At 44.7% G+C, this 122,028-nt stretch overlaps 2 protein-coding genes, 1 long non-coding RNA gene and 1 pseudogene across 5 annotated transcripts; 2 read left to right on the forward strand and 2 right to left on the reverse strand.

Moving 5' to 3' along the window:
* Nucleotides 1–16,548: 16,548 nt before the first annotated feature.
* CDC42 (cell division cycle 42) lies at nt 16,549–58,956 on the reverse strand. 3 transcript variants are annotated; one of them, XM_060141171.1, is made up of 6 exons: nt 58,871–58,955; nt 36,704–36,858; nt 34,213–34,285; nt 24,013–24,122; nt 23,693–23,890; nt 16,549–19,102 (listed from the first exon to the last, which is right to left on the reverse strand). In XM_060141171.1, the coding sequence occupies exons 2-6, from the start codon at nt 36,806–36,808 to the stop codon at nt 19,013–19,015; spliced, it is 576 nt and encodes a 191-aa protein (XP_059997154.1). In that variant the 5' UTR covers nt 36,809–36,858; nt 58,871–58,955; the 3' UTR covers nt 16,549–19,012. The 3 variants fall into 3 exon arrangements, with proteins under 3 accessions (XP_059997154.1, XP_059997156.1, XP_059997155.1); XM_060141173.1 differs by lacking the exon at nt 58,871–58,955 and adding an exon at nt 57,894–57,914; XM_060141172.1 differs by lacking the exon at nt 16,549–19,102 and adding an exon at nt 19,113–20,592 and having other exon boundaries at nt 58,871–58,956.
* Nucleotides 58,957–82,348: 23,392 nt separating this feature from the next.
* CELA3B (chymotrypsin like elastase 3B) lies at nt 82,349–97,061 on the reverse strand. The gene is made up of 8 exons (XM_060142778.1): nt 97,023–97,061; nt 86,285–86,370; nt 85,171–85,268; nt 84,916–85,050; nt 84,462–84,598; nt 83,933–84,075; nt 83,131–83,283; nt 82,349–82,429 (listed from the first exon to the last, which is right to left on the reverse strand). Exons 3-8 carry the CDS (start codon nt 85,191–85,193, stop codon nt 82,412–82,414), a joined length of 609 nt encoding a protein of 202 aa, XP_059998761.1. The 5' UTR covers nt 85,194–85,268; nt 86,285–86,370; nt 97,023–97,061; the 3' UTR covers nt 82,349–82,411.
* Nucleotides 97,059–98,326, forward strand: LOC132516344 (uncharacterized). Its single transcript, XR_009539299.1, has 2 exons — nt 97,059–97,213; nt 98,009–98,326. It is a non-coding gene; the product is annotated as an uncharacterized LOC132516344 (long non-coding RNA).
* Nucleotides 98,327–113,921: 15,595 nt separating this feature from the next.
* LOC132515596 (uncharacterized) lies at nt 113,922–114,784 on the forward strand (annotated as a pseudogene).
* The last annotated feature ends 7,244 nt before the right edge of the window (nt 114,785–122,028 follow it).

Raw genomic sequence — 122,028 nt, forward strand, 5'->3', positions numbered from 1 at the left:
AAAGGACACATCTGCAAATCAGGGTCAAACGCAGAGAGAAAGAGACTGGTGATATAGAGGGTCCAAGATGGTAGAGCAAAGAGGTGGGGATGTCCGTGCCCAACCACCTTCCAGAACTGGGAAAAGGACCTAGGCTTTGCAATCAAACCGACCTGGGTTGGAATCCCAGCACTGCCACTTCTTCACTATATGGAACCTTGAACAACTCTTTGTCCCTCTCTGGAACTCATTTTCTTCATTTGTAATATGGGGCTGCTCCCCCTGCCCCAACTCCATTCATAATTTGGGGTTAAATAATAATAGAATCTATTTCTTGGGGATGTTAAATAAAACGTGTGAAGCTCAACAAATGGCAGCTATTACTATAAATATTATTATTCCCTTTTCAGGAATGCAGTGGGCAGTCAAGGGAGCTCTAAGATTGAGGGGAACCGAGGGAGGATGAGACGAGGAGGAAAGCAGACAGTGTGGGATAGGTTAGGGGCTGAAGGCAGGTGTGCCCCAAGACTGTGGCCCCACTCTGGCCCCATCCCAGAGATCAGAAGCAGGCGGATGTCTCAGGGCAGAGATCTCCAGGCACGAAACCGAGAATCCAAGGGATCGGGGTACCCAGGGAGCAAAGCAATGGCAAAGCTGCCCCTAGGCACCAACAGGAGAGGCTGAATCCAGCCAGGCTCCAATGTGGGTGAGAGGCAGGACTAGGACAGGGAGTGGGGGTGAAGGAGGCCATAGTCAGAAGTAGAGGTGGGTGTGTCGGAGCTGTGGGAAGCTTATGCAGTGGGGCCCAGGGGCTCCGCCTGTGAGGGTGGAAGGTTTCCAGGGCTCCCAGGCCAGGTCTGCTCGCAGAGAGGCTGTGTCCAGATCCATCCTTGACAATGCCCTCAGACTCAGGCCTGAAGGTTTTTGAGAAGGTTGTGAAACCGTGTGATAATAAAGTGGACCTCCTTCTCAGCTCCTTTTGTGATAGCCAGTACTCCAAGGAAGTCTTGGGGAGACCAGAGGCAGGGTTTAAAGTGGATCTTGGGCCAAGAAAGGGCCAGAGAACACAGGAAAGTGAAGGGTAGAAGGAAGTATAGGGAGGGTTCTGGGCAACTGACAGGGGCTAAGAAAGGCTGAGTGAGGAAAAGGCAGCGGGTAGGAGGGCAGACACAGAAACAGAAAGATACCAGAAGAAAGAGAGGAAGGTGCTGAAGGACCAGAAGGCATCCGGGCAGAGGAGCCCAGCAGCTTCCTAGCAAGAGGAAGAAAACGCTGAGCTTCAGGAGAAGGCATCTGACTCGAGAAGGTCTAAGGGATGGGGGGAGGGGGCGGAGTGTGGCCTGGCCTGGCCTGGCCCAGGCGATGACTTCATAGGCATCTCCCCCCATTCCTTCCTGAGCCGCCAGCCCTGCTGACCCCCTGCCCGCATCTCAAGGGTCTAGGCCAAGCAGGCGCTGACAGGGGAGAGAAGGGGCCCTTCTGGGCCAGGTCCCCAAGCCTGGCATAGTGCCTGCTGGGGAGGAGGGGCCTAGAGGCCCAGCCCTTGTCAGCATCCCGGCCGGCACTTTGGAGGCAATTAGCAGCCCAGCTGAGCTAATCCCCCGCCTGGCGAGGCCAACACAAACAGGCCCAGGCCGGGTACACACTCGCCTCCCTGTTTGCTGAGGGGCCCGGTGGTCTGCCAAGAACAACACCAATAACCTGGGGCCTTCTCGAGGTTAAGAGGAGGACCGGGGCTCGCTGAAGAGCGGACAGTGCCTGACAGAGCATACTCTGGCCAGGTGCCCTGGCTGCCCCAGAAAGGCAGCCACTGTTCCCAAGCCTTTGGCCAGCCAGGAAGAGGAAGCTGGACACAAGGAGCCATATACTCTGATTCAGTGCCCACCCCCACCCCCAGCCCTGCCACCTGTGAGCGAGAAGGGCCAGCCCGGGCTTGTGCTGCCTCAGCCAGCCCCACAACTGAGGCCGGCAGGGGCCGGGCCCTCTAGGCAGGACTCGAGGATTACATGCTCCACGCTGGACACGGGAACCCAGAGGCAATTCAGACCTGGACCCTGCCCTCAGGGGCTCACAGTCTAGCGAGAGAACAGACTGCGTAGGACCCTGCAGCAGGGCCAGTCTCTAGCCGCACTGGCCACTTCCCCAACTTGGAAACGCCATGGCAGAACTCCCACAACTGAGAAGGCAAAGGCGGACCCAGAAGAAACAAACTGAGGCCCAGAAATTGATAAATGGGGAGACAGGAGGGATCCAGAACCAACTTTGGCACAGACTGGTCCCGGTTCAAGCCAGCAACCACTGAGCGAGCCCAGAGACAAGGCCCTGCTCTGCATCCCCGCTTCTCGAGTCCAGCCCAATTTCACCTTCATCAGCCCGTGGCCTGGGAGCATCTCTGTTCTGAGCCAAACCCTCTATCCTCAGTTTGGTTCCTCACCCCCACAGGTATGCATGGACTTCGCAGCAACATCAGGAGCCACAGCCCCTCTGAAGGGTCGACTTGGGAAAGCGACATGGCCTCCTGCCTGGCCAGGCCCCTTGCGACACTGCTGATCATCAACAGCCAACACTATCACCGTTTACTGAGCATCTACTGCCTGCGGGGTCCGACCCACACCAACACTGCCTACCAGCACTATCCCGTGTCATGGTCACAAGCGAAGAATGGAACAGGAACACTTCCTGTCGGATAAATCAGCTGGGAGGCAGGTGCACGATTTACCCCCACGTTACAAATAAGGACACTGAGGCCCACAGAAGGGAAGACTTGCCTACAGCCAGAGCCCAGACCTCCAGGTTCCTGGTCAGGATGTAGTGTGTCACCAGGCTCCACCCACAAGCCTCTTCATTTTTCTTCACCCCACCCTGGCCTAGACCCTTCCGGGTCAAAAAGCCTCAAGAGTCTTGAGCCCACCCCTCCCCACAAAAATAGCATTATCTGTCTCTGGCTGGGCTATGCTCAACTCTGTCACTCTGCTGGGAACCTACACATGGCTATGTAGACAGCTTTCTCTAGGGCAGAGGGTGAGGAAGGCTGGAGTCACTCTGCTAAGGTGGACAAAGCCACATCTGGAAACAGCAGCCCTGCCTACTACCCCCTGCCCTGGCTGGTGTGGCAGAAGACTAGGTCTGGTTCCAAGCCTGCCAGACAGGCTGTCAGGATCCTGCCCACCACAGGAAGGGGCTGACATTCATGATGTGAGCTCCCTTTGGGCTGCTCCCATACCTGGCTCTAGAGCATCTAGCCTTGGACCAAGGTATAGATGAATAGATGAGTCCTTTTCCCCTTCAGTTCAGCCAAAAGGGGAGGGATTTTTCAAAAAGATCTTTTACTAGGAAATTGAAGGAAAACAAGTAGATTGTAAGTACACAGAAACAAGCAGATTCCTAAGCAGGACTTTAACCAGCACCTAACCAGAGCCCTGTGGACGCCACTTCTCCCTTCTCTCCTCATGAAGCCTCCTTCTAGACACCGGGACACGGGGGTGGGGGTGGGGTGTCATTCTAGCTCCACTGCTGGCAGCCTGTGGAATCTGAAGCAAGTTAGTAAACTCTAAATCTCATCGGTAAAAGAGAGATGAAGATAACAACAGAGCCAGGACTGAGCTCGCTTCTGACTCCAAAGCTTCTATTCTGTACAGCCTCCCCACCCTGCCCCCACCACTATGGCTTTCAGAGGACCACACAAAACACTGAATGGGGAAGTGCCTTGTGGACTGGGAAGGGCTGTAAAGGACATTGACGGTTGTCATAAGCCAGCACCCTGGCTCTTTAAGAATGAGGGAAAGCGTTCTATGGGGGTGTGGGGGTGGCATCGTAGGTTCCCGTCCCATGAGGTTTAGATGACAGGAGAATTTGTGGGGTCTCTCCTCCTGGGAGTCTTCCCACCCCTCCTCCTCCCTCCTTTCAGCACCTCCGGCAGCCTGCGCCTCCTGCTCACCCCCTTCTTGGACCTGCGGCTGGAGCCACCTGGGAAACTTCAGAAATAGCTGACGGTTATCACAGCCAGAACAGGGCGAGCTGCTGCCCCTCTGATTCATCACAGAGCTGGAGTGGATCCAGAGAAGTGACCAAGAGGATGCAGGGCTGCTGCTATGAATTCAGACTGCTTCAGTCCACAGAGAGCGGCAGAGGGCTCATTCAAATCATAAGTGGATAAGGAAAGGGGACTCTGGAATTGTTCTTCAAAAGAACAGGCACGCGGGGTGCCGGAAGAAGCCTGAGCTGCAGTTGCACAGATCCGGGACTGAACCTCTTCTGGGCCTCTCGCTAGCAGGGTGACCTCGGATACGTTAACCCCTGTGAGTCTCAGCTTCCCCATCTATGCCAACTCAGAGGCTACTGTGGGAACTGGACCATAATGTAGGTGGCTGTCCAGTAAAAAGTTCTCTGTCCCAGTCCCTTCACTTCGACCTGGGACACGTGTTCCCCCCTTCTCCCTTCCCACCTAGCCAGGTACCAAAGCCACCAGCCACGCATACCCCAGCCCTCTCCTCTCAGCACCAGGGGAAGCTCAACGTGCCATATGATTCCTAGGCCCCGTGCTGCTCGGGTTCCCGTCTGCAAGCCCCGCAGGGTTCAGTTAGATAGCAGGCCCCCAGCTCGGTGAGGAGAAAGGCAGGTTATTCCCCTCCAACTTGCCCTCAAGGGTAAGAGCTCCGTCCAGTTCACCCAGCAGAGGCTTCAGCTCATTAGCAAGAAAGGGGTTCTCAACCTTTAACCTATGCCCCCCTGCCTTTGAGCAACAAAACCCTTGCTTTGTTAGTTCTATGTGACATTTCAAAATAAATCTTGTGACTGAAACAAGCACTTCAAATCACATACACCATTTGTCCCCTGGCTATTCTGTTGATAATACTTCCCTCAAGGGAAGTGTAGTGGTCAAAAGCTCTGGAGTCAGATAATCCCAGCTCTACCACGTCCTAGCTGTGTACCTTGGGTAAGTCATTTAACCTGTTTCCTCAGTTATAAATTGAGCTACCGTGAAGATAAAGCACATAAAGCACTTAGCACGTTGCCAGTCACACAGCTGGTGCTCAGCCATTAGCCATCACTACTGCTGTTAACAGCAGAGGAGGCTCCCGTTGCTGAGCCAGATGCGTCACGGTGCGCTCCCCAGACTTCAGCTGGCAGAAGATACACTGCACAGAAAAATGGGTGGGTGCTCCCCTGAAGTACCTGTCACACTGTGCCACACACACTGTTGCTTCTAATGTTCACATGCTCCTCCTCAGACTGTGAGCTCCTTCAGGGTGGGATCTGCATCTTCTGTTTTACATGGCAGGGAGCAGGGGAGTGTCAGGAAGCATTGAATAAATGTCAAATGACCCGAGGCATGCACTCTAGAAGAAAATGCAATGCAGCCATCTGCCAAGCACTAGATGGCACAAGGTGAGCTATTGGACCGATAAAGGGCAGCAGAGGAGTGGGCTCGAATCCCTGAAAGCTCTAAAACACTACAGCTGTATGGCTGCTACTCTAGATTCCTTCTCTAGAACAACGGAGTCAGGAGAGTAAACTATCTCCATCCACTACTACCCCTGGATTACAGGACCCCACGGCCCTTTCAAGGCCCCGGAGAAAAGCCCGGCCTGAGCCCACAAGCCCTGGTCCCTGCGCAAGGCCCCCCGGAGAGCCAGCTCACATGGCTTTGTTATAAATGATGCCCTGACAGCCATCTGACCCACTGTCTCCTGGTCTCCCCATCTCCAAGTTCCTGAAGCCTCAGCCAAAGACAACAGTGAGGACTCTTTTCTTCAGGGCCCAGAGTGGAAGGCTCCCCAGCACCTGGGAGCAGCTGGAAGTTGGAACTCAAGGACTCATCGCTGCTGGTCTCCCCATCTCAAGCCAAACACATCTGTAAACAAGCCTTCTCAGTGGCTCCCTGCAGCTGCTCCCCAGGAGTCAAAAGGGAGAGCAGCAGGCTAGAATCAGGGCGGCCCAAGGCTTACAAGTGAGAACTGAACCAGGCGGGGCCTGGTCTGAAAGAAGGCCCCTTGGTATGGCCAGGCCTGCGCTGGTGGCCTTGTGCCCAGATCCTTGGATGGGTTCACCACTGCCCAGGACTGCTGCCCTGTGCCAGGCTGCTGGGACCCCAAGAGGCATAGGGTCTGTGTCACACTGCTGTAGGTCCCACTGTTTTACAAGCTGGCAGAGAGAAAGAACTTGCTGGGGCGGAGATGCCTGGATGCTGGGCTGTTGTGCGTGATCCTGTTTGCTATAAAACAGCCAGACATTCCTAGGACCTGGAATCGCGCCGAGGCCATGGAGCTAGCCTTCCCGACCATATATCTCCAGGCGGGGGACAGGCCTGAGACATCTGAGATAATAAAGACATGATTGTCTCAGCCCTGGGGCTTGTCTCCCCTTTGTCCCAGGGCCCAGCAGCCAGCAAGAAGTTTAAAGACATCCACCCCCTTCTCCTGGGAAAGTACAAATGCATCAGATTCTATAGCCCCTGGGGTGAGCTTCCCAAGAACCAGGCCTGGGATTCCTGCTCTCAGCTCACCAGAGCAGAAGACAATCCAGGGTCCATCCCGTGGCAGCACACAACTAAGTGGAACGTACAGCACTCATTTGGGGAATAGGCCATTCTCTGTGCATACATCTCAATCTTCACCAGCCCTACAACAGAGGAACTCTTCAATTTTAGGGATGAAGAAACTGAAGCTGAGAGGGGTTAATGCACTTGTCCAAAGTCACAGGTATTCAAAAGCAGATGGTTTCAAACCTAGATCTGTTTTACTCCAAAGCCTGCAACCTCCGTGTTAACTCTAAAACTCCTCCACAACCCCAGACTTCTTTTTAATGCTCCTTCTTCCCTAATGTCCAATTGCTCAATTCCAAAGCAAGAAGGTTTACCCTTTAACATCTGAAGGGAAAAATTCATGAAGGAAGCAAAACCCAGACTCCGAATCTAGAAGCCAAAACAGCAGTTGCCGGCCTGGCTTCCCCGAGTCATTTCTACCTCAATCTGACCAAGTGACAGCCACCTCCTATCCCAAGGGAGGGTGGCTTCACCAGGGAAAACAGACGTGAAGAGGTGCCGAGGATGAGCCCCAGCCGTTTTGTGAATCAGTGGAACGCCAGTCCTAGCTTTCCTGACCACAGGACCCACTGAGTGGAAAGGGGGCATCATCCACACGGAAGGGTGGGCTCACGGAGAGGGAGCACTGGACGCAGAACCAAAAGACTCTGATTCGATCTGTGAATCTTACAGACGCTCAACTCTAAGCCAGTTTTCCCATTTGTAAAATAAACACCTGTTCTACTTGCCTCACAGGCTTTTCTGAAGATGAACACAAAAGCATTTTATCAACAGCTTTACAAATAGATGGTATTATGACCCATGCGTGGTTTCTTCCCCTGTTGGTTTCTTTTGCATTCCTGGCTCCCCACTCTTCTTGCTGCCTTTCTTCCGATCAAACATCTGAACTCACTATGTGCTTAACACCATGCTGGATACAAGGATACAAGGAGAGGCTCACACACAGGGTAAGAAAAAGATGACAGAGACATAAGATCAGACAGTGTGAGACCACAGCCAACTGGCTCCCAACAAACTGAAGAGCCAGGCCCGCTGAGGAATGGCCAGGGTCTTCTTAAGCCTCAGGCCTGCCCAAGGTCCTCTCAGCCTGGCTGTGGGGCCCTAGGACTAAAAGTTTAGCTTTCCCCTAATTCAGACATTCATCTGCCCACAGGCAAGGATACAGACATGATCTTTCAAGGATACTTCCAGCCCCAGGATCCCACCAATCTGCCACTAAGTCCTTGATTTTTCCATCCTCTATTCGTGGGCCTTACCAAATTAAAGAGCCTCAACTCTATTAGATATAAACTTCCCTCCTTGGGAGCAAAAGGGCACTAGGCAAAACCAAGCAGTAGGAAATCTTTCAGAATGCCCCCAGGGAAAAGCTGAAAATCCCCCTTACCCACCCATTTTGGCCATCTAGGCTCAGAACTCTTAAGATGACGTGGAGGTCATCTCACCTGATGGTCCCACCGTACACCCTTCAGGAGTTCTCTGCTTACACACATTCCAACCAAGCCCAACAGCCCTGAAATAAACCAATTCCCTCCAACTCCCATGCCACACACAGATGTTTCACTCTTCTCTGGCAGCCCAAATTCGATGCTGCTGCTTGTAGGGACAGAACATATCTGTCTATACAGAACATGTCTGTCTATACATGTCTGCCAGGTCCCCAAAGACAGCCTGCACAAAGGCTTGGTTCATGATCCAATTTAAAGAAAAAAACTTAGGGAGAATGAAGACTGATGCTTGGCTGAAGGTTAACTGAAGGATATTCAGTTATTTGAGAAATGAGAGGCAAGATCATTGGCTCTGGAGGGTAGTAATGGGTCTCAGAATTGAAGTACAGGCTGCAGGTATGGATGACAAGACACTGCGGGCAGTGGGCTCTTTTCCCAGCAGTTTGAGAATCTGTACTCTCTTCCCAGGGGCAATGAGAAAGGCAGAAACTCAAGAAACCTTGCTAAGTCTCAGGTGCACAACCAGCCAGACTCTTCTTGCTGTTCCTCTGCCATCTAGTGGCTCCTCTGGAGCACTACAGGTCCACCTTGTGGCCATTTCCCTCAGCCCCTCCAACATCTTCCTAAATAATGGTACCACTTAGACAGCCAGGCATTATGCTGATGCTGTATCTACATTACTCCTGGTCTTCATAACACTGCAAGGTGGGTATTGATTCCACTTTTCAAACAGGAAAACCCAGGCTTACCGAAGTCAAGTCACTTGTCCAGGGTTACACTGAGAGTCAGTGGAAAATATGATGGCCGTCCTCATGCCTCCAACCCACCTGGAGGAACAGAAGGCCCCAGAACTAAAAATAATCTCAGTTCTTCCATAAATCCCTACATGCTCCAAGTTCCTCAGAGTTAGTTACCATCCTGGTCAAGTAGATGGTACCACAGCCTCCTCCAGCCCCAGGATACACGGGGCACAGCACTGGGAATTGAGCAAATCACCCCACTTAATCTGTCTGCAAACTGAGAGGCCACACAAAAACATCTACAGAAATGCTCACAGGATCGTGACACATAATAGCCAAAAGGCAGAAACAACTCAGGAGTCCATCAAGTGATGGATGAATTAATTAGACAAAATGTTATCCATACAATGGAATATTAGCCACAAAAGGGAATGAATTCCTGATACATGCTAAAATATGGATGAACCTTGAAAACATTGTTAAGTGAAAGAAACTAATCATAAAAGACCACAACATCGTATGATTCCATTTACATGAAATGCCCAGAATAGGCAAATCTATAGGAACAGAAAGTAGTATCAGTGGTTGCTTAGGGATGGAGGAACTGGGGGTGGGGGGAGGAGGGTTTAGGAGGTGATAGCTAAGGGGTACAGGGTTTCTTTCTGAGGTAAAGAAAATGTTTTAGGGACTTCCCCAGCAGTCCAGTGGTTAAAACTCCATACTTCCACTGCAGGCTGCGTGGATTCGATCCCTGGGCAGGGAACTAAGATCCCACATGCCATGCAGCACAGCCGGAAAAAAAAAAAAAAAAAAAAAAAGAAAATGTTCTAAAATGTATCATGGTCATAGTTGCACAACTGAGTGAATATATAAAAACCACTGAAACTTCCAGTTATAAGATAAATAAGTACTAGGGATGTAATGTACAACATGATAAATATAATTAACACTGCTGTATGGTATATATGAAAGTTGCTGAGAGTACATCACAAGGGAGAAATTTTTTTCTATTTAATTTTATATCTACATGAGATGATGTTCACTAAACTTATTGTGATAATCATTTCATGTTGCATGTAAGTCAAATCATTACACTGTACACCTTAAATTTATACAGTGCTGCATGTCAATTATCTCTCAAAACTGGAAGAGGAAAAAAAACACTGAACTGTACCCCTTAAATAAGTAAATTGTATAGTATGTGAATTATATCTCAATTGTTGCACCACCACCACCTCCCCAGAGTAAGAGGGCTGGTCTAAATAACCTCTAAAGGCCTTTCCAGTTGTCATTTAGGGGACAGAATCATCTATCACTGTCAGTCCAGCACTGATTACTTGGCCTGAACAGATGCAACCTAGTATTACCACCAGTCTCATCAAAGGCCACCACAATAACTTTGCTTCATGCCCTCCTCCCAAGCCCTGAGCAGCCTCTGCCTCCAAAAGGTGGATGCCTTCTCTTCCTACCTTAAGGAACCCAAACCTTAAGACATCTACACACTCACTGACTCTAGGAAAGAAAAACAGGGCAGATGCGGCCCACCTCAAGCTCTGGTCCTTTCTCTTTTTACAGAGGTCCTCCAAAGGTGTGGCTCCATTTTGAGCTCAACCTTTCTGAGAATGTTCATTCACACTTGGAGGAGGCAAGCATGTTTTGTAGGAAACACACTGGCTTTGGATCAGATAGCTCTGAAGCTGAATCATGGTTTCACTATTTTGAAGCTTCATCTTGGGCAACTTACTTAGCTACTCTGAGCCTAAATTTTCTGTCAGATGGTTCTGAATATTAGCTCCCACTACTGTTATGGAAGTAGCATGTATATCACTTGAGGATATCATTCCATAAGCCATGTACACTGTACAAGACATCAGGAACACCCTCTCCTGTAAGCCTTGGCTCAAACACTCTACCCTCTGAGAATTCCTACATGACAGCCCCACCTCACTCATTATCCCCCTGGCTTTCAATGGTGCTATTCTAAAGGCCCTTCTGTGAGTTGGTCAAGAGAAAAGAGGAAGGGTACCAGGTTTCAGAATTGGCACTCCCATCATCCCCCCACTGGCCTTGGATACTCACTAAGGTCCAGCTTTCTCATCAACACACCCTGCTGTGCCAACCCACAGGGATGCTATGATGAAAAAAAGAGTCTCTACAGTTGAGCAGAGACTACAGGCAGACTATCGAGATTCAAAGGCACCTCAAGATCCTCTAAATCTACGCAAAGGAGAAGGGTATCATTCTCTCATGCTACAACTGTTCCTAAGGTCACCTTCCCCAAAAAGGTCCTACCCAATTAAGCTGCCAGTGTAGAGGAAGGCTTTTATACAGCTATGCTTGCCCTCAGCATTATACCATGCTTAAACTATACTTTTCAGCTTTGTACTTCGTCACATACATTTTATTTTCACAACAAGATACATATGGATAAGCACACAGGTTCCAGAATCAGACCTGAGTTCCAATTCTGGTTGGAGATATTAAGCAATCATGAAGTCTCAGAGTCCTTATCTATAAACAAAGTTACTTGTAGCATAAATCCCACAGGGCTGTTTTGAGTACTAAATGTGATAATACTGTGGGTTCAACACAGTGCAAAGCACACAGGAAGTACTCAATAAACATAGCCATTCTTTTACCAAAGAATATGCTCCTTTCTTCCATGAACCTCAATAATTAGAGCTGAGCCCTCCCTGAGTGTGGTTAACGTTCCCTCTTTAACTCACTCATTTGTTTATGGGGGTCCCTAAGAGCTATCTTTCTTCATACTACACCTATCCCTCAACAGGGCTCCTGACTACTCCCCGAACACACCAGGTATCTCTCATCTTTGTTCACTTTCCAGCCACCCAGAAATCCATACTCATCCACCTGACCCCACCTCCACCCCTATATATCTCCGCATGTCTAAATCAGACCCACCTTTCACCTTTTTCAAGAAGCCTTTCCTGATTTACTTTTACCACCCTCCCTTCCTCTCACCAACAACATACACACACAGCTAAATGTGACTTTTCTTCCTGGTATGTTCTGTTACCCTCCCTTACTTTCATTCTTATTAGAACCATTCTCATCCACCTTGCTATCTAACAGAGGACCTCTTAGTACTAAATAAACATGTAAAATTGACATTGCACAAAACAAAAGCAGTGGAGAGATTTGTGGTTCTTAACATAATAATGTTTTCTGAACAGTTCTTATCCCTTGATGTTCACAAACTGGCTCGGACCAGCAAGATCCTCATGCTAGCTTCAGGGGTTTGGCCAACCTGAGACAACAGTCCTGGTAATTCTGGGACACAGGGGAAACTGCACAGCTGACCTGATCGTCAGAGGGTTTTTTTGTTTCCCTGCCTCCCAGGGGTTCTGGAAAGAAAGCAATTTCAGAGATGAAGCATCTAAAGCTCTTTGGATACAACGTACTATGCACATGAAGTACTTCTATGCAATTAAAAAGCTTGGGAGAAACCCCATCTCTGGGTCTTGGGTTCTTCTTAAAGAAAGCTCTGAATTACCTTGAGCTCTACCATCCTAGCTCTATAAATAGTGAATCTGTACTCCTATAATTACTAAAACACAAAATCTCCAAATACACCCAGTAGCATGTCACAATGATGTTAGTAAGTACTTCCTCACACAAACCTAAATTCTTCCCATTGCAAAGCAAATCTGGTAGCTGTTAATATTTGCATTGCATTTCTTTGTTTACGAAACATGTTCACATATATGATATCATTTAATCCTCACACTCACCCCCAAGACGTAGAAATTAGCATTATTCCTATTTACAGATGAAGCAAGTGTAGCTTAGGGACATTCACTGACTTATCCAAGATCACACAGCTAATAAGGCCAGAGTTATAACTTGGGGCAATTATTTCCCTACAGCACATTGGATTTTTATATTTTGACTGACTACAAATTCTCTGACTCTTAACCTCTCCTAGATAATTCAGAAATCCCCCTAGTCCACAAGTGAATTTGCTCAGCCAATATTCCTTTCTCCCTACCCTCTGCCATCAAGACCCCACATAGGGAATCCCCTGGCAGTCCAGTGGTTAGGGCTCCACGCTTCCACTGCAGGGGGCACGGGTTTGATCCCCGGTCAGGGAACTAAGATCCCCCATGCTGCACAGTGCTGCCAAAAAAAAAAAAAAACCCCACAACAAATAAATAAATAAAACAAAAACATACGAACGAAACACCCACATAAAGAATGGTGTTCAGATATTAGATAAAGAGCACCCCGGAGTCAACTGGCAGTTCTAACTTAGACTCACCACTAGGTGGAGGTAATCTCAACAGTCCAAGAAGTTCATGGGCTAGCTCACTGGGAAAGAGAGAACAGTGGGGCCGGATTTCAAACTAGCTCAATACTGCGCTCTAGAGCCCGCGACCACCACTGCTGAGCCCGCATGCCACAACTACTGAACCCGTGCTCTGCAACGAGAAGCCACTGCAATGAGAAGCCCGTGCACAGCAACGAAGAGTAGCCCCTGCTCGCCACAACTTGAGAAAGCCCGTGCACAGCAACGAAGACCCAACGCAGCCAAAAATAAATTATAAAATATAGAAATTTATTTTTTAAAAAAAGTAGCTCAATAAACTGTTTAAAAGAAGAAAGAGATAGCTCGATACAGGCACAAGTTTCCCCACTTTTGTGAGGGTATGCCCCAATACCCAATAGCCCATTATCAGGGAGTTAAGAATTTCCAGTTCAGAGCTTATGGCTCAAAAGCACTGAACATTTGCAAAACCACACAGGTCCTCTGCTCCAGTTCCTGCCTCTGAGAAGACTGGTCACATGACTGCATCAACTACAGCTAAACCACAAACCAAGACACAGAAACTAAGACCCCATCCAATCAAATATTAATGCATCAGTATGAGGCTAATACAACGAAGCAACTCTCTGTTTAGTCAGACTTCAAAAAAAAAAATCAATCCACCTGGAACTATACTCACTGACGAGAAAGAGGAGGAAATAAAGCCACGTGACACTGGCTCACACCCTGCCCAAAGATCTGAAAAATAACCAGGGTGTGTGTGGCGTTGGGGATCTGCAGCAGAAACAAAGTGACCTTGTTTTTAACTTAGCAAGAGATTTCATCTCCTAGAAGTCCAATTTAGTCTGTTGGAATAACTTCAATTTCATACTCATTTCTAGCACTAACTTACACTTTGGAATTTGGACCTGTGTACTCTCTGCAGATGAATTAGAATATTCCTGGGACGAGTGAAGAGGATATCCATCTCCAGTGAAATCTGTATAGTACACTTGTCTTGAAGTTATCAGGGAAATACAGCCTTCCTCTACCTTCTAGCTTTGACTTAGAAAACCTTAGCTGAACTCAACAACTCAAATACCTGCCCCCTTCTCAAATTGCTGCCTAAGTAATTTAATTACTTAGGTGACTGCCCAAACTATCTCAGTGCCAGTCCAGTAAAACCATATGACTATGAATTTTGTAAACCCTCTTTCTGATTAAGGGTAAGAACTGAATGCTGGTTTGGAAAACCTCCTCCTCAAAGGAAAACTGCTGTAAAGATTTGTAGCCCAAAATTACTCTAAAATTCATGTCAGACATAAATGAAACCTTAAGAGATCATGTAGTGCCACAGTTTTCAAACCTGGGGGTATATTAAAATATCTGATGAGCTTTAAAGAAGTGATGCTCTGGGCTTCCCTGGTGGTGCAGTGGTTGGGAGTCCGCCTGCCGATGCAGGGGACGCGGGCTCGTGCCCCGGTCTGGGAAGATCCCACATGCCGCGGAGCGGCTGGGCCCGTAGGCCATGGCCGCTGAGCCTGTGCACCGCAATGGGAGAGGCCACAACAGTGAGAGGCCCGGGTAACACATACACACACACACACACACACACACACAAAAAGAAGTGATGCTCCTACAAAAAAAAAATTTGAAAAAAATTGTGATGCCCAGACCCTATCTCCATTATTTTCCTTTTTTTTTTTTTTTTTTGGCGGTACGCTGGCCTCTCACTGTTGTGGCCTCTCCCGTTGCGGAGCACAGGCTCCGGACTCGCAGGCTCAGCGGCCACGGCTCACGGGCCCAGCCGCTCCACAGCATGTGGGATCTTCCCGGACCGGGGCACGAACCCGCGTCCCCTGCATCGGCAGGCGGACTCTCAACCACTGCGCCACCAGGGAGGCCCTATTTTCCTTTTTTAAAATGAGCTCAAACCTTTTTTTGAATTTACTAAATATGAGGGAATGAATATATGAGTGGCAGACTTTGGGCTTGGCTATGTGGAATCCTCTGGGCAATGGAACGTGAGAAATTTCAAATGTGCTTGACCTTGTACCCCCTTTGGCTCACCACATGAAGTCCTCTCAGGAAGGCACTGCTCTCTGGAGCCAGGCTCCAGAATGAGAAACATGAAGCCAACCTGAGCCTAATCTGAAGCCTGGAGGCAAAGCCCAACTGACCCCTCAGCAACAAAAATAAATGCTTGTTGGAGTAAGCCGCTTGAGTGTTAGGGTGGTTTGTAATGCAACATTACTGTAGCAATAGCTAATAAAATGTTTTTTAAAAAGAGGAGGGGCTCTTCAGAAAAAACTCAAAGTAATACATAAAGTATTGTAACAGCCCTGGAAAGAAAATATTAAGATGAGGTCTTCTGTTGAGCTATGTAGTTAAATCACCATGCTCTGAAGTTCGGGGAACCTGGGTAAGTCTTACAGAAAACAATGAGAGCTAAATTAGGAATGTGATTTAAAGATACTCCCCTCACATATTATTCAGATACACTAACCATGAAGAGCTCAGCCCTTTCTGAAAGATAATGGAGTTGCTACTTCTTGGTGAAATACCGTCCCTTCCCCAGACTGTTGTATACCAAATTTGTAGTGTATGTTAGCTGTACCCAGCGGAGGCTAAGTTCCAAACCTCAAGAAGCAGGGTCCTCGTATACCAGTTTCTTAGCACTCAGCACCCCAATAACCACTAACAACATCAAAATGGGAGAAGGAAAAAAAGAAAATAGTCCAAACCTAATAATGAAGAAAAAGTATTATTTTATCCATTCTATGAAGGTATTATGAGGATACCAATAAGACACCAATGATTTAACAACAGTTTTTCGGAACCAAAAAAAAAAAAGCACCACTACATTAAATGTATACACAAATTTTAAGAGGTATTCTGATCATACTATGAAAATGAGCCCCCCAAGAAAGGAAAAATACACCTCAGAATAAAGGAATATTGCAATCATTTCTTAGATTCCACAATCAATCCTTTCTTCCCCTTAGAATATATTCCCTCTACTGGCATAAAATCCAACTGAAAGGGAATTCCCTGGCAGTCCAGCGGTTAGAACCCGGCTCTTTCACTGTTAGGGGCCTGGGTTTGATCCCTGGTCGGGGAACTAAGATCCCACAATCCACATGGCACAGCCAAAAAGAAAAAAAAAAAAAAAAAATCCAGCTCAAAGGATGCCTATTTCTAAGACCTTCAGTAAAACATGGGTATTTTAGAAAAACAGTGATGTACTGGCGTTGTATTAGCCTAGATACTGTAAATTTTGCCATAAGCTAAATCTGCTAAGGCCTGTTTCAAAATAGCGCTTTTCCAATCCCTAGATCACACTCCCTGGGCAGTATCACTCACTAAGCCAAAGATAACAGACAAGTCTGTTAAGTCAAATAGAAAACAATATTTAAACAGAAAACAATGTTAGCTTCATCCATTTGCCACCCATGTTCATCTGATATGTGTAAATCAAATTGAAAATATTTAATTAGAAAACAATGTTAAGCTTCAATCAATCCTCTTGTCACCACTGCTCTTCTGACGTGTGGATAATTCATCAACACAACCATGTAACCTGCTTTATTTCATTTATTCATTCTTGAAAACATGTACCCATCCAATGACTATTTTTATAGTCATTTCTTATGTGTCAAACACTGCTCTAGGCCAGGGCTACAGCAATAATCAGGATGGACCTATATGCCACTGTACTAAGAACTAGGGATACACATACACAGTTTCTGCTCCCCTCAGTCTCATAACATGATCCAGGTGTCTCTCCCTGGTATGGTCAACAAGGAATAAGATACATTCGTTAAAACAGCAAAGCTTAGATTTGCCTCTTCCTAACCCATTCCCGATCAGCCCAGCTTAGTTCTAGCACAGTATGGAATCAAGTCAAACATGACTCCATATAGAAAACTATCAAAATGAGGCTATCCATTGTATCAACCTTATTAACTGGATTAACAGTCCTTAGTTTCTAAGACTCTCATACAGATCAGTATAATGCCCTTAAGGGAAATGAATCATTCTTGTCACCTACAGAAAATGTGTCCCATATTCAGATTCAAAGCACAGAATCTGGAATCTTTTAGAAGCAGTTTGAGGTTAACAACCTAGGAGCAGTAGTTCTCAAACTTGGCTGCATAATGTAAATACCTGGAAAGCTTTTAAATAACCCACTGCTCAAGCTCCACTCTACTAAAGCAGCAAAGTTTGAAAACCACTGATACAGAAAACTTGGAGAAAAATGGCTGCTTTCCAACTGATGGATGGATTTGGAAGTATGCTGCCATTTCCTTCCAAAAACATGAGCAGTGAGCTTCCAGAACATTTCTTCACTAAGAACTGTTATGAACCCACTTGGTATTAAAGAGGAGTCTGTAGGCTACCTGCCAAACTTAGGGGAGAAGGCACAAACCTGAATGTGAGGGGAAAAAAAATCTCAAACTGAATTCCACAAAACAAAGTACATTAAACCTCTGTGCTCTAAATCTTTATCTTGAAATCTGTTAGAAATTGATATCAATAAGAGTCAAGTTCCCATTCCTAAATATCTAAAAATTAAGAGGCGGAGGGAAAATAACAACCCCCAGGCTGACTTGTAATGGGTTTTTTTGTTTGTTTGTTTAATACATCTGAAAAGAATGCATATACAAAGAATTCAGACATGAGAAAGCATTGGTTCAACACTAATGAAATCTACAAGAAGTAGGATTTGGGGAAGGTGGGGAAGATTACCTAACATTTTTAAGACTTGGAAACTGCAACCAAAATAAGCTGATAAAATCCCTATTAACACTTATGAAGAGTCTTCATAAGACTCTCCCCAGGATTTTTATTAAACTAGAGAGCCTCACCTGGCTGCTCTAGCGTTCCTCATATGCAAAACAGAAATAAGGGGATTTCCCTGACTGGTCCCCATGTTGTTAAATGTTCTCCCCACCCCCACCCTACCCCACCCAACCCCCAGCTTCTTAATGAAGCAGGTCTCCATCCTCATAACTTGAAAGAGGATGTGAATCATCCCATAGACATCTGTCTTCTAGCACCACCCCTCGGATTTCCTCTATATACCAGGTCTTCAGCTGTGTTCTAGGAACACTGTATCATACACTATTAAGCTGCACATCTATGCTAAGCATATTAAGACAATGACTGACAGGGAAAAGAAATGTTTTTTAATTACGTACTCAATCCATTTGGTGTATTTCAAAAGGTGCAATACTTTTCTTCATTTATCAGTGAAAGAAGTTAGAAATTAACTTCAAAAAAAATCAGCAAATGGCAAACAAATTTCCTTGAGAGTCACAGTCACATATATAGTGCATCCTAGAAAAGAGGAGGGGCAAGACAGGTTCCACCCACTTTCATGAGTTTCATCAAATACTGGACATACTCAAGGGTGGAGAGAAAAGGCAACTTTCAAAAAGGAGTATATTATTAAATGAGGCGTTTACTATACTCCTTCCTAAGAGCACCAGGTGGGGAACACGTTTTCTAAACTAGATCTAGGAAGTGGAATGTGGAATCAATCTATCCTCCTCCCCTTAAGGGCTGTCCAATGGTTAATGAATTTAAAAAACATGACTAAATAAAAACAAATCCCACACACACTCCCCCGCCCCCCAAAAAAAAGAAAAGAAAAAAGAAAACTAGATATCCCAGATTACTCGCCAGAGTGGAACCCGGAAACAGCTTCAACAACCAAATTAGTCTGTTACAGAGTCATCACAAGCATGCCTTGCTTTTAAACAAAAAAAAATAATAATAATTTTTTTGAAACAACAAAACAAAAACTAGTACTGATCACTTTTCTGACAATACACAATTACTCAAAATTAACTAGTACTGAGAGGGGGAAGGGGGCCATACCTATGGGCCTTGTCTCACACGAGTGCATGTGGGTAGGTGCAGGGCATTTGTCATTATTGCAAAAACGAATTTTAATTTTTAATCTTTAGTTTGATTTAAACATTGCTTTTAGTATGATGCCGACACCAGCTGTGCAGAAAGGGCTCTGGAGAGACGTTCATAGCAGCACACACCTGCGGCTCTTCTTCGGTTCTGGAGGCTCCAGGGCAGCCAATATTGCTTCATCAAATACATTCTTTAGGCCTTTCTGAAAAGGGGTAGAAAGAAAAAAAATGGGCAGTCTGATATTCAGTATAATACAGTTGAGGATCAAATTTAAAACATTCAAACCCCCAGGAGTTGGCAAATAATGAAACATTAAAAACAACCCTGAATCTCAACACAATCATCTCACTTCACCAAGTTTTGTCCAGGCAGGGCACTGGAAGGATCCAGCAATTCAGGAGGAGAGGAGCAGATATTCATGAGTGAGACAGTGGTCCTTTGAGAAAGCTTTCTGCAGACCAATGTATGTCACAAGAAGCAAACAAGCACATGTCATTTGCTCATTCAATATGAGTTTTGTAGTATGCTGCTGGAACATTTTACATAAAAACAAGTAAGCAGCTCTGCATTCGAATGAAACAGCTGGATATGGAACAGGACTGAGAGGCTGGGCACCGGGCAGTGGCATCCTTATCATATGGAAGGCGCAGGCAAAGATGGAGAGAGCGATTACAGTAGCTGCATCAAAAATAGTCACTCTAAACTCCCTTTATCCCACCAATTAGAGCCAAGGGGATTCAAGGAAGCAAAAATGTGGGTACCTGATACATATGTAAAACTAAAGCCAGTCAGTGCAACAGGAATAAAGTTTTATCAGGCATTTATACAAACAATTGTATATTTTTAATTTCAAAATTTGAAGGTAACCATAATTGTATGTTTCCCTCACAACAATAAAATCAGAAGCAGGAAAATATAAAGATGGCAGCTTTACATCTCAACATTAACAAACCTTAAGTCAACTGTTAAAATGGATGCTACTCTTAAAAGATAATGTAACAAATGATCTCATAAAGCAGTAGCAGGTACATCAATTATCTTTCCCACCCAGACTGACAAATACTCCACTACAGCACAGACAGCCAAAGCAATAGCAACACAAAGTTTCACTACACAAAGGAAAACCAGAAAAGAATCCTCCCTTCCCCATTACACTGTACTAGCAGGTCACCCTTTTTCCATAAATTTTGTCATGCAATTACAATTAACAATTGATCGTAAGAGTAAAATGATGTTTGTGTTATTTTCTCCATCTAGAACTAAGATCTAGAAGTGTTAAACTCTTCTTATTTTCTCCAAGAGGACATTCTTAATGCCAGACCAAGTTCCCTTTTGCAATAGTAATCCAAACCAAACAGCTCTGAGCATCAGGCAACTCAAGCAGCAGAAAGTTAAACAAGTCCAACTTGACTACTGATCACAAAAAATATTCTATAAGATATTGCATTCTTGATCAAAAACTAATACAGAGGTTGCTCTAAGGTGGTGAGTAAAAAGACGCAGAGGCTTTCAAACAGGATGGTTTTATTCCTTTGTTTTTAAACGATCTTTCTACAGTAGTGGGACAGGAAGCAGCAGCAAAGAGGGGAAGGAGAAAACAGTTTAGAATATACAGCACTTCCTTTTGGGTTGAGTTTCCGGAGGCTCGAGGGCAGCTAGGATAGCCTCATCAAACACATTCTTCAGACCTCTCTACAAGACAGAGGGGAGGAGAGAGAATAGCAGCCAGGTTAGAGGATTAGAAAGACCAGCAGATACAACAGCAGTCTGGATTAACTGGGCTGAATTCACAGAAGCAATGTGCCTTAAGAAAAATAACTGCCAGAAAGCTAGATCTTAAGCCCATTAGCAAGACAGTAAATAACAGAACAAATTTCTTACCTCAAAAAAGGTTAACTGAGCAAGAAAGCAATTTTTGTGAAAATGCCATATGTTGACTTCTATAACAATCACACTTTGAAATCTAAATTACAACATTTTAATGAAAATAATGCCGGAGGAGAGGAATGGATATGTAAGCACAAGATACATGCAGTGAATAATTAGGCCTTGCAGAATTCCCTAGTACTTCTAATGACAAGAATGGCACACACATTTTGGAACTACACCTACTACAACTTCAGGCTTCTGTGAATTCATCCCCTGAATAACTGAAGGACACAAATAGCAGGCTAACAGGCATGCTACATGTTTCTAGATCCAATGACATATCTGGATGGGATTAATCAGGATTTCAGAGTAAACCAGTTTCCCAGAACAAAAGGTTCAGACACTTAGAAAAAGTGTTAATTGTTCAGCAGTACCAACTGGGAGAAGTTTAAACAACAGACTCTAGAAACAGCATACACCTCAGTTATTCAGTAATGTTATTAGAGCAAGTAACCACCACCCAATAGGAAAACAAAGAACAGGGTCCTAGAATGAATTTTAGCAAGCAGTCCAATGCTTTTAGATGTCCGCATGGTTATCAGAGCATAAAGCATGGAGTGAAAAACAAAGAATATTCTCAGATCTACAGGGATTAAGATGCAGAAATACACTTACACCTCAGCCAGAACTCCAGCGTGACAGTGCGACTCAGTAGTACTGGTACCAGGTCTACAGACTCACCTAAACTCACCTAAATCTGAAGCCACAGGTATACCTCCCAAAGAAGTTCCACATGTTCTTTAGGTCAGTTGGATCCCAAGTAAAACCATTCCCCAAAGCCCCAGAGCACGGCTCCGAAAAGGAGCGCCAGGCCCAGATTACCCCAGCCGCCCCCACCTTGCCCTCCCCCCACCACAGAAGCCTCGAGAACTGGCACTCACACATTCCACTAGGGACAAAATAAATGAGAAATAACAGTAAGCACTTGGAAAGAGGCAAAGAGGTTAAAAAGTTTCCTTCCTTCTGTGTCTTTTACAAAGTAGAAATGATGAAAGTTAAAGTTCCTCTGAAATTCTTTCTACACATCTAGGAGCAAACTCTGGTTGTCAAACATAAAAGGAAGGAGGGAAGATAGAAAGAAAAATAAATTTTATAAGGGAAAAAAGAGGAGGACGACAATCAGAAACCAGGGCATCCCTTAATAAGAAGCAAATATTTTCTTGCTTATTGACAAAGATCAATTAATCCCCTACAAGACAAAACTAACCCCTGCTTTAATCACACTATCTGATTATATTAAAAGCTCAGTTTTAAAGGAACCAACAAACAGAATCTGGAATCCTAAAAAATTATAGCTCCCAAACAGTACCCAGGGACCCCATTTTCTATCTTCTCTTTTGATTTCTCCAAACTTCAAAATCTGGTAAGAAAAATGTAGTTGCTAAGACCTTTTCAAATTTCTGTTCTCTGGAAAGTGACTTACTATATAAACCTGTTCAATACTGTAAAAAACTTTACATGGAAGCATCCAATTCTCTAAAATAAGCTTCACTAGTGACCTAAAATCGGATCCACATGGCCTACTTGCCTCCATTTCCCCCCAAAGCAACCTGTATTTAGAGAATGGGGATATGTAACAGTTATCTGACTCAAATGTTCCACACACATCCTTCTTCAATACACACACACACACACACACACTTTTCTGGGGATGGTATCAAAACACAAAAGCATCAGGCATTTAAAAAAATCTCAGTTAGTGCTACATGTGAGAAGATGTAAAATCTTCTCAACTTTTACATATCTGCAATAGCAATACAACAGGACTAAACTGCCAAGGAAAACTGGGTTTGGGAGAAGAAATTAGCCCTTGAAGTCATCCTGTGAAATATCCAGCTAAGAAAAAAAATTTTATCTTTGCACATCCAACCCAGGGCTAAACTGGAGATTATTAAATTATGTCTACATGCTACATACTATATACTTAGTACATGTTTTTTTTCAAACTTCATAAAAAAGAAAAATTACCTGAAAAAGTAGCATGAGAAATATGTGAATTTCATGTAATTATAAGAAATCTCCACCCTTCAGTCTTGCCTTATTTTATTTAGGTGTGTTTGCTCATTGTTCAAATGTCAAAGTAGAATAAAAGAGTTCTGTGCTAATTATTTACATAATATTTTCCTTTGGTCCCCAGAACAGTACTCAGAGGGGAGAACTGGTTGGTGATACCATGAAGGTAGAGAAAATGAAATCACACAGGTCACTTATAACTCTCACTCTAAATACCCTAACACTGCTCCCTGTCCTCAGAATCTGAAGTTTCCCATCAAACTATGAGAAGAGTTCCAATTAAATCATTCAGAAAGAAAAGAGGACTGCATAAAGAAGGAATGCCTCCAAAAACATAAGAATAGTGACACTATATAAAGGCATGCTTGAGAAATGGCCTAGGTAGCTTTCTCTGACATGAAAGTCTCAATGATTACAACCAATTCCCTATCCCAGTTGAATTACCCCAGAAACAGTATACCATCAATTGTCAGTACTGATAAAAAATCAGATTTATTTAGATGAGATTTTAAGTTGGGGGGGGAGGGAGGGGAATCATTCACAGACTCTTGTAAGTGTGTGCTAATCTGGACCTTTCCGTTAATTTTTGTTTTTAACACAATCCCTGACCACTACAAATGATTCAGTAAAACGTGGGAACTCACCAACACAAGAGCTTTATTTAGAAACTAATAATTTTCTCCATAAAAACAGAGACCTCTAACAAAAGAATATATACTGTGAAGCTGGTCACAGTCTTCCTGGGCAGCTTTCTTGAGCACTGCAGACCGCTGTCAGAAATAAGCCCTGAATCCTACTGCTGCTCGAAACCACTCCACTGTAAATAAACGTGGGGTTCCACAGTCCTCACCTGTGTAAGTGCAGAACACTCCACATACTTGACAGCCTTCAGGTCACGGGCCAGTTTTTCAGCAGTCTCTGGGGTGATAGGCTTCTGTTTATTCTTGGCAAGTTTCTCAATAGTAGAGGGGTCATCTCTGAGATCAATCTGGGTCCCAACAAGCAAGAAAGGAGTCTTTGGACAGTGGTGAGTTATCTCAGGCACCCACTAGAGAAAAGATATTTTAAAAAATACACCTGCATTAATCCACAAGCCTCCAAAGCTATTTACAATCAACAGAAGTTCTATGACAACCTTTTTTTCAGGACAAGAATATCTGACTAACTCACCTTTTCTTTCACATTTTCGAATGAGGATGGAGAGACCACTGAAAAACAGACTAGAAATACATCTGTTTGTGGATAACTCAGCGGTCGTAATCTGTCATAATCCTCTTGCCCTAAGGGGAAAAAAAACTGGAGAAATCAGCAACTGAATCTTGGTGCCCTCATAGCATTAAAATCACAAATCAGTCAACAGACTAAGCATGCAGCTAACAGCACACTTATCATTAATAAGAAGGCAACTTATTTAACAAAATATATGGCTTTGTAATAGAATATTTGAGCAATATTCTCACTCAGCTAATTCTAGTTAAAAGGTACAAAGTATCAGTTATAAAATAAATAAGTCACAGGGATGTAATGTACAGCACAGGGAATACAGTCAATAATATTATAATAACTTTGTATGATGTGTAATATATAAAATATCAAATAACTGTTATACAGCTGAAACTAATATAATATTGTAAGTCAACTACACATCAGTAAAGAAAAGCAAAACCAAAAACCAAAAAAAAAATTTCAGGTCCTTAGAACAGCAATGAATTTGTTATGTATTAATTATTTGCTTTGTTACTGATTTGTAGTTTTCAATCTTTGTGTCTACTAGCAACCAAACAATAATGTAACAAAAATAAACTGTTGCTACAGAAATAGTTAAAAATCAAATCTACTCCGATCTGATTAAGAAACAATCACAGTGAAACTATCTAAGGGAAGAAAAATCTCAATGAAACCCAGCTGACAAAATCCACTGCCCATGACTACCAAAGCAGATTCACATGTTTAGTTAATGTGTACATGTAAGACCACTACCTGAAACTGAAAACACACAGAAAAAAATTCAACAAGAATCAATGGATGCTAAATCAATATGGAGGAAACTCTGGTGAAAAGGAGAATATTTGTATGGTCTTAAAGATTATTAATAAACCACAAGGGGAAGAACATAACTACATTGTGAAGAAACAACATCACCTTGACTGAGTGATCTAGATTGCCATCACCAATGAGTGGCAGATGAGTATCATATGCCTCTACATTTATATCCTGAGAAAGACATCACTAAGGTAGTATTCCAACCAAAATAGCATAACTTGTATCTAATCATGAGGAAACAGACCAAACCCAAAATGAAGAACATTTTTGTAAGGGGAAGAGGGAGAGAGGATTCCTGGGCCTGTATTCAATAAAAACATCATGAAAGACCAAAAAAAAAAGGGGGGGGGCAGGAGAGCTGAAGAACTGATCCAAATTATAAGAAACTAAAGAGACATGACAATTAAATGCAATACATGGTCCTATGCTAAAAGCAGAAAAAACTGGACGTGGATCAACTGACAAAACTGGAATATAGATGTTAGATTAGAGTATGGTATCAATGCTAAATTACCTTAAGTTGATTACCATTATACAAAAATGTCTCTGCTCTTAGGAAATACATACTTATTCAAGGCTAAATGGCAACTTACTCTCAAATAGTTCAGGGGGAAAAAATTATGTATAAATATGTTGAAAGAGAAAAATACAGCAAATAGGGTAAAACATTAACAACTGGTAAATTTGGTTAAAGGATGTATGTGGGCTCCTGATACTATTTTTGCAACCGTTCTGTAAGTCTGAAATTATTGCCAGATAAAAAGTGTTTTAAAATATCCATACACATTTCCAGAACTGTGAAGGGAAGGGAAGAGTCACAGAGGAAGGATTTAACAGTCCAATTTCAAAAGTGAGCTACAACAATCCTATGTATTAAAAGAATAGCCCTAAAAGACAAACAAACAAACAGAAAAAAAACAAAAAGGGAATTCCCTGGTGGTCCAGTGGTTGGGACTCTGCACTTTCACTGCAGAGGGCACAGGTTCAATCCCTGGTAAGGGAACTAGGATCCCACATGTCACACAGCCCAAAAACAAAAAAAAACCAAAAAACAAACAAATAAAAGAATAGGTAAGTAATTAATGACACTGAACCGTATGCTAAAAATGGTTAAAATGGTAAATTTTATGTTATATTATTTTACCACAATAAAAAAAAAACTTTAAGGGGAAAAAAGGAAAGTTAAATATTTTGTATGCCAGTGATTTTTTTTGTTTTGTTTTGTTTTTGCCAGCATTGAGAGAGAATACAAGAATTTAGGGTAGCTATCAAAACATGATAATTAACGATGTCATTCTTATTGCCACTTAAATAATACAACATAAGTAGACAATAAAGGTACTGTCAGGATAATACTCTATGGAAAGTGAATAAAGGTTGAAGGAGAAGTCCAAACAGCAGATATTACAAAACAATAAAACCACCATCAGTACCTCTAGCATTTACTGAATACTTACTATAGCAATATGCTAGGGTTAGAATCAAAGGAATTCAAAGGTATGCACTAAGATGTGTAATTCTCACTTCTTAAATTATTAATATAATGTACAACTGTAGACATAGAAGGGATTTGGAAAAGAAAGAATGGGGAAAACAAAATCAGCCAAACTCTAACAATTGTCTCAAACTGCCTGAGCTCTAACGCTAGCTGGAGCTTTGAGGCATCACAACCAAAGCTCCAATAAAACAACAAAACAAAAAGTAAATGTAGAAAATAAGACAACAAAACAGTTAACCAAGCTGTGTAAAAAGTACAGACATTCACATACCTTTTCTTAGCCCTAGACCCTATTCAAATGGAATATATTTCACAAAAATTAAGTCTGGCATACTAGAAAAGGCTTCATTTTTAGTCATTCAGCCCCTGCAACAAAAAAAGATCCAAGTCTGTATTCCTGAGCACCACTAGGGGCATCTAAATAAATGCCCAATGTTTTACATGCAACCAACCTTCTATTCAGATGGACTGGTGACAGAAAACAAATACAGTCATTCTTTTTTTTTTTTTTTTTTTGGCAGTACGCGGGCCTTTCACTGCTGTGGCCTCTCCCATTTCAGAGCGCAGGCTCAGCGGCCATGGCTCAAGGGCCCAGCCGCTCCGCGGCATGTTGGATCTTCCCAGACCGGGGCACGAACCCGTGGTCCCCTGCATCGGCAGGCGGACTCTCAACCACTGCGCCACCAGGGAAGCCCCAGCCATTCTTTCTTAACACTAGATCCAAAGCTGTACTGGTCTGTCCATTTACTTGCAATGAACAAGCCCTCAAAGCTATAAATCTTTTCCTTTCCCAAGGAGAAAAAAATTAAAATTGTTCGATAAACAAAAAGTAGGCTACCTTACATCTACATTTGCTACAATTGCTACATTTAAGGAAACAGAATGAGTACGATCCCTTGGATGAGCAAGATTCTTCAATATCCAAGCATAATTTATCCAGCTAAAATCTATCCTCTAAGTATGAGGCAGCACTATCATTTAACATACTTTAAGGTACACAACATGATCAAGAAATTTTCACTCTACTGCGTAAGACAGGTTTTGACTACAAGTCTTAAATTATATCTACTCTAACAGTACACCAGCTCATCACTTAACTTCTAATACTTGACAAAAAGCAAGGATACATCTCATGAGTTGCTGGTTTTTTTCCTTCCTCCATATTCAGAATTTGAATTCAAGAGGAACTAAGTCAGTTTGAACTGAGGGCTCTGGTCCATATGAAAAATCTGAAGTGATCTCATGGTATGAAAAATAAGAATACTGCTAAAAAACAACACTTTCAGAGAATTCCAGTAGGACATTGTAAACCCAAGAAGACAAATTAAAGATTTCACAAAATTTACCGCTACAAATTAAAACCTAAACATTTTTTCTACAACCAAGTACTCAAAATTTAATGGCCCTTAGTGATCCCTGCTTCCTCTGTGCTATGGAGCTTACTCCTAAATAATTCCGTACCTTTTATATCATAAAAGAAAAAGAAAAAAAATCCAAAAATAAATGAGGACACTCTGGAACCTGAGATTCCTACCATGTTATGTATAACATCTGTAAAAATCTATACTATTGCATGTTAATGCAGAATTTACTGAAGATTCAAATCTTAGTCGTAACGCCTTTGGAAGGTTCTACAGTAGCACTAAACTAGAGACCAAAGCAGCTATAAATATCTCTATGGAGAGCGTTGTCATTCCTGATAATGTAATTGATCAGTAACTGCAGAAGGTTGCCAGATACTAGAAAACACCTCAATGAAAGGAGTTTATTTTTAAAAAACACAACAAACAAAAAACAGAATCAGCTAAACCAGGTCAAAGTGCACCACTATGACTTGTTCTGAATATTCTTCTGCTAAGGAAGAGAATAATATTAGCTGTACACCAAACACATTCCAGTCCCTGTGCTGGGTTTTTTTAATAGTAAAGTGTGTGAATCATAAATACACAGCTCCTGAGTTTTTACATATGTATACACTTTATTAAACTATCACTGAATCTTCACAACACCTCTAAAAGGAAAATATTTTAAACATTTTACATATCAAGGTAATTAAGCCCCACACAGTTAAGCAACTTGTCAACTATCTAGCTAACTGCTCTATCTAGCATCAAAGTTCAACCTTTCTCTTGTTTATTACCATGGTAAGCCCGGAATGATTGACTGTGATTACAATGATTAAAATTTAAAAATGAAGCTAGCTTTTGAAAATTGAACCTAAGAAAACAATTAAGACTATATATAAATAAATGAGAATGGGGAAAAACAAATTTAATGTAAACATAAATGAACCCAACTGTATTACAAATAATATAGCCACACTTTGGGGGGGGTGGGGATAACAAATCCAAGTAATTTTTGAACAAGGAACTGTGTATGCTATCAGACCAAAGAAAAAAATTACTGCAAACAAATCTTGAACTCTTCTTACATATTTGTTTTTCACAGTGGTATGGTATAGCAATTCTGAAACTATTTTGTGTGTATTGCAGGACTGAAAACAGGTACATCTTTTGGGGAACCTAGCTTCTAACTATAGAAGAAATGGAGATGAAAATATGGAATTGATGAAGGTAAAGAAGACTGCCTGAGTTGGACTAAATTGGAGGTATCAACAAAAACTCATTATCCAGAATAAACGTGTTAATATTTTCTTCCCTAGTTGAATGAATGATATTCAGGACAAGTCACTGTGGTGCAGAACAAGTCGCTAGCATGTTACAGCTGTTTGCTGTCTTATCTCTGTCCAGACCTCTGTAGCAATGAGCATATCTAGCACCTAGATTCCCATTTTGCAACAACTGTAGGAAAAATTGATTCAGGCAAGAATTGTCAATGGTTATTAAATCTAGAGGGGGTGCTATTTAATGACAACAGAATATTTACACCATTTTAATGTATCTCCTCACAATTAATTATTAATTATAAAAGGAAAAATTCTAAACATATAGTAGGAAAACTGGACAACACCTTAATCAAGTGATCAGAATTACTTTTACCAAAAGGTGATACCCTGAGATGGACGTAACATTACTGATCTGGTATTCTAACCAAATATGCAATATCCTGAATCTACTCATGAGGAAATGGACAACCTCAAACTGAGAAACATTCTGTAAAATAAGTGGCCTGTTTGCTTAAAAAAATGCCAATACCATAAAAGGCTGAGGTTCCATACTAAAGGATACTAACCAAAGAGAGCGACAACTACATGCAATGTGCGATCCTAGGTCAGAACCTATACAAGAAAAATTGCTCTAAGGGACAATATTAGGACAATTGACAAAATTAGAGAGTTGACTACAGGTTAAAGTTTAAAATGTTATATATAATGTCAAATTTCCTAAATTTGGTAAGTGCACTATAAGAGAATATCCTTGCTCTTAAGAAATATACAGTGAAGCATTAAGGAACAAAAGGCCATGATGTATGCAACCTAACTCTCAAATGGCGTAGAAATAAAAGCAATATGCATATAGAGCTGGAGAATGTCACAAAGGTTAAGAATTGGTGAATCTGGTAAGGAGTTCTTTGTATTAGCAACTTTTCTGTAAGCCTGAAGTTAAATCAAGACAAAAAGTGACAAAAAAGAATGTGTGTCCAAATACTAAAATGTTTCTGTAGTAAAGATCATAATATGAAAGAAAACTGCAAACAGACCCCTATATTAACAAAAGAAGTTAAACAAATTGTGGTGTGAACTGCCACACAACGGACTACTGTGGAACCATGAAGACTATGACACACAAGTACAACACTGAGAGGTATCACCATGCTTTTCTTTTAAGAGATAAAGTCAGGTACAGAGAGAAGAATATCCTTTTTTTTCCTATGTATAAATACAATGAATGTATAGGAAGAGCTCTGTTTAGGACATACACTAAGATGTGATTGTCTCTGGATATAGATGCTTTTTCATTTTCTCCTTTAGCTTATCTATATTTTGATTTTCCTGTAATAAGCAAAACCTGTAATCTCTATAATAAAGAATAATATTTTTAATTTTGACATAGAAAGGAATTGGTGGTGGAATTGGAATTATTCAATATGAAAAAGAGCCTATGATAAACGTATTGTGAAAAAATTTAAGTATAGAACTATATACACAATAGTAAAACGTATGAAAAAAATAAATAAATGTGGAAACTCATTAAACAAGAATTTGGGGGACTTCCCTGGTGGTCCAGAGGCTAAGACTCTGTGCTCCCAATGCAGGGGGCCCAGGTTTGATCCCTGGTCAGGGAACTAGATCCCACGTGCTGCAACTAAGAGTTCGCATGCCTCAACTAAAAAGACCCCGCGAGTCACAACTAAGACCCAGCGCAGCCAAATAAATTTAAAAATATTAAAAAAAAACAAAACAGAATTTGGTGTTGTGACCACAGGGGCAGAAATAAAGCTATGAAACAGAGGGAGAGTCCTATCTCTGGTCTTAAGTGATATTATTTTAATATATCTACAAGAGTTTCAGCCAAAGACAGGAATAGTATAAAAAGAATTCAAAACGACTATATTCAATATCTTGTAATAACCTATAATGGAAAAGAATCTGAAAAAGAAAAACATATATATATATATATATATATATAAAACTGAATCACTTTGCAGTACACCTGATATTAACACAACATTGTAAATTAATTATACTTCAATTTTAAAAAGGTTTTTAAAAAGAATAAATTAAAGAATTCAAAATAAAATAACACAATCAACAGGTTAAAAGTAACCAAACAGTTAAAGGAAGTCAGAGGCTATCTCAGTGGGGATGAAAGCTTTAGCAGAAAGAAAATTGAGTTAATGGCATGACTTGAACCAGGACTCTGAGATTAAGGCCTTTGGAGAAAGACACAGAGTCTCCTTGTAGGTATGTCAAAGATAGGAGACTCAATCTGGATGCCTACAGTCCCAGGTCTCCAGTGCCTGTCAAAAAAGATCTCTGGCTTATAGCGACCTTAACCAGTTGAGGTGAAAACTCCCCAATTTGCCTGGTAGAGTAAAATAATTTCCTTAGTGAATGGCCTTTAACCCCTAGAAAGATTCAGAATCTAATATAGAGATGAAATAAATCAACATTATTATTGTTAATTTTCAGTTACATTTAGGAATAACCTATTCTTATTTAACACTCAGTGTCTACAGTATTTAAAACAATCACCATGGGACTTTGCTGGTGGCACAATGGTTAAGAATCCGCCTGTCAATGCAAGGGACATGGGTTTGAGCCCTGGTCCAGGAAGATTCCACATGTCGCGGAGCAACTAAGGCCATGTGCCACAACTACTGAGCCTGTGCTCTAGAGCCCATGAGCCACAACTACTGAGCCTGCGTGCCACAACTACTGAAGCCTGCTTGCCTAGAGCCCATGCTCCACAATAAGAGAAGCCACTGCAATGAGAAGCCCGCGCACCGCAACGAAGAGTAGCCCCCACTCGCCGCAACTAGAGAGAGCCTGCACGCAGCAACGAAGACCCAACGCAGCCAAAAATAAATAAATAAATTTATTTATTTTTTAAAAAACTATCACCATGTTAAAGAACACAATAGATTAGTTTTCTGATTCCAATTTAAACTGTGTAATTGAGTAACTGATCTTGAGGTTTTTTTGTTGAAAATGTTAAGAATTTTATGAAAGTTGTAAATAATACTGTTTAAGATAAATTAAAACAAATACAGAAAATCATAAATTATCAGGTTTATTAAAGTTACATATGTAAAAACTTGGAAATGTTTCACTTGTCAGGTCAAGCAAACTGAATTGCTCAAAACAGAAAAGTAAATACATTAAGTTTATAAATGCAATCTAAAGTGCTAGAAGAAATTTAACAGTTGTAAATGAGGCTGACTGGGATTAAAGTCTGACCAATCCAAATTAAATAAACCAATATTAATCAAAGGACCCTAGGCCACCTTGAGAACAATCTGTCAAAACCGACTGTTTTAATAAAAGATTTAATAAGTGTGCAACTAAACTTAAAGGCTTACCCACTCCCAAACTAACACTGTACAAAGACCTGCATACAAATGTTCATAGCACCATTATCCATCATAGCTTAAAATTAGAACCCAAACAACCAGCAACTCGTAAATGGATAAAACAAACTGTGCTATATTCATTGACTGGAATACAACTCAACAATAAAAAGAAACAAACTACTGATACACATAACATAGACGAATCTCAAACAAATTTGCTAAGTGAAAGAAGTAAAACACAAAAGGCTACAGACTGTATGGTTCCACTGATATGAAATTCTAGAAAAGCAAAATCATAGTGACAGAAAGCAGATATGTGGTTGCCTAGGGCCAGGTCAAGGGAAGGGACTGACTATAAAGGGCAAAAGGAAACTCTTTAGGATGATGTATATTGGTTATGGTGGAGGTTACACAACTATATGGTCAGCAAAAATAAACTGAACACTTAAAATGAGTGAATTCTATTGTATTATACTTCAGTAAAGCTAAAAAATTAAACACTGATTAAACCATAAAGGTTTATAAAAATAAGCTTTGAAATTTGAAAATAAAATTTTAAATTAATTTTCAACCCCAAGTAGCCATAAATTGTCTTCTCTCTGTATATAGATTGCCTCCAAGGGCACACAGAAACACAAAAAATCCCTCACCTACCACGAAATGTAGGTCATTATCTCATTTTGTCTATCTTCCAAGTTTCCTCTAATATACCATTACCCCTAATTTTTAATTCATAAAAACTTTAAAGGCCTAAAACACCATTAGAAAGCCACTGATCTCTGGGGCTTCCCTGGTGGCACAGTGGTTAAGAATCCGCCTGCCAATGCAGGGGACACAGGTTTGAGCCCTGGCCCGGGAAGATCCCACATGCCGCGGAGCAACTAAGCCCGTGCGCCGCAACTACTGAGCCTGCATGCCTAGAGCCCATGCTCCACAACAAGAGAAGCCACCGCAATGAGAAGCCTGTGCACTGCAACGAAGAGTAGCCTTTGCTCGCCGCAACTAGAGAAAGCCCGCGCGCAGCAATGAAGATCCAACGCAGCCCAAAATAAAAATAAATAACTTTATCAAAAAAAATAAAGAAAGCCACTGGTCTCTAAACTTAACTGTTTACTATTGTCTCTCCATTTCACCCTCCCAATTGAATCTAGACAGTTCCTTAAAGTGGGCAGTATGATACACTCCATAAGAGCAATATGTCAGCTGACAGACAGTGAGAGGGTAACTCATAAAAAGTGAAAAAGTTAGGATTCCTACATACCAAAAGGATACCTTTCTGAATTTTTCCTTTGCCTAACTGAGCTGATGACAACAGAAACAACAGAGAAAAGTCAGAAATGAAGATGTGCAGCTACTGTTAAAACAAGGAAAAAACACTGAGAAATTGGGAATACTTAAGGAAGAAAGAAATCTGTTCCTTAAATCTGAAAAGTTGACCACAAATGTCAATACTGTGAGCTAGAGTATTGGTTTGCCCTCAAAATATTTTCAAATATAGTATAAAATAACAAGTTATAGTATAATATAAGAAGCTATCTGTACATATAATATGCAGACACATATATTAAGTAAGTCTTCAAATATCAGAGTGATAGTACAGCCTGTCTAAGGTACTCTGCTTCATCCTATTTTATCTCCTTCCACACCATCCATCCAGGGTACCCCAAATGCCTATTTGCTATTCCAGGTCTGGGACTGCTTCTTGGTCAAGCATCGACCATCATAATATTCAATCCTGCTATTAACAAAAGGCAAATGGTTTGCTAATATTCTAGTTTCCCAAATGTCCAAAAAAAGACAACCACCAAGTGTTATAGTTACAGACCAAAACATTGTAAAAGACATCAAGTTTTCACCTGCAGTATCAAAAAGTCCAAGAGTATAAGGCTCTCCACCAATCATAACTGTGACTGCATAGTTGTCAAAAACCTAAAACATAAAAATATGACATTGTTAGTGTGCAAGGGGATGGTCAAAACAGGACAGGACAACTCTTAAGCTAAGACAATGTTTCTTTCCCAAGACTCAACCATCTCTTAGTCCATCTTTCTTATATGACCAACCTTGCCAACTAAGCCCTTGCATGACCTAATAGTTCTTGAAAAAAGTGGCAGGAGATGTATTCTGGGATGTCTGCTCTACCCCAGCAGCTTGGATAAAAATCCACAGAAGGCTTAGAGGTGTCACAGGAGCAGAGTCCCCTGACTATACAAGATGATCCTATTCAAGTCTGAAACTTCTGAGACAGTAGTTTAAAATTTACCTCAATTTTCAACCTGATTTCTAAGAAATTACTTCTTCATAGACCATTTCCTTTTAATCTAGTATTAAAATCTCCTAGATCCATGATAATCTTTTTCCTTTCAGGGTTGAAGACAGGAGCAGCCTTGTTGCAAACATTCCCATTAGAGAGAAATGTAGGTTCCCTCAAGGTACTCAAGGAAAGTGTCTAAGAAACGGCTGGCAGATTATTTGTTGGGACTTCATGAATAAAACTCATGTTATTGGGTACAAATCACATGACCTAAGATATCTTCTTTGAATTGGGTATACTTAAGGATAGTATATACGTGGGGGGGGTGTGTGTTTATGTACACTTAAGGATAGTGAATAGGGTATACTATTTGTAAACAGACTGTAAAACCCATTAACAAACTTAGTATATACTAATATTGGTTGTACTAAGTTATTTGTGAAAATGGGAGCTAACAGTGCTAAATGAAAAAAGACCCAACACTAATTCATGGACTCCTGAATTAATTTACAATTGAAAAGCAAGGCTTTGCAACCAGGAGAAGGATGTTACATTTTAAGATCAGCTCTGTTTAACACTAATTTTCTGGTTCATGTTTTAGTGGGTTGTTGGGAGTTTGTTTAAATGTAAGCAAGAGTGGACTGGAAGCAAGGGCTTTGGGGGAGGTGGTAGTTAAGGGAAAGTCAGTTCCTGATAACAAGAACAAGGAAGTGTAAAGAATGTGGTTAAGCTCTCAAACCATTCAGGTTATTTTCTTAAGTCATACCTAACCCTCTTCCAGAGATCCACATACAAACACATACATAAAACACCCATAAGCCCTCCTTAAATAGAAAGCCTAGACTCAGAAACCATGTTTACAAGAAAACAACTTTAAATGGAGACTGAAACACAAATAATCTGACAGTTGCCCTCACTCAAGACCTACAAAATCGATGTATCTCTAAAAGTCCCCTAAAAGTCCCTTTCAACCTCAGAACTTCTTTCACTTATGAATGTCCCCAAATGGGCCAACTCAAAAATACGATTTCGTATTTAAAAATATGATTTCTCCCCCTCAAAGAAACCTAATTTTTCTTCCAAAAGCCTGGGCCTACCTCAATCACTTTATATGCCCTGGGACATTATAGACTTTCAATTACAATTTAACATAATTACCAAGCCTTTAACCTGTCACCCTCTTAAAAATCCTCTCATCTCTGAAGATTAACCTAAAGTAATGATACATTTTCTTCCTTTTTACTTCCAAACAATACTAGTTCCATATTAATCATACACAGGTGCTTCATAACCCACCCCTAAAAGAGCTCACTTCACAGAGGTGGTTATTGCCAGGCCAGGCCAACCCTAGCTCCTCTCTCACCACAGAATAGACATCTATGTTTAATATAATTACACCACTGGATTGGTCAACCAACCTGGGACAAACACTGGATCCCCAAACACATTCACAATGAGTGTTACTCTAAATAACTGTCTCTCTCACTTCAGTATCTTTGTTATTCCCATTTTCCCTCTACTCTTCCAAGGAGCTGATAAAAAGCATTTGTGGGAGAGAATCCCCAAAGGCTTCTTCTGTTGATGTACTCATAAGAAAAACAGGTCTTCTGTGCCTCTAAACACCAGTCTGGAGCTCCATTACTGCTAGGACAACAGCTCCATAAGCTTTCCTTCTATTCCCTAAGGAGAATAAGTGGAGACACATACTACTTTCCCTGAAGTTACAAGACCCCCAAAATCATCCCAGAAGATCTCCAAGCACTGATTAATCATTGGCCAAGATATCAAAAAAAATCACCTCTTTCCAAAATGTAGGGCATACTTCTCCAGACTGAGACCACCACTCTTTAGAATCTTGTCTATTGGAGTTTTGCCTCCCAGCACTTCTTGCAAACCCTTGTATCACCCCTTCTGACTTTCCACTGATTTTTCAGCTGTTTAATTTTAAAGTGTATATAATTTACCCATGATAAGTCAAGATCTTTAAAAACAGGAAACAAAGGCAGACAACAGAAAAATTTCAGTACATAAAGTTTTCAAAAGGATATCAAATTATAATATATTTCACTAATAGATGGAAGCTTTATACTTACAGTCGGTACATACTCAGAAGGAAATTTGTTTGTTGTGTAGGATATCAGGAGACATGTTTTACCAACGGCACCATCGCCCACAACAACGCACTTAATTGTCTGCATTGCTGAAACAGTTTTGTATCCACTTTAAATATTTCAAATTTGATGATGACCTACAAAAGGATTAAAGATATTTCTGTTAATTATTTGTACTTATACATGTGTTTTTTTCCTTCAATTAGCAACAGGCTCTCTCATTCAGAGCAATAACAGAACCAGCAACCCAACTACTAGGGCTAAAAGAACCTAAAAAGAGAAACAGTGACTTGCAAATAAGAGTCAATTTTCTAAGTTTCTGATCCTTGGCTGTTTTCTTTTTTCTTTTTTTAATTTATTTATTTATTTATTTATTTTTGGCTGTGTTGGGTCTTCGTTTCTGTGTGAGGGCTTTCTCCATTTGGGGCAAGTGAGGGCCACTCTTCATCGCGGTGTGCGGGCCTCTCACTATCACGTTGCGGAGCACAGGCTCCAGACTCACAGGCTCAGTAGTTGTGGCTCACGGGCCTAGATGCTCCGCGGCATGTGGGATCTTCCCAGACCAGGGCTCGAACCCGTGTCCCCTGCATTGGCAGGCAGATTCTCAACCACTGCGCCACCAGGGAAGCCCGGTTGTTTTCGACATAAGTGTTTTTTAAAAAATCAAAAGTAGCATAAAGAGCAGCATGTCTTTTTATAATGAAAGAGAAGAGGCTATTTGAAAATGAATCCCACGTAGTGTGTCAAGTTAATTTGTGCAACTTTTCCTTCAGCTGTACATGCCCACACATGTGTGTGTAGAGGTATATGTGTACTAGACTGCAATACAAAGACCACTGCTTCAATGAATGGTCCATTTACCCAACCTTAGAGCTATAGTTACTCAGGCTATAACCAATAAGCAGCAGAGCACCACCACCTCCCGTCTGTAATAGATGAGCAACATGAGGGACGGGACAAAGATCAGGGTGATCCCTGGTCTCAGTAGCTCTTTTAGCGCCAAGTTGCCTAGTTACTAATTCAATATTCATGGCATGAAGAGGTCAAAACCTAGATTTTTATAATGAAAAAGTCAGATCACTCTAAAGCATTCTAACTTACAAACAGATACAATTACTTTAGCTTCTCTTACTGTAGTCCTCCATTCTAAGAAGCTATTGATTACAAATGTGCCAAGGATTTACTACATTTCAATTCTGAATGCTTGTTTTTACACTTAAACATTTCTAAAATCAGAACATATCTTTACCGAAGGTTCTTTACCCTTGTTACCAGCCATTTTCCCCCACATTTTGACATCTACGAAATTGGGATATATGACATCTTAGAGTCAATGAAAAATTATAACAGTTTTTCTGGAAGAATAAAGAAGAAACACCACACCCTCTATACCTATATTTTAAGATAAAATCCTTTTTCAATTATAATTCTGAGGGATTACAATTTCTTGTTAGCTAAAGCTGCCACCTTATTAAACATAAAAATGTCACAGAACCATCTAACTGTGGATTGGATGCCAGACCTATATGATCGTACAGTAACCTTCACAACTCTTAATCATGACTTATAAGTCTGTTAACATCTCTGTATCAGGGCTTCCTTGGTGGAACAGTGGTTAAGAATCCGCCTGTCAATGCAGGGGACACAGGTTCAAGCCCTGGTCCGGGAAGATCCTACATGCAGCGGAGCAACTAAGGCCATGCGCCACAACTACGAAGCCTGCACTCTAGAGCCCACGAGCCACAACTACTGAGCCCATGTGCCACAACTACTGAAGCCCTGCACACCTAGAGCCTGTGCTCCGCAACAAGAGAAGCCACCACAATGAGAAGCCTGCGCACCGCAACGAAGAGTAGCCCCCGCTCGCCACAACTAGAGAAAGCCCACGTGCAGCAACAAAGACCCAATGCAGCCAAAAATTAATTAATTTCAAAAAAAAAAGAAAAAAAAATCTCTGTATATACAAGTGAGTAACCTACAGGAAATATACATTCTCCTGTTCCTCATCAAAACCATCTTGACTACATTTTCCCTGTAATGCACTAGAGGAGTACTCATACTAGGTTAAGGATCTTAATCCCTAAACTAAATCAAATTACCTATCAAAATAATCACACTAAACCAAGCACTAAATTAGTTCTAGAGAATTATTCTAGAAGAATGTCTTTTACTTAATAATAAAAGAAGAGAAAACAGGAATAGCTGTCTTCTCATGGTTCCTCAGTCCACCTCTGAAAAACAGGATAATATTCTACTAAGAAACAAGGTCTTCTGTAAAATTTCTTTCCAATTCAGAGTAAAGAAAAGAAAGGTAAGCAGAGAGAGTTCTGATCATCCTACAGAATATTTTCCAGGTGCCTAAAAATCAGTTTCAAGTTCAGTTCCTTTATCTTCTATTTCTCATGACCATTATTATGGGGCAATTTTTTTTTACAGAGTTTAATCATAAGCACTGGACAGAAAGTAAGGTTTGATCACTGTGGCAGACACTGCTAGCGGTCTTCCAATTCTTCCTCTCTTCTTTAGTAACAGAATTTTACTGAAGCATATGGCTCTTAGTAAAGACTACATTTCCTAAATTCTTTTGCAGCTAGATGTGACCAAGTTCTGGCAAATGGGAATGGAAGCGATGGATGCAATTTTCAAGACTAGCCTTAAAAACAAGGGGAATAGTTTCTCCTATCCCGGCCTTTAGGCTGGAATGCAGACATGATAATGGAAGCTGAAGCAGTCACACTGAACCAGAAGACAGAAATTACATGCTAAGGATGAGTAACACAATAGGAAGGGCCAGCCCTGTATTGCCTTCCAAGACTTTTACATGAGAAAGAAACTTCTCTTTCATTAAGCCCCTATTATTTTGGACTTCTCTGTTACAGCAGCAGAACTGAATCCTAATTACTATATTTCACGGATGCTAAGAAGACAACAATTTTTAAAATACATCCTAAATTTAGAGGTGTTAAATGTTAAGAGAAAAAGTCTTAGAATCAATAAAATTATAATAATATTTGGATTTATCAAGTAACTTTACAGTAAACTTGACCACTTTTGAGACTTTGTCTTAAAAACACATAAAATAAATGCTATTATTAAATTTTAACTATGGTTAAAATCAATTGTCATCCCTAAATATGAAGATCCTTATCTTCGGTCTACCTATGGTATTCGCTTTTAAGACTTGTAACCCATACTACCTAGCAAATACAAAATCATCAGGCCATTTATAAACTTGAAACTTCTAGTGAAGGAAGAGCTACCATTTCCTGCAAGTTTCATTAAAATTCTCTAGGAAATAAGGAAGAAGAAATTGAAAACAAAAAGTTTCCATAATTAAAGACATGAATATGACTGCCACATGGTTAAGTCACAACTATCACAAGCTGTATTGAATGTCACAATATTGTTCTGTTTTATGTTTTGGTTTTTTGATCATGAGGCATGTGGGATCTTAGCTCCCTGACCAGGGATCGAACCTGCACCCCTTGCATTGGAAGGCAAAGTCTTAACCACTGGGCCGCCAAGGAAGTCCCAAAACCTCTCTGCATTCTTAAGAGCAAAATCACTACAACTAAATGCCAAACTTTCTGAGGAAGATCTTTAAGCTTTTCCAATGAAAGATAATGGGTGACTAGAACTCTTGTGAGAGAAATGTGGTCCGCAAACAGTTTGGCAAGATCACTAACATTACTACTTTGAGAACTTTCAGAAGTCTGGATCTTTTCTCAGCAGGAGAAACAGCCCCCAAGCCAATCAGGCCCTTCTTGCATGTCCTGCTTAGTAAAGCTGGGAAGACTTTCCGAACTACAGAAACTAAATACATAACAATAATAATTTTCCTAACTCTGAAGTCAGGAAAACCCTGGGTTTTAACCTCTGCTCAGCACTTACTAGTGACCTACGCAAGTTTCTTAATCTCTTTTTGCCTCAATTTTCTCATTTGTAAAACAAACTAATTATAATTTACACCAACACCTTGCAAAGTTATAAAGACTAAGTAATATAAAAGGACCTGGCTCCTAGCACATACTCAATATACATGAATTCCTCTACCAACTGTGCCAGTTAAGTCAATCCCACCATACCTATTTTCGTCCAGAGGATCAAAACTTGCACTGCACTTTCTTCTCTCTTTGGTGGACTATTACCTAATCAAAACTTCTCACACTTTGCACAAAGCAGGTGCACCAAAAACATAGGCTAAAATGAACTGAATATATTTGCTGCTATTTAGCTAATGACACAAAAAACAAGAAATCCACCCAAGTATTCCTTCTTCACTTGAAGACTCCCGTATTATTTTTTTCCTGTATTTCCTGCATTTCCCTGTATTTACAGAGCAGTCCCTAAAACCAAGCTACTTAACAGGTGTTAACAATATAATTTAGGTATTGGAATAGACCCTATCACTATCTTTAAACACCAAATTAAATGCTTTTTTAGTTTATTAATTATCACTGCCTACATGCAAACTACTGAAAATGTGACAGCTGTTAACCTAAAACAATAAAACAGCCAGTTATTTTACCTTCTCCCTATTGGAGATACAAAGGTACTTCTCAGGTCTACAACTAAAGTCTAGTGGTAGGGTGTGAGAGCTCCCCCTTCTGGTCACCTGACTCCATCTTAAATGAGGTTTCTGTTTATTAATGTTCACATTGTTATTGATAATATTTTTTATAATCTCTTTTTCCTGTTAGGCTTGAATTCAGCCTCTACATCAGCAATTCCAAAACTATCACTTCGGACAACCAGAGTCAGAATTACCTGAAATGAGTCTGTTAACAATTCAGATTCCTGGGCCCTCACCCCAAATCTAATAGATCAGAGCGCAACACTTCCTATGAAATTCTAATGCACAGTGAAGTTTGAGAACCACTGCCCTATATGATAACAAGACAAAAAATACCAGTAACAAAAGAATCTAAACTAAGATAAACACTACTGACATTTAGATCACCCAGAAGTAAGTTTCTTAAAAGTAGAATCCAAATTATCACTGTGAATTATCTGTATCAACCAGGCACTTTACATATTTAGTAATGAAAAACTCATGTTGTATACTGAGAGATCACGAACCAAGATACTTCAGAGGTGCTTTAAAACTGGTTCAGGGCTTCCCTGGTGGCACAGTGGTTGAGAGTCCGCCTGCCGATGCAGGGGACACGGGTTCGTGCCCCGGTCCGGGAAGATCCCACATGCCGCGGAGCTGCTAGGCCCGTGAGCCATGGCCGCTGAGCCTGCGCGTCCAGAGCCTGTGCTCCGCAACGGGAGAGGCCACAACAGTGAGAGGTCCGCGCACCGCAAAAAAAAAAAAAAAAAAAAAAAACTGGTTCAACCCAAGTGTTCTCAAATAATAGTGCCAGTGGCAATACTTATATAGCACTTACTATATGCCACATACTGTTCTAAACATATTACACATATTCATACATTTTGTCCTCTCAACTCTGAGATATGTACTATACTGTCCCCATTTCACAGGTAAGAAAAGTAGGGCTCAGCGAAGTTAAGCAAATAGACCAAGATTACTGAGCCTGTAAATGGCAGAACTGGAATTTAAACCCAAACAGTCTGTCAAGGCTCTGCTCCAAAATTCTACACTATACTACTTTCTCCTAAGAAGTGACATTAATCAAAACAAATATGATCACTACAAATGGAGAGGCAAGTATATACCTATGACAGTTGCCAGACTGGGAAGAGGAAGGCAGAGGAAGAAGCAAGAAACAGGGGTTAAGTTCATTTCCTATTTCTTCACCCTGCAGACAACCACTCAATCTTATTGGGGAGAAGGGAAGCGAGAAGAGAGAATTTTTAAGATAGAGTTCACTCTTCCCCTTTCTATCTATATACCCACAAATCTTCCATTTCTTATGCTTCCTCACCCGACAGTTCAGCAATCTATCAGAAACTGGTTGTGGATCCCCAGTTAAGTAAGAGCACTGGTTCAGGAGTCAGACTGGCTCTACCACTCTAGCTATGTGACCTTAGGCAAGCTGTATAACTGCTCAGTTCTCCCTTATCTCAAAAATGAAAATAGTAATACTTTTCTCATAGGGTAAGTTGATTGAATAAGATAATATATGTAAGGAATTCAAAACAGTGCCTGGCCTCTGGTAAATGCTTAGTAAATGTTTGCACCTACTCTTAAATGAGTAAAGGTACTTTTATAGTACTCATTGTCTTTACTACAAATGTAGTCAAATTTAGAGCTATCACTACAAAGGTGGTCATTTCAGAGTCAAGTTCCAATTTAATTAGGATTATTCTGCAAAGCATCTGACATGTATTAATAATAATTTCATGTACTGAAAGGTCACCAGATGACCCACAGATGGGGAGGGAGTAGGGGGGCCAGGGGAGAGACTTTGTTCTTGCAATATATACAATGCCAGTTTCAACAACATGGAGGAAACTAAGCCAGACATATTTGTAATTCCTTATGTTAACTTCCTATTTAAACAACGTCAAATCACTATAACAGCAAAGAGGCTATGTAGTACCAATGTACCATTCTGCTATCCAGAGTGGCTAGAAAAGTTATTCTGCACCAATAACTAAGCACTATTTATTTTAATAATGAAGTTCATTTGTACCAGAACTTGGAATTGGTTGGTGTTGAGCAACTTAAGGCATAAAAAATGATTCTGCCAATCATAAGGAAGATAAATTGTGAAATAAGGTGGATCTTCCACACTCCTTCCCAATACCTATCACTCCTCCTGACAGCCACACCAAAACCATTATCTCCTACATTCTTAAATGCTTTGGAGGTCCAAATTACCCTTTGAGAATCTCAAAACCAAAGCCCCTTTAGTTTTCTGGGGTTCTTGAGCTCTGGATTTAAAGAGGCTATGGAGCTCTTAGTATCATTATTATTATTGGCTGGATGCCAACTAAACTCCACCAAACAATGCAATCCCTGAGGAAAAGGATTTGTATGTGGGGAAGGGAAAACGCTCCCAGCTACAGATGCCCTATCTTCCCATGCCCCACAGTCCATTCTAGGCACAAGGCACAAAGAGCATATGAAAAGATTTGGGGGTTAGGTATTTGCTAATAAGCTTGTTTTGCAAAAAATGTACATTCTCAATCAGACTATTATATCCCTTATAAAAAGATGTCAAATATTAACAGTAAACAGTGTGAATAAAAGCCGCATCCAATTTTTGGTATTCACTGTGGTGAAAATAAGTGTTTGGTCTTTGTCCAGGATTCCACAGAGCTCCTAAAACCCTTGCAATTCCCCTAAATGGTAGCAGTACCTTTTGTCATTCATAATGAGCCCCTTCCTAATAATGACTTAGGATGGGGCCTCTGGATAGCCTTGGGATGGGACTGCTCACCAGAAAGACCAAGTGATGAGAGCGTTAGAACTTTCAGCCCTACCTGCCAACCTCAGGAAGAGAGGACGGGGAGGGGAGCACTGGAGATTGAGCTCTGTGAAAACTGGCGAACAAGATTTAGAGAGCTTCCAAGTTAGTCAACACGTCGTGCTGGAGAGTGCCTGCCTGGGGAGGACACGTACTCCATACCCCAAATTTGCCATCAGCCATGCAGAAGGGTGGATAGCCTGGGTACCCCATCTGCAGCTGGTGCCTGAAGTGGAGGCAGTTTTGTGGGGCTGAGCCCTTAAGCTGTGGGGTCTACACTAACTCTGAGAGTTAGTGTTACAATGGAATTGACAGAAGTGATGTCGGAAAAAGACACTACATTCACACTAACACAAAATACACTCAAAGTAATGCTCTTTTCATTTGAAACACATTTCCCCCTGAAGTAATCCATTTTCATACTTAGGATACAGGAAAGAGATATGGAGAATCAAGAGAGTAACAACCCTGAATAACAAGCCTTCCTTACCTATCCAATGAAACAGCTGGTCTGGTTAAAGGATTAAACAGAATAAATAAAATCGGCATCACCTGTCTCTCCTATCAAATCCAGTCACTTTAGAGAATATGGTTTATATAACCTTTTGCTGTCATTACACCTCCACCATAGTTACCTTTCTCCCCCAAAACAAGCAATACACTGTAAGAAGAATGTTTTTAAACCTTGAAATAAACATTTAGCTTCAAAAAAATTTATGAGAACCAAAATTTAAGAGTTCACCCAATATTACTTTAAAAAAACAAAATAAAGAATAAGATTTTTCTTCCGAATTGGAATATCCCTTAATGAACTAACTAAATCCCATCATTTTGCAGATATTCTGGTCTAAATGCAAAGGACTTGCCCCTATGCCAGACAGTTAACACTCATGTATCCTGACATTCTTTCCCAACTCTTCAGAATTCAGGCAAATACAGAACAAGCCACATAAAGACAGTTCTTTTTGAACTTCATAATTTGTTTTCAGAGTCCTCAGTAAATAGGAAATAATCTTAGAAAACTTTGGCACTCATTCCGCCTGCCAGTGCACGGGACAAGGGTTTGCTCCCTGGTCTGGGAAGATCCCACATGCCGCGGAGCAACAAAGCCCGTGCACCACAACTACTGAACCTGTGCTCTAGAGTCCTCGAGCCACAACTACTGAAGCCCGCATGCCACAACTACTGAAGCCCACAAACCTAGAGCCCGTGCTCCCCAACAAGAGAAGCCACCGCAATGAGAAGCCCGCACACCGCAACAAAGAGTAGCCCCCGCTCACCACAACTAGAGAAAGCCCACACGCAGCAATGAAGACCAAACGCAGCCATAAATAAATAAATAAGTTTATTTAAAAAAAAAAAGTCAAAGCAATTCAACTACTGCTCAAACGTATTTGCCCTAATAAAAATCCAAAAGAAGCTTAATATAATCAAGTAGTTTGCCTCCGTTTCGAATAATAAATGTATGCATTCCAATTGGAAAAATAAGTTAAAATTGGAATTCTATAAAATAACTTTCAATTATTAAAAAGTAGACAACCCTGTGTTGGAAGAGACCCCATAGGTCTCTTGTGGTCCTACCCATCTTGCTAGGTATGCTAAGAATGCAAGGCTCTGACCACTCTACCCAGGCCATGTCATAGGGTTGTGTTTGCAGCAAACAACCTTGAAGGATACAGTAATGTCTCCCTCTGGGACAAAGAGCAGGGTTGCCTTCTGCATGCTATTAAATAGTAGGTTCCCCAAGCTCGGTGTTCCTCAGCTATGACACAAACCCACTGCATCTCCCACATGGAAGTCTTAGGGATAAGGGGAAGCAGCACACAACACACTGATCTCCTGCTGCTGGCTGTGGCTTAATTAAATTCTTTGTCTCTGACCCTAGAGTCTCATGTCTTCTGCCAGCAGCCATAAAACAATATCAGGCTAACATATTAGCTTATAAGGAGAGTAAAATAAAATCCCCAAACCTGTTTACTTAATTGACTGAGCTTTGTGAGACATAATGATTTTGTTGTGGATTTAAGTTGTATAAGTAAATAATAGAGCAGTTAGATGGTTTCTTAGAATTATTAGAGTAGAGGCTAGGTAAGAACACCAGGTCTCAAATATTTCATTCATTACCCAGAAGTTTTCTTTATAGAAAATCCTCCTGAAATAATTAACATTTTTTTGCGCCTTGTCCTCCTCACTCAAGCCAGCACATGTTCCCTAGGAGCTGATTGGCTGTTTCAATTGTTTATGTTCCATCTTCTAGGTGTCTATTCTAACACGAAGAAATTAGTGAAGGCCAGAATCCTATCATCAAGAAAGGTGGTAGGGACTTCCCTGGTGGCACAGTGGATCCTCCTGCCAGTGAAGGAGACACAGGTTTGATCCCTGGTCCGGGAAGATCCCACATGCCGAGGAGCAACTAAGCCTGTGTGCCACAGCTACTGAGCCCATGTGCCACAACTACTGAGCCCATGTGCCACAACTACTGAAGCCTGAGCACCTAGAGCCCGTGCTCCGCAACAAGAGAAGCCACCACAGTGAGAAGCTCGCACACTACAACAAAGAGTAGCCCCCGCTCACCACAACTAGAGAAAGCCTGCGCACAGCAACAAAGACCCAACGCAGCCAAAAAAATTAATTTTTTAAAAAAGGTGGTAAAATAAAAATAAGAAATTAAGTATTCACTCGTTTTGCTTTAAATAAGGCTAATAAAATTTTTAACTTTTCAAAAACCAAACCTTATTTTGTTCTTTCCTATCCTTAAATAGCTGTAAGCTTATTTACCCCAAAAATTCCACTTACCTCTAGAATTAAGTCATTATAGAAAGTTAAAGGACAAAGTCTCCATAGTACATGTCCAAGAGCCCTGTTGTTGATTTTTTAACGTGAGACTGGCAAATATATGCAAAATTGGTAGATATTTCACCAAAATATAGTCAAAGAAATCAGGGAAGTAAACTTGGGCAGAATGTAAGTGATAACACTACTGCAGCCTTTGTTTTTTGGGAAAGATACTGGGTTTTTCTCCCCTCCCCTAAATGTACTTTCCAGATGTTTCATAAAACAAAAGTATCTTTGGGCAAAAACATCTCCAATTCTTCATGTATCTCTCTCCCACAAAATGGTTGCAAAATTCCTAATATCTCCAGCTGCCAATTAAATGCATTAACATATGCAAAGTGATGAAAGGCAAACATTAGGCACTCATTAAAGCAATTATTCAATTCTTCCATTTTCTGTCACTTGTGAAAGAAACTGATAAATACTGTGAAACCACAACCTACATGAAAGAGTAGAGAAGCGGGTGTCAAATTAAGGTTCTATGGGTCCTTGAGACCACAAAAATGAAGCGACTGTCAGGGAAAAGAGTGCTGACAGTAGCACTTATAAAATGAAAGATTATGATTCTATGTGGTAAAAGACGTTTTCAGCAGGGCTAGAAGTTTGCTGAGTCAGCTTCATTTTTGAAAATGACTTCATTCCGAAATGTCTGATCCAATAAGAACGTGAGTCCTTATTTTTACTACCATGCTGAGTTTTCCTTCTTCAAATTGGCAAAAACTAAGGGATGCTAGCCAAAGTAATCATTTTATATTGTCTTTGTGACCAAAAAAAATTGGTAGTCCAATTAGTAAATATCTACATAAGCTATATAACTTTTGAATGTAATATTTCAAAACAATTTGGAAGAACTGGAGAGTATGCAATAATGTATAAGAGTACTAAGTATCTGATTAGAAGAGAATAGATATTACAATAAGATTTTCCCTCAAAATATTCAAGACTTGTAGATTTATTCATTCAGTCAACAAACCTTTATTAGGCACCTAATAAGTGGCAAGCATTGTCCTATACATAGCCATATCCCCCTCTGCCTGGAACAAAGCTCATGTCCTTTCGGGGCAACAATCCAAAGTGGCATACACAGACAATAACCAAATAAGCATCACCCCCCCCCCATATTCTTCCTTAATAGTATTACTAATACTGACACCCTTATAGGCAATTTTCCCATTCTGGTCTCTTAATTAAGGGCAACATAATTCTGTTCTCTTAAGAAAGGGCAAGGAGATTTTAAAACACACTCAAACCTCCCCTCAGTTTCCCGCAAAAGATCGGATAACAAAAGATAGAGCATTTCACACATCCCAAATCTCAAGCCTCAATCTGCCACAGCTCTGAGGTCTTGACAACCTGGGGAATAGGACTGAAATTGCACAACTAAGTATGCGTCTTACTTGGCCCACCTAATCAACTGCCAACTGTCTGACACTATTTAAATTATCCAATATGGTTTGGTGCTTATCTCAATGTCTATGCCTTTATCCACATCATATCATCTCTCCAAACCTTGGATGTCTAGCCTTACAACTCATCCTATTTCTATCCTAACTTACCACCCCCAAATCCCACCTTAACTGAAACACCTTCCCTAACTATTCCAGCTATCAAAAACTGCCCAAATGGGGACTTCCCTGGTGGTCCAGGGGATAAGACTACACATTCCCAATGCAGGGGGCCCACGTTCGATCCCTGGTCAGGGAAATAGATCCCACATGCCGCAACTAAAAGCTCCCACATGCCACAGCTAAGACCCAGTGCAGCCAAATAAATAATATTAAAAAAAAAAACTGCCCAACTTCTCTGAACTTCCATAGCAAGGCCCTTCTTAGATCTTAAATCTCATATTTCATACTCCTATGCCTAACACTCACCATGCTCTAGCCACACAAGTCTCATTATATTCTTCAAACATGCCGAGCCCTGTCCTGCCTGCAGGTCTTTATACATGCCAAATATGCCTTCCCCTGCTCCTAACGCTGTTGACTTCTCATCCTTCAGATCTCAGCTCAAATCATCATCTGCTCAGAAAATTCTTAAAGCACTCTTGTGGTCCTAAGTCTATCAAGGATGAAATCACGTGCCAGTCTGTATCAGAAATCCCACATACAAGCATATGTTTGCAGGAAAAAAAAAAAGTTACTATATTACCTAGACAACACACACACAGTAAAATGAGTGACAAACTGAGAAACTTTCTTTGAACAGGTTACCAGGTGAGATGCCAACTACAAAACTAACATGATCATTTAGAGTTTGTTATATCTAATGAGGCAGAGGTACCTACATTCAGATCATCATACAATCTAGTTTACAAACTACAAGCCATTTTTAAACCAGATTACCAAGATTCTGAATCAAAGCAGTCTACCAATTTTGATGTAAAATCTGTTAACGGGGTGAACTTCTACAGAAGCATTCAACTGTGTGCTTGAAGAAATAACTTAACAAAGAATAAGAGATGCTATAACATTTGCACTAAATTCTATGTCAATGCAGTACAGCTGGCATGACTGCAGGCTGCATAGCAGTAACAATATAGTTCTATTCACTAAAAGAGATCAAGAGAAACAAAAACAACAAAGATAAGAGTTGCAAAGACTGAAAAACAACCAATATGTGTTGGCAACAAATCTGCCTTTTAAAGCACACTTTGCAACCAAAGACAACACCATCAAAGCACAAACTTCTACCCTGATTATCAATTGTTTCTATGGAAATTATATACATACGCCGTATTTCGAGAAGCTAAGTTCCTATAATGATATTCCAGATGTATCATGGAATACATTTGTTTAATGTCTATTTTTAAAGACTTCATATAAAATTAAGCAAAACAGTACCTGTCACTGATCAAGAGTGACTACAGTAATTCCCTCTATCCATAATGCTCTTCCCTGGATGACTCATTCAGTCACATCCCCTACAGATCTTTGCTCAAATGTCATTCTGCAGTTGAGAACTCCTCTACCTTATTTTAAATTGCAACCCAAGTTCTACAAACCCAGAAGCACTGCACTGTACCCTGCCTCTCCTTCTTCAGTTTTAGTCAAACACTTATCTCCAACGCACACATTAGTATGTCGATTTCATGGGGACAGAGATCTGTTTTGGTCTACTGTATTCACTGCTATATCCCCAATACCTAGAACAGTGACTTTGCACACAAAGGGTTGCTGAATTCACAAATTAATAAAATAGTATGGGTTAGAGATGCAGCAAGTCAAAAACACTTGTTCTTTGGACTCAGAATATACCCGTTAGTGGGTCCTCTAATCTCCTAAACCCTCATCTATTACTATCTGGATCAAAACAAAACAAAACAAAACAAAATTTAATACCCTCTGAGAGAGAAGGATTCTATTCCTAAAGCTTAAGTCACTTCCACAGTCTGAATTAGCTAAAGTAGTTAACAGCAAGTGTTTAATAGCCACCCAGCATCATTTTTGGGAATAAACACCCTGTATCATCTCTAGCAACTCTATTCTCTATTCTGTTCTAGTAATGCACAATTCTACGGACTTTTTTTTTTTTTTTTGGCCTCATGGCATGCAGGATCTTACTTCCCTGACCAGGGATTGAACCCTCACCCCTTGCAGTGGAAGCACAGAGTCTTAATCACTTGGCCACAAGGGAAGTCCCTCTACCAATTTTTAAACTAGCAAAAAAACGATACTTTCCTAGAAGCAGCAGGATCCCCACAAAGTATGTGTATCACATTGTGTTTGCAACTATATCAGAGTGACACAGTTAATGTAACCAATCTTACATTGTCATTTTATAATTAAAACATGCTTCTAATTTTGGAACAATTCACTCAGATTTAAATCAATTAAAATAGTGTATAATAGCACAGGCAGATCAGCCCGGTGCTTTGTGACTGCCTGGAGGGGTGGGATAGGGAGGGTGGGAGGGAGGGAGACGCAAGAGGGAAGAGATATGGGAATATATGTATAACTGATTCACTTTGTTATAAAGCAGAAACTAACACACCATTGTAAAGCAATTATACCCCAATAAAGATGTTAAAAAAAAATAGTGTATAATGAACTTAAGGAATCACATAATTGCCAAAAAGTTATCTCCAGAATCTGCATCTTCAAAAAATCTTTGCCATTGATTAGTTCTATTTTAAAAGCTGCTTCTATGTCTTAGGTTTCTTTTTTTAGAGTGTGTGTTTTAATATTTGTAAAGAATCATCTCTTCATATTTAAAAAAAGAGAGGCAGAGTGCGAGACAGATTTTTTTATAAGAGCAGAAATTATACCAATTTCTCCAACTGAAAGTAGCAGAGGTAAAGAACGTGCCAACAGAAAACAAACTTTCGTATTTTCAACATATGTGTCACATCCAAGACATGAATTAATCTTGCTCCTGAAGAAAAATTACTAAATTACCAAAAAACAATAATTTTTTAAAAAGAACTAAGACAGCCCAACCTAAGTCCTTAACCCCAATCATGATACACAAAATGATGTCTTTTCCCCATACCCCCACCTCTCTCAGATAACTATCCAATAATAAGTAAAATGATTTTGCTGTTCCTGGCTCTGATTTAACTAGAACCAAGGACAAGTTTTAAGGCAAATACATCTTCATTTCCATGTAACACATGCAACCAGGAAAAAAAAATTAATGTAAAAGATGGGATCTGGGGTGAGTTTTTATTCTTGTGAGGGAGAACTGGATTGGGCAATATGTATGACAAGAAAAGGAAATATGTCAAATTATAAAATACAAAAAACTTACAGATTACTACCACAAACTCCTAAAAAACTTCTCGTGTACATTAACAATTATTTTTTTTAACATAGAAATTCTTTGGATCGCAAATAAAACAGTTAAAAATTATATGACTTTCAGAGCTTTAAAAAAATGGCTTTGAAATTACTGCAAGCTTTTCAGAATACTGGAAAACAATAAATACCTAAACTAGGATCACTGATCCAAGAACAAAGGAAACTGGAGACAGTGACTCCATTTCAGAAATTTCCTTTGCAGCCACTGGACAATCACTTCCCCAAGTCCCTAATAATGGTCTGCTTTTCCCTTCCAATACCTTCCCCATTTTTAAGTTGAGATGGAGTTACTCCCCCACAGACACCCCAAAGATGGGTTTTATATGTAAAATGCTAAATTCCATCCCAAGGAACTATATATTAGCAATTTCTTTACAATAGCTCTTGAGTGGGGTTTAGGCCACAGGAAGAATAGATAATCTATGGCCTCTGCTGAAGTCTTTACCTTTCACGTGCCTCAGTAACTTGAGAAAAATTATCCCATTTTTCTACCCATAGCAAAGCCACACCAACAGCCCCTGAACCTAACAGAGATTAACAAGCCACGAGACACCAGCATCTCCCAGTTCACTTTCTCAAAGCTTTACAGGGTGTTCCATGGGTGGGGGAGGCAGGGCCGTCATCAAACAAGTTTAAGAAACACTGAATTAGGACTTCCCTGGCGGTCCAGTGGGTTAAGACTCCGCACTCCCAATGAAGGGGGTGCAGATTCCATCCCTGGTCACGGAAGATCTCATACGCCGCATGGTGCAGCCAAAAAAAAAAACAAAAAAAACACTGAATTAAACAGATTCTCTGACGATCTAACTTCTATGAACCTTTAATAAACTTACACACATCATGAATTTCCAAGATGGGGATATAATATGTAGGGTTTCCAATTTATTTGATACCTACCCCCATGGAAATCTCTTCCAGGTATTCTGAAACACACCAGAGAAACAATACCGGCATTACTCTTAAAATTTAAATTATCCCTTATCCCCATCTCCACTGATTATTATAAACTCTTAGGATGAACTAACATTCCCTTTGGTCTTATGAACAAATAAATCATATGACCTAAAATAATTCAAACATTTTCATAGCTTATATTTTGTAGTATGTATACTATATGTACACTTTCTGAAACAAATGAGGGTATTAGATATTGATTTAAACCCCAGCACTCTAATATTCACAGGAACTATCCATTCGTTCCTAATTATCTGATAAATGAAAATTTGCATTTTAAAATCTAAGTTTATTTTTAAATCTTACTGTTAATCTTAAACTTCACAATAAAAATATAGTTCTCTGGCAAAGTAACAAGTGATATAGATGGTTTAATTCCACTTCAGAAGATTCTAAAATTGAGCTCCTCTCAAATACCATTCAGCTGGTGAAACAAATACTAGTAACTATAGTGAAGTTGTATTAGGAATGAAAATCCTTGAAACCACACATAACAATGATTCTTTGTTAAGAAACTTTATTCTTTCACTTCCTACTCCTCTTCATCTGCTTTTAAACAGATTTAAAAGCAAACCAAAAAAAAAAAATTACAAATATCCTTAAATTGCCTACCAACAAAGCAAATGGATTGTAGCTGAAATCTTGCTTATGATTTCTTCTACAAAATTTATCATCTCATCCTCTTTAACACTAATTAACATGGTATTCTTTCACTCCACCTCCATTTCTCCCTCTGGTTTCATTTGATCTGTTATTCTCAATCTCTTCTGTTTACACAAGGAGTAACAAAAAGTGATCACCTTTTTAGCTGAAAACAATGGCTGTGGCTTAATATCCAACAGTAGACAGCTTCATATTGCCATTTGGGACACAGAGAATGGACACAGGTGTTCTCTGAGACATTGATCCCCCAGCTCTCCTGGGGCTGCAGCACCTCTAGCAAGCCAAGAATAGTCTTATCCATTTACTCCAGTGTAGCATACAATATTTTTCCGTCTGCCTTGATTTGAAAAGGGTTAGGAAACATTACTCTAGAGCATACACTGCTACATCAAATAGTGTAAGGAAAAAGAAAAATTAAAGAAAAATTCAATCAAGTCCTTTAAAAGTAGCAATAATTTTTTCAGGATGGTAGCTATATTAAGACTAGATTTTAGTTATTAGCATTTTCCCTTGGGACTTCCCTGGTAGTACAGTGGTTAAGAATCCGCCTGCCAGTGCAGGTGACATGGGTTCGAGTCCTGGTCCAGGAAGACCCCACATGCCACGGAGCAACTAAGCCCATGCGCCACAACTACTGAGCCTGCCTTCTAGAGCCCACAAGCCACAACGACTGAGCCCTTGTGCTGCAACTACTGAAGCCCACGGGCCTAGAGCCCATGCTCCACAACAAGAGAAGCAACCAGTGAGAAGCCGGTGCACCGCAATGAAGAGTAGCCCCCTCTTGCTGCAACTAGAGAAAGGCCACGCACAGCAACGAAGACCCAACACAGCCAAAAATAAATAAATAAATAATTTTTTTTAAACATTTTCCCTTGAGATTGGAGACATGGTTTATTTTAGTAAAAAAAAAAGCTGAAAACATTTTTTACATTTGATCAGCTAAATGCCAACTTTGAATTTCACCTGTTTTCATAACCAACAATCATGTGAACGATCCTAATCATATGCTCTTCGTAACAATTAGTTTTCCATAAAAAGTCACTGCGTTCAAACATGTAACTGAACTCAAGTTCAAGCAGTTCTAAAACTAGAATTTAGGATTATTTAGTTATTAGTAAGTGGGTAATGACTCTTTAGTAACTAAACAACACATTAGTTCCTGATAATGAACACAGACATGAGGCGATTCTACACAACAGGCAAGAAACTATAATTCATTCCTCTAAAAGCCAAATAGGTTTCACATTCACTTCCTGATTACAATCCTTGCAATAAATTCTGATACGCTGCCTGAAAGAGACCAGGTTATACTTAAGTGGGCGAAAAAGAAAAATAAAGCACTCAACGCTTTTTGTGAAATCCAGCAGTCTTAAAGAGGGTGCTTCAAACATCAATGTGCATAAAAATCACTTGGGGATTTTGTTAAAATTCAGATTCTGATTCAGTAGGACTGGGATGGAGCCTGGTATTTCTAAGGAGCTCCAAGCTGATGCTTACGCTCCTGGTCCACAGACTACATACTGCATACTTGACACCCCTACTTCCATGACACTGGTTAAGATAATGGATAAAAATTTAGAGCAGGGGCTTCCCTGGTGGCGCAGTGGTTGAGAGTCCGCCTGCCGATGCAGGGGACAAGGGTTCGTGCCCCGGAAGATCCCACATGCCGCGGATCGGCTGGGCCCGTGAGCCATGGCCGCTGAGCCTGCGCGTCTGGAGCCTGTGCTCTGCAACTGGAGAGGCCATAACAATGAGAGGCCCGCGTACCGCAAAAAAAAAAATTAAAAAATTTAGAGCAGACACCAATCCTCACCTCATTTAATTTTTATGGTTTCATGAGATTAATCTGCGGGGGGATGGTTATTAAACTGTTGATGTTTGAGAGAAACGCAGATAACTTCTGAAAGGTGGGGGCATTGAGAGGCTGTAATAATAACAAGGGCAAACACCTACAGAGCACTTACTATGTGCCAGTGAAATGTCTTAAGTACTTCACTTAGGTTAACTGATTCTCCTAACACTGTGTGGTAGAAACTATTGCCAGCCCTGTTCTACAGAAGGTAAACTGAGTGACAAAGACTTTACTCAGATTGCATGTAACTAATAAATGCCAGAGCCAGGATTTAAATCCAAGCAGTCTAGTTCCAGAGTGTACACTTTTAATCCCTATTCTAACAGTGTCTCTCCCAAGAACATACAACAACAGAATTAAAACAGCAAATCCAAATGGCTTACTCTTAGAGAAAATGATGCAAGTGTTAAAAGTGTAAAGTGTTAAAGAAGAGAGTGAGCAACAGAGGTTCTCTTCAGGTGACTGACCACTGAGGCTTGGTGAACACCATGACTTAACAATATGTAGTATTTTGCTATATTAGAAATTGTTCTGGACTTCAGCATAATAGCTAAATAGTTGAAAAACACTTTTTTTAAATTTTTTTTTAATGGGAGACCACTTCAGTGGCAAAAATGGGGTTTCACTTCATGGAATAAGCAGTTTGAGACCAATGTCCCAGGGGCGATTAGTAACGAAGAGTTCTGACACCCAGGACTTATAATAGCAGCAGTGGCAGACATACCTGAAATGACAAGTAATGAAAATTGCTTTAGCAAAAATATTTTGGACTGAAGGGATGAGTAACTAAAAGTAGAAACGTAAGGGACAAAGCATAACATGACCAGGAATTTGATACTGTTGAGTTGAGGGGAAGAAATGGAAAAATTAAACTGCTATTTCAAACAAAGAAATACAGGAAGGAAACAAACATTAAAGTCTGAATAATTTTTAGGAGAATAAGAACTGGTCATCAGAAAAGATTTTCTAAGCAATGGTTAACTGTTCAGACAGTACAGCTGCAGAAGATATAGGACTAAACAGATGGATATGGTCAAACAAAAGTAGATGAGTAATCATCACTTCAATGAGCCCAAATATGAATATGGCTGACCAAGCACAAAAGAGGTCCCAGGAAACACAGTACACAGGCCTACAGAATATGCAGAAAGTGAAAATATTAACCTTCAGACATCACATTCATTCATTTGACAAACATTTCTTGAGACACATCATAAGTCTGGCACTATTCTAGGTGCCAGGGATACAGGGGTGACCATACCAGGTCAAAAGCCCTGCCTTCATAGACTTACATTCTAGTGGGAGAAACTAATAGACTTGAAAGAGAATACTGAATATTGAAAGCCTAGAATGAAGCCCTTTAATATAGGAGAATATACAGATCTATTTATGGGACATAAGTTAACAAAATATTAACCCCTCCTTCCCCAGCAGAGGAAGCTCTGTAGCCTGAAGTGTTCCTCATTAAGCATTCTTTGTCCTCTCAAAAAAGACCCTAAAATGATACATGCATTTAAAATATATCTACAAATAAAGTACAATATGACTTTTACTTCCAAGAATGGCTATAAGTACTACTCCCAGACAGGCAACACAATAAATTGTACTTCAAAGTTTTCCAAATGCAACACTTCTTGGATCAAAACATTTTATTAGTGTAACCATTTTTAAAATAACTGGAAATGCTTCTATAATATACCACAAAATTATAAGTGGAAAAAGTATCCAAATAAAAGAAAACAAATCTTGAAGTTACAAAAAAGTCAAGATTTGGGCTTGGTGGACTTTAAAAGAATCTCACCAATATTTGATTTTAGCCCGACTACCCTAGGCTGTAACACCTGCCTCAGACTGCCAAAAAATTAAGTTCAACTGAGTACAGGTGTCAGTTATTACGTGCAAAAATTTTAAGAGGCTGTGACACCTTCTGGGTCTTGTCTACCAACACCCACACACTACAGAAAGCTGATTTAAACCTACCACTTCTTTTAAGTGTTTCTTAACGAGCAATCTGTTCTCTCTATACAAATAAGGAGAAACAATAAGAAAATATTTGTTTCAACATGAACTTTCCTTATAACAATGCATTACACAGTTGGATCTCTTTGGCTTTACAATGCTAACATTTTTCTGTGCTACAGTACCCTGGATGTACCTAACATTCTGGAGAACAAATACTGTGATCCCCAAAGTCTGAAAATGTTACTCAAGTTTTTTTGGTTAAAAAAACCAAAACCCGTTTTTAATTACAAAATTAAAGTGACCAGCAAGCAAAGATTAGGTGTAAAATGAACTGATTCTCTTTTCACCATACCCTTGCCACAATACTGCACGAGTGTAGACTTCGGTACATACTCTGAATCAGTAAGTCATATGGGAGAAGTGAAACAATCTGGACCAAAGAAATGCTTCCACAAATAAATTAACTTCATTCCAGTACTCAAAGGGATCTTTAAAGTTACTGCCTACGCAAGTGTTGTCTTACGCTTTATTTCCTGGCACAAGCTCATCTTGAGATTTTAAACCTTCCTGGCTTTTAGATGCATATGAGATGGCCAGGCTTTCAAAAGATTATCTCTGAATACGATGAGTTGGGAAACAGGCAGGATCTGATACTGGGTGACCCAACCGAGCCAACAAAATGCTGTCTTAATTTAGTGAGTCCCTGACTTGTAGGAGTTAAAAACTCTCACCCCTTATATTGCGATGACGTAATCTTCCCCACTGCATTTCTCTTGGACTTAAAGGGGAGGACCAAAAAAAAAAAAAAAAACGAACAAAGAAAATTTCCCCCTAAAGAGAGGAATTAGGCAAACGGCAGAACGACAGTTTCGGGAGGTGGTTAGGTAACTCCCTGAAAGGGAAGCTTCAGCTGAATAGGCAGGGCGAGTTGGAGAAGGAAATGTAAATGGTATTAGGAACTCGACCTAAGGCAGGAATAAAGGAGACCGGAGAAGCGGTGACCAGGCCCACCCCGCGGGACAAGGCGTCGGGCTGCGGGACCGCTGAGGAAGGCGCGCGGCAAGCAAAGCCCCGGGCCGTCAGCGAGCCGCGCGCCGCCCGGCCGCCACTTCCCCGCCGCGCTCGCAGTCCGCTCCCCTCCCCCCGCTCGCCGCAAAATGTCCGCGGCGGCGCCCGGCGAAGCAGGAAGTCGAAGCCGGGGCGCGGCGGGCAGACCCGGCCAGGGAGTCCGGGTCACCGCCACACCGCGCACCCCAGGCGCCCGCCAGCCGCTCCGCGGTCCAAGGCGCCCCGGACCGCCGCCCGCCCTAGGGGTCCGCGGCGCCGGGGGGAGGGGAGCAGGGCGGTCGGGATGGGTGTGACCCTTTCCTTCCGCCGCTGCCAGGTGACAGCCCGGCCCCGGCCGCGCCCTCGGCCCTGCCCCGGCGTCCCGGCCGCACACCTCTTGCCTGACCTGTGCCCCCCCAGCCTTGCCCTCCGCGACCCCCTCCGCTCCGTCCCCCGACAGAACCCGGACCCGCGCGAGCCCGGACGGCGCCGCGCGAGCCCGGCACCCCACCCCCACCGCGCGCGCCCCACGATCCCAGGCTTCCAGGGATCCCAGAGATGGGGTGTCCCCCCCCCGGACGGGGAAAGGCCGGGGGCAGCGCGGCGGGGACCGGACTGTGGGGAGGCCGCTCCCGCGGGGAGCCTCGGGCCCCGCACTCACCTCAGCTCCTCCGCCGGGGCGTTGGCAGCAGTGCGCGGGGTCTCCTCAGCTGCCGGACAGGGGCACGCGCCTGACGTCAGCACGCAGGACACGCATGGTTGGGTGCCCGCGGAAAAGGGAGGGACCGGGAGGCGAAAAGAGGCAGAGCGGTTCCGGGCGGGGCCTGAACTCGTCCCCTGCCCAGGTTCTGGCCGCCTAACGCGCACGCGCCAGCCAGCGCCGCTTGCTAGTTGGTGGCTGGTGTCGGTAACTCTCCACTGGTTCCGCGGAATTCGTAATAATGCTATAAACGGTCGTTTGCGAAGCGCTTCCACTAACATGTCTTTTGATACTTGCAACCTTACAAAGTTTTATCATCCCGATTTTGCAGAGAAGACAGTGGCTACTCAAACAGGGGCAGTGACTTGCCCGAGATCACACTACAAGTGGACGGCCTCCTGACTCCCCAGGCCTGTATTCACTCCGCCTTGGCGTGAGAGCTGAGGGCTCGCTTCTCATCTCTGCCAACAACCCACTATCCCTCGCTCCAACCACATAGGTCGTCTTTTGGTTTAGAGACTTCCTCCCCACCGAAAGGCCTTGCACTCACCCGTTCTCCTGGCTTCCTCCTCTTCAGCCCTTCCTTTGGCTTTCAGCCTTCAAATGTCACTGCCTTCCTGATCATCCTATCCACACAGCACCTGTTTATCATGTGTCTTTCCGGCTAGTGTGCAAACTTCGGGAGAATAGGAAACTTCTCTGTCTTTTCTCAGATGTTTCCCAGTGTTAGAGGGAAATAGCTTATCTTAATAATAGTTCGTTTATTGATAACTACCACAGTTATTTGGCCAAGAAAAACACCTATTTCCAATATACTTAATAGTCATATTTTCTTTTGGACTTTTTAATTACGCAAGAAGAATAACTACATTTTTTGAGTATTTACTATAGATATGGTGCTAACAGGTTTGCACGTAATAGTAGGTAGTGTAAAATTCATAACCACCCTATAAGTTAAGAACTATTACCCCCACTCATTGATGCATGAAGGTGTTAAGGACTTACCCAACGTCACCGAGCCAGGCAGTAGCAGAGCTGGGACTTGAACCCAAGAGGCTGGCTCTAGTCCACCTACATACTACCTAGCAGGTTTATTGCAAAGAAATCAGAAGATAAGCTTCAACTGTAGTCCTACCCCTAGTGATGCCAACTATTAATATTTTGGTGTACACCTTTCCAGATATTCATAGATATAGATGCATGTATGCACATTTGTTGCACAAAGATTGTACTCTGCATTTCTCTCTCAAAACTACATTGTGAGCATCTTTCCATGTCAAATAAAGCATCATTTTTAAAGGCTGCATTCTACTATATGGGCATTACAATGTTTATTCAATCAATCTCCTACTGTTGGAATTTAGGTTATCTTTGGCTACTGTAATATTTTTTTTTTTTTTTTTTTGTGGTACGTAGGCCTCTCACTGTTGTGGCCTCTCCCGTTGCGGAGCACAGGCTCTGGATGCGCAGGCCCAGCGGCCGTGGCCCACGGGCCCAGCCACTCCGCGGCATGTGGGATCTTCCCGGACTGGGGCACGAACCCGTGTCCCCTGCATCGGCAGGCGGACTCTCAACCACTGCGCCACCAGGGAAGCCCTCTACTGTAAATTTTTGACTCTTGTAAAAATGCATGAGCTTAATTTCTTAAACTTGAGGGAAAACTGGTTGATTTCTCCCCCTGCAAGACCAGTTGGCAGTGACCTTTCCTCCATCCCATCTCACAATTCCATCAGTGTCCCCAGACAGTGTCTGCCCTTTCCCTCAGCAGCAATATCTCATGAGGTGTCACCCAACCCACTTGGCTTTTCCTGCCTTTATTCTGAAGACAAGGACTCACTTAGCACTTTGTCTATCGTGTTGTCAGGTTTTTGTCAGAAGGACCCTCCCCAACATTTTCACAGCCCCCAAGGCAATAGCGTTACTATTTGACCCCAGTCTACACCTTCCCCTGCTGCCAGCCCAGACCCCCAACTCCTAGTGCCCCTTCCCCACAACACCACTGGCTGCAGCTGCTTCATATTGGCAGAAGGCGCAGCCTGTGGGTCTCCAGGCCTCCTTCCCCTGTGGTTACCAGCCCAGGGTCTGTTCCTTCTTCCTTTGGTAACAGCACTTCCACTTCTCCTGGGGCAACCCTTCCCCCAGTTCTCAATCCCTGTGGCTCTAGAGGAGATGTCTACCCCTAGTTGCAGGGATAGACATGTGACCCATGCTTGGCCAATCAGCATTTTAGAGAGCCCTCTTGCCACAGCATCTCAGCAATGGGCGTATGACACAATGAGAACCACTGAGTCTTAGGTCAATTCTGAGCCTTTGGTCAGCACTGTCCAGTTGAATGAATCTATCTTTTGAGGGCAGGATGTACTCATGGCACTGCTGGCGGCCATCTTCCCACTGTAAGGCAAGGGACTACCTGAGAATGAGTCCAAGACAGAGGGCAAAACAGAGCTGAGAGATGGGACAGTGGAACCAAGTCCTAGGAGCATTGTTTGAGCCCTTGGATCCAGTCTTGCTTCAATTTTCAGTCATATTAGCCAATAAATTCCCTCTTCTCCCTGCAGTGGAAGCCCAAAGTCCTAACCACCAGACTACCAGGGAATTCCCTGGATCTCAATTCTTATTGGGTCACTTCCCAGTTCAGGAAACCGTGTTTTCTCCTTTGCCTTCAAAATAAAATTCAAAGTCCTTTAGCCAGGTATTCTATGTCCTCCATGATCTGGCACCAACTTGCCTTTTCAAAGTTATTTCCCTTTCCCTTCTGTATTAGTCAGAGTTCTCCAGAGAAACAGAACCAATAGGAGATTAGATAGATAGATAAATAGATAGACAGAGATCTACATCTACCTATATCTATAGTATTTATCTATGTTTCCTATTAGATATCTATCTATCTACCTGAAGAGATTTATTATACACAATTTATCACACAATTATGGAGGCTGATAAGTCCCAAGATCTGCAGGGTGAGTTGGCAAGCTGGAGACCCAGGAACTGGTATAGTTCCAGTCCAAGTCCGACAGCCTAAGAACCAGAAGAGCCAATGTTTCAGTTGCAGTCCAGTGGCCAGCAGGCTTAAGACCCAGGAAAAGTCAATGTTTCAGTTTGAGTCCAAAGCCAGGAAAAAGTCTTCCTTACTCAAGGGTGGGTCAGCTTTTTGTTCTATTTAGGCCTTCAACTGATTGGACAAGGCCCACCACATTAGGGAGTGCAATCTTCTCTACTCAGATATTCATATCATCCAGACACATCCAAAATAATGTTTGACCAAATATCTCAGCACCCCATGGCCCAGTCAAGTTGACATACAAAATTAACCATCACGGGACTTCCCTGGTAGCACAGTGGTGAAAGAATCCGCCTGCCAATGCAAGGGACACACGTTCGATCCCTGGTCCCGGAAGATCCCACGTGCTGTGGAGCAACTAAGCCTGTGTGCCGCAGCTACTGAGCCTGTGCTCCAGAGCCCTTGGGCCACAACTACTCAGCCCGCGCGCCACAACTACTGAAGCCCACACGCCCTAGAGCATGCGTGCCACAACTACTGAGCCTGCGTGCTGCAACTACTGAAGCCCGCACACCTAGGGCCCGTGCTCCGCAACGAGAGAAGCCACTGCGATGAGGAGCCTGCGCATGGCAGCAAAGAGTAGCCCCCGCTCGCCACAACTAGAGAGAGCCTGGGCGCAGCAACAAAGACACAGGCAGCCAAAACTTTTTTTAAAAAGAAAATACTTTAAAAATAATAATAAAATAAAATAAATAATCACAACTTCTGTCACACACCTTATGCTGAAGCTAGACTAAATTACTTAGTATTGCGCATGCAGGTACCATGATTTCTGGTCTCTGTGACCCTGCTCAGGCTGTTCCCCTTGCCTAGAACAGCTTTCCTGATCATCCAACCTACCTGTCAAGTCCCACTCTCCTTTCCACCACGAACTGTACCTTTGGCCAACACTGTCCTTGTGTCCCTTCCCACCTCTGTGACTCTGCAGATTCAGTGGTTCCCTTCTCTGTTTGCCAAACTCCTTTTCTTCAAGGACTAGCCTAGATCTCGGCTCTGAAAGCTTCGCTGACAACCCCAGGCACCAATTATTCCCATTACACTTGGTATTTAAAGCATACATATTGGAATCATCTGTATCTGTGCTAACTAAACCATTAGGCCGTGAGCAGGCAGGGGCCTTATCTTATTCACTGTTGTCTCCTTGTACCTAATTTCCTGGCACTCTGCCAGCCCTCAAAAATGTTTGGTAAATAATGAATGAATGAGAGTCATCCACCTCTTCCACAAAGCCTGCTCTGCTTCTTGTCGCCAAAAGTGATCTCTGCCTCTTCTAAACTCCCATAGCACTTATCTGAGGATTTCTTTGGGCCTCACCCTCTTCTGTGATGTTTACCCATGCTTTCTCTGCCTGACTGTAAGCTCCCAGGGGCAGGCTCAGTTTGGGGTGCATCTTCATGCCCCTAAAAGTGCTCTTCAGGTGCCTTAAATGTAGTGAGCACTTAAACACCGGCTGAATGAGAGAAGCCTCAACACTGCATTCTCTGCCAAATGCCAAAGAACGCAAATCCTCTACCTCCTCCCCAGAGCCTGCCAAGATTACTACAGGAGACTCCATATTAAAGAGGCTCTCCTTTGTGGCCTTCAGTCTTAGGATTTACATGAGAAAATCCTAATTTAAGACTTTCTATGCGGGGACTTCCCTGGTGGCGCGGTGGTTAAGAATCCACCTGCCAATGCAGGGGACAGGGGTTCAAGCCCTGGTCCAGGAAGATCCCACATGCCACGTGCGCCACCACGACTGAGCCTGCGCTCTAGAGCCCGTGTGCCACAACCAGTGAGCCTGCGAGTCACAACTAGTGAGCCCGTGTGCCACAACCAGTGAGCCCGCAAGTCACAACTAGTGAGCCCATGTACCACAACTACTGAAGCCCGTGCTCCACAACAAGAGAAGCCACCGCGATGAGAAACACGCCCACCGCGACGAAGAGTAGCCCCCATTCGCCACAACTAGAGAAAGCCCGCATGCAGCAACGCAGCCAAAAATATTTAAATAAATAAATAAGGAAATTTATTTTTTAAAAAAAGACTTTCTGTGCGATTCATAGGCGATAAAATTATCAAGAAAATCGAGGAAGTGATTATTGTAAAAATCCGGCTACTGGCTGCCTCTAAAGGAGGTTGTAACCTGGAATGGATGGGGGAGTGCAGGGTTGGGGGGATGGTGTTGACAATGTTCTATTTCGTGACCTGGGTGACGATTACATGGATGTTTGCTTTATAAGCATTCATTGTACTGTACATGTGTTTTACGTGCTTTTTGCTCACGTGTAACATTTCATAAAAATTAAGGTTAGAAATAATTAAATAAAACAAAAATAAAGTCTCGCTGGTGTTACTAGAAGGCTGATGTTGTTGTGTAAATTTCTATCACTCAGACGCAAGCCTTCCCTTCCATTCTGATTTACTGGCTGCTCTTTCCCTCCTCTGACTGGTCACGGCCCAGGCCTTGCCAGCAGCTCCATTTTGCTGCTAGGACTCCAGATGGGCTCCTGCTTTGGCCTGCCACACCTTACGGGGCTAGAGCTGCTGCAGCTGCAGCCTACTCCAAAGGCTTCGACCTCACCTCCTGCCCTTTCTGCAGCCCCTCCTGCCGCTCAGCCTTCCTCCTCCACTTTGTGCCACATCATTATGCTTGTCCAGGGACCTGGACCATTCTTGGAGTCAGAGAAAGGAGAGGAACTGACCGAACCTGTTTCCTACTTGCCTTTCCCCTACCGGCCCAGGCTTGCCTCCTTCCCTTCATCTGTTACACATCTCTGGTGGAGATAATCTGGGTCACTGAAGAAGGGTGGATGAGACGAGATAGGGAAGAGAAAAATCTAGAAACAACTGAGCGACTTCTTCCCCATCCGGTAGGGTTTGGTAAGAATCCAGAGGCACATGGCACAATGATGAAGTTTTAACTTGAAAATGACCTGAGAATCACTCATGTGGGCTAACTGGTCATGGGCACGTTGTCACCAATATTCAACAGTCAGTAGGTGTCTATTATGTACTAGGTACCTTGGAGGCAAAGGTGAACAATAGCCCCCTGCTTAACCCCTTCAGTGGCTTCTGGCTCCTGCCCATCTCTCCGACCTCCTCTGGACCACCCACTCACTCACTCACTGGGCTCCAGCTACGTTGCCCTCTTTGTTATTGCTCAGACACATCCGAGCTTCCTGTGCCTACCCCAGAGCCTTGCGCTCGCTGTTCTCTCTCCTGTTCCGCACGTGCCTGCTCCTTTCCACCCACTGGTCTTTGCTCAAATATCACGTCTTCAAGACCTCCTCCCCACCCAGCTTCAGTGGCACCTCCAACCCACTCTCACACCACACGGCTTTACTTCCTTCCTAGAGCTTATCACTATCCAAAATGATCTCACCTCTTTATTTTTCTTATTATCTGTCTCTTCCCATTAAAAAGTAAATTCAAGGCTTCCATCACCACTGTACCCTCAGTGCTAGAATATAGTGCACACTCATAAATGACTGTTGAAAAAAATACAATGAATGAAGAAGATACAATCCCTGCTCAAAGAATTAAGATCACGTAGTGGGACAAACAATAATCAAAATAAGTGCTACTATGAGGTATGTACAAGGATCTGGGGGAGTAAGAAGAGTATTCACAATAGTTAAATGTAATATTTATTAAGTACTTCCTAACTTCCAGGTATTGTGCTAAGTATTTAATATGTATTATCTCATTTGAAATTCACAAGAACTCTGGAATATAGAAACCCTGATCTCCAACAAAAATGAGGAATGGAGAGGTTAGTAACACGTGGCCAAAGTCATACAGCTGGTAGGTGGATTCAAACCCAGAGGTGATCAAGAAAGATTTCCCAAAGGAACGAGGTTTAATCTGAGTCTAGAGGACTTGCACAGGCTGGTCAGGCCAGGGTGGGGCGTGCTGACAGAACAGAAAGATTCCTGGTAGAAAGAACAGGCATGTCAGGTTCACAGGCATGGAAAAGCAGGATGCTCAGGGGACAGATGAATTGCACAGACATAATGTTGAACATAAGAAGCCAGACACAAAAGCGTATATACTGTATTACTCCACTCGGTTCAGAAACAGGCAACACCACTCTAGAGCAATAGAAATCATAACAGAGTTACTTTTTGGGGGGTTGATGACCAGGAAAGGGCATGAGGGAGACTTCTAGGGAGCTGTTTAAATTCTGTATCTTCATCTGGAAGGTGGTTAGAGGAGTATGCCCACTTTGGATAAATTCATCGAGTCATACAAAAGATTTGTGCACTTTACAGGATGTGTGCTATATTTAAACCTTAAAAATTAAAGGTCACTACATCAGTCGTATTGGCCTAAAAACTAAAACACCTGGGTTTTTTTTAAGAAGTGTGGAATTTTTTCAATGATGAGGTTTAATGTCTGTGGATAAGGTAAGCAATAAGGAGAGAGATGGGGAGGAGTGGGAAGATAAAAACAGGATTTTATGTGGAGAAATGAGAAGACAGAGCTGTTTGAGAGAGGGGCTCAGAAGGAAAGAACAAGATCGAAGGGACAGCTGAGGAGTCACTCACTGAATCTTCCCTTAGCCAAGCAGATTCAGATACAATAACATTTATTGAATATTTCTGTGCTTTCGGTGCTGTGCTAGGGTGACCCTAGCTGGGAATGAGACAGAAGCAAGACAGGTGTGGGAACTGGAGCTCAGAGAGGTGACATGACTTGTCTGAGATCATGCACCTCATAAGTGCTGGAGTTACCCTTGCTAGAAACATCCCATCTGTGCTGGATCCTAAGACAGGGCTCCAAAACACTAAGTACTGGCCCCAATTGAAGGTGGAGTTTTAGCTCAGAGGAAGTGAAGGGGAGGCCCTGGCTGCTTTGGTGGTGTTGGTGGCTTCCTGCGCAGAAGACACACCCAGCTTCAAAATCACTATTCTGGGCAGTCAGGTTGTTGCTAGGCACCAAGGGGGCCCTGGAGCTTTCAAGCAGAGCCAGCCAAAGGCAGTTAACCTCACCTCACTGCAATGTCAGGTACAGAACAGAGAAGAAAGCCAGCCACCCCAGTGAAGCCTGAGTGAAGCCTTCTTCTTTTGGGGGGTCTTATTTTCATCATCATCTCCAGCTTTAAACAGGAATTAATAATCTCCCTCCCCCGCCCCCAATGAAATGCTTGTTTCCCATCAATTCTAGTTATTTGTGTTCACTAGAAGGAAGCCCCTTAAGTCAGGCAGCAACCATGTGTCTCCTACAAAAATTAAGCTACTCCTAGATCAGTCACATGCAGGTCCTGTGTTGGAGGCCAAGAGCAGAGATTCCCTCTACGTGGGGTTCACAATCTGCTTGGGGACACAAACTAGGCACCGCATTACAGTGTGAGACTTAAAACAGGGCATGGCACATTGGGTACACAATGCATATTCGCTGAATGAACAGGGACTTAGAACTAAAGGGAAGGTGTTATAGGAGCTCACAAGAGGGATTCAAATGCTGATTCAAGGCAGAAATCAAAGGCAGCTTCACGAAGGTGACCATGGCTATCTGCGTCACAAAGAACGAATAGAAGTAGGCTGGCAAAGATCAGGGGAGGCGTAGAGATGGGGCATTTTGGGCCAAGGGAAAATGGCCAATAAATGCATGGTGGTGGGTGGAAAATGCTTAGCAAAATAGTCAACTCATTGTCAAGGGCATTGTACTGCGCTGCCTGTGGAAACTGACCACACATGGTGCTCCTAGGAAGGCCAGTTACACTTGAATTCTCCAGCAGCCACCACCGTTTTCGTGCACTCCTCGTGGCCCCCACACACCCGAGTTGGCTTCCTTTCCAGCAGCCAGGGCCTGGCACCCACTCACCGCTCAGGGAGTAGCTGCCCAACAGATGACATATTTTTCCATGGCTCTAGCCAGTTGCTAGGAATCTCATATTACCTTGTGGTCAGAACACTGGTTTTGACCAGTAGCCATCTGGCAGGAGCATGTTTCAATAACTAGATGCAATTATTCTCTTATGGAACTGGAGTCAATATAATCACAAAGGGAAAATTAGACACATGAGACATTTTAGAAATGCTTCCCGCTAGCTCCTCTACATTGTCCTCCTCTTGCCCTGTCACTCACAGAATTGAAAGTGTTTAGGGTTCTTTAGAATTGGGGTCTACATTGACTCAGAAATGACAATGACTGGTATTGGTGATAACAAGTCGACTGGGTGGAGAAGACCAGGAATCATCTTGGGTAGCAGCGACAGAGAGCGGGAATGACTGTACTCCAAACCCCCACAGGGCTCCTGAAACACTTAAAGTTGGTTTACTCTTTAGTATCCAGGCAGTGTGACCTCATGGCAAGGGCCTGGGACTAGAGCCAGACGAAATGGAGATGAACTCAAGCTTCTCCTCTTACTGGGTTGGTTTGGGGTGAGGATTTGCATCTGTAAGTTCACTTCCATGAGAAAGCGTTGGTACCACAGGGTTGCTGGGAGACAGCGCTGGGCATTGTGCCAGTTCTGGTTTGAGGTTCTGGTTCTGTAACTTACCTCTCTAAACCTCACTTATGCTTTGGAGATTTGACTCCATACCTGAATCCTCTACCTTGCTTTTTTTTTTTTTAATATTTTATTTTTGGCTGAGGTGGGTCTTCGTTACTGCACACAGGCTTTCTCTGGTTGCAGTGAGTGGGGGCTGCTCTTCGTCGTGGTGCGCGGGCCTCTCATTGTGGTGGCTTCTCTTGTTGCGGAGCACCAGCTGTAGGTACACGGGCTCAGTAGCTGCAGGCTCAGTAGTTGTGGCGCACGGGCTGAGTTGCTCTGAGGCATGTGGGATCTTCCTGGACCAGGGATCAAACCCGTGTCCCCTGCATTGGCAGGCAGTAAACCTCTGTATGTTGACAGCAAAAGACAGCTAAGGGTTACTGGACATGAAAAATATACATACTAAACATGCATAACATATTTTGTGTAAATAAAAAGGGATATACAGGGATGTTGGTCCAGTGGTTAAGACTCTGGACTTCCACTGCAGGGGGCATGGGTCTGATCCCTGGTTGGGGAGCTAAGACCCCATATGCTACACGGCATGGCCAAAAAAAAAAAGTGGGGAGGGGATATACATATTTGTGTGCACATGCATGTATATCTGCTTACATAATTTATATTTTCTGGAAGGATGCATAAGAAACTTAATGGGAAGAGAGCCTTTAAATTTTCCATTTATACCCTTCTATACTATTGGACTTTTCTATACACATGCAAATGTATTTTATAACCTTAAAAAATGTCAACAGGAGGGCTTCCCTGGTGGCGCAGTGGTTGAGGGTCCGCCTGCCAATGCAGGCGACACGAGTTCGAGCCCCGGTCTGGGAAGATCCCACATGCCGCAGAGCGGCTGGGCCCGTGAGCCTTGGCCGCTGGGCCTGCGCGTCCGGAGCCTGTGCTCCGCAACGGGAGAGACCACAACAGTGAGAGGCCCGTGTACCGCAAAAAAAAAAATGTCAACAGGAGTTACCATTTGGACCCTTTTTGGTTTTTTCATACTTTTTGTGTGAAATGAATCTAAGAAATGTTATTTTAAATGGTAACATAAAGATGAGAAAAGCCAAAGAAACATCTTGCTCACAGGAGATTGCAGACATGATGGAAAAAGCCCAAGGCTAAGGGGACAGAAATCCAAGGCTCAGATTCTAGCTCTACCACTTATGAGCCAAGATACTTAACTGCCGGTTCTCAGTTTTCTCATCTGTAAAGCAGGTGTATTTACCTGAATAGGTAACCTCACATGAGTTAGGATTAAATGAATCAAGAAGGCATCTAGTCTAGATCCTGGCACACAGTCAACCATCCCAATAAAACATTCTCAGAGTTGGAGGCATAGTATTAATCTTCCTACCAAAACGCTTCTTAAGATTTGCCAGAGTAAGTGGCATTACCCAAACACATAAAGGAAACATATTGTACAACAGGGGGAATATAGCCAATATTTTGTAATAACTGTAAGTGTAAAATAACCTTTAAACATTGAATAAGAATTTTTTAATTAAAAAAGAAAAAAGGAACCATAAAGCCCAATTCATACAACTTTTCCAATAGCTTTCTCAATTCAACATTAACCTTAAGAGACCATGGACCTGAGGGTAATCTGTGGCATGTCTGGATGAACTCTCCTCCTTAAAACCAGTGGTTTTCAACCAGCGGCTTTCAACCAGCGGCAAACTTGCCCCCAAGGAACATTTGGCAATGTTTGAAGACATTTTGGTTGTCACATCTAGGGGGTGTTACTTTTAACTAGTGAGCAGAGGAGAGAGATGCTGCTGAATATCCTATAATCCACAGGACAAGTCCCCACAAAAGGGAATTACCTGGTCCCAAAGTGCCAAGGTTGAGAAAAACCAGTGCTAAGTGCACTCAATCCAGGAAACCTCAGCTGTTTTGTAATAAAACGCACAAAGTGAAAACTTTTTGGTCCACCTGTAAACTCTGGTCCTTTCCTTGCATGCTAAATTCTAGGCCATTGAAGCAGCTGAGAAACTGGAGCAGGTCAGGAAATTCCTTAACACCAAGAGTTCCTAATGCCTGCAGACTAAAGGAAATACCTTCAGAATGTTTGGAACAAACTGAAGTACTGAAGATACAACACTTAGAGTTCCTCCTTCGCCAATGTTAAATTTTACTCTTTGCAAAAGGTGCACCTTCTGTCCAGTGATCTCCTACTCCTAAAGTTCAATTAAAACGCCACTTCCCTTAGCTATTTCCTCTTTGCTTTTAACATTTTTTTTCAATAGATCTTTATTGGAGTATAACTGCTTCACAATACCGTGTTAGTTTCTGTTGTACAACAAAGCAAATCAGCCATATGCATACACATGTCCCCATATCCTCTCCCTCTGGAGCCTCTCTCCCATCCTCCCTATCCCACCCCTCTAGGTCATCATGTTTCTTAGTGCTCTCTCAAAACCAGATGCCAAAAGGAAAACCAGCTTTACTCTAGCATGTCTAATGATATATTTGGATAGCTTCTTCCTCTCCTCAAAAACTATACATTTCCTTCAAACTTGGTTTTATAGTATTTATATGCTAGCATCTAGAAGAGTCCCAAAGGCACATGAAGTACTAAACAAACATCGGCAGAATCAACATGAGTTCCAGCATGGAGTTAAGCAGCCCCTATCCCAAAAGATTAGTTTCCGAATTGGTACCAAGTGTGTTACAGGAACGGATCTACAAATCCCAAAGCCAGGCCGCAGAGACAGAAAGGTTCCTCAAGACTGAGTCATGCTGGGGAAGCAGCTGCTGTTCCCTCTCTGCCTGTCACAACCAGAGATACTGCTCTGTCTCAGCTGTCAACCAAAGTACAGGCCTCCACACACACAAAGCCAGGATGGCCTCTGTTTCGGGAAGAGCAGAATTGTCAGATGGTTGAGTGAGTCCTCTTACAGGAAGACGAGCTGTAGAACAAAGGTGATGAAAATGGAGAAAGAGCAAATCAAACAGCCCTGCCTGAGAGTTACCTCTTATGACCCTGTTTTACCCCTCTCAGTTTTGTCCAATTTAAATTCTGACTTTGAAAACAAAGGCCAGGCCTGTTCCTATTTCCCAGCTCAGCGAATGCCACACAGTTCTTATCTCGAGCTCACATCTACTCCTGATAATTATCTCACCTTTCTCAAATGCTGACTACTAACAGCTAAACTGGTAAATCATCAAAGGACATTTTTACTAAAAACAGAGCTTTAATATTTCAAGGACATCCCAAATGAGAAGCTTCCATTCATGCCTCCACAACAAGAATCAAGAATATTAAAGTTGAAGCAATCACCTCTTTGGATACATAAAAACATGCTTTAATATATTAAAGCATGTCACAAAGTGCAAAAAAGGAGGCATTCAGCAGAGCAGAAACAAGCAGCGGGCTGACTGTCCTTACAAGAGGGCCGGGAAACTCTTTCTGGAGTTCACAGTCCCAGGAAATACAGCTGCTTCAGCCAAAAAAAGGTTTTGGTTAATTCTTATTACAGCTAGTCAAATGCAAGCTCAAAGAAAACCGAAGTTCAGATTTCCCATGACTGCAGTTGGATCCTGTAACAAAGAGAGCCTTTGGTTACTTCTCACATGTAGGCTGGGCAAGAAGCAAGCAGTAGGATTTAGCCAGTGACTCTGACCCCAGGCTGACATCTCTGTGCCCGAGCTCTGAGTTCCTCAGGGAGGACGGCCTGGAATTGCTCCTGCACCAGTATTTCCACAATCTGCTCCTTTGTGTAAATATCAGGTCTCAGCCACTGTCCAGCAAGCTCCTGGAGATGTCTGAGGACATCCCTGGGGCCAGCTGCATCCTCATAGCGGAACTGCCGGAACCTCTGCCTGGAGGCTGCAGGGTTGAGAGGACTCCCTCGGGGCACAGTCTCAAGGTCTTCTTCAGAGTCTTCATCGAGGCTCTCTGGTGGAACCTGGACCTGGGGAAGTGCTATCAGGACAACTTCTGGCTCCTCAGCCATCCTCTCATTTGGTGATGACCTTATTTCATCATTCTGCATTTCTCTATTTCTTTGTATCTCTGGGTACCCTTCAGTCTCCATTCTAGAACCCTGGAAAAGGATTTCTCAGACTCCTAGGCACAAAGAGAAAAGTCAGGGTCAGCAAAAACAAAGGATGTTAAAACCTCTTTGATCACATGGATCTGGTCCAGACCTAGGTTCCACCAACTTTTCAAACTTAACGGGGTTTCTTAATAAAGCTACTAGAGGGACTTCCCTGGTGGTCCAGTGGTAAAGAATATGCCTCCAATTCAGGGGACACGGGTTCGATCCCTGGTCAGGAAACTAAGATCCCTCATGCCGAGGGGCAACTAAGCCCACACGCACCACAACTACAGAGCCCACATGCTCTGGAACCTGTACGCCACAACTGCAGAGCCCATGCATCCTGGAGCCCGCGCACCACAACTAGAGAGAGAAAACCCACATGCCACGACTAGAGAAGCCCGCATTCCTCAACAAAGATCCCATGTGCTGCAACCAGGACCCGATGCAGCCAAAATAATAATAATAATAATAAATAAATAAACTGTTAAAAAAAAAAGCTACTAGAAATTCTGTTTTTGTTTCCTCTTGCTGGATCAACTGACACAATTGAGAAAATGTATCAATAGTTTGCCAAAATGTACGATGTAGATTCTCAAAGAAGAAAGAATGAAGAATGCTGGCCTTGCTAGCTGCAAAATCTTTCATCCATTTTTTCCCCCAATACAAACATGTACGCATATGATTTGTAGGGGAAATCTCTAAAATCATGGGTGTTTGCTTCCTCCAGCCACTTTTATGGAGCATTTGCTATGTCCAAAAGCAAATTATGAAGAAGTGCTAAAATACAGGAGAAAAAGGTCTGTTCATTTACATCCAATTCTACTGTCTTTTCCATGTCCCTCCCTCTCTTTCATGAGAATGAAAGAATAGCAAGTGTTTAAAATACTTTAGGGGACTTCCCTGGTGGTGCAGTGGTTAAGGTTCCATGCTCCCAAGGCAGGGGGCCCAGGTTCAATCCCTGGTCCGGGAACTATATCCCGCATGCATGCCCCAACTAAGAGTTCACATGCTGCAACTAAGGAGCCAGCGACCCACAACTAAGGAGACCGCCTGCTGCAACTAAGACCCGATGCAACCAAATAAATAAATAAGTTTTTTTTTTAAAAGGTACTTTAGGAGCTACCATCAGGATGGAGTCTAAGGCAATTTAAAAAAAAAAAGGAAAAAAGCCTTTATGTTAAGATCAAGATGCTAAGCTCCCACCGTGTATGGGAAATTGAACTTGTCAGAAGCCTAGCAGCATACATTTCTGACTCATCGGATGCTTGACGGCTCCAGGATTAGCAAACCAGCTGTAGTGGGAGGAAGGAGGATGGGGGTCAGGTGGGCAAATCAAATACCTGTGAAACGTTGGGAAAAAAGGTTTTGCTTCATTTGGGCTAGAGCCCCAGTCCAAAGAGGGATTATTTACAGGAAAACCACATCCTATGTTAATTTATTTAAAAGAAAAAAAAAAGAGAGACTTCAGATGACAGTATAGAAATGACTATATTAATTTTCACACAAGGAATGTCCAATCATAAATCATAATCCCTGTGATGAAGCCACTTTACAAGGATCATCTTTTTTAAATTAACACCACCTCCCCCAAGGATTAGTCCTTTCCTACTCTATATTGCAGAATTGTTGATGTTTAAAATCTCTCCTGCGTCAGATTCTCAAATCTGTTTCCTGCGCAACAACTGACAGAGCCAACAATCACAACACTGACCAGCTGACGTGAATTAAATGGTTCTCTGCTCCTAATCACGTGTTCTCTAAACATTCACTGACCCATTTTCTAGGAGCCTTGAATTGATTCTAGACCCCATCACGGAGATATTCTTGGAGTACACCACTTCTTCTCATGCTATCTGCATTTTTATTCAATCAACAGGGTGTGCTCATCCCCAAAAGTAAGTTGTTAACTAATCCAGGTGATAAGAAGGACAAAAGCAGAATATCTCCAAATCTCAGGGGTGCCTTCAATTAAAAGAAAATATTTAGTCAAGGAAAGGTTGGATGAAACACTGTAGGAAAGCAAAATCTTGGGAACAACTTAAGCCATCAACAGGGAGATGATTCAATAAAGTACTGTCACCCACTCAGTGGAATACTATGCAGCCTCGTAAGGAATGAAGGTGGCCTATGAGAGCTGATACGTAAAGCTGTCCATAACACAGCACCCCGTGACCAAGGTGCAGATCAGTATATGTAGTATGATCCCATCTGGGGAAATTAAAAATTAGCATAAGCATATATGACCTGATATATCCCCAAACAGTACATGGAAAGTTATCAAAGAAATTCCTTTTACTTCTGAGGAGCAGCAACAGTGAGAGGGAAACATTTTTCTTATATCTTTCTGTATTGTTTTCTTTTTAACTACACCTATATTACTTTCGCGACAACTCAAGAGGAAGAAACTTTTCAGGTTTTCCCCTCCTGCTCAAACCCTTTCTGTGTGAAAACTCCTAATCCACTTAGAAAAACACCCTTTTACTAATTCGTCTAGTTCCTAGCACCAGAAGTTTTTACAAGCTTGACTTTTAGGAACAGTCTCAATTGTCAGTAGGCCAGTTTTCAAGGTTGGCTCTGAAAGATGGACCAGCTCCACGATTTACCCAGCTTCTAAATCCTATCCGTTTTAGAAGCCCCCCTGCCAGACAGAATGCTTACCCTCGCCAGTTAATAACTCCAGTTTACAGAACCCTTATTTCCTACCTGACACTCTGCTAAGCGTTTCACATTCTCTACGTGATCCTCTTAGCCACTCAGGTTAAATTCTCGATAGGACTCTCTACCGCCCCGGTTATCTCCATTAACGGCAGCCTCCGCCCCTACATTTGTTGAACTTTACAAGCCAGATACTGCGCAACAGCTTTCCCTCATCCAATGCTCCCGATAACCCAGTATGACAGTTACTGTCATTTCCACTGACAAACTTAGGCTCGGAGAAAGGGGACTTGCCCAAGGTCACAAGGCTAGGAGGTGGCGGGACCACTCAGCCCAGTACAAAAATCCCCGGCGTCTCCGCAGGGATCTGAGCCCGACTCCTCCCACCACCTGGGCGCGGCTCAGAGGGCCGAGGTCCGGCCGGAAAAGGCGCGTCTGTGGCTCCAGAGCTGGGAAGTCCTACTCCTCCAGGGCTGAAGCGGGGCCCAAGGCCACGGCAGGCCGAGCAGCCGGCACACCCCGCGGGCAGGGGCTCCCTGCTCCTAGGGCCGCCCGCTCCCACCCGACGGTGCGCGGGGGAGGGGAGGCGCAGGGGTCGGGAAGGGGAGTTCACCTGCGCAGGTGCCCCTCCGAGGGCCGGGGGACGGGGCGGCTGGCGATGAGACGCGAAACCCCGCCGCCGGCTGCAGGAACGGGAAACCAGCTTCCCGGCACCAAGCTTTGTAGCCCGCCGCCGGAACCGGAAGTCGCGCCCCGCCCGGAAGCTGGGAGCGGAGGGGGAACCGGGTTCGAGGCGCCCCGTCTCTCTAGGCCTTGGCGGTGCTCCGCAGCTTTATGATCTTAACCCGTTCTGGTCTCTTGGCCTCCCTCAGTCCCCAGTTCTCCCGACCGTGCGGAGCTTTGGGCACGGCCTAGGAGGTTTTCCGCTGCGGGGAAGGCCTTTGTCTTTCTGAGCCGCAGTTTGCCCAACAAAATGGAAAGAGGATGAAGCAGGAATCGAGACACTCCTGGAGACTGCCGGCAGCTGAGTCAGCGCCCCACCCTGAGGTTACACCCGTAAGCCTTTGCACCACCCAGGGGAAAGAAACCAAAATAAGAGGGCTGGCTGGCTGGCTGCTGTTGGCTGTCAGTGGTCTGTATGGCTTCCCGTGGAGTCACTCCAGATGGACAGAGGGCGCAAGTCCGTTAGGTGTCTCCGTGTACCCAGAGACCCCCCACCCCCCAGATAGTGAGCATGTGCCCGTGGAGCTTTGACAGTCTGTCCAAGGGGAGACCCCGTGTGCGTAGGAGGCGGAATCTTAGCCCTGTGTGTCTCTTCCAGACTTTCCAGTTGCCATGGTTAAGAACTGAAATTTAGAATTCTTACTAAGCTGGTTTGAGTCAAGGCACACAGGTTAAATAGCACAGCCTGTAAGAGAAGGTGCAGAGATGCGAACCAAGGCAGACTTCCCAATTCACTTTTATTTCTGAAGGGAAGGGACTTGGCCGTCCCGTTCTCCTTCCAACTGGCCTATCCAAAATGGAATGGGCTACGAAATTAAGAGGGGCACCTCAGTGCCTCCTGCTGGGTTATCACCCCAGAGCCAATGTCCCTGGGGAAGGGAAAATGTGCCATTTGTCTTCACAGCCACCACTGGTCAGTAAACTCCTAGATGGCCAGGTACTCGAGTTGGTGGTTGGAGAACCAGAGCTCCTTGCCATGGCCCTACCCCCACCTCCCCTAGCGACTGTGGGCCCTTCTCCCACTCACTCCTACAGTGCAGTCACCACCTTTGCCTCCTCTTAGCCTTGGTTTCCCCATCTGTAAAATGAGGGGCATTGAACTTGAGTAAGGACTTCCAATTGTCATTCCTCCCCTTCAGTTCTTTTTTTTTTAATCACATATCTATCCAGTCTTTTATTTAATCCATCTTATTTTTTATTCTTTTTTTGTTTTGGCCACACCTCGACACGTGGGATCTCAGTTCCCCGACCAAGTATTGAACCCATGCCCCCTGCCGTGGAAGCACGGAGTCCTAACCACTGGACTGCCAGGGAAGTCCCTGCCCTGCCCTTCTAAAGGCACCCATCCCATTCCTTTATAGCCTGTTACCCTGTTTTTATTGACTGTTCATTATTCTATCTCATCCACTAGAAGCAAGGTCCACAAGGCCAAGGACCTTGCCTGTCCTCTCACCATGCTTCCAACACATACAATTGAGCATGGGCTGGGGAAAAGTTCACTGAATGAATAAATGGGTAAGTGAATGAACGGAGAAGGCTTGGATTTTATGATAAAGCTAAACTGATAAAGACCAGCAGGGACATAGATATAGTTTAACAAAGTTAGGTTGGTTTATTAACTTGCTGCAGCCAGGGAGACAACACCCAGAGGAGCCAAACAAAGGAAGAAACAGGGTTATCATAGGGTTAGGGGGCAGGGTGGAATTTAGGTGGAAATGAAATGAAGCAGTGTTGATAGGCTCAAAGCAAACCTAACTGTGTGGAGAGGGGTTAACATTTGACTTGGGCTGAGAAGCGAACTCATGGTCTTGTTTCCTTGGACACCACAAAGTTAAGATCAATATAGAACTACTGTGTCCAGAAACCCCTTATCTGAAGCTCTGCACCTGGGCTGGTAATCCAGGCTGCTTCTCTGTGTCAAATCTGGCTCCAACCCACCAGACAAGAGGGGAATGTTCTGTTCTCCCTGACATGATTTCAAAAAGTTTCTGACAGTCTCTGGTTTTAGGGAATGAGGTTTCTCAGCACTGTCTTTGGTGTTAATTGACAAAAGAAGGTTTGACAGCTTCATGTTTCACAGGAGTCCCTTGATGTCTCAGTCACTTGGATGTGAGGGCCATCGAGTACTCCAGGGTTCCCATGGCAGTATGACCCCAGCTCCCTGGGCCCCATACTACTCTGGGCCTTCATTAGAACAATGAACCAAGTCTCCACCCATGCTTCCCGTCCAGACTAGAATCTCGAGGGTCCGGCCCAAGTCAAGGTCATTCTCCGCTGCCCATGCCTGGCACAGAATACCAGTAGCTGCTCAGTCCATGTCCATTGAATCTAACTGTTGATAAGTTTTCTTTCTTTTTAAAAAAATTTTTTAAATTGTGGTATAGTTGATTTACAATATCGTGTTAATTTCAGGTGTACAGCACAGCGATTCATTTATACGTATATATGTATATATCTATTCTTTTTCATATTCTTTTCCCTTATAGGTTATTACAAAATATTGAGTATAGTTCCCTGTGCTATACAGTAGGTCCTTGCTGACTATTTTATGTATAGTAGTGGGTATATGTTCATCCCAACCTCCTAATTTATCCTTCCCCCCACCTCCCTTTCCCCTTTGGTAACCATAAGTTTGTTTTCTATGTCTGTGTGATAGATTTTCTAAATGGAAAGAAAAAGAAGTAGATGGAAAAAAAAAGTGGATGGAAGCATATCAAAATGATAGAAGCAGCTGTGTAAGAGAGGAGGGAAAGTGGGTGATTTTTACAAATCTTTCCCAAAGTGGAAGTTTCTAAAACATAACCAGTATGAATGTTCTGAAAAAAGAAAATATAATAGAATTGTTGACTCTTAAGATTAAAAAAGTGAATTTTTTTAAGGTGACCATGTTTTTATTTTTCTTTTTGAATTAACAAAAAAAATTTTTTAGTTGAGGTAGAGTTGAAAAAAATGAATTATTGACACTTCAATGATTTTAAGATGAGAACTAAGTTGTTGACATTGTGGTTAAAAAAGAGCATTGCCATGCTGATCCTTTATCACTTTTATTTACTTATATTTTATTTATTTTTTAAAATTTATTTATTTATTTATTTTTGGCTGCATTGGGTCTTCGTTTCTGCACGCGAGCTTTCTCTAGTTGTGGCGAGCAGGGGCTACTCTTCATTGTGGTGTGTGGGCTTCTCACTGTGGTGGCTTCTCTTGTTGCGGAGCACGGGCTCTAGGTGCGCGGGCTTCAGTAGTTGTGGCACACGGGCTCAGTAGTTGTGGTACATGAGCTTAGTTGATCCGTGACATGTGGGATCTTCCCGGACCAGGGCTCGAACCCGTGTCTCCTGCATTGGCAGGTGGATTCTTAACAACTGCGCCACCAGGGAAGCCCCCTTTGTCACTTTTAGAAGAGAATTGAAGTATTGACGTTGTGCATCTTCAAAAAGTGGATTGTTCTTCATGATTTAGAAAACAAAAACAAAAAATTGTTGGTGTTGATACTCTAATCATTACTCAAAAAATTAAATTATTATCTATATAGTTTTTAAAGGATTTGAATTGTTGATACTTGGAAATTTTAAAAAATAAATTTGAATTATTCATTGAATTGTTAGCACTCTTAGGCAACATGTCCTAACTCCCTGTTGGCCATACATGAGGAGGGTGTCATAGAAGCTCTCAGCCTTCCCCTGAAGCTGGGTGGAGGACACTTGAGGGTCCATCGCCCAGCCACAGTGTGGAATTTTACATGTTTGGCTGCCCTTTGTCCTAAAATTGTTTTGGAAAATTGTCTAAGGGCTCTTCCCTGACCCACTGGGAAGAAGTAGATACTGCAGTGCCCTGGGAGCGCCTGACAGTTGCATATGTCATTCAGCATTGTCTCCATACAAATGATTAACGTGTCCTGGCTCCAGAATTTCTCCCATCCTCCTCCACTCTCCTGTGATGCAGAGGTCTCTGCTCTGCTGGACTCAGTTCCTTCCTTGCCCTCACTCTGGCCTTGTCAGACTGGTTCTTGGGCTTTTGTAGGAGCTGGAGTGGGGCTAAGGACTGGAGGAGAGGGTTTTGGAGGAAAGAGTTGAGATTCCAGGGGTGGTTTTAGGAGAAAAATGTGTGGCAGTTGTAGTGTGTGGAACCAGGGCTAAGGACTGGAGGAGAGGGTTTTGGAGGAAAGAGTTGAGATTCCGGGGGTGGTTTTAGGAGAAAAATGTGTGGCAGTTGTAGTGTGTGGAACCAGTGGATGGGGAAAGAAAAAAAGGGAATTTTAAGAGATAATGTTGATACAATCACTTTGGAGAGCAATTTGGCAATTGGTAAAGTTGAAAATGAGCACACTCTCCCAGTCAGCCATTCCACTTCTAGGAATATGCCCTAGAGCCACTCTCACATGTGCACCTGGAAATATGTCCAAGGATGTTCACTGAAGCACTATTTGTAATCAGAAAAAATTGGCCCTGCTCTAAATGTCCATCAGGAGGGGGAAAGGATAAATAACTAGTGTTCTTGGGCAATTGAATACTCTACAAAACTAGCAGCAATGAACTGGAGATAGATAAATCAGCATAGATGAATCAGCATAAATAGACGTCAAAAAGACTGGGTGAAAATATTGGGTGAAGGAAGCAAGTTGCAGAATAATCCATATGGCAAGAAGCCATGCATGTATTTTAAAAAACCAAAGCAATGCAATATATTGTTTATGGATATTTATATTTGTGATAAAAATATAATAGCATGGAGTGAAAGGATAAACACCAAACTCCTTTTATCAGTCAGGATAGGTTAGGTCCATGCCAGTGTAACAAACACCCAAAATCTCAGCAGCTTGTAACAAGACTGTATTTCTTGCTTGTGCTGCATGTCCATCAGGGGGCAGCAGAGAGGCTGTGTTCCACATCTCCTCGCTCTGGGACGAGGCTGATCTGGCGCCACCAGTTACTGAGGCAAAGGGAAATCGTCCTGTCTCTCAAATCTTCACCTTGGCCAGAGCAAGCCACATGGCCAAACTCAACTTCAAGAGGGAAGGTAACAGCTATCCTACTATGTGCCCCAAAGGAAAAGCAGTAATATTTGGTGGATAACCCCACACCCATGGTGGTGAAGACCCCTGGGAAGAGTACAAAGGGGCCTCCACCTGAACTGTAGTTATTTTAGAAAATATGAAGCAAAAATGTGAAATTTGTTCATTGTGGAGGGAGGCTATTTGGGTGTTTTGTTTATTATTCTCCATGTTGTATCTTTTAAACTTTTCAACACTGGAAGCATAATTTTTTAAGGAAGGGAGCAATGGAACAACATTAATATTAAAAATTGTATACGTGTGTCCTTGTGGGGACCATGCTTCCTTTCATGGTATTCAGGAGAAACGTGAGTAAAAGAACTCGGTTGTTTTTATGTTGAGTTGGAGGCACGGCAGCAGTCTTTTGGACCTCAGCAACAGCCCACTGGGGTCCGACCTCGGTCTCCGCATTGTGTGTGCATCTGTGTGTGCGTCTCCGCCCTGCAGCAAGGGCTCTCCCTGACCTTGTCCTGCTTACCTCTGTTCTCTCAGCCCAGAACTTTCAACAAAGAAGGTGCCTAGTAAATGTTTAATGAATGACTCTGATATGCTCATTTCCATCTAAATAATGAGCCATTTCAGGGCAGGATCCACGTCGTCTTCCCCCTGTGAGCCCTCCTCAAGAAGAAGGAATGAATGCTTGTTGAATGAATGAATGACTGCAGTCCTCCTTCCCCAGCCCATCAATGGAAGCAGAAAATGCACAGCCCTGTCAATTCCAACATGAGCCTCCCAAGGGGCTGGTAAGGACAGTATTTCTGCAGACTCTACCATGCTTTTATGCCTGCATTGAAAAGCCAGTGATTGTGCACGTGGCTGTACAACTTCCCAAGACTCACCGGTTTGGGTTTTTTTTGGTTTTGTTTTTGATGTTGATTTTTTGTTGTTGTTTTTTTCTGCCACACCACGGGACATATCTTAGTTCCCTGACCCGTGCCCCCTGTGGTGGAATCACGGAGTCTTAACCACTGGACCACCAGGGAAGTCCCTCACCCAGTTTTTTTGTTTGTTTGTTTGTTTGTTTGTTTTCGGTACGCGGGCCTCTCACCGTTGTGGCCTCTCCCGTTGTGGACGCGCAGGCTCAGCGGCCCATGTCTCACGGGCCCAGCCGCTCCACGGCATGTGGGATCTTCCTGGTCTGGGGCACGAACCCATGTCCCCTGCATCGGCAGGCGGACTCTCAACCGCTGCGCCACCAGGGAAGCCCCTTCACCCAGTTTTAACCGCGGAAAGTCCTGTGTCCCAGGAAAACTGTGATGGTCGGTCACTTGACACCAACTCCCTTCTCTCTGGGCCTCATTTTTTTCTCATTCTCATATGAGAGGGTTGGTTCTCTTCTCATCTCTACATATCACATCTAAGATTTTAGGAACAGGCCAGAGGGGAAGAGGTGAATCAAAGAAGGAAGAAAGACTCAATTTGGAATTTTCTGAGAGATCTTTATTTTTCACAAAGAGAGTGAATGGGCACTGCCACCCCGGCCTTGGTTCTAGTGGCTTGCAATGGTCTGAAAAAAGAGAGGGGAAAAACCAGAATAGTCTAGTCAGGAACACAGCTTCTGACGCCATATGGAACTGAGTTCAACTCCCAACCATGTTACTCATTGGCTGTATGACCCTGGGAGAGTGACTTGAGCTCTCTGAGCCTCAGTTTTCTCATCTGTACAATGGGGGTAATCATAGTACTTACCTCATGGAGGTTTTAAATTAAACTATTAACTAAGGTGTCATCACAGTGCCTGGCATATGTTTAAGAGTCCATAAATGGTGGCTAAGCCTATTGTCACGAACAGTATTAATCCTCCCTGACCGCTCATTGCCAGATGAGGTTTGCTTTCTCACTGGGGCCTGAGCTTCACCTATCACAGCTTCCACCACATTTCATCATTTTGCTCATTTAATCGTCTGTTCCCCACAAGCCACACATCACTCTATCCTCCATGACAAGAAAAGACCTGGACCAAAGGAGGCACTTCATATACACTTGTTGAAAAAAGGAAGTTCAGCAGTAGCTCAAAGCTCCACCCAGAAGCCCTTGAGATTCTTAGGGCCACACTGCAGCAGAAAACATCCTCAAAGCCTTCTGGCATGTGCCCCACTCCCACTGCTGACCTCCTAGGATCAGGATCTGCTGTTCTCACCCATCCCCCCAGCACCTCTGAGAAGAGCCAGCACCCAGAGCCCTCGCTGCTTGCTCTGTCCTGCTTACCTCCTCAATCCAGTCATTGAAGGCCGAGACTCGCGTGAACACTGTGGGCTTCTTGCGGGTGTTGCAGCCAAAGGCAGAAACGAAGCTGGTCACGCCATGGACCTGAAAGGAGCCATCTGCTGCCGGGCAGTTGAGGGGTCCTCCAGAGTCACCCTGGAATGGTTGGAGAGCAGTGGGGGACTGAGCTGTGTCTGAGCTTTAAGGAATTGGTTCAGACTTTGGGGATTTTGAGAAACCCTTCTATGACTTGACCTCTCTGAGCCTCAGTTTGCTCCTTTGTGATGAGGAATGATATATATCTTACAAGATTTTGTGACAATTAAATGAGGTGATAAGTATATGGTCTTAGCGCAGTGCCTGGTAGAGAGGAAGCAATCAATAAATGGTAGTTCTGATTATTAGTACCACAGTTAGTTATTGTTATTCATATTCACTTGTAGTACAGTGAGAGTATTGCTTAATTATAACTTCAGGACCCCAGATTTGAAGGTGACTTTAGAGATCATGGTGTCCATATCCCTTGCTGTACTGATGGGAATCCTGAGGTCGAGGAAGGGACAGTAACTCGTCCCAGATCAAGTCGGTGTGTGAGCTGGGACTAGAGTCCAGAGACCAGAGCTGTGTGCCTGGGCCGCAGTGACTTCCTCCAAGTCCTGCCTGGCCTGGAGGCTTGAATGAGCCCAGCAGTCAAGATTCCTCCCTCTCCTTCCAGGCAGATAGCAGAAGTACCCTGGGCCCTGCACACCCAGCGGAGTGGCTGTAGCCCCACACCACCTCGGGCAGACAAGAGCTGCTGACTCACATTGCACCCAGAGCGGATGTCCCCGCCGGCGCACACCATGGTCTTCTTCAAGGCACTGCCCCACCAGTCCAACTTGGAGCAGTGCTCGTAGTCTACCACGGGCAGCAGGGCCTGCTGCAGCTTGTCCGGGAGCGGCCCACTGGCTGTGGAGATAGAGAGCATTGAGCAGGGGCTGCAGGGATGCAGGGCTAGGGCTGGGGTCTGGGAGTTAGGACTGGGAGCCCCAGAGTGGGACGGGGGGGTTGAGGAAAAGCCACTCTTCCAGTCTGATGGGAAGTCTCCTCCCACCAGGTTATGTGGTCCTGCCTGCTTTCTCCATCAGAACATCTCCAGCACCTGGCACGCAGAAGACAAAAAAATCTTCCATTGAACACATTCACGTTTGGGAGGGTGAGGGGAGAAGGCTGCCTCTGGAGGAGGAATGGAGGAAAAGTGCAAGGATGCTCCTGATGTCGCCCTCAGCGCCCCGCCCCGGGCTCTGTCATCCTCCCCACTGTCCCTATGGCTGGCTGGAGGGGTCAGCACGTACTGTAGAGACGGCCCCAGCCGCTGATGTAGCAGGGTGTCTCATTGGGCAGGATGTCGCCGGCGGGAGGGAGGCTGGCGAGCTGGACCTTGTCTCCCAGCTGGGCGCTGCGCGAGAGCTTGATGAGGGAGATGTCGTTGCTGGGGAGGAGGGAAGAGTCATGGGCAGCCTGGTCCTCCAGCCAGACCAAGCCCCGCCCCTCAGCTTTGCTTAGGATATTTCACCTCCGGGATGCGCCCGGTGCCCCTTCTCCCTCCAGATCCCATGCATTCCTACTGCTGAGCAACTTCAGGAAGCCCTCCTGGCCTCTTCAGCCCACGCTGACCCTTGGCCTTGGTAATTGTCCTCAGCTTCTACACCAGTGGTTCTCACGCATCAGCTGTGTCAGAATCACTGGAGGGCTTGTTAAAACACAAGTTGCTGGAGCCCATTCCAGAGTTTCTGAGAGTTCACTCACCCACAGGACACGCATTTGGGGTTCCAGAGTGGGTGCACGAAGAGGTCCCCAGCATTGACGGGGATCACCTGTTCGGGGCCCTCTTTCTCAGAGCGGTCATACTCGCCCAACACCACCTGGTAGGTCAGGGAGCTCCTGCTGGCAGAGGTGACATCAGTACAGGCCTGACTGGCCTCCCCCCTCCCTTCCCACAGTCCCCCACTGCCCCAGCCTGCCTGGGTCTCAGGCAGGGAGGGGGCAAGTGAGAGAACTCACGAGATGCAGTGGCCCGCTGTCATGACCCAGTCAGGGGCGATCAGGGTGCCTCCACAAGTGTGGTAGAAAGTCCCGTTCTTTTTATACTGCAGGGAGACCTGGTGGCAAGGGAAGGAGGAGCCTGAGTGGTCTGGGCCCCACAACGAGGGCCGCTACCCATGGCTGTATAGGTTGTGCACTGCACAACTCTAGAGAGAATCATTCACACAGAATGGCGCCTCTGGAAATGTGCAGTGCCTCGCCCACACAACTGTACCATCCACGGCTGCTTTCATGCTACAGTGGCAGAATTAAGTCATTGCAAGAGAAACCACATGGCTGACAAAGGCTAAAATATTACTGTCTCGTCTTTTACAGAACAAGTTAGCTGACCCCTGTTGTAGACCAGTGCCATCCGTAGAACTTTCTGTGATGATGGAAATGTTCAGTATGGTCCAGTATGGTAGCCACTAGCCACATGTGGTTATTGAGAATTTAAAATGTGGTTAGCATTGAGCAACTGAATTTTTAATATTACTAAATTTAATTTAAATTTAGGCCTATGTGGGAAAAGAATCTAAAAAAAGAGTGGCATATGTATATGTATAACTGATTCACTCTGCTGTATACCTGAAACTAACACAAATAAATCGACTACTCTCCAATAAAAATTAAATAAATAAATTTAAATAGCCACATGTGGCTAGTGGCTACTGTGTTAGTGCAATGAGTCTAGTCCTCTGTGCTCCCTTCACTGACCTCTATAAAGCCCTTCATCCCTTTATTGCTCCAGACCTTATAGCCCTGTTGTATAGTTTGAGGGGTCTAGAAATGAGTCCCCCCAATCTCACTCCTTAAACATCATGCTGAACTTCCACCATTAATGCACCAACCCTTGGGTCAAACACTGCCCTCCCCCCAGAGTCTACTTTTAACTTGCAAACAGCCCAGTGAGGGTTACAGATTAAATGGGCAAAACTTCCATGTGAAGTAGATTGTCCAAGGGTTTCCTGGCCTTTGGAGACTGAGGTGAAAACTGGAAACAGCACAATGGGGTCCAGAATGAATATCCTGCAATCAGAGTGTGGGGTGCAGAGCCCATGGTGGGAAATAGTGCAGCTGGTATTGCTCTTACCTGCCAGGGCCAGCTGTAGGGGACCGCATCCTCACCATTGACAACGCGGGAGGAGAGGCTGTAGGAAGTCTGGCCAAAGCCCGAGGCTAGAGGGTAGAGTAGAAGCGTCAGTCAGCTAGAGGGTCCCCCAAAGCAAAGAAGAGGTCTGGGTCCCAGTCCTAGCTATGGCACAAACAGGCTGTGAGATCCCATACAACTCCTTCCCCTATCTGAACCTCAGTAACCACATATGAACAATGAGCATTTGGACTAGAGCAGGGATTTCTGGACTCCCAGGAGTCTAGGGAGAGAGATGAACATGTGGCTTCCTTTCATGGCAGGAATGAAGGAGTTGATGCACTTAGAACCGTGCCTGGTACCCAATGAGCCCTTGAGAAGTGATAGCTATTGTCGTGAAGAGTGGTGGCTTTGAGTAAGACTGCCTGGATTCAAAGTGCAGCTCTGCCCCTGGTTCTAGGATGGGCTACTTTACTTCTCTGAGGGTCAGTTTCTCTACCTGTAAAATGGGGATAATAGTAGTACTGACCTTAAGGGGACTGTTGTGAGGGTTACATGAGATAATATACGAAAATATCCTTAGCGTTCTGCCTGGCATATAGTAAGCACTCAGTAAGCATTATCTGTTACCATTCATTATTCTCAGTCAAGAGACGCTGCTTGGAGGAGGTAGCCCTGAGCTGTAATGTAATAGGGCAGAGAGTCCAGGAAAAGGCTAGACCACGGGATATGGAGTGCAGTAGGGGGAGTGTGAGAGGAGAGTTGGAGGGTTAAGCAGAGGAACAGAAATTCCAACCCAAGCAGTCTAACCACAGGCCCCAAAGTCTTTCCCCCTAGACTTTGTTTACCACCCACGTCGAGGACTCCCACCGCAGACCTTTGGGTCCCCCAGTCTTCCTCCTGAGCTGGTCTATCACCCACAGCTTCCCCTCTATTCTCCTGCTCCAGCATCAAACTGACAACCTCCACAATCATGCCCCAGATACAAGCTGGGACCTCTCCTATGGAACCACGTATTGGGTTTGCGAGACTCAGGGTGGGTTGGTAGATTTCAAGGGCTCCTGGCACGGGGCAGCACAGGCTGGGGTCTTACCAAGGGCCACAAATAGGAGAAAGCTCAGCAGCCGGAGCATCGTGGGTTTTGAGATGGTAGGAGAGAGATCCATAGCCTGAGGCTCTAATATAGGGCAGAAGGCGGGTGAGGGGGGTCACACTGGGCCCCATTCCCCGAACAGGTGGTAGAACACCAGGTCTCCCATGGTCCAAGGCTACAGCCCCCACCCCCTGCAGATGGGGGAGAGTCAGCCAACAACAGGATCCAGGGTTCCCTGCAATGTGTGACTGCACAGGTGGCACTGAATGGCAAGCTGATAACAGGGGAAAGGGCAGGAAAGTTCACATCAGAACAAGACAGCCTCTTCCAGGAACAAACATAGGCTCTGGGACTGGTCACACCTGGGTTCAAATCCTGACTCTGACATCTCCAAGCTTTGCATCCTTGGGCACATTGCTTAACCTCTCTGATCTTCAGGTTTCTGTCCTCTAACATAGGGTTAATATTAGTATCCACCTCAATTAAAAACATTTTTTGTTGAGGACTTTATCAGGATGTTTTTGGGCATGCAGCCATGAACAAGAATGGTCCCTGGGGCTTCCCTAGTGGCGCAGTGGTTGAGTCCGCCTGCCAATGCAGGGGACACGGGTTCGTGCCCCGGTCTCCCACATGCTGCGGAGCGGCTGGGCCCATGAGCCATGGCCGCTGAGCCTGCGCGTCCTGCTCCGCAACAGGAGAGGCCACAACAGTGAGAGGCCCACGTACTGCAAAAAAAAAAAAAGAATGGTCCCAGCTTGGGAATTCCCTGGTGGTCCAATGGTTAGGACTCCACACTTTCACTGCTGAGGGCACGGGTTCGATTCCTGGTCCGGGAACTAAGATCCCCACAAGCCAGGTGGGGCGGCCAAAAAAAACCAAATAGAGCATTATAAAATTCCTCTGTGGATACCATCCCTATGACATTCCTTTGCTTTCATTAGCGATTTCCACATGCATATGTATTCCCAAACAATACATTGGGTTTTCCTCTACTGGCCCTTTATATAAGAAGAATCACACAGTGATTATCCTTTTGTGATCTAGTTTTTATTTTGTGTTCAATATTGGTTTCTGAGACTCGTCCATTTGCAGTTGATTTATTTTTACTCTTACTAGTCCATACTTTAGATATGTCAAAATCTATCCACTCTATTGTTAATGGATATTTGAGTGTTTCTAACTCTTTGCTGTTATGGAAATGGTTCACAAGTATCTGTTCTAGCCTTGGACAAGAATTAATGCACTATAGGGTATGTGCTTGTACAGCTAAACTGGGTAATGACAGTATTGAATATTCCCATTAACATGAAATGAAGGTTCCTATTATTCCACATCTGAGCCAACCTTTTTATTTCTGTTTTCCAATGTTTGCCCAATTGTGAGGCATGGGAGGGTGTTTCATTGTGATTTTAATTTGCATTTAATTGATCACAAGTGAGATTGAGTATCTTTTTAAATGTTTGTTGGTCATCCATATTTCGTCTTCCATGAAATGCCTGTTTAAGTCTTTTTGGCATCCTCTATTTTTAAAAAAATTATTCAATTTATTTAAACAAAACCAAGAAACTGTTCACCCATTTCTCCCCCCGTCTGCCTCTTGCAACTACTAAATTGTTCTCTGTATCTACAAGCTTGTTTTTTTGTTTTGGTTCTTTTTTAGATTCCACATATCAGAGAGATCATACAGTATATGTCTTTCTCTCTGTTTGACTTATTTCACTTAGCGTAATGCCCTAGAGGTCCATTCATGTTGTCACAAATGGCAATGGCAAGGTTTCATTCTTTTTTTTTAATGGCTGAATCTCTCTCTCTCACACACACACACACACACACACTCACACACACACACACACACTCACACACACACACACACACACAATCCATTCACCCTTCAATGGACACCTGGGTTATTTCCGTATCTTAGCTATTGTATATAATGCTGCAATGGGGAGTTCCCTGGTAGCCTAGTGGTTAGGATTACGGGCTTTCACTGCTATGGCCTGGGTTCAATCCCTGGTCAGGGAACTGAGATCCCGCAAGCTGCGTGGCACGGCTGAAAAAAAAAATGCTGCAATGAACATGGGGGTGCATCTATCTTTTCAAATTAGTGTTTTAGTTTTCTTCGGATAAATATTGCTGGATCATAGGATAACCCTATTTTTAATTTTTCGAGGAACTTCCGTACTGTTTTCAATAGTGGTTGCACCAATTTGCATTCCCACCAACAGTGCACAGTGGTTTCCTTTTCTCTGTATTCTTGCCAACACTTGTTACTTCTTAATTTTTTGATAATAGCCATTCTAAAAGATGTGAGGTGATACCTCATTGTGGTTTTGATTTGCAGTTCCCTGCTGATTAATGACGTTGAGCCTCTTTTCATGTACCTGATGACCATCTGTATGTCTTCTTTGGAAGAATGTCTGTTCAGAGCTTCTGCCCATTTTTAAATTGGATTGTTTGGTTTTTTGCTATTGAGTTGTATGAGCTCTTTGTATTTTGGATATCAGCCCCTTATCGGACATATGATTTGTAATTATTTTCTCCCATTCAGTAGGGTACCTTTTCATTTTGTTGATGGTTTCCTTTGCTATGCAGGAGCTTTTTAGTTTGATATAGTCCCACTTTATTTTTGCTCCTGTTGCTTTTACTTTTGGTGTCAGATTCAAAAAATCATCGGTAAGACCTATGTCAAGGAACTAACTGCTTATGTTTTCTTCTAGGCATTTTATGGTTTCAGGTCTTATGTTCAAGTCTTTAATCCATTTTGAGTTAATTTTTGTGTATGGTATAAAAGAGTGGTCCTGTTTCATTCTTTTGCATGTGGCTCTCCAATTTTCCCAGCACCATTAATTGAAGAGACTCTCTTTTTCCCCATTGTATATATTTTTGGCCCCTTTGTTGTAAATCAATTGACCATGTATGCATAGGTTTATTTCTGGACTCTCTATTCTGTTCCATTGATCTACGTTTCTATGTTTATGCCAATACCATACCATTTTAATCACTACAGCTTTGTGATACAGTTTGAAATCAGACAGCATAATGCCTCCAGCTTTATTCTTCTTTCTCAAAATTGATTTGGCTGTTTGTGGTCTTTTGTGTTTTCATACTAATTTTAGGATTGTTTGTTCTATCTCTGTGAAAAATACCATTGGAATTTTGATAAGGATTGCACTGAATCTGTAGATTTCTTTGGGTAGTATGGACATTTTAACACTATTAATTCTTCCAATCCATGAGCATGACTCTTTTTGCATTTATTTGTGTCTTCCTCAATTTCTATCTTTTTTTTCTGGCCACACCATGTGGCATGTGGGATCTTAGTTTCTTAACCAGGGGTCGATCCTGCACCCCCTGCATTGGAAGCACAGAGTCTTTTTTCTTTTTTTAACATGTTTATTGAAGTATAATTGCTTTACAATGTTGTGTTAGTTTCTGCTGTATAACAAAGTGAATCAGCTATAGATATACATATATCCCCATATCCCCTCCCTCTTGGAAGTGCAGAGTCTTAACCACTGGATCACCAGGGAAGTTCCCCATGTCTTCTTCAGTTTCTTTCATTAATGTCTTGTAGTTTTCAATACACAGGTCTTTAACCTCTTTGGTTAAATTTATTCCTAGGTATTTTATTCTTTTTGATGAAATTGTAAATGGAACTGTTTTCTTAGTTTCTCTTTCTGATAGTGTGTTATTAGTGTAAAGAAATGAAACAGATTTTTGTTTATTGATTTTGTGTCCTACAACTTTACTGAATTCAGTTATTAGTTCTAACAGTCTTTTGATGGAGTCTTTAGGATTTTCTATATATGATATCATGTCATCTGCAAATAGTGACATTTTACTTCTTCCTTTCCAATTTGGATGCATTTTATTTCTTTTTCTTGACTAATTGCTCTGGCTAGAACTTCCAGTTCTAAGTCAAATAAAAGTGGTGAGAGTGGACAACCTTGTCTTCTTGTTCCTGATCTTAGAAGAAAAGCTTTTGGCTTTTCACTGTTGAGTATAATGTTAGCTGTGGGCTTGTCACATATGGCCTTTACTATGTTGAGGTTTGTCTGCTCTATGCTCGTTTTGTTGAGAGCTTTTTTTAAAAATAATAAATGGATGTTGAATTTTGTCAAACACTTTTTCTGTGTCTATTGAGATGATCATATGATTTTTATCCTTCGTTTTGTTAATGTGGTATATCATATGACTGATTTGTGGATGTTGAACCATCCTTGCATCTCTGGAATAAATCCCACTTGATCATGGTATACGATCAATCCTTTTAATGTACTGTTGAATTCAATTTGTTAATATTTTGTTTAGGATTTTTGCATCTATATTCAACAGGGATATTGGCTTATAGTTTTTGGTTTTTTTGTGGTGTCCTTTTTTGCTTTTGTTATCAGGGGAATGCTGGCTTCATAAAATGTGTTTGGAAGAGTTTCCCCTCTTCTATTTTTTGGAATAGTTTGAGAAGGATAGGTATTAATTCTTCTTTGACTGTTTGGTAGAAATCATCTGTGAAGCTGTCTGATCCTGGACTTCTGTTTGTTGGAAAGTTTTCAATTACGGATTCAATCTCCTTGCGAGTAACTGGTTTGTTCAGATTTTCTGTTTCATCATGATTCAATCTTGTTAGTTTGTATATTTCTAGGAATTTATCCATTTCTTCTAGGTTGTCCAATTCGTTGGCATATAATTGCTCATAGTTGTCTCTTATGAGCCTTTGTATTTCTTTGGTATCAGTTGTAATATCTCCTCTTTCATTTCTGATTTTGAGTCCTCTCTCTCTTTTTCTTGATGAGTCTAGCTGAAGGTTTGCAATTTTATTCATCTTTTTAAAGAAATGACTCTTAGTTTCAATTATCTTTTCTATTGTTTTTTTAGTCTCTATTTCATTTATTTCTGCTCTAATCTTTGTTATTTCCTTCCTTCTACTAACTTTGGGCCACATTTTTTCTTCTTTTTGTAGTTCCTTGAGGTGTAAAGTTAGTTGTTTATTTGAGACTTTTCTTGTTTCTTGAGGTAAGCATTTATTGCTTGACCCACCCCCTTAGAACTGCTTTTGCTGCATCTCATAAATTTTGATACGTTACATTTCTATTTTTATTTGTCTCAAGGTATGTTTTAGTTTCTCTTTTGATTTCTTCCTTGACCCATTGGTTGTTCAGTAGCATATTGTTTAATCTCTCATATTTGTGAATTTTCCAGTTTCTTCATGTAATTAATTTGTAGTTTCATACAGTTGTGGTCAGAAAAAGATGCTTGATATTATTTCAATTCTCTTAAATTTTTTAAGACTTGTTTATGGCCTAATGTATGATATATCTTGGAAAATGTTCCATGTGCACTGGAGAAGAATGTGTGTTCTGTTGCTTTTGGATGGAATGTTATGTAAATATCTGTTAAATCAATCTGGTCTAACATGTCATTTGGTCATTTTAGACCAAAGTTTCCTAATTGGTTTTCTGTCTGGATGATCTATCCATTGATGTAAGTGGGGTATTAAAGTCCCTTACAATTATTGTACATCTATCTATTTCTCTCTTTAGGTCTGTTAATATTTGCTCTATATATTTAGATACTCCTATGTTTGGTGTATAAGTATTTACATGTTATATCCTATTGTTGGATTGACTCCTTTATCATTGTGTAACACCCTTCTTTATCTCTTATTACAGTCTTTGTTTTAAAGTTTATTTTTTCTGACATAAATATAGCTACTCCAGCTTTCTTTTGGTTTCCATTTGCATGGAATATCTTTTTCCATCCATTCACTTTCAGTCTGTGTGTGTCTTTACATATAAAGTGTCTCTCGTAAGCAACATAAAGACAGGTCTTGTTTTTTTTATCCATTCACCAGCTTTATGTCTTTTGATTAGAGAATTTAGTGCATTTACATTTAAAGTAATTATTGCTACATATGTACTTATTGCCACTTTGTTATTTGTTTTCTCGTTGTTTTTGTAGTTTCTGTTCCTTTCTTCTTCTCTAGCTCTCTTTTTTTGCGGTTTGATGACTTTCTTCAGTGGTATGCTCATATACCTTTCTCTTTATCTTCTGTGTATTTACTATAGGTTTTTGCTTTTGGACACCATGAGGCTTACATATAAAAACTTAAATCTGTAACTGTCTATTTTAAGTTGATAACAACTTAGTTTTGATCCCATTCTAAAGCTCACCATTTTTACAGGCAGCAGCTAGAACTTTTGAGATGATAGGAAAGAGACATATATCCTGAGGCTCTACTATAGGGCAGAAGATAGGTGAGAGGGGTACAGACTGGGCCCCATTCCCAGAACAGGTGGTAGAACACTAGGTCTCCCATGGTCCAAAGCCACACCCCCCGCCCACTGCAGATGGGGGAGAGACAGCCAACAACAGGTCCCAGAGTTTCCTCCAACGTGTGGCTGCACGGGTGACATTGAATGGCAAGCTGATAACAGGGGAGGGGGAAGGAAAGTTCACATCAGAACAAGCCAGCAGCTTCCAGGAACGAACATGGGCTCTGGGACTGGTCACACCTTGGTTCAAATCCTGGCTCTGCCACTTCCAAGCTCTGCATCCTTGGGCACATGGCTTAACTTCTCTGAGTTTCAAGTTTCTCACCTCTAACATAGGATTAATATTAGTTGGGGACTTCCCTGGTGGCGAAGTGGTTAAGAATCTGCCTGCCAATGCCGGGGACACGGGTTCGAGCCCTGGTCCGGGAAGATCCCACATGCCACGGAGCAACTAAGCCCATGCACCACAACTACTGAGCCTGTGCTCTAGAGCCTGCGAGCCACAACTACTGAGCCCATGTGCCACAACTACTGAGCCCACGTGCTGCAACTACTGAAGCCCGCGTGCCTAGAGCCCATGCTCCGCAACAAGAGAATCCACAACAATAAGAAGCCCACACACCACAGTGAAGTGTAGCCCCCGCTCGCCGCAACTAGAAAGCCTGTGCACAGCAACAAAGACCCAACGCAGCCAAAAATCAATCAGTCAGTCAGTCAATAAAGGCTATTTCTGATTGTGGTGGAAGGTGCTATGAAAAGAATGAAATGTAGGTGACTGGGGTGGGAATGGGAGTGACTCATTTAGATGGGGGACCAGAGAGAGTGACATTTGAGCTGAAGAGGTAGTGTTCAGTTGGGTCCTGAACAAGGCAAGTAAAAGCCAGCCATGAGAAGCCCTGAAGGAAAAGCTCTCCAGTTGGGAAGGACGACAAGTGCAAAGACCTGGAGGCTGGAATAGGCTTGGCTTGTCCAAGGAGAGGAGGTCAGTGAGGCTGAAGCATAGTAGTCAAAGTGAAGAGTGGTAGGGAATGAGGTCCAAGAAGAGGTGATGCCTAAAACTGAATTCACACCTGATCCAGCAATTCCACTCCTAGGTAGGACCCTCAAGAAAATCATGCACATGTGCCCCAGGAGACATGCACAAGAATGTTCCTGGTGTTCCTGTCCTCAATCCTCAATAACAGAAACATAGAAACAACAGAAATGTCCATGAAGGCAAATGGGTGAAAATGTGTAGTATATTTATACAATAGAATATTAATCAGCAGTCAAAAATAATGAATCACCATGACATGCCACAATGTAGATAATTCCTAGGAATCTAAATTAAGAAGGAAAAAAGGCCCCGGAAGATGAAATGCTGTTTAATACTCTTTTTATAGAATTAAAAACAACTGAAATTTTAAAATATACCTTTTAAGGAATGCAAATAGGTGAATAAAACTGTATAAAAAGGCAAGTAAAGGCATGATGAACAGAGGATTCTGGATGACCGTTAACTCAAGTCTGGGGTGGAGGAAGGAGGATAGATTAGATGTTGTTAGAGCTTCCTGCTTTGCTTTGGTAGTTTTCATTTTGGTTTTAGCTTTTTCAAAGGTAAATTTGCATACAATAAAATCCTCCAGTTTTAACTGTAAATTTAGTAAGTCTTGACAAACACACACAGTCATGTAACCACCACCACAGTCATGATACGGAACACTTTCATTACCCGAGAAATTTCCCTCCCACCTAGTCACATTCCATCCCACCCCCACACCTGGCCCCCCTGGCAACCTGTGATCTGCTTTCCATCTCTTTAGTTTGGCCTTTTCTAGCATCTTTACATACAAATGGAAGCATATAGTATATAGTTTACGTTTCTGGGCCTCTTTCACTTAGCATATGCTTTTGAGAGTCGTCTGTGTCATTATGTTAGATGTGGTTTTGAAGGTGGCAACTACATTATTTAAAATAACTGTCTGTCTAATAAATAAGAGTGGCCCATGAGCAGACTCATGATATTTCATTAATCCAATTCTGTTACCTGAAATCCAGATTTAGAGAGAGAGAGAGAGAGAATAAGAAAGAGAGAGAAAGAGGTGGGTGAAGGCCAGACCCTATAGGGTCTCTTTGCAGGTCAGGCTGAGAAGGAGTTTGGTCTTTATTCTAAGCATAAGGAGAAAGCTATGGTGGGTGGGGGTGGTGATTAAGTAAGGGAAGGACCTGGGATCTCGCTTTTGCTTTCAAAAAATCTCTTTCCTGGGTACTGTGGGAAGGATTGTGGGATGAGAGTGAGGGGGACCGGCTGGAACTACTTCAGGCGCTTGGGCAAAGCAGGGCTATGAGGGGTGGGCATCGGGCTTGGCCTGGGATGGCGGAGATGGAAATGGAGAGATGTGGGTGTGGTCAGGGTATATTTTAGAGGTAGAGCGATACCTGAGATCACCTCAGCGAAGTGTGAAGCACAGAGCCTGGCTCTAAATCAGTGAACTCAACTCACATGAATTTGTAGAAAAGACTTAGCACACCTTCGCTAGCTGTTGGAAACAACCTCCCAGCCCCGGGACTGACATTTTGTAGGGGCTCAATGAATGTTTGCTGAATAAGGCAAACGGGCTCTGCAGACTTTCCTGAGCAACCCTTGTCTCTCCTCAACACCCAGCGCTCTAAGGATCACCAGACTCCTTCCTGCTGGCGTCACTGATTGTATAGAGCCATCCTTTGGGGGCTCATACGTTTCAGAAGCATGGGAGGAAGGCAATGCTTAGTTGCTTAAACGGATCCCTCGTGATGGCTGTCAGGCATCAGCTGGGCAGGGTTTCTTTTAGGGGTGCAGCCCCTCCGAGAACTCCCACAGTGATGTCTGTGACTCTGATAGCCTGAGCCTGTGGTGAGTGTGTCGACACAACAGAAGCAGCTGTGAAATCCTTCAAAGCGTGATAAAAATAGCTGTGCCCTCCCTTACTCCCTGTTCCCTATGGGCCTGGACATGTTTGTTTGTTCAGCTTTGAAGCTCGGAGCCATTTCCCAGACCCTGAGCAGAGGAGGAAAGGGGGAGAGGCCGAGGACATGGCTGGGGAGCCGGAGGGGCGGGTCAGACCCTCCTGGATCCCACCGTAGAACGTCTGAAACAGACAGAGCCTAAAAGATGATCTAATCCATCTCTTCTGACAGACAGGAAATTAAGGACAGTGAGAACAGTGAGGACTGGCCCAGGGCCACCCCCGATTTATCACTGCCTGCCCCCTGCTCCAATGTCACACGATAAGACTCTCCAGCCTTTAACCAGGTGGCCTTGAGCAGGTCCCAGCCTCTCTGCAGACAGGCACGCAGCCACCCTGGCCCTCTGCTCTGTCCCAAGGGAGATGAACCCTCCAGGATTCTGTCTTACCACAACGCCTGTCAGGTCATCTTATCCTCAAGGCCTGGTGGACACAGTGTCACGTGTGCTGCTGATTAAGCCTCTGGGGTTTTCTGGCCTAGGAGCAGCTGGAGCTTTCCCCTGGGAAGAGGGAGCTGGCAGGGAAGCTGACGGATCCACAGTAGGCCTCAGCCTAACGCAGGCCACATCCCGAACTGGAGGTAGAGGCCCGGGTGTGCGGGAGAGTATGGGCAGTTGGGAGGTTGGTCTGGAGGGTAAGGAGGCTGAGGCAGCTGGGGAGCCCTTTCTTAGGGAGGAGCGTTTTCATTGTTTCTAGTTCCCACCTGGTGGGAAACTTCATGAGGGCCAAACTTTCCTATCTATCTTTGAATTCCCAGTACCAGAAGAGGCCTGGCACATGGTGTGCACTCAGCAATATACACATTACATTAAAAGAGGCTGTTTACAATAGCCAGGACACGGAAGCAGCCTAAGTGTCCATCAACAGATGAATGGATGAAGAAGATGTGGCACATATATACAATGGAATACTACTCAGCCATAAAAAGGAACGAAATTGAGTTATTTGTAGTGAGGTGGATGGACCTAGAGACTGTCATACAGAGAGAAGTAAGTCAGAAAGAGAAAAACAAATACCGTATGCTAATGAATATATATGGAATCTAGAAAAATGGTACCGATGAACCTAGTGGTAGGGAAGGAATAAAGATGCACACGTTGAGAACGGACTTGAGGACACGGGGGGGGAAGGGGAGCCTGGGATGAAGTGAGAGAGTAGCATGGACATATATACACTACCAAATGTAAAATGGATGGCTAGTGGGAAGCAGCCGCATAGCACAGGGAGATCAGCTATGTGCTTTGTGACCGCCTAGAGGGGTGGGGTAGGGAGGGTGGGAGGGAGACACAAGAGGGAGGAGATATGGGGGTATATGTATACATGTGACTGATTCACTTTGTTGTACAGCAGAAACTAACACAATATTGTAAAACAGTTATACTCCAGTAAAGATGTGAAAAAAACAAAGAGGCAACGAATGAATGAATGAAGCCAAAGATGCTTCAATGCCCGACTCTTCCTCCCCTGACTCTCATAACGGGCACATCTGGAGGCCCACCCCTCTGCGCGTCCCGGAGAAGCCAGCCAAGCGGCAGCGTTTGGATGGTGGTTCTGAAGAGCAGCGTCCGGAGGACGTTAATCCGTGTTCTGTGACAAATAAGCCACGATAATGGAGCCCCTGCTGTGTTCCCTGCTGGGGGCTCAGCTCCCACCCAGAACCCAGTGGGCACTCAATAAAGAATCAAAGATCCAATGGGCTTGGGAAATACGAGATTAAAGAAAGTTCAAATGGATCTTTCCTGTAGGACTTCTCAGAGTCTGCAAGGTGCCAATGTTCACCTTGAGTCACCTACAGTGATCTTAAGTCCCAGATTCTCTGGTGCCTCACTGCCCTGTAGCACCCCAGCTACCAGCCCCATCCCTCTCAGACGGGACAGCTCAGCCGCAGAGATCAGGCAGGTGCCCCCCTGGCCCTGCAATGGCGCCAAGAAGCCACTGAGGGGACCCAGGGCTGGGACAACATGCAGGTGGCTCCTGCCTCGAGGAAGACACTGCCTCCGCTGGGACCCGAGGTGATGCTGGACAGTGGCATTGGGGAGGGATACGGGCCAGTGCCCTGTCTTCCTGGGGCTGAGCAGGTGGGTGGGAGAAGCACCCCCCCCGCACCTCCACTGCTCTGGGAGATGGTGGTGACAAAGGGGCTGGAGGTGTGAAGCCCCCTTCTTCCCCTGCTCTCATTCCATGGCCCTCCTGGCACGTACACATTCAACAAATGTTTGTCGAACACCTACTAGATTCCAGGCACTGACCTGTCACCAGGGATCCTCTTGCGAAGAAGACAAAGCTTCCTGAGCCCACAGCCAGCAGGGGGCGTGTGGCAGCAGGAACCGGGTGTCAGCCCACTGGACGCTCTCCGTCGGCCCCTCGCCGGGCTCCACCCACCCTGCGCGGCTGGCTGACCTGATGGAAGCATCCGTGGGCTCCATGGTCCTCTGGGTTTCGTTCGGTCAGTGGAAGGTGCCAGCAGGAGACTGGAGGACAGGAAGATGGGGCATCTATCCCAACGCCTGCATCCCTCCATCAAAGGCCCTGGCTCCTATCAGGGGACCTTCACCCTTCCCCACAGCTCCTACCTCAGGGCTCCATTCACTGCTTCCTCCCTCTGCCCTTTCAGGCCCGGGGGTGATATCGGCTCCCCGCTGTTGCTAGCCTTGAGATGCCTCACCATTCCTTGTTAGTTTCTCCAACCCCATCCGCACTTTTATTTATTTATTTATTTTTTAAAAGATTTATTATTTATTTATTTTGTTTATTTGTGGCTGTGTCGTGTCTTAGTTGGCACGTGGGATCTTCGTTGTGGTGCACGGGCTTCTCTCTACTTGTGGCGTGAGGGTTTTTCTCTTCTCTCGTTGTGACGAGCAGGCTCCAGGGCGCCTGGGCTCTGTAGTTTGCGGCACACAGTCTCTCTAGTTGAGGCACACAGGCTCTCTAGTTGAGGCTCGCAGCCTCACTAGTTGTGGCACGCAGGCTTAGCTGCCCCAAGACATGTGGGATCTTAGTTCCCTGAGCAGGGATCAAACCCGCATCCCCTGCATTGAAAGGCGGATTCTTTACCACTGGACAACCAGGGAAGTCCCCGCACGTTTACTAAATATTCCTCAGTTACCCCTTGGGCTTGGCATCCGTTCCCTTCCCAGACCCTGACCTATGACACACGTTTGTTTGAATGTAACTGAGACCCTAAATAATGGTGCATGAATAAGAGAGAAATTTATTCTCCTCTAACCTCAAAGTCCCGGCTGGCATGGCAGCTTTTCTCTGTGAAGTCATCTGTTCATTCTATTTCTCAGTTCCTCCAACTCTAGGGTGTACCCTCACCCGCAAGGCATGGGTTCAATTGTGTTCCCCTCTCCAAATTCCCCCGTACCTCCGAATGTAACCTTATTTGGACATAGGGTCATTGCAGATGTAATTAGTTAAGATGAGATCATTAGGGTGGGCCCTAATCCAGTATGACTTGTATCTTTATAAAAAGCTGAAATTTCAACACAGAGAAACATGCATAGAAGGAAGGCAGCTACCTACTAGCTAAGGAGAAGGGCCTGGAACAGATCCTTCCCTCACAGCCCTCAGAAGGAACCAACGCTGCTGACCCCTAGATTTCAGACTTCTAGCCTCTAGACCTGGGAGAGAATACATTTCTGTTGTTTAAGTGACTCAGCTGGTGGCCCCAGGAAACTAATACAGCCTGCAATGGCTCCTACACCACACCCACATTCCAGACGGAGAAAGGAAAGGGGCAAGCTTGCCTTTATCTTTAAGCACCCAACCTGGAATTTGCATACATCTCTTCTGACCATGCTCAGAAATCAACTTGTGGTTTCCCCACCACCACCCCCGACCCCGGCTGCCTGGGAGACCAGGAAGTGTCCTGTGCACAAGGAAAATGCCTCTTATCGTGGAAGAAAGGGAGAATAGATATTGGGGGCATTTGCAGATTCCTGGCACCGAATAGTACAAATATTTTCAGATGCCAGTAGCAGGAAACCCTGCCTAAGGTAAACAGTTAGGAAATTCACCATCTCACAGGACTTGACTTCAAGTCCAGAGGCAGGGGGAGCGCAGGGGAGGTGCCCCAAGATTCGGTTCCGTCCTCTGCTGTTTCCGTGGCTCTGCCCTATGTAGGCTGCTGGCTTCCTCCTCAGGCTGGAAAGTCAGATGGCTGGTGGTATCAGTCAGGGTCAAACCAGAAAACAGGAATCTCAAGTATTTGACATGGAGGGAATTGGTTACCCACGTGAGGGAAGTGCTAAGAAGATAACAGGGCTTAGAGCTTAGCCATGGTTCCTCCCAGGATTGGGGACGGAGGGATGAGATGAGCTGGGATCGCTCAGCAGAAGCTGGGCCCTATCCAGGCCAGTTCCGTGGGAGCCATGGAGGAGGTGCAGGGGAGAGATACCCTGGTTTCTCTCTTCCTCCTGCACTCCCATCTCCACTAGTGCCTCCCATTGGCTGAACCCAGCTGGAAACCAGCTGTCATGGGTGCCTGGGAAACCCAGCCTGCAGGAGTCAGTCCCCCCATTCCTGGGCCCAACGGGGATGCAGTGAGGAATTATCCTAAGGCTGGAGGTTCCCTGGGAGGGGAAGAGAGGGCAGAGATGAGACCCGTGACCTCTGCGGAGCAGGTGCCCCAGAGTGACAGGGGCCTTTGAAGGGTTTGTAACAAGAGAACAACATGGGAATTCCCTGGCATCCAGTGGTTAGGACTTGGCACTTTCACTGTCAGGGTCCGGGTTTGATCCCTGGTCGGGGATCAAAGTCTGGGAGCCAGGGCAGCCTCGCCCTGCGTCACCTTGGAACCCTCCAGCCCAGGAGGTAATCTCTCAAGTTACCAGCAGGGAGTGCCAGAGAGCCATGACTGTCTCTTCAGGTTTTTTCCTAGTAGGTTGCCTGGTTTGTGTAAGGGTGTGTTTGTCTCTGGCTGTGTTTGAGGGAGAGGACAGGTCTCAGAGTTTCCTCATGGAAGTTTAGCTGAGTGTGATGAATGCACTCACCACCAATTCTAGGCACAGCCTCACTCAGGCTCCAATGTCCAGACACAGCATTGGTGCTCAGTTCACGTCAGATGAATGGATAAGTAAACGGATGCGTGCACGCACAGATGCATGGATGGATTATTGGGGGAATGAAGAGAGATAAGATGACCCAAGAGAAAAATGGTAAAAAGAGAAGAATTGGAAAGAAGGGTGGACAGCAGACAGACCAGTGTAGAATCGGGGGGGGGTGGTGGTGGAGAGAAATGCAAGGAAGGTGTGTGGCAGGGAGGGGCCCACGGGAGGTGAGTGAAGGGGGCAGTGCTAAATCTACCAGCCTCGAGGCCTGGGCCTGATGTGTCTCTTTTTCCAGATGCTGCCCATTGCTGCCACTGCAATGCTCCGCATCTTTCTAGGCCAGTTGGGACTGGCGCCTTCCTAAGGAAGGCCTCCCTGAGCCCACGGTTGGCAAGTCCCTCTTGCCTCTACGCTGCCGCGTCTGGGGGCTTCTGCTGGGACCCCTCTGGTCTGTCTGGCTAACATATGGGTAGCAGAGTCGGATGGACCCAGGTTTGGTTTGAATTCAAGCTCAACCACTGTTGTGTGACCTTGACCAAGATATCTGACCTCTCTGCACCTGGGTTTCCTCAGCTGGGGTAATACCAGTAGCTCCCTCACAGGGATTTTTTTTGATAATTTGAGCAGGTAGGACACTTAGCATGGGGCTTGGCCCTTAGGGAGCACTGAAGAGAAGGTGACAATTATTGCCTTTGCATTCCAGAGAGTCCCAACCTCAAATGGTCTGTTCTGTCATCAAGTTGTTGACCTTGATTTGGGGTTCAGGAGACGGTGTCATCAAAATGAATGGCGAACACCACTAGCCAATGTGCGTAAGCTCCCTGAAAACACTTCTCTCTGCGTAAATCATTTTTTGACACGTAAAAGAATATTTATTTCAGTGTTGCTTGAAATAACCAAACATAATTGGAAACAAGCTAAATGTATATCGAGAGGAGAGCAGATGAATCGTGGCGTATTTGTAGAAAGCAGCACTAAAGATTGAAAATTATGGAACTCGAGTTCCATGTATCGATATGGCTAGATCTCAGAAGCATTTCATTGAGTAAAAAGGCAAATTACAGGCTTCCCTGGTGGTGCAGTGGTTGAGAGTCCGCCTGCCGATGCAGGGGACACGGGTCCGTGCCCCGGTCCGGGAAGATCCCACATGCCGCAGAGCGGCTGGGCCTGTGAGCCATGGCCGCTGAGCCTGCGTGTCCGGAGCCTGTGCTCCGCAACGGGAGAGGCCACAACAGTGAGAGGCCCGCGTACTGGAAAAAAAAAAAAAAGGCAAATTACAGAATAATGTATTCAGTATAATACCATAATATACATAGCATTTGAAAACAGGCAAATCAGTAATGTTCGGGATAGCAACGTGTGGGAACGGGATAAACATGATAGCAAAGATCATCAGGGATCCGGACAGTGACACCCTCCAAGCAGGGAGGGAGTAGGGTTGGCCAGGGCTTCAGGTGGCTTCGACTGTGTCTGTAAGCTGGACCTAACTTTCAGTTCCTTGAATATGGTTTGAGACCAAGACCATCTCTACTTTGATCTCCACAACAAATACATTGAAGAAACTGAGCTCATAGAGGCGGGTAAAGTGCCCCCCACTTACCCAGCCTCTGCGAGGCAGAGCTGGGGACTGAACCCAGGTCTCCTGACCCCAGCTGTCCTCCCCGCACATGCAGGCTGCTCCATGTTTACTGAACAGCTGGCAGTGGTCTCAGGGACAAAGGAGGTGCTGAGGAGCTGGGGCAGAGCCGCTGAGCTCTGCAGGCTGGGCAAGCAAAGTGGGCTCTGGCCCACTGGACTCAGGACTCAGCCTAGGCCTGGTAGTGGCCTGGGCCCAGGCCAAGCCTAGGGGAGGTTTCCTGCCTTCCGGCCTGTTTCCTGGTGCTCTCCCAGTGGGTCAGAGGTTAGGGCTGGAGCCAGTCTTGGGCAGGGTCTGTAGCAGGAAGTGGAGGCCTGTAAGCCTCCAAGCTGGCTCTTCTCTTGTTCCCACAGCCGTGCTCACCTCCCACCCCAGTGCAGGCACCCCAGGGGTACAGGCAAGAGGATGGACACCCAGTGAGCTCCAGTACTGAGGAGACCCCAGGCTTCCCCACAGTGGACCCCAACCACAGACTCCAAATCCTTCAGGGGCCTGGTGGTCATTCATTCTGTCCTTCCTTCCTTCATTCAGACAACTCACTAAATACAGGGGCCTGTGCTGGGCGCCGGGGAGACAGGGGTGAGGAGACAGCCCCTACCCTCCAGGGGTTCAGTGTCCGCTCGGGAGGTCAGACATGTAAATAGATAAGCACCTAACAGACATTCAATACGTATTTGGACTGAAGTAAATGAAAACCGTCTAAGAAAATATCAGCACGGGAAGGGCTGCTAGAGTCTGGCCCCTGTGGCCTGGAGGAAGGCTGTAACTTGCTCAAGTCACAGGCTGGTCCAATGGCGTAACTGAAGCCAAGACCTAGGACTCCAGATTCCATCCAGAGCTCTTTCTGCGACATCCCATCCCTGCTTTTTTTTTTTTTTAAGTTGATAATTGTGAAATATTTCAAGCATACAGAAAAGTTTAAAGAATAGTACTATGCCCCTTGGGAACCCACCACCAAGCTTTGTCGCATCTTCCCAGTGGTCCCTGGCAACTCCCATCCCAGCCTGAACCAGATCCTCTCCTTGACTCCTGGGACATGTTTCTTTTGTGGGCTCCATGTAAGAGCTTTTTTCAAAAAGGGGCTGTGAGTTGTTTTCTGATACCAACCAATGGTCCAATTCTCTGACACCCACTGGTTACTCAATAATTCAATTCGTTTCTAGCACTATCTCCCCGGTATGAGCACCAGATCCCACAAGTAACAGGGCTCAGTTCCACTTCAGACACCAGTGGCTGGTGGCCAGGGGCTACCCCTGTACTTTTTTTTTTTTTTTGGCCACACCGTGCGGCTTGCAGGATCTTAGTTCCCTGACCAGGGATCCAACCCGGGCCCCTGGCAGTGAAAGTGCTGAGTCCTAACCACTGGACCGCCAGGGAATTCCCTACCCTTATACTTCTGAGCTAACCATCCATAAGTTGGGGGTTCCCCCCACCCCCTCCTCAGGTGTAATTTGCTAGAATGGCCTGTGGAACTCAAGACCTTACTCATGTGTACCAGTTTATTAGAAAGGAGTCCAATGAACATGGAGATGAAGACATACATAAGGCAAGATCTGGAAGGGTCCTGAGAACACGTGGTAAAGACTCATGGATGCCATTAATGAGAACGACAGGCCTGGAACGGGCTTCAGAGACCATTCAGTCCCACTGTCTCCTTTCCATTTGGGCAAACTGAGGCCCAGGTCATTCGGCACATTAAGAACACAGCTGGGGGACTTCCCTGGTGGCACAGTGGTTAAGAATCCGCCTGCCAATGCAGGGGACACGGGTTCGAGCCCTGGTCCGGGAAGATCCCACGTGCCGCGGAGCAACTAAGCCCGTGTGCCACAACTACTGAGCCTGCACTCTAGAGCCTGTGCGCCGCAACTACTGAGCCCATGTGCCGCGACTACTGAAGCCCACGGACCTACAGCCCGTGCTCCACAACAAGAGAAGCCACCGCAATGAGAAACCCGCGCACTGCAACGAAGAGTAACCCCCGCTCTCCACAACTAGAGAAAGCCCGTACGCAGCAACGAAGACCCAACGCAGCCAAAAATAAATACATAAAATAAATATATTTATAAAAAAAAAAGAACACAGCTGGGCCTAGAACCCAATTTCCTCATCTGTCAAATATCGAACAGCCAAGATTTATTGAGAGTTTACAACACACCGAGGGATCAACCCTGTGGGGCAGGTATTCTTACTATCCCAGCTTGCAGATGAGGCAGTTGAGGCTCAGACAAGGGAGGTAACTTCCCCAAAGGTCCTATGTCTGGTAGAACGTGCGCGAAGCAGAGTCTCAGTGCTGAGTTCCTCTCTGGGAAGACAAAGGCTCTACCTCACAATGTTATTGAAAGGATCTAGTCACCCAAAGCATATTTACAGGAAGGGAAACATTGTCACCCGCTGCTCCACATCTTAGTGGGGGTGGCAGGAGGAAAGCACCCTCACGTGGAAGGTGGCCTCCCCCACCCCACCCCAGGTGAGATTCAAAGGAGCAACTTTGTACGGTCAACCAAGAACCGGAAATGTCGGCTTTGACGTCAGCAGTCCGAGGAGGGGGAGCCCTGCAGGGGCGAGTGCCTCAGAAGAAGACGGTGGCGGGGCGGGGGGGAGAGAAGCTGAGATGGAGAAGGGCTTCCCGAGAGCTCCATGGTGGGCGGCCCGGGCCCGAGGACAAAGGAGGAGAGGAGACATGAAGAGCTGAGCGGTGGCCGTTTATTCTACGTCGGGCTGTTTTCTGTCCTATGCTGAGTGTTGTCAACCTCTGGCAGCCTGCGCCTCAGTCAGGTCTGTCATAGGTGGTTTGGGGCGCAGGTGAGGAGGGAGTCGTGATCACCGTGGCGGAGGAAGGGTGCAGCTTTGCTGAGAGATGATGGCAGTCACAGAAGAGGGGGCTGAGAATTGGTCCAGAAGCAGAGATTCAGAGTGAAGGGTGACAAGAGACCATAACAGCCCCCTGGGGGCCTCAGAAAGAGTGAGGAAGGCTCTGAACGTCCCATGGTACATGGAATGGACCTTTGAGCTATTTTATGTGATTATTAAAGGAAAAGGTAACCCCAGAAACCTGGAGGGCTGTGGGGTCCACCTGTTATATGCGGAAAACCCTTAGCACAGTATCTCCACTCAGGAATTGCTTAATAAACGGCAGCTGCAGTGATGGCCCTGGAGGCAGCAGGTGCAACGTTTAGTGGGCAGACCTGAGCCAGATTGCTTGGGTTCACATCTTGACCATGTCCTTTTAGGTGAGTTAGTTCACCTCCGCCCTTCAGTTTCTTATCTAAAAAATGGAGATGCTATTAACATCTACCTTGTAAGGTTGTAATGGGCAGTAAATGAGCGAATACATATAAAGCACTCAGCACAGTGTAGTAGTCAGGGTTCTCCAGAGAAACAGAATCAATAGGAAATATATGGAGATATATATATATATATATACATGTATTTCTTAGTCATATGTGTGAGTGTGTGTGTGTGTGTGTGTGTGTGTGTGTCTTTGTATTTGGGCTGCTATTACCATAGACTGGGTGGCTTAAATAACATTTATTTTTCACAGTTATAGAGGCTGGGAAGTCCAAGATCAAGGCACCAGCAGACTCAGTGTCTAGTGAGAGCTCACTTCCTGGGTCAGAGATGGCTGTCTTTTCACTGCATTCCCAAATGGCACAGGGGCAAGGATGCTCTCTGGGGTCTCTTTTATAAGGGCACTAATCCCATGTATGAAGGCTTTCCCCTCAGTGGCCTAATCACTTCCCAAAGGCCCCCACCTCTAAATCCCATCACGTTGGGGATTAGGTTTCAACATACGAATTTGAGGGGGGGACACAAACTTTTATATATACACATACACACACTTACGTATAGCAACATATATAGTACAATGTTATGTAATACTATATGCTATAGTATATGTTGTATATATATGTACCTATGCTATATTTTTTTGTATTTATATATACATACATATATTTATTTATTATTAGGTATTGGCTCACGCAGTTATGCAAGGCTGGGAAGTCACATGATCCCCTGTCTGCAAGCTGGAGACCCAGAAATCTGGTGGTATAGTTCAAAGGCCTAAGAACTAGATAGCTAATGGTGTAGACTCCAGCCTAAGTCTGATGGTCTGAGGACCAGGAGAACCGAGGCCAGAAGATGGATGTCCCAGTTCAACTAGTCAGTCAGAGAATGAATTCAACCTTCCTCTGCCTTTTTGTTCTACTCAGGCCCTCAACAGATTAGATGGTGCCCATCCACAAGCAGAGGCCGGTCTGCTTTACTCAGTCCACCAACCCACATGCTAATATCGTCCAGAAACACACCCTCTCAGACACACCCAAGAGGTAATGTTTAACCAGGTATCTGGGCATCCCATGGCCCAGTCTAGTCAATGCATAAAATTACACACAGCAGCTGGGACCCAGGAAGCATTCGTTACATGTGGATCATTATTATTGTGGTTTTATGGGTAAGGAAACAGAGGTTCAAAAAGTTAAATCTGGATAAACAACAAGGTCCTACTGTATAGCACAGGGAACTATATTCAGTACCCTGTAACAAACCATAATGGAAAAGAATATAGAAGAAAAATAATGTATATATGTATAACTAAATCACTTTGCTGTACAGCAGAAATTAACACAACATTGTAAATCACCTATACTCCAATTTCTTAAAAAAAGATTAAGTCATTTGGCCATAGTGACATGGCTTCAGCGGTGTGCTGGTGACCTAGGGGCTCAAAAAAGAAAGAACCCAACCCAAAAAACCCCTGATTTGTTGCATTTGCCAATTCCTGTGGTATAAATGTTCCTGCCATGGTTGATTTCAAGCTACCGATGGTTTAACAAGGAGTTCACCAGATTCTAGAATATTTCAGAATTGGCTTTTGTGAGCCAGTATGAGCTGAATCCCACGTACCACTATAGCACACTGTGCCTGCAACATGGGGGCATTTAGCTATTATTAGCTAATAACATTAGCTATTTTTTTTTCATGTATTTTATTATTTATTTATTGGCTGTGTTGGGTCTTTGTTGCTATGTGCGGGCTTTCTCTAGTTGCAGCGAGCAGGGGCTACTCTTTGTTGCGGTGTGCGGGCTTCTCATTGCAGTGGCTTCTCTTGTTGCAGAGCATGGGCTCTAGGCACGCGGGCTTCAGTAGTTGTGGCTCATGGGCTCTAGAGCACAGGCTCAGTAGTTGTGGCGCACGGGCCTAGCTGCTCCATGGCATGTGGGATTTTCCCAGACCAGAGCTCGAACCCGTGTGCCCTGCACTGGCAGGCGGATTCTCAACCACTGAGCCACCAGGGAAGCCCCAACATTAGCTATTATTGTAAGTCTGTTGAGCCAGCAATGTTCGCTGGGCACCTTCCTTACCCCCATCTTACAGAAAGGGAGATTGAGGTTCGGACAAGTTCAATACTTACCCGAGGTCACAGCACAGACCAGTTACTTGCTGTCCTGCTTCCCAAGTCCTCTCTCAGCAGGGGTGCGTATAAGGCTGTATATAAGTCTACACATGACCATCATCCCCAGCCCCCTTAGAGGGAATTTCCCAGGCCGCATAACGATGAGAGTCCTGTCCCCTCCCAGGTTGGCTGCTCTACCTCAAAAGCGCCGAGGCGGCTTGGCGAGAGGGCAGTTCTTGCTGGCTGGGGCTCCTGCCAAGCCACACCTGCCTCAGCGCTCCTGAACTCAGACGTGTCCTGGCTTGCTCCTGCCATACAGGGGTTTAGGGAAGTGCTGCTGGCAGCTGGCGAGCAGAGAGCCCATATCCTTGAGGGTGTTAGGGGATGAGTGTGTGTGACTCACCGTGCTTGGGTGGATGGAAGGCTGTAGCCGGGGGAGGGCCAGAACCCAGCCCAGGAGAGACTTTCAGCCCTGCAGGCAGGCTGGCCCCAAGCCAGATAAGGGCTCAGGTGAGTCACATTGCCAAGAGGCTGGGACAGATGTCCTCCAGGCAGGGTGGGACAATGACAATAGAGTCCCGGCTCTTGGCTCTAGCTGTCTCCCCAGACTGCGATGGACTCACAAGTATGGCTGCTGAGTTGCTGGGTTTGCTCCTGGTCTGTGATGCTTCCAAGTGCCACGTGGCTGAAAGAATAAGGAAACACTCCTCCCACCATCTCAAGGCCAGGGGCAAGGGGTGGGGGGCAATTGCTGTGTGGCAGGAGAGGATTTAATGAGCAGCCTATGCACTAATGGGGCAGGTCCTATGGTCTCTGGAGAAGGGGGCTGTTCCCTCCATTCTTGGGGAGCCCAGGGGAATAAGATGCCCTTGAACTCTTTAAACCTGGGGTGGGGAAAGGACCCCTGTTGGTCTTGGTGGGGCACAGGAGGAGAGAGGGATGTGGGTAGGACTGCAGGGAGGGGCAGTCAGGTGAGAGGGGACAGAGCGGGAGGGGCAAGGGCTGATGGAAAGCCCATGATTTGCAATTGGTTTGTCAATGCAGCTAAGGAGCCGAGGTTGGAGGCGGCCCAGATGGGGCAAGGGTGGGGGCCGCTGTGGCTGGAGACCGTGTGGAGAGGGGCACCCCACCGACGAGGACATCCGTCCTGCAGTGCTAGGGAGGGAGAGGCAGCTGGCCTTGGCTGGGGGATGGAGGAAGGGGGCTGGACCCCTCCCCAAACCTCTCAGTTCATAGGGTCACTTACTGAGTCCTCACTGAGTGAGTGGGTGACCCACCCTCTTCCTCGCTTAGTGCTTAAGCCCGTAGGCTCTGGGGCCAAAACATCGGGTTTTAATTCTGGCTGCTGGGTGAGCTTGGGTAAGTCTCTTGCTCTCTCTGAGCCTCAGTGACTTCATCTTGAAAGCAAAATACCTACCTCCTAGGGGTGCTGCGAGGATTAAATGAGAGGGTGAATGTGGGGCCCTGGCACTGACAATGTCAGGGGCTTTGGCACATAACAGGTGCTCTACCAGGTCAGTCTCTCAGGGGTGGTTCTGGGCAGGAGGTGGGGTAGGCAGCTCCCCATCACCCTCCCTCCTGTGTCCCTGGGCTTGGAGTCAGCTGGACCCCTGCCGGCAGGCCTGACTCCAGGCTGGGCCCTGAGAGCCCAGGACCTAAGGCCAGAACCACACCTCCCCTCACGGGAGAAGGGGGCTTTTAGTCTCCTTGACCCCATTGTGGCCTCCCAGACTCTCCTGGCTCGGAAGGCCTCTGTGGCCCCCAGAGGACCTCAGGATCCCCTGGAGTTGGGGAGGCCGGAGAGAGACATTCCTGATCTTATGGGACACAGCCTGGCTTTCTGGGAAGATGGAGGAATAGCACATTCCTCCTGAAATAATTGTCCTGGAGCTATTTCCAGAGGCTCTTAATGCCCAGGCCAGAAATGGCCAGTGATCTCGGCGCCTGGGTACCTTCAGGACAAACAGCGTAGAGGTCCAGCCCTCTTGCTGGCCGCCTGCCTGCCTGCCCGGCCCCCGGCCCAGAACAGAAGCAGGCCTGGCTGAGGCCCCACAAGGGAACGGTTGCCACTGCTTTCCTGGCCCACTGAGTTTCCCTACACCCCTCTTCCTCCTTCTCCGGGGACCCTCTGAGCCCTCCCCTTGGCTCCCTGTTTCAGTGGCTGTAACCACCCCACCCCAGGGCAAAAGGCCCTTCTCAGCTGGGGAATGTCCAGTGGAGGTTTCTGTGTATATGTGCTTTGTGATCTTGTATCTGATCATTAGGAAACATCAGATAAACCCAAATTGGAGAACATTCTCCAAAACAATTTGCCTGTGCTCTTCAAAGCTATCGATGTCATAAGAGACAAAGACTGAGGAACTTCCAGGTTGAAGGAGACCAAAGAGACCTGAAAACTAAAGGCAAGCCTGATTGTGAATTGGCTCCTGGATTGGAGATACAACTGCCATGGAGAACGTCGGAGGGAATAATCATCGGTAAATTGTGGACAGTGTATTAGCTAACAGTGCTGTATCACTGTTAACTATCCTGTATTTGATAACTGGATATGTAAGAAAATGTCCTTGTTCTCCCAGCTTGTAGGAGATACACGCTGAAGTAAAGGTGTATTCAAGAGTAAAGGCTGCCATTATCTGCAACTTACTCTCAAAATAATAATAATGTGTGTGTGTGTGGTGATAAATGTGGCAAAATATTAATAATTCGTAGATTCGAATGAAGAGTATATGGGAGTTCATTATCTTGTAAGTTTTCAGTAAGTTTGAAAATTTTTGAAAAAGTTTGAAATTTTCAAAGTGTATTTTCAATACTTGCGGGAGGGAAATGATGGAGGGCAAATACCATGAAATCTCAAAGGGGGATCTTGTTCATTCATTCAACGGATATGTCCAAGATGCTCCTTATGGACCAGGACCCAGTGGGGTGGGGGGCACAGGAGTTCTGAAAGGAATCCTCAGGCTCTAGCCCACCACCCAGTAGGGACCCAACACGGGGTTGCTGACTGCGTGAGGACCAGGCAAGAAGGGAGGAAAGACAGTGCTGTTATGTTATGGGTCACTCAAAGGGACAGCACTTTAGGGAGACTTGATAAATGTTTGCTGACCCAACGAGAAAAGAAAATTGATGCTGACCACAGCCAACGAGAGTTATATCAGGCCCGGCACGGAACTTCCTGACTCTCAGCATAATTAAACACTAGAAAAACAACAGGGAACACTGGAAAAAGTCCACCCTAGCCTCACTTTAAAAATAGGGCCCATCTGTCATGGAGAGCTTAACGTGGTACTTGCCCTGAGGCAGGGGCCTGACCAGGATGACCCCTGGAGGCCTCTCCCAGCTCCAGGATTCCATGATTGTATGACATGGCCAGCAATCTGGAGTAGCGGCCTGAGGGTGTTCCCCAGCAGAGGGCTAAGTCGGGCTAAGTCGTCTACCCCCTGAAGGCAGAGTGAGAGTGGGAGAGGGCGCTTAGGGCAGGTGGGACCAGGCAGCCAGGAAGGGAAGGGAAGGGGGGCCTTGGGGACCAGCCTTCAGCCACCTCCCATATTTCTGGAGGAGGAGATGGGGCGGGGGGACCGGGGATGGAAGAGGCGAGAGTCTGGACATTCCACGCGATTCAGACCCAATGGACAAGGGCAGCTGAAGGGCCCTGGGCTGGGAGAGGGGCAGGCAGCTGTTTTCCGGGTGGGACAGGCTCAAATACTGCTCCGTTCTCACTAAGCAGAAGTGGAAAATTAGCATCAAGCCGGTGGTAGTGGGGGAGAGAAATCAGAACCTTTCTTCTGGTAAGGGAGACTACTGGGGACCTGAGGGACAATGGGGATGGGGGTGGGGCTCCACTGCCCAGGCAGGCCCAGGGACAGGAGGCGGGGTTAAATGGACTGGAGCCTGGGCAGGCCCTAGTCCCTGTGAGGTGCCCACTTTTAGACCAGGAGGAGTAGGAATCCCAGAGCCCACTTCTCTTGTGGGTGGATGAGGAGCTCCCTACTGTCAGAGAGGATGAAGACCAAATATCCTGGAAGGTTCTGTCTCACAAGCCCAGCCCCATTAGTAGACTTACGGCACCACCTTGCCCCCGGTCGCTCAACTTGGGGTTCATAGAGTCAAGATGATCTCAGGTACAGGGTTAACAAACGTCCCTCTCCATCTGGTTTTCCCCATCAGTGCCCCCATCCAGGCAGACAGGACAACAGGTGTGGTGAGAATTCTTCCTCAGTAGACTGAGGTGGGGGGGGCAAAGTCACCCTGACAATGTGGCATTGTCTCTTAAGGGTCATCAGACACGCTCAAGATAGTATCTTGGCCCCCACCACTTACAAGCTGTGTTATCTGAGGCAAGTCACGTCATCTCTCTGAGCCTCAGTTTCCCCACCTGTCAAATAGGAATAGAATAGTAACTACCTCCTAGATTTGTAGTGAGACTTACAATGTAAGGCACAAGCAAAGGGCTGGGCAAAGAGAGAGGGCATGTATCGCATCACTTCCAAGATATATTTTTTAGTATGAGGGTGCATTGAGTAGAGGATGGTTAGCTATTTGATATTACCTCCAAAGAATGTGTGTCTCAGTACCTGGAATTTCACCATTAGAGATTCAGTCCTTTGCTTTTGTGGTCTCCTAGTGTCCCTGCTTAAAAGGTAAATGGGGGCTTCCTGGGTGGCGCAGTGGTTGAGAGTCCCTCTGCTGATGCAGGGGACACGGGTTCGTGCCCCAGTCCGGGAAGATCCCACATGCCGCGGAGCGGCTGGGCCCGTGAGCCATGGCTGCTGAGCCTGCGCATCCGGAGTCTGCTCCGCAACGGGAGAGGCCACAGCAGGGAGAGGCCACAGCAGTTAGAGGCCCACGTACTGCAAAAAAAAAAAAAAAAAAAAAAGGTAAATGGGAGTTTCAGAATATGGGCTAGAGTTAAAGGAAAACAGAGACTGCCCCACTTTTCCTAGGGGTCCTCTGGCCTCAGTTGTTCTCAGGGTCTTGCCTTCTTCCCCATCTCTTGTCCTCTGTGCTTTCTGAAGAATAGGGTGGCCGTTTTCCAGCTTGAAAATCCCTGGGCCTGGGAGGAGGATGGGAAGAGGAACACCTGGCAAGAAAGCCCAGGGGAGGTGGCAAGGAGAGGTGACCCAGCTCTCTCCTCGCCAGGCCCGGGGGACCAGCTTCCAGGTGAATTCTCAGCAGTTCTGCACCACGAAGCCTTGTCTGCCCGACCGGGATGATGCCTGGACGCCAAGCGAGCCGTTCTAACACCTGCAGCCGCTTGAACCATCCCACCAATGTGTCCTTTCTGGCCCGGGCTGGGACTCAAGGCTGGTCCCACGGCCCCAGCGTGACCTGGGCTAACAACCTCAAGTGCTCTCGTACCTGAGTGGCTCAGAGGCAAGCAGCAGCCCTTCAGAGCAGTCTGACAACCCCGGCTCCCCCAGACTTCCAGTGAGGAGAATTTGCATGGGCCGGCCCTACAACTCCAGGTGTGTGGAGACAAGCCACTTGCTGAAGTGCCCCAAGGTGGCCAGAAAGCCTGCTTGTCGTGGCAGTCCCCACTGCCTGCTCTGTACAGATCGTCCCTCGGGTCCCTCTGGCCCCACCTCCCTGGACCAACTCATCAGAGGCATCAACTACCTTGACAGATCCACCAATGCCTTCTACACCAACCGCCCTAAGTCATCCCTGAGCCTGCCGAGGCTTGCAGCCAGCTACCTGGCACGCACCGCCAACTCCATCCACCTGGACCACCTGGACCACCTGGACCACTCCTTCCCCTGCAGGTACTCCAACCGCAGCACCAGACTGGCCGCCTCTGACAACTCCTGCGCCAGCACCTGCATGGCGCCGTCCTCCAGGGCTGTCCATGGTTTGCAGTACGTGGATGACTCCACCAACCCGAGCTGCCCTCACGGGCCTCCTAGCCGGAACCTCACTCCCATGCTGCCGCAGAAGCCGGGGATATAGTTGCCTGAGCTCCCTCTCTTCGGCAACGGGATCTTTTCCTTAGGTCATCTGCCCAAGTTCTGGGAAGCAATCCTCTTGGGTTGGAGAGCCCCCAAGCCCATCTCTAAGCCCTGTAGCTGGTGGTGACATCAACACCAGCCGTGAAGTGGGCACACATCCATCAGGCTGCAGTTGTGGAAAGTAAATTGTCTGTGGCAAAATGTACCTTCCAAGCCTCCATTGGGAGTGGTGGTGGGGACAGCCATTTAGATGGGGGGTTAGACACTTGAGGACCTACAGGGCCGGACAGGTAAAAGTGAATGGGTGAAGGGGGCTGGGTGGTAGTAGGGAGTGGTGGAGACTGTGACTGAGTGGAGAGGGGATACCTCGTCTAAACCCAGCTCTCAAATGGGCAGTTGCCTTTTCAAGAGAAGCCAGGAATCTGATTTTCTATGTGTTAGCAACAAATTTAAAAATATCATGGTGTTTGAGGGCTGAACAAAAGTACTTGCAAGCTGAATGTGAGGCCCACAGATCTGAGTTTGGAATCTCTGATTTACACCTTGAATGAATCACTGGGGAGCTTCTCAGCCTCCCTTAGCCTCTGCTGAGGCTGTTCATTCTCAATCCCTATTCATATTCTTCTTCTTCTTCTTTTTTTTTTTTTTTAAGAATTGTTATTGGGCTTCCCTGGTGGCGCAGTGGTTGAGAGTCCGCCTGCCGATGCAGGGGACACGGGTTCGGGCCCCGGTCCAGGAAGATCCCACATGCCACAGAGCGGCTGGGCCCGTGAGCCATGGCCGCTTAGCCTGCGTGTCCGGAGCCTGTGCTCCACAACAACGGGAGAGGCCACAACAGTGAGAGGCCCGCGTACAGCAAAAAAAAAAAAAAAAAAAAAGAATTGTTATTGATTTTAGCACAGCCCCATGTAAGGAGAAAGGTAGAAGTAATAATGATGAGGATGACAGTGATGATAGGAAAGCCTCACAGAACACTTAATATGTGGCAAGTACTGTGCTAAGTACTTTATATATATTTGTTCTTTTAAAGATGTGGTTTTGATGACCAGGGCCCAGGGTAGATGCAGAGCAAACCTTGATGGCTAGTGTGACATGCGTTGGAACAGGCAACCAGGGATGGGTAGAGGTTGGGGGACAGCCTTTCCTGGGAAATCTCTGAGGAGAGTGGTCCGTCCAGGCCAGGTGAGAGCTGGAAGGGTCAGAATGAGGTGGGAAAATGTTCCCTGGGCCACCGAGGGCTCCAAACCTTCAGAGACTCAACTGATTTGGGTGCTGAGGAATCAGGCCCCACAAGGCACCCAGTTATTCACCATCCTTCTGCCTAAGGGACTCTGGAGACCAGATTCCAGATGAGTTTTGCCACCAGCCTGCCCTGAGACCTTGGGGACATCACTTCCCCTCTCCAGGCCTCTGTTTCCCTTTCTGTAACAAGAGTGGGGTCCTTTTGATGGTCTCTAAAGGCCCTCGGACTAGAATATTTCTGAGTCTCTCCTCCAAGTCCAAAGCCAGGCCTGGAGCTTCCTGAGCTGAGAACTGAGAGTGCCTCCACCCAAGAATTCAGGCTTCCAGAGTCCTGAGCCATCTTTCCAGGCTGCCCAGGGGCCATTTCAGGTCTCAGGGCCCATTTCTCTGTGGTTCTGAATTTCGGGCCCAGTCCCTTCTTGCTGGAGTTTTCCTTTCTCCTTGGAAATATGAGGGCCAACAGCAACTCAGAATGTGGAATGGGGCTGACCTTGAAATAACACAGAACCTGGAGGTCTACAAATTTCCATGGCTTTTGGAGGTCGCCTGCCATGGCCTAGCCCTGTGACCAGGCAGAGAAGGCAGCAAGCCTGCAATATCCATGAGCTTGACACGACACGGTGGCCCCAGGGCAGGAGGAAGGAAGGAGGCACCGAACCCCTGGCCCATTGAATTCACCTCCACTTTTTTTTTTTTTTTTGCGGTACGCGGGCCTCTCACTGTCGCGGACTCTCCCGTTGCGGAGCGCAGGCTCCGGACGCGCAGGCTCAGCAGCCATGGCTCACGGGCCCAGCTGCTCCGCGGCATGTGGGATCCTCCTGGACCGGGGCCCGAACCCGTGTCCCCTGCATCGGCAGGCGGACTCTCAACCACTGTGCCACCAGGGAAGCCCTCACCTCCACTTTTATTACATCTCTGAGGACTGGGGAGATCCTCCCTGGGTCCAAAGCTCAGCAGTGCAGCACACTCTTTATTCTGTCTCTTGCACCCCTTCCCTCCCCAGGGAGAAGACTTTGGCCTTTGTCTGGTGGGTGCTCAGGCCCCTAGTGACCCATTGCCCAGGCGAACATTCACAGGAACACAGCTTGTTGGGGTCCATTTTGGCCCAGCTCAAGAGATAGTTCAAGAGTGTCCTGTTTCCTAAACACTCTCTCTGGCCACTCAAGGCATCCCCTGCTTGCTCTAGGCACATATTTGCATTCGAGTCCACCTTGACTCTCCTGGAGAGGCCTACTTTCAAAACAGGCCAATTTCCCCTAATCAGAGAATCAGACCCTTGACCAGGACACAGCTCTTGGGGTCTCCAGTATCTAGCCCAGTTCTGGCTCACGAGAGGAGCTCAGTTATTACACTGATGTTGATTACAAGCTCTCGTGCCCAGTAGGTGCTCAGTAACCTTAACTATTATTACCTTAAGAATAATCACAGGGTTTCCCTGGTGGTGCAGTGGTTAGGAATCCGCCTGCCAATTCAGGGGACACAGGTTCGAGCCCTGGTCCAGGAAGATCCCACATGCCGCGGAGCAACTAAGCCCGTGCACCACAACTACTGAGCCTGCACTATAGAGCCCGTGAGCCATAACTATTGAGCCCATGTGCTACAATTACTGAAGCCCACGCGCCTAGAGTCCGTGCTCTGAAATAAGAGAAGCCACCTCAATGAGAAGCCCGCGCACTGCAACTAAAAGTAGCCTCCACTCGCCGCAACTAGAGAAAGCCCACGCACAGCAACAAAGACCCAACGCAGCCAAAAATAAATACATAAATAAATTTATTTAAAAAAAAAGAAGAATCACAGTGTCTCACACACAATGAATATTCAATAACTAATAATATTAATCATGACAGCCAACATTTATTAAGCTCTTAAATATACTCCAGGCATTGTTTTAAGTGCTTTGTGTGTATTAACTCAATCATCTCATCAATCCTTCAAGAAAGGATTGTCCCTATTGTATAGATGAGGAAACTGAGGCACAGAGCGGTCAGGAACAAATGATTATGATGAAGATGGTTACAGTTATAGAACACAGTGGCTCTCCAGAAAAACGGTTTGAGGGAATTCCCTGGTGGTCCAGTGGTTAGGACTCGGCACTCTTACAGCCGGGGCCCGAGTTCTATCCCTGGTCAGGGAACTAAGATCCCTCAACCCCCGCCCCCGCAGCATAGCCAAAAAAAAGAGGTTGACATTTTCATTATAGAGTACTATGTGCAGAGCAGGCACTCAGTGATAATAATTATCTTCATGATTACAACATCTTGCACGTAGTAGGTGCTCAGTGAATGATAGATGTCAGTGCAGAGCTCTGTACATAGCGAGTGCTCAAGTTTGAAGACTGAGGATTAGATTGTACCCAAAATGGACAGGATCCCTGCGCTGCCCTAACTCTTACTCAGGGTAGAAACTCACTACTCATGATTCTCTCCCATCAGTCACTCAGCCCAAGTCCAGAGAAGGTTCTTAGTTAGAGAAGGCTCTCTGCTCTGTGTGGCCATGCAGAGGTCACAGGAAGTCCCCCATGTCCACTGTTCAAGCCATGCATCTGCAGGGTCCATGTAAACAGGAAGCAGCACACCGGCTGCAAAACAATGCCAGAGGCTGCTGTGATGTCCATCTTGTGTTACAGAAGCAGCTTACGTGTCCCTGCAGCTGAGGGTGGCCGGGGAAAGTCCTTCACGCCTGCAGACGTATGTCACTGTTATTGAGCACCCACACTGTGTGTCAGGCATGCTGCCAAGGCCTGAAACATAGGCTCATAGCCCTCTGCTCCATGCGAGGCTAGGTTTTAGTACCCATTTTACAGAGGGGTAAACTGAGGCAGCTGGTAAATAGCAGAGCTGGGATTCTACCTCAGGGCTCTGCCTCTCAACCAGTGCCCTTTCTATCCAAAATGCAGTTTCTTTCTCAGTATTTATTGAACAGATTCCAAAAGAAAGAGGGGTAAATCTTGGCCTCAAAATATGCAGAAATTTAGACAAAGCAAGGATGGTATTTAAACCTGGAGGTTCGGGCTGCCCCCAACACCTGTGTTCTGATCAGGGCAGCATTAACCTCAAATACATTCTTCCCAGGAAATAATAAACAAAAGGAGAAATTCCCTCAAAGCCCACCTGTGGTCTCAATTACCCAATCCACTGGTTCCTGTGGCCTTTGGTAACACTGAGTATAGGTGCATGACATTAGAATTCCTTTTGTGTATTTAAAACAATCTGGGGGACTTCCCTGGTGGCTCAGTGGTTAAGAATCTGCCTGCCAATGCAGGGGACATGGGTTTGAGCCCTGGTCCGGGAAGATCCCACATGCCGCGGAGCAACTAAGCCCGTGCGCCACAACTACTAAGCCTGCGCTCTAGAGCCCAAGAGCCACAACTACTGAAGCCGCATGCCTAGAGTCCGTGCTCTGCAAGCCACCACAATGAGAAGTCCATGCACTGCAACAAATAGTAGCCCCTGCTTGCAGCAACCAGAGAAAGCCCGCGCACAGCAACAAAGACCCAACGCGGCCAAAAATAAATAAATAAATTTATTAAAAAAAACCAGTCTGATATGGCCCTTTTCAAACAGTTAATCTGATATCATGATTCTAGGATTCTAGGAAATACACACAGCTTTTTGTGTTACCCACGTGTGTGTTGCCGAGACACACTCATCCTGTTCCTGACCTTCACCATACCCTAAACTTTCCTCATCTCTGGACCTAACCCCCTCAGCCTTAGCCCACCTCACCCCCCTTCCTGAGGCCCACCTTATCTCTTCTGCCAGCACGCGACTGGTGCTGCTTGCTCTACAGAGGAAACAGAAAACTGGGGGTGTGTGACACCCTCCCCACTAGTTGCATCCACACGGTCCCCTTTTAAGCAGAAATCTCAAGAGAGGCAGAGCCTCAGACGCGTGCTCTGCCCGAGTGGGTACCACCATTTTTGGCAAACTCTTTTCACAGCCTCCTGAGCCCCTCCCAACAGGGCAGGAATTTCTCATGAACAATTGAACAAAGCCGGGAACTCGAGGGAGAAGGCACAGGACATTCCAGAAGGATTTCTCTCGAGCTCCAAAAGACAACATGTGGGAACACTGCAGAAGGCTCATAGCCTAGCAAAGAAAAGCATGAAAGGGACGGAAAGTCTGCCCAGTAGGAAGGGCAGTGCAGGCTGGAGGAAGGAACAAGGGGCTGGGGGTCAGGAGGTCTGAGTGGGAGGCCTGCCTCTGTCACTCGTGACCCTGCGGAAGCCACCCCACCTCTCTGGCCTCAGGTTTGTGGTCCTGAAAAACTGAGGGAACTATAAAAATAAACCCACAGATGCATACGTATCAGCTCAGAGCAATGCTTTATGAATCACAGAGACCTGGAGGCAGCCCAAATACCCAAAGACAGGATAGGGCTAATGAATAACGGTGTGGTGATGAGACCTGACACCAAATAATTATTAGAAATATTGGGACTTCCCTGGTGGCGCAGTGGATAAGACTCCACGCTCCCAATGCAGGGGGCCCGGGTTTGATCCTTGGTCAGGGAACTAGATCCCACATGCATGCTGCAACTAAGAGTTCTCACGCCATAACTGAGGAACCCGCCTGCCGCAACTAAAACCCAGCACAACCAAATAAATAAATAAATTTTTTAAAAAGAAATATTACTTGCAAAGTCAACACGACTGCTATTCAGAGTCGCTGGCCCACAAACTGTTAACGATTACCAACTGCAATGAAGAGCTCGTACCAGGATGTAAATCCATGAGCTGCTTCCAAAACAGACCAAGTATTCCAAGAAAAAAATAGTGTCAGCTGAGCTAAACAGAGTGCTTACTGACACAGTTGATTCACGCTCTGAGCAAACTTCTTATCTCATATCGGACTGGTAATACACAGTTTGGGCACTGGTCCACAGAGCCATTTTTAAGTAGCCCTGGTCTTGACTGACACATAGAACTGTGTTTATGAAAATGTTAAGTGAGAAAAACAAGACAGGAAATTGTCAGCATGTGCTGATCACAGGAGGTAAAATGCCCATGTGTGCAGTGACAAAGGAAGGAAACTGAGCATTTATGGAGCTCCAACTACGGCCCCCACGCAGATGTCTTCTAGAGCTGAAGCAGGGGTGCGTGGGCCGGAATGTGAGGGGTTGTATGGAGGCCATGAGTACTCCAGCCTGGATAGAGGGGAGTGGTGGCGGTGTGAGGGGCTCGAGTGACAAATTCCAATTACAGAGACCATTTATGGTCAGCTCCAGGAGTTAGGGGCAGTATTTGCCAAGTGTGTTATGAGAAACACCAGTCTTGTGAGATGTTAAAAGGTTTTTCCAAAAAACAACTGGGTTCCATTCTTGAATATGTTGAGGAATGCTGGGTTAAGCAGAGTTGGACAGGCGACTTTACTGGAGGCCTGCTCAGAAACTTTCCTGTGCTGGTGTCCCTCGAGATGGCCAAAGTGTGGGAAAGAGTACAGAGTTCCCAAACTTCTTGACCAGGGAACCCCCTTTCCAAGGAGCATCTCAGAGGGCAGGTGATCTGTGAGGCCCCAAGGTGGAAGCTCAGCAAGAAAGCACTTGATAATGACGAGGGGTGTTGGGGAAACACTAGGAGGGGTTGAGAATGTGGGTTCTAGAGTCAGACAGACATGGACATGAATCCTGGCTCCATCACGGCTCCTGGCACTGACTGTGTGATGTAGGCAAGCCACTTCATCCCCTGGGCCTCAGTTTCCTTGTCTGAAAAGGGTGGTAATAAAATACACTCACTTGCCTACTGCCTAGGACTGTGATCAAGTGAGATTCAATGTTGATCAGACTGTGAGGGGAGTTTATCTTTGCCCCAAGTACAAACCAGAAAGGGGGCATTTATGCCTTATGCTTTGCTTGAACCAACTTGTTCTTTCATTCAGGTAAAATAATTCAAATGCCAACTTTGCCGGGCACTGTGCCCTTCACAGGGGATACAGTTGGGAACAAGTCAGAAAGCAGGTAGTCACGCTCTCTGCCTTCATTATGCCTCTTCATATTAAATGGTCTTCCAAATTATTGCAATTGTCAAAAATGTTAAGAGGGAGAAGCATGGGGGAGGGAGGTTGTGGGAAAGCATAGTGAGGGACATGATCTAACCTGGGAGGTTGGGGAGGCTTCTATGGTGACATGAGG

This window comes from Lagenorhynchus albirostris, chromosome 2, assembly GCF_949774975.1.
Source record: "Lagenorhynchus albirostris chromosome 2, mLagAlb1.1, whole genome shotgun sequence".
NCBI lineage: Eukaryota > Metazoa > Chordata > Mammalia > Artiodactyla > Delphinidae > Lagenorhynchus > Lagenorhynchus albirostris.

Excerpts from the sequence above, each read along its gene's own strand:
- CDC42 (XM_060141171.1), bottom strand. The coding sequence starts at position 36,808 with ATGCAGACAATTAAGTGCGTTGTTGTGGGCGATGGTGCCGTTGGTAAA. Across the intron at positions 34,286-36,703 it reads CTTCTGAGTATGTACCGACT|GTTTTTGACAACTATGCAGT; the intron begins GTAAGTATAAAG and ends TTTATGTTTTAG. Across the intron at positions 24,123-34,212 it reads TGGACTTTTTGATACTGCAG|GGCAAGAGGATTATGACAGA; the intron begins GTGAAAACTTGA and ends TTTTCCCCTTAG.
- CELA3B (XM_060142778.1), bottom strand. The coding sequence starts at position 85,193 with ATGACAGCGGGCCACTGCATCTC. Across the intron at positions 85,051-85,170 it reads ACAGCGGGCCACTGCATCTC|GAGCTCCCTGACCTACCAGG; the intron begins GTGAGTTCTCTC and ends CTCTGCCAGCAG. Across the intron at positions 84,599-84,915 it reads CCCAAATGCGTGTCCTGTGG|CAACGACATCTCCCTCATCA; the intron begins GTGAGTGAACTC and ends CCTCCTCCCCAG.